The sequence below is a fragment of the Balaenoptera ricei genome, chromosome 4 (assembly GCF_028023285.1).
Source record: "Balaenoptera ricei isolate mBalRic1 chromosome 4, mBalRic1.hap2, whole genome shotgun sequence".
Lineage (NCBI taxonomy): Eukaryota > Metazoa > Chordata > Mammalia > Artiodactyla > Balaenopteridae > Balaenoptera > Balaenoptera ricei.
This window is the reverse complement of record NC_082642.1, coordinates 158162114-158292638: the sequence shown is the minus strand read 5'-3', so window position 1 is coordinate 158292638 and position 130525 is coordinate 158162114. Positions and strand designations below refer to the sequence as shown.

At 51.7% G+C, this 130525-nt stretch overlaps 1 protein-coding gene across 1 annotated transcript; it reads right to left on the bottom strand.

The window, feature by feature from the left end:
* Positions 1-17212: 17212 nt before the first annotated feature.
* UMODL1 (uromodulin like 1) lies at positions 17213-75280 on the bottom strand. The gene is made up of 22 exons (XM_059922299.1): positions 75205-75280; positions 71493-71735; positions 64218-64379; positions 63332-63453; positions 60735-60921; positions 58915-59055; positions 52691-52945; positions 49759-49871; positions 48027-48246; positions 42579-42716; positions 41232-41472; positions 40876-41090; positions 39551-39808; positions 37040-37152; positions 34165-34378; positions 31416-31553; positions 29405-29724; positions 25120-25265; positions 24386-24622; positions 23954-24113; positions 22073-22157; positions 17213-17394 (listed from the first exon to the last, which is right to left on the bottom strand). The coding sequence occupies exons 1-22, from the start codon at positions 75278-75280 to the stop codon at positions 17213-17215; spliced, it is 3966 nt and encodes a 1321-aa protein (XP_059778282.1).
* Between the last annotated feature and the right edge of the window lie 55245 nt (positions 75281-130525).

Sequence of the window (130525 nt, the reverse complement as noted above, 5' to 3'; positions counted from 1 at the left end):
AAAATTCTGCATGCTAACTATATTTTTCTCTCCCTCTTGGTTCCTTGGGGTTTTGTTGTTGTTGTTCCTTCTCTCATTCTCTCTTTTTTCTTTAATCACAAAATCCACAGAGAGAATACTGGAGTGAGCTGGTCAACTTTGCAATACTCGGGCTTCCCGGCAACAACTTTGTGAAACAGAAGCGCAAACAGATCATCGGTTCGGGCCACAGGGAAGGAAGCCTCGCTGTGCTGCGGGCAGGACTCTGGCCCCAGGTGGGCAAAGCTGGTGCCCGGAGAGCCGGGTGTGGCCTCGGGGGACCAGCCTGGGGCTTCAGAGGTTGTGAAACGGGACAGACACCCTGCAGGAAGATGAGAAATAAGGTGAACGTTTCAATCTGATCGATTCCACCCGGAATCAAACCCCAGGATAAACATATTAAATCCTGGGTCCGCCTGAGGTGGTTTTTACGCTGCGCTGAAACACGCAAGTCCCCATGGTTACCCGCATGTTTATTTTGCTGAGCTGACGGCGATTTCTGCTACGCTCAAAAGCGTATTTGTAAACACTTTGTGAGATGTGTAAACTACGATGCAGCCCCAAACGACGGAGAGAACGTCTTCCCCTGCACACTCTCGTTGCCTTCACTGGTCGGTGCTGGTTGTTACACATGGCCGGGGTCAGGCGCCTCTGACCCGAGGCCCTGCCCCCCTTAGCCCAGAGCTGCCTGGGTCCTGCGGTGATTTCCCTGCTCTGTAAGGAAATCAGAGGGGGAAGCAGGGAGGGGCCGGCCTCCCAGTAGCCTGGGCACCTCTTTAGGAGGACTCAGCCCTCAGAGGGGCCCTCGGGTGCCCTCAGACATCTACTCCCCTTGGCACCCCTGGTCCCTGTGCAGTAGAGGGTTAGCTCAGCGGGGGTGGGTGTTAAACCCTGCACCTTCCCAAAAAGGGCCCCTTTCTGCTGGGTCCTGGGAATGTCCAACCTGCTAAGAGGGTGTCTGTGCACCTGGGGCCTGGGACTCTGCCTGGTATTTGTGCTAACGGTGCGATTGATGGGGGGGGCGTGGGCTGAGCACATCAGTTTTTTCTTTTTTTAAATAAATTTATTTATTTATTTATTTTTCGCTGTGTTGGGTCTCCTTGCTCCTTGGCTTTCTCTAGTTGCGGCGAGCGGGGGCTACTCTTCATTGTGGTGCACGGGCTTGCTCATTGTGGTGGCTTCTCTTGTTGTGGAGCACGGGCTCTAGGTGCACGGACTCAGTAGTTGTGGCTCACGGGCTCTAGAGCGCAGGCTCAGTAGTTGTGGCGCACGGGCTTAGTTGCTCCGCGGCATGTGGGATCTTCCCAGACCAGGGCTCAAACCCGTGTCCCCTGAATTGGCAGGCGGATTCTTAACCACGGCGCCACCAGGGAAGCCCCTGAGCACATAAGTTTGACCTGGTGGGGGTAGGAGGCTGCGGTCTGAGTAGTTCAAGTCGCCCACGTGGGTGCCTCACACCTACGCAACTGACCTCCAGTAAAACCCTGGACAACAAGGCCCACGAGCCTCCCTGGTTGGCAGTGCCCCACACAGGTTGTGACACGCCGTTGCTAGAGAATTAGCAGCGTCTGCAAGACTCCACTGGGAGAGACAGGGCGAGCTCAGCCTGGTGTCTCCTGGTCTCCTCCCCGTGCTCCTCCCCCTTGTTGATTCTCATCTGCATCCTTTCACTAGAATAAACTGTAACCTCTGTGTCCTGTGAGTCTTTCTAGAGGGTCATCAAACTTACAGGTGGTCTTGGGGACCCCGGCACATCCTTATCCCCAGAAATGTCCGCCACTGGAACCTCCATCAGAGCAAGATTAAGATGATTCCTGCCCTTTATGGGAGAAAGGGACCTTCTAATATTCTCATAACAGGAGGATGGGTGGATAGCTGTGAAGGGGAGGAAAATGACATCGCCTCCTTTTGCTGCCACTAAGACTTGAGGTCCCAGCAGATCCGGCCCAGCCCTAGCCCCAGCGTGAATCCTAAGGGAGGGTGTTAGGCCTCTTGTCCCGGGTTCTAGGACGGTCAGAGCAGTGTGGTGCCCATCCTGTCAACAGCCTTGGCCTTGCTCTCAAGCCTGGTTCCTACACTGAAGCCGCCCGTGGTGGTCGGCCGCTCGGAAGCCTGATATGACCACCACCCATGGGCCTCGTGCGAGGTCCTTCCTCTCTCCGGGCTCAGTTTCTCCACCTGAAGAATGAGGAGCAGGGCTCCTCCCTCAGACGGTAGATGAAACTATACGATCTATGCGAAGCACACGGCTCAGTGCCCGGCACGTCAGTGTCAGCACTGGAAATGGTGTCGGGGTGCAGTCTCAGCCCTGAACCCCAATCAGCAAGGCTGGCAGCTGTCACAGCCTCCCAGGTTACTCAGCTTCCACCGGCTTCTGTGCCACCTGTGAGACGGGGACGGTAACAGTTTCTGCACAGCGCTGCTGTTGGGGGCCATGAACCCCGACACACACCTGAGACGAAGTGCATCTCCAATGAAAGCCAGCTGTCGTTATCCGAGTTCTAGGGGGCACTAGTCAAGTGACTTTGATCAGCCCCCTACTGTGTCTTAGCGTCAAGTTCCTCACCTAGGAAACCAGGAACACGCCCACTACTCACTTGGTCTGTGTGGGGCTGGGCGAAGCTTAACCCACGCCTGCCCGGCTCCAGGACCCTCCTCCCCAGGGTGGGCCTGGGGGAGGGGTCGCCACCTGGGATGAAGCTCCAGGGGTGGAGGCCCCCCGACAACAATCCCAGGTCTCTCTCTGAGTGGGCCACTGGAAGCCATCCCGCTGGGACTTCGTCCAGGACGGTGAAGGTCAAGGTTACAGCTTGGCCAGGCCTGGGTTGGAGGCCCAGTCTACCATGCGGTCAAGCAGCGGAGACGTCCCATCGTAAAACCATCCGTGTGGCCTTGCTGAGCCAGCCGTTCTCACATTTGTTTGAACACAAACCCTCTTCTCCGCGTGGTCCACACTTTGGGAAGTGGAGTAATGGCCAGGCCGAGGACAGCCCTGGGCTGACGTCCAGCTCCTGCACTTACTGCTTAATCAGGGGAACTTAGAATGTCTCAGGGCCTCTGCTTTCTTCCTATGGTCTGACGCTTGCCTCCCAAGACCTCAGGGCTCGTGGTGAGCGTTCTGGAAGCATCGTCACCGCCAGACACACTCAGAGGTTGAGTACCAGGGCCCTGACTCTAGAGGGTAAGTGGTTTCTCGGCATCTCCCTCAGCTGCCACAGGCAGACTCAAAAGAGAACTCACTCAGGCCCACCCAGGCTCTCCCAGGGCCCCTGGGCGCAGACCCCTCACCACTGTCAGGGCCCCCGCCTTCCTCCTGGGGAGGGAGTCTAAGTGGGAACTATCCAATCAGAAGCCATTACTCACCCACAAAGAACATTCTGGAAGAACGATTTGACAAGGCTGGGTTATTCTTCCTCGGCTCCCAGAAAACATCCTGCGAGATGGAGCCCATGGAACCCAAGGGAGAGAGGCAGACGTCCACACAAACTGATCTGAACCATCTCCAGTCCTCTCCTCTTCACTGGCGCCAGGCCTGGGCTGCGTGAATCAGGAATGTGTGTGTTGATTTCCTGTGGCCTCGGACTGGCTGAAACCGACCAGCATGGTGTCACCCCTCCACCTCCCATGGAAATGGCTCCAAGGCCCAGGCCTCAGCGGTCAGCACAGGACATCCTTCTGGCCGGAGCGATTGGCTCAGGGTTGGGACAGGACACAGGATGTTTCAATCAAGAGATAATCCCAGCCCCCTTGGTCAATAGTTGAGGAGACACTGTCTTTCTTTCGCTGGACACAAATGAGAATTTCGTGCTGGTTACTGCTTACAGGTATTTGGGAACTAAGAGGGAACTTCTGGTTGAAGCTGGAGCCGTGGAAGAAGAGCGAAAGGAGGAACAAAGCCTGGTCCTTGATTGCTGCAGGAGAGAACCACACTTGGAGTCCACCCTGCCCTGGACTTCGCACTTGCAAGAGGTCGTAAATTATCGTTATCATTAAAGCCCCTTAGAGGCGATGCTTCTATTACTTGTAGCCCCAAACTCCCTGATTAATGCTAGTACCATCCCCATTTCACAGGTGAGAAAACTGAGGCTCAGAGAGATCAGGTGACAGGCCCTGCAAGGCAGAGCAGGTGCCTTCAGCCTCAACAGCACCCTGACTCCCACAGTCCCCGCTACCTTGTGAGGTGCAAACTCTATTGCCTGGGCTGAGGAACCCCAAGCTAAGTCCTTACTGTCCATTTCTTTCCACCAGAATCACTTTCATGTCCGGGATCTCGACAAGCAAGAACCCACAGTCCCTGATGACGAAATGACCTTTCCCTGCCCACAAGGGTGCAATGTCCAGGCCAGAAGCACTTCCACTGGTGACACAAATGCTTTCCTCCTCACGCTGGCTGGATCCCCAGCTTTGCTGGCAGCCCCAGAACCTGCGTTCCCCACCACACCCCAGCCCTGGTCCAGGGAAGCTCACTCACTCACCCCCGGTTCCACATCACAGAGACACTGTTTCCTGCTGTGGCTGCCCTTTTCCTCCCAGAGACAAAGATGGGTGAGAGAGAAGGTGTTCCCTCCCTCGGGAAGTCCAGGCAGGAAAGCAGAGTCCACGCGGGCTCGGCCCCTACAGTTGCCCAGACTGGCACCTCTAGTGCCCCTGTTCTGAAGGCACCGGGTCTGTCCACCCTGAAAGACCAGTGATGAAATAAAAAATTCCCCTTTTAAGGCAAGACAAGAAAACTTTAAATATAAACCTTTTTCTCTGCTGTTTGGCCTGTTCCCTCCCTTCCCGCCAATGTGTATGGTGTGTTAACCAGACCTCCCCAGAGCAGAAATACCTGCTCAACCATAAAGACCAATTTTTCTTCTCCTGAAACCAGCCATGTAACTCCTTAGAAGACAGTGTTCCTTTCTTAATCCTTTAAGGGGTCACGATGACCCACCACTCACTTTGTACACGCAGACATCTTCGGTGACCTTTATGTAAAATGCCAATATATCATTTCCCTTAAAGATAGCAATTAGAATAGACTGCTCAGACGACCTGGGGAGATACTGGGCCGCACTTCTTGGAAGTTCCGAGCTTAAATACTTACTCATGACCTTATTAATGTTACTAGCCGTATTACTTGTATTCTGTCTATTTTACAAGATTATTGTTTCTTGTATCACCAAATGTGTGACTGAGCCTCAGATAAAATTAATGATGACAAGGTGACCTAAAATGATTGACCAAATATATAGTCCTATAAGATCAATGATTGTTAATAGTGTAGCTCTAGATGTGGGGAGAAGCAACAAAGGGGACCATTTCCTGGACCAAAACAGACCAGTAAGACAGGTGGTCCAGAGGCTTTCGGCCCCTGTTAACAGGGCGTAGTTCAGGGAGAGCACATTGGGGGGCCGATCAACGAAGTCCTCTCCTGACCTGGGAATGAGCGTTCCTAGCGCTGTAGGGTAAATTGGTCCTGAAATGCCTCCCAAACTTTGGCTGAAATTAAGACCGAAAGGGAGGGGATTGTAAAATAAAGAACGTTGCCCACCCTCCAGTTCTACAAGAATCAAGCCCTCAGCCACTGCAGTCGCGGACCTACAAGGAATTCGGAGTGAAGATCGGGATGAGGCCCTCTGTGCTCTGGGAAAACTGGCAGAACCCGCCTTCAGATAGATATTTCAGGAGAAATTTTGTATGATCCTGGATTCTTGCCTCTTTCCATACTTAGAAAAGCACCCAAACCATTAACTGAGTTGTCTGTTCCTGGTGGCCAGCAGCAGCCTTCTACCGACATGTGTGCTTGGTTGCACGTACCCTTCCCCCAAATCACACATATGCTGACCCCCCTGCCACCTCCTCGGAACAGATCTCAGAGCTCCTGAAAGGCTGTCTCCTGGGTTATAATCCTCAGGTTGGCTGGAATAAAAGTTTTCATTTATTTCTTAGAATGACTGTTGATTACTTTTTCTCGTTACCACCAGCGTGGTTATCTGAGACTTACCCCGGCATACACGTGCGCTGGGAAGCTCTGTGGAATGATTTCGGATTCCCTTCGTTTGCAGGCAAGAGGCTCAAATTGGGCGAAAAAGAACAAACCGGAGAAGCAGCGCTCTGGTTGCTGTGGAACCAACAGGACTCCCGCCCTGGTCTGGGGCGCCATCTCGTGGTACCCCCGCGGTAGTGCAGCCTGGGCCGGAGAGTGCGAGGCGGGCGCCGGTGGGTCTCCATCGACCTTCCGTTTCTATCAGACCCTCCGCCACAGAGCAGATCACAGGGCTTTACAAGCAGGCAGGCCTGGTTTCAATTCCAGCTCCTCCACTTATTAGCTCTTTGACTTTGGGAAAGTTGCGTCCCTATTTCCTCCATTTTAAAGTGAGAAGGCGCGTAATTAATATCTGCAAGGTAAGGGCACAGCGCGCACACAATCCCCGCCCCTCACTGGCGGGAGGGCCCACTCAGTCCGTGAAGGAGTCTTCTGGAGGGTCTCCAAGGCTCCCAAGTCTGGCCTCACAGGTTGTGCCTTGCACAGCCCTGGAGGTGACCTCTGCATTGGAGAGCAGTGAACAACCTCTACAGACGTCCAGGGCCACCCTGGATCCCTCCCTTCCTTCTTCTGTTTCAACATGCTTTCAATCTAACTCCAGAGCCATGCCAGCAGAAAGAGTCTGGGATCAGAGGCATTAAACTACAAGCAAGATGCAGACTGAGTCTAACCCTACACAGCAGCATCCCAGAGCCCTCCCGTAGAAGTGTGTCTCCCTCCCTCCCTTCTTGGCCTCCCTGACTTTACTGCGTGTAGTATTCACAGGGGCTTTTCTTTAGCTGGATTTTGAGTTCCCCAGGGCAAGCACCCTACCTCATTCTTTTTGTCTTCCTAATGTCAGCCTAAGAACTGGAACTCAACAACATTCCTTGGTTGGATGGATGGATGGAAGGAAGGACAGATGGATGGATGGGTGGATGGATGGATGGATGGATGGAAGGACAGATGAGTGGATGGATGGATGGATGGATGGGTGGGTGGATGGGTAGATGGATGGATGATGGATGGTTGGGTGGATGGATGGATGGATGGAAGGACAGATGAGTGGATGGATGGATGGATGGATGAGTGGATGGATGGATGGACAGATGAGTAGTTGGATGGATGGGCAGATGGGTGGATGGGTAGAGAGGAGAATGGTGGATGCTTAGATGAGTGGAGGGGTGGACCAGGTCAGGGTACCTCACAGCACACATGCACTTGTCCCTCTCAGCACATGACCCCCATCACCTGTTGATCTGAGTAGCTCTCTCTCCCCCACAAGACCACGTGCTCTGTGAGGGCAGAACCAAGCCTGCCTCTCTCACAGTCATCCATAGCACTGAGCCCAGGGCCTGGTGCATGGTGTGTGATCAGGAAATATTTGTTGAAAAAGTGACTGGGGCAGTGGAGGGAAAAGGGGGTGGGAGGGAGACCAAATTTTCATAATTACAGAAAACACAAATGAATGGACACAGTAGTTACTGAGATTACATGAACACTGTAGATGGAGTTTTTAAATGCACATCAACTACTTTACCTGAGATCCAAAGAGCCACACGGTGATGGGGCTCAAGCCTGGGTTTACTAAATACTTATTGTCTCTTCCTCAAGAAAGGTAAGTTAGAGGTACCAAGCTGATGTCAGAACAAGTGGACGCAGCTCAGGAAGAGCCAGAGATGGGCTCTTGGTCTCCCTGAAACGCACAGCACAGCGTCCGCCCTCTTGGATGCTGGGTGAGCATGTGATGTGGATGCAGCCAGACAGAGCAGTCAGCACGGTCACTTTTCAGTGTCACAGCAATTTATTCCACTTGTTCAGAATTGGTATCCACGGTATTACATATGGTAATTCTGTACTGACTATGAGACTATCCAATAAATCAAAATAGTCACATTTCCCAAATGTTCTGTGTTAATGGCAGTTAATTACATTTGACAAAATTAATCTCATCAATTAAAAACTAAGACCAGGTGGAGGCCGAGTCTAGAAGGCAGTGAGGAAACACGCGGAGTTGGCGTCTCCCCACAACTAGGGCGCCTGCCGGCTGCTGGTGCGGGACTCTGATGCCCAAGGAGACGGGAGGAACCCCCAAGTGAACTGGTAGGACGGGGGGGGACAGAGTGGGGAGAAGTGGAGGCCAGACAGGATCGGCGCCCCTGAGGCCAGGGAGATCAGGAGAGGCAGGCGGGAGGGACCATCCAGGAGGAGCAGGACAGGAGCGGAGGGAGATTGCCCCGCCCACTCGGGCACGGGGAGCCTCCTGAGCTCCCAGGCTGGTCCCCCATCCTCCAAGCCCCCCCACAGCCACATTGGTCCTGGAGACATAGGAGGGAGGCTGGGGAGATCAGGAGAGGCAGGTGGGAGGGGCCCTCCCAGACCAGAGGAGCAGGAGAGGAGAGGAGGGCATTTGCCCCACCCACTCGAGCCCAGGAAGCCTGCTGGGCTCCCAGGTGAGGTCCCCGCCCTCTGAGACCAGGGGTGGGGGGCACGCCTGGGCCCCGTCTGTTCCCTGAGCCTAAACCCCACCCCCCCAAGCCCCAGTGCCTTTCCCAGCCCTGTGGTTCCTGAGCATTGGCCCCGCCCACCACCCAAACCTTGCCCTCGCTTAGGCCCCGCCCTCCAGAGCCAAGACCTTTACCCCCCTTTTTTTTCTTTTCACTCCTTCTCTTTTTTACTATTGTGGTACTGATGTACCTTCTGGTTGTTGATTCATCTATATTTTTACTTTCATATTCTTACTAACATAGCTGTTCGTTTCCTAGTCTAATTTTATTTTTTACTTTGTTATTGTTTTTTTTTTTTTTTGGCCACCCACGTGGCTTGCGGGAACTTGGTTCACAAGCCAGGGGTTGGGTCAAATCTCCTGTGGTGGGAACTCCAAGTCTGAACCACTGGACTAACAGAGAACCTCAGACCCCAGGGAATATTCATCAGAGTGAGTTCTCATGGAGCTCCTCATCTCAGCACCAAGACCCAGCTCTACCCAATAGCCTACAAGCTCCAGTGTTGGAAGCCTCAGGCCAAACAACCAGTAAGACAGGAACACAATCCCACTCATAAAAAAAAAAAAAAAATGAGACTGCAAAAAAATATGTCACAGATGAAGGAGCAAGGTAAAAACCTACAAGACCAAATAAATGAAGAGGAAATAGGCAATCTATCTGAAAAAGAATTCAGAGGAATGATAGTAAAGATGATCCAGAATCTCAGAAATAGAATGGAGGCACAGATTGAGAAAATACAAGAAATGTTTAACAAAGATCTAGAAGAACTAAAGAACAAACAAACAGAGATGAACAACACAATAACTGAAATGAAAAATAAACTAGAAGAAATCAATAACAGAATAACTGAGGCAGACGAACAAATAAGTGAGCTGGAAGACAAAATGGTGGAAATAACTGCTGAGGAGCAGAATAAAGAAAAAAGAATGAAAAAAATTGAAGGCAATCTCAGAGACCTCTGCAACAACACTAAATTCACCAACCATCGAATTATAGGGGTCCCAGAAGAAGAAGGGAAAAAGAAAGGGTCTGAGAAAATATTTGAAGAGATTATAGTCGAAAACTTCCCTAACATGGAAAAGGAAATAGTCACCCAAGTCCAGGAAGCACAGAGAGTCCCATACAGGATAAACCCTAGGAAAAACACACCAAGACACATATTAATCAAACTAACAAAAATTAAATTCAAAGAAAAAATATTAAAAGCAGCAAGGGAAAAGCAAAAAATAACATACAAAGGAATCCCTATAAGGTTATCAGCTGACTTTTCCACAGAAACTCTGCAGGCCAGAAGGGAGTGGCAGGATATGCTTAAAGTGATGAAGGAGAAAAACCTACAACCAAGATTACTCTACCCAACAAGGATCTCATTCAGATTTGATGGAGAAGTCAAAAGCTTTTCAGACAAACAAAAGCTAAGAGAATTTAGCACCACCAAACCAGCTTTACAACAAATGCTAAAGAAACTTCTCTTGGCAGGAAACACAAGAGAAGAAAAAGACCCACAAAAAGAAAACCAAAAACAATTAAGAAAATGGTAATAGGAACATACCTATCAATAATAACCTTGAATGTAAATGGATTAAATGCCCCAACTGAAAGACACAGGCAGGCTGAATGGATACAAAAACAAGACCCATATATATGCTGTCTACAAGAGACCCACTTCAGACCTAGGGACACATACAGACTGAAAGTGAGGGGATGGAAAAATATATTCCATGCAGATGGAAATCAAAAGAAAGCTGGAGTAGCAATACTCATATCAGGTAAAATAGACTTTAAAATAAAGACTGTTACAAGAGATAAGGAGGGACACTACATAATGATCAAAGGATCAATCCAAGAAGAAGATATAACAATTATAAATGTTTATGCACCCAACATAGGAGCACCTCAATACATAAGGTAAATGCTAACAACCATGAAAGGAGAAATCGACAGTAACACAGTAATAGTAGGGGACTTTAACACCCCACTTACACCAATGGACAGATCATCCAAACAGAAAATAAAAAAGGAAACACAAGCTTTAAATGACACAGTAGACCAGAAAGATTTAATTGATATTTATAGAGCATTCCACTCAAAAGTGGCAGAATACACTTTCTTCTCAAGTGCACATGGAACATTCTCCAGGATAGATCACATCTTGGGTCACAAATCAAGCCTTGGAAAATTTAAGAAAATTGAAATCATATCAAGCATCTTTTCTGACCACAACGTTATGAGATTGGAAATCAGTTACAGGAACAAAACTGTAAAACACAAATACATGGAGGCTAAACAGTGTGCTACTAAATAACCAAGAGATCACTGAAGAAATCAAAGAAGAAATTAAAAAAATACATAGAAACAAATGACAATGAAAACATGATGACCCAAAATCTATGGGATGCAGCAAAAGCAGTTCTAAGAGGGAAGTTTATAGCAATCCAATCTCACATCAAGAAACAAGAAAAATCTCAAATAAACAATCTAACCCTACACTTAAAACAACTAGAGAAAGAAGAATAAAGAAAACCCAAAGTCAGTAGAAGGAAAGAAATCATAAAGATCAGAGCAGAAATAAATGAAATAGAAATGAAGAAAACAGTAGCAAGGATCAATAAAACTAAAAGCTGGTTCTTTGAGAAGATAAACAAAATTGACAAACCCTTAGCCAAACTCATCAAGAAAGAAAAGGAGAGGACACAAATCAATAAAATTAGAAATGAGAAAGGAGAAATCACAACCGATCCTGCAGAAATACAAAGGATTATAAGAGACTACTACAAACAACTATATGCCAATAAAATGGACAACCATGAAGAAATGGACAAATTCTTGGAAAGGTACAATTCTCCAAGACTGAACCAGGAAGAATTAGAAAATATAAACAGACCTGTCACAAGTAATGAAACTGAAAGTGTAATTAAAAATCTTCCAACAGACAAAAGTCCAGGACCAGATGGCTTCACAGGCGAATTCCATCAAACATTTAGAGAAGAGCTAACACTGATCCTTCTCAAAGTCTTCCAAAATATTGCAGAGGGAGATATACTCCCAAATTCATTCTATGAAGCCAAAATCACCCTGATACCAAAACCAGAAAAAGATATCACAAAAAAAGAAAATTATAGACCAATATCACTGATGAACATAGATGCAAAAATCCTGAACAAAATACTAGCAAACAGAATCCAACAGCACATTAAAAGGATCATACACCATGATCAAGTGGGATTTATCCCAGGGATTCAAGGGTTCTTCAATATATGCAAATCAATCAACGTGATACACCACATTAACAAATTAAGGAATAAAAGCCATATGATCATCTCAATAGATGCAGAAAAAGCTTTTGACAAAATTCAACACCCATTTATGATAAAAACTCTCCAGAAAGTGAGCATAGAGGGAACCTACCTCAACATAATAAAGGCCATATATGACAAACCCACAACAAGCATCATACTCAATAGTGAAAAACTGAAAGCATTTCCACTAAGATCAGGAACAGGACAAGGATATCTACTCTTGCCACTCTTATTGAACATAGTTTTGGAAGTTCTAGCCACAGCAATCAGAGAAGAAAAAGAAATAAAAGGAATACAAATTGGAAAAGAAGAATTAAAACTGTCACTGTTTGCCAGTGACATGATATTATACGTAGAAAATCCTAAAGATGCCACCAGAAAACTACTAGAACTAATTAATGAATTTGGTAAGGTTGCAGGATACAAAATTAATGCACAGAAATCTCTGGCATTTCTATACACCAACAACAAAAAATCAGAAAGAGAAATTAAGGAAACACTCCCATTTACCATTGCAATAAAAAGAATAATATACCTAGGAATAAACCTGCCTAAGGAGGTGAAAGACCTGTACTCAGAAAACTATAAAACACTGATGAAAGAAATCAAAGATGACATAAACAGATGGAGAAATATACCATGTTCTTGGATTGGAAGAATCAATATTGTGAAAATCACTATACTACCCAAAGCAATCTACTGATTCACTGCAATCCCTATCAAACTACCAATGGCATTTTTCACAGAACTAGAACAAAAAAATTCACAATTTGTATGGAAACACAAAAGACCCCGAATAGCCAAAGCAATCTTGAGAAAGGAAAACAGAGTTGGAAGAATCAGGCTCCCCAACTTCAAACTATACCACAAAGCTACAGTAATCAAGACAGTATGGTACTGGCACAAAAACAGAAATATACATCAATGGTACAGGATAGAAAGCCCAGAGATAAACCCATGCACATATGGGCACCTAATTTATGACAAAGGAGGCAAGAACATACAACGGAGAAAAGACAGCCTCTTCAATAAGTGGTGCTAGGAAAACTGGACAGCTACATGTAAAAGAATGAAATTAGAACACTACCTAACACCATACACAAAAATAAACTCCAAATGGATTAAAGACTTAAATGTAAGACCAGACACTATAAAACTCTTAGAGGAAAACATAGGAAAAACACTCTTTGACATAAACCACAGCAAGATCTTTTTTGACCCACCTCCTAGAGTAACAGAAATAAAAACAAAAATAAATAAATGGGACTTAATTAAACTTAAAAGCTTTTGCACAGCAAAGGAAACCATAAAGAAGACAAAAAGACAACCCTCAGAATGGGAGAAAATATTTGCAAATGAAACAACGGACAAAGAATTAATCTCCAAAATATGCAAACAGCTTATGCAGCTCAATATCAATAAAACAACCAATCCAGTTAAAAAATGGGCAGAAGACCTAAATAGACATTTCACCAAGGAAGACATACAGATGGCCAAGAGGCACATGAAAAGATGCTCAACATCACAAATTATTAGAGAAATGCAAATCAAAACTACAATGAGGTATCACCTCACACTGGTCAGAATGGCCATTATCAAAAAATCTAGAAACAGTAAATGCTGGAAAGAGTGTGGTGAAAAGGGAACCCTCCTGCACTGTTGGTGGGAATGTAAATTGATACAACCACTATGGAAAACAGTATGGAGGGTCCTTAAGAAAACTAGACATAGAACTACCATATGACCTAGCAATCGCACTACTGGGCATATACCCTGAGAAAACCATAATTCAGGAAGAGACATGTACCACAATGTTCATTGCAGCACTATTTACAATAGCCAGGACATGCAACCAACCTAAATGTCCATCAATAGATGAATGGATAAAGAAGATGTGGCACATGTATACAATGGAATATTACTCAGCCATAAAAAGAAACAAAACTGAGTTATTTGTAGTGAGGTGGATGAACCTAGAGTCTGTCATACAGAGTGAAGTAAGTCAGAAAGAGAAAAACAAATACCGTATGCTAACACATATATATGGAATTAAAAAAAAAAAGTTCTGATGAACCTAGTTGCAGGGCAGGAATAAAGAGATAGACATAGAGAATGGACTTGAGGACATTGGATTGGAGGGGGAAGCTGGGGCGAAGTGAGAGTAGCATCAACATATATACAGTACCGAATTTAAAATAGCTAGTGGGAAGCAGCCACATAGCACAGGGAGATCAGCTCGGTGCTTTGCGACCACCTAGAGGGGTGGGATAGGGAGGATGGGAGGGAGGCGCAAGAGGGAGGGGATATGGGGACATGTGTATGCATATGGCTGATTCTCTTTGTTGTGCAACAGAAACTAACACGGCATTGTGAAGCAATTATACTCCAACAAAGATCTATTAAAAAAATTCTTTTTAATAAAATAAAAGCTTAGAAATGAAAAAAAACTAAAACCCTGTTATATATAATTCTGTCTAAGTTCTTCACGGAAAAACACTATCCTCTCAGGTGTTAGGTATCAAATACAATTCCATTTGCTTTAAATAAAGTGAAAAGCATTATCAGTTAGCATGGTGTAATGAAGAAAATTCTAGACTAAAATGCCTAGATTCTAGACCTATTTCCTCATGAACTCATTTTGTAAACTTATGTAAATAACTCACCCATTCCTTCTCCGGTTTCCCATTGTGCAGTGGGTAAATAGTGCCTCACCCCTGGTAAAATTATTTATTTTAATATCTGTGAAAGTGCTTGGAACAATATAAAATAAGGATACATATAATGTTATTTCTACTTGCTATAAAAATTTTCGTATTAATAGATGCCTTTTGAGTCACTGCTGTGTAAATAAAAATAATATCCTAGTAATGCAGGACAAAAGTTAAAGAGTATATATGTCTACTAAAAATCACATTGGCAGTATTTTTATGACTCACCTATTTTTATTTTTTTATTTAATTGTATTTTTTTATACAACAGGTTCTTATTAGTTATCTATTTTATACATATTAGTGTATATGTGTCAATCCCAATCTCCCAACTCATCCCACCACCACCCGCCCACCCCCGCTTTCCCCCCTTGGTGTCCATATGTTTATTCTCTACATCTGTGTCTCTATTTCTGCCTTGCAAACTGGTTCATCTGTACCATTTTTCTAGATTCCACATATATGTGTTAATTTACAACATTTGTTTTTCTCTTTCTGACTTACTCTGTATGACAGTCTCTAGGTCCATCCACGTCTCTACAAATGACCCAATTTCAATGACTCACCTATTTTTAAAAGAACTTCAACTGCACTGTCAAATAGTTTTGAAAATGTGAAATGTTATGTATTTGACAGAGGATCAAATACAGGGATGGATGGGTGGGTGGGTGTGTGGTAGGTGATAGATGTCAATGGTGAGCAAAGCCAGGAAGGGCCGCCTGGACCACTTAGGGTGGTAAGGGGCCTGGGAGCTCTGTGTGGTGGAGGCGATTGCGTGACGGCAGAGCTGCGTTCGAGCTTGGTTCGAAGATCCCTGTGTCTGAGGCTCTGGGCATTCAGCTCCTGGCCTGCTTCTCCACCAGCTCCGCTCACCCACTTGGTGCTGCCTTTTCTGGGACCCAGGCAGAGGACGGGCCTCCTGGGGGCAGGCAGAGGCTGTGTTTTCACCACTTCTGGAGCTCACCCAGGCTCTGGATGCGGGACAGAGCAGACTGCCATCAACGCTTGAGTGAAGACTGGAGCTTGATTCACGGCTACCTGTGCGGGGAAGGAGATCACCTGCGTCAGTCTGCAGCAGGAAAGGTGGGGTTGATGCTGGAAAGCCCAGAGTGGGTCGCAGAGGTTACCACTAACCCCCAGGACACGACATCTGTGCTTGCCGAATAGTGAGAGATTGAGCCCAAATAAAAGGGCAGCGAATCCCAGGAGGCACAGGAACCCCGGTCTCCGGTGAGTGCAGCTCCCGCAGGTCAGCAGTCAGGTGAGACAGGTACACACACCTGAGCCGGACGGCCACACCCTCGGGGCTTTGTGCCTTTGTACTGTGGACCACCCACCTGGACTCGGGGCTCATCACCGAGTGGGGCTGTACCAACTGCCAACCTTGGGGATGTTTATTTGTTTGAGATTTTCAAAAAGCAGATTTTTTCAGGAACTTGAGAACCAGTTATAGATGTTTTTTACTCTGGAAGACAGAAGTCCCAGGAGAATAAGAAAAGAAAAGGGGACAATTTTCCCTCTAGTGTTTTAATTTCGAGGAGGGGGCCATCCAGCACGGCTGAGGCACCAACACACAAGATTTCCTTAGAAATTCCCCAGGACAAGTGTTGGCCTCCTTGTTGGAATTCATTTCCTAAATATTAAGTAAAAGTTGCTGAAATTCCCTTGCGATTCTATGCGGGGAGGTGATTGGCCCTGGTCCAACCCTTCCCATCCAGGCTGTAAGGGCTCCGAGGCCCTGGAATCACGTGAGCTCTTGGGTCCTCGGAGCAAAGGGGGCTGAGACAGGGTGAAGACATCACGTTTCCAGTGTCTGCAGGACCAGCCCCTGGAGGAGGTGACATTTTCTCTGACGACGCTGAAGTCACCCAGAAAGGGACGTTGCCTTGAGGGGAAGTGCGCTGTAACCCCGCCTCTGCTGTGTGATGAGGGTGATTCACTTGAGCTCTCTGAGCCCCCTTTCCTCATTTAAGGGATGAGGCCAGGAACTGCCACAGTTTGAGGAGTTGTATCAAAGGTCCATTATCTCGAGAGAATCAAGAGCTGAACGTGGGGAAGGTGGCCCAGCTGGGGACGCTGCTGACCCAGGCAGGAAACTGGGACCTGGGCCGGCCACTGCGGGGCATGTCCACGTGACAGGACCCCCGACGGGGGCAGGATGGAATAGGATGGGGAAGTGGAAGGGTCTTCGTGACCAAACCTTGCGGGCCCCCAACCAGACTGGAAGGCACCCCGCCAAGGCAGCTGTTATCTTTATTATTAGAGGAAGGTTGAACTGAAGTTACCGCTGTTCGTCCCCTATCTGGAGCCTCAGCAGAGCACATCTAGCCCTCTAATCACGCGGCAGTCTCTCTCCCAGCAACCGGCCCCCATCCTAAGGCACAGGCCAAAGGTCACCTCACTAACATAACAAAAACACCTTTACCGCCGTCAGCACTTAGGAAATTCCAAGGGTTTCAGGACCTCTGTGCCAGGAGCAGTGGATGAAGACCAAATATATATTTCTGATTATAAATCACAGTATCACAGGCACGAGATGCCGAAACCCACAAATCTACCCTTTGCCAAACCCCGCGGGACGCGCTGTGCAGGCACCCTCGGTGGCAAAGGCAGGACTGGTGCATCACACGAGACGGGCCTCGCTCCTCACCCACCTGCGGGCAGCCGGGCGCCTTATTCGTGGAACACCTGGTAGCTGAAGTTGTCGGACTGGGTTTTGAAGTTGTATTTTCCGGTCATTCTCTGGTAGCGCATGATGAGAAGGGCAGCTGAACCCGCCACCAAGGCAACGGCGGCCACCAGGATGAGGACCAGGTAACCGGCTCCCAGGCCTGCCTTTGCAGCTGGAGGTTCTCCTGCAGGGATGAAACAGGCACAGGTGGCAGGTCTGCCCAAAGCAGCTCGGCCTGGTCCCAGCGGGGCCCCCGCATGGCCCCTGGATGGAGGGCTCGGGACGGGACGAACCTGCGATGGAGCAAGTTCTCACGCGTCAGACGTCCAGCGTGCCCGTGTACCCGTCCCAAGCCCAGGAGAGCACAGCAGCCAGGACGGGTCTGCCTGCCCACGTTCTGGATAATCACTGGCCCAGAGGAGGAGGCCGCGTGGGAGCCACAGGCCCTCCAGGTCGGGGCAGAGCGCTCAGTGTGCCCCGCACAGAGACACACTGTGCCCACACACTGCACAGCGCCAGGAAGCCGGCCTTCCCCGGACTCGGGGGCAAGAAAGCACAGGAGAGCCTGGACCCCAAATTGCTGAAAACAGGGACTCAATAAATACTCATACACGCGGCCTCATAGCGGCATATCCAGAACAGCCGAAAGGGGGAAACAGCCCCCAAATCCATCAGAGGATGAATGAATAAACAACATGTGGTCCATCCACCCAGTGGAATAATATTCGACCATGAAAGGAATGAGATTCGGCCACAGGTTACGACATGGATGAGGCTTGAAAACAGCCATTGTGCTGAGTGACAGGCAACAGTCTCCAAGGACCACACGTCGTCGTGTGAGCCTGTTTCTAGGGAAACCAGAGACAGGAAGCCAACCTAGGTAGTTTCAGGGGCAGGGGAAGGGCTGGGGAGTCACTCCCTCCTGTGGGCACGGAGCTGCTTTGGGTGATGAAAATGTTTTGAAACTAGAGGAGGGTGGTGAATGTGCTAAATTCCGCCCAATTATTTATTTTAAAACAGTTAACTTTATATTAGGTGAATTTTATCTCAATTTTACCACAGGAGCTTATCAGAAAGCTCTGGGTAGGAAAGCATTCCTGGACGATAAGGGACACTCGAGATCCCATTTTCCATTTCTGGAGCTGTTTCCGGAAGTGGTCGCAGCTCTGGGTCTCCCAGTCATGGCTCAGACGAGTGCAGACACCAAAGTGATCCAACAATGGCCTAGAAGAGGCTCCCACCCAACTGCCTGGATGGTGGGCCAGCTGGAACCGGGCAAACCCCTCCTCCAGAGGGAGGACCACACTGGGATAGGGATACTGGGGACAGTTGCTGGAGCGGCTGCAACCTCCCAAGGAACCTGAGGCCTCCAGACTCTGGGGCACCAGCTTCCTGACAACTCCTTCATGGCTGGATCTTAAATCCATCCTCCAGTGGGTGCTACAGTGGACCCTTCCCCCTCCTCCTGTGCCTCATGTAGGGGACCAACTTGTGAGCACAAGGGGGGCTGTCTGCCCTGAGGATGCTGGAGCAGAAAGGCAGAAGAGTCCCCCTTGTTGGTCCCGTGGAGCCCAGCCCCAGACCCAGACTGGCAGCTACAGAGATGACCGAACCTGTTCGGTCGCTGCCTCTCCAGCTGGGTTTCTGTTCCCTGCAGCTGAGCACTCTTAACTGGCCACTGGCTCAGAGCTGCTCCGAGTGGGGTCCACAGGCCGGTGTCGTCCACTGGTTACCATCGTCCAGGAATGGTTACTGGTCCAGGAGAGATGTTTACAAATAGAGAGGGAGCCTGTGTCGCAACGTGACCTGCGCTATCAGTGGGGGTATTTCCTTAAACATAGTATCCACCTGTCAGTCCATGATGGACGAGATGCTTAAATAAAAGACACTGGTCCTCCCGCAGGATAGCAAGAGCAGCCGGCACCATGCACAGGGCTGTTGTGATATCACGGCGGTGATGCACATGATCAATCTTTTTGCAAAGACACTAAAACCTATCGCTGCTCTTGTGAAGGGGACACATCTCGGTGAGGGAAAGTGATGGAGGACCTCCCGGCACGCAAATAACCCAGGAGCAGGGTACATATAACCCAGGCCCCTTCCAGAGGGTCCAGGTCCTTCCAGAGGTCTGAGGTCCAGCTCAGTTGTCCTCTGGGGACACCCAGGCTCCTCACTTCTGAGCTGCCTCAATAATTGTTCCAGACCCTTCCCACTGGGACATTTCAGGATCCCACGGACATTAATCTCAAACATTCTCTACCTCTTCACACAAAAAACTCTAGTGAGAGAGAAATAATGTTCTCTAAAAAGCAAATGGCCATGGATGATTTCCAAAAATTAAGTGCAAAAATTACAGTGCCGATATATGATTTGTTGGTAGCACAGATTCAGCAACGATTACCAGTGGGATGCTGCCTTAGAATTGCCAACACACAGTGTTACGTGTTGAAGTGTATCCCTCCAAAACAGGTATGTTGAGTCCTAACCCCCAGTGCCTGAGAATGTGACCTTATTTGGAAATAGGGTCATTGCAGACATCTTTAGTTAAGTTATACTGAAGCAGAAGAGGCCCCCAATTCAATGACTGGTGTCCTTGTCAGAAGACGGAGACCTTCAGGAGAAGCCATGTGATACAGAGGCAGAGGCTGGAGGGATGCAACCACAAGCCAAGGATGCCAGAGCAGAACCACCAGAAGCTGGGAGAGAGGCCTAGAATGGATTCTCCCTCAGGGACTTTGGAAGGAACCAGCCCTGCCCACCCCATGATCTTGGACTTGGGTCTCCAGACTGTGAGAGAGTATTTTCTGTTATTTTAAGCCACCCAGTTTGTGGTTCTTAGTTTCCTGTGTCACTAGCCCCAGAAAACTAACACCCGTGGTGTGAAGGCTGGGGTGGACTGATCCCTGGAAAGGAAGCCAGGGCAGCCCCTGGAGACCAAGGGTGGGTGGGTTAGGAAAAGCCTGGAACTGCTGGGAGAGGCCCAGCTTGTCCAGGTGACAGCTGTGTGAGCTTGGACATGTTCCCTGAGATCTCCCAGTGTTCTCATTCTTCCCCAGAGTAGAAGTGATGTGATAGCAGGGGACAGGTCATGGGTGCCCAGTGGGAGGGGCCGGGCTGCAGGTGCCCAGTGGGAGGGGCAGGGATAAAATCCTGGAGGTACTTGTCTGCCAGCCTCTTTTCACTCTGTGTCTCCAGCAGTATTTCTGTTACTACACACTATTAAAATGTAATCACCTGCCTACCAGCTGGGAGATTCCATGTTTCTAAGTGATGTTTCTGTATATTTGTATGACACAGTGATGAAGCAAAAAAGCTAATAATACAATGAGAAAGAATGATGAACAAAATGAGTAATTATAATCCTTGTTATTGAGCTTGACCGTCTATACCCTTACTGTGTTTGGTGTTCTCTGCAATGGTTGTGTTAGTAAAGTGCACTACCAGTTAGGAAGGACAACAAATAACACTTACCAGTAACTTCTATGGACAAGACACAGTATGAACTAGGAATTACCGTCATCATCATTGTTGTCCCCATTTTACAGATGAGGGAAATGAGGCAAATGCAGCATGCCCAAAGTCAGACCCAAGTTTTGTCTCCAGGCAACCTAGCTCCAGCATCACAAATTTTAGCCTCACAGAGGATTTTTATTTACTGTAATCTTATTGGCCAGGTATGTAGGACTGTTGCAATAACTCCTATGATGGAGAGAAAAAGCACAGTGCCTGACATACAGTAGTTAGAGGAGATAATGAATAAGTGGGTAGATGAGTGGATGGATGGAGGAATGATGGATGGATGGATGGGACTCAGAAGACTCAGGAATGTTCCTAAGAGAAGTGTGAGAGCCTATATTTAAACAAAAGCCTCCTGACTCCAAACCCAGTGTTTTTTTCCACTCTGGTTTTGACATTATCTGTAATATCTACGAATAAATAGAAGTTCTGTTTCTATAAATAAGAATGCAATTCACATACATTCTCTTTCATATTAGATCAATCAGTTCTCAGCCATTTAAGACAATGAAGAGGGTAGGAAAAGCATATTGTCCCAGGACCCAGGCCAGCGATGGCCCGAGGACCAGTGCAAACACCAGGGCCTGGAATTCAGCTCCAGAGACGTTGAGTTGGTTGGCCTGGGGCATGGCCTGGGACCTGTGATGTTTTTTTAATTTCCAAAATCCTTTGGATGAGAACCAGCAGTTGAATATCACTGGCCAAGAAGACCTCCCTTCCCAAGCCCTGGTTAGCACACCCATGCCAGTTTACACCCTGCATCCAAAACCCAGAAGTTCTTGTATGGGAAAATAGAGAGGCAAGGAGGGCCATCCAAATCAGGAAGAAAAACAATAAAAAAGGAAAGTCAACTAGGATTAGGTTTAGCTGTAAGGAAGAGAAAAACCCGAAATAGCAAGGACAAAGAAAATGGAAGCTTATTTCTTTCTGGCATAAAAATTGGAGGTCAGAGCCCAGGCCTGGCCCTGCAGCTTTGCTCTGTGGTGCCCTGGGGCACCCGGCTCCTGCCCCCATGGTGCTCATGGCCCCAGATGGCGGCTGGCTGCAGCCGCCTCCCCTGAATGTCAGGCAGCCGGGTGGGTACCAGATGTTTATAAGGCAGGCACCCTTAAAAAGTTGTCACTCGACACTCTCTTTTGCATCTCATTAGCCAGAGCTCACTCATATGGCCACTCTTGCTGTGAGGTCGGTTGGGAATTATAGTTTTTATTCCTGGCAGCCCCCTGTCCCCTAAAAACTGGGGTTTCTATTACCATGGAAGGAGAAGAGAACAGATATTTGGGGACAGCTAGCAGTTTCTGAATCAATACCCGAGTTTAGTTGTCTAAACCAAGTCACCAACTCACCTTCGGACCGAATCAGGGGTCCCCAGGACATCTGGTGCGTTGCAGAGGGCTCACCATTTCTCAGCGACCGAAAGTCATCGCAGTTCTGTAATTTTAAAAGGAGAAGAAGTACAAATTAGTTGAACAATGTTTATGAGAAATGTACCCACTATCAGGGTTGATACTCTGATTCGTACATGTTCCTTCCTGCTGGAAACGTCAAGTCACAATGGATGAGTTCAGTCAGGGGAGAAGGAGGAGGGGGGAGGCTGGACCACCTGGGCCTCGGGGTTGTGCAGGTGGGGTGCCCAACTGGATGGGGGAGGGCTGGGCAGCAGGAGGGTTGGAGGAAGCAAGATGTAGCCCCCTGTGCTGTCTCCAGTTTCTAGCTCTGGCCCCTTGGCCCCTGGGGGCATCGTCTCAGAGTCACCCTTTGTTCTCCACAGCCTGCGGCAGACACCTGCTCCTTTTAACACCTTTGCCTGATGAAAAGTTTCAATGACATGATAGAATCTGTCTACCATATACCTGCCATGGGGTGCAATGTGTCCCCCAAAAGATGTTGCAGTCCTAACCTCAGTACTTGTGGACGTGACCTTATTTGGAAATAGGGTCTTTGCAGATGATCAAGTTAAGATGAGGTCATTAGGGTGGGTTCTAATCCAATATGACTGCGTTCTTGCAAAAAGAGGACATTTGAACACAGACACAGATATGCACAGAGGGAAGACATGTGAAGACACAGGGAGAAGGTGGCATCGATCAGTCAGGGAGCTGGACCTGGAACAGATTCTCCCCCAGCCTCACAAGGAATGGCCCAGCCGACGACACCTTGATCTCGGACTCCCAGCCTCCAGACTGTGCGAGGGTAGATTTATGTTATTTAAGCTGCCCAGCCTGCGGTACTTCGTTACAGCAGCCCCAGGAAACCAATAAAACACCCATCCTAGAGGAGCTTGGAAAGAAATACGTGAAGCTCATAGTGTAGAGAATTTGAGAACCGGAAACTCCTTGTCAAAGCTGTCGTGGTCATTAACACCCTAGGGTTTCTAAGGGGCTGATACAGGCTCGGAGCCCCTCAGCGGGCAGGCACCAGGAGTCTGTGTTCCTTTCCTGCTGTTGTTCCAGAAGACCTACTGTTTGAGAAAAAGTGACAGCAAAATCAGGGCTCACTGGATTTCTTCTGCTGTGCATTTTGAATGATGTTTGGCCCTGATCACCCAGGAAAACCGCCCAAGTTTCGTAAGGAGCACAGGAACAAACGCGTCCCCAAAGGAGAGAGAAATATGCAGTTGCTGAACCAAAGGCCAGCAGAGCCCTCCGTGCCTTCCCCAGCCACAGGTGACACATGACAGTCACTTCACATACTTGTCTGTGGATGAAGAATAACTCTCCAACCCAGAAGTGCAAAGCACATTTCAAATTCAAAGTTCTGAGGAAATGAGAATGTAAAGTTATTCATAATCCCAGCATAAATGCTGAACGGGAAAGAACAAAAACCTGATTAAATAACCTAGTGGCTAGGATTCAGCAGTGTGCCATCGACTTGCTAAAAATAATTTCAAATTAAAATAACATTTTTACACCGAAATATGCATTCAGTCACCTGGAGGAGAAGAATTACAGCACCATGACAAGCAAGGTCTGATGTGATGGCCAGTGGAATGGTATGGTCTAAGGAAGGACTCAAGTTAGCCGCCCAGCGACACTGGTTCTCCACCCAGGACTGTCCACCATTGAAACCTCATTTCATGTCTTTTAAGGGCCAAGTCTGCAGGGCCCAGCACCTCCTCCCTGAAGTCTGGCCCCAGAAATGCCCAGGCCCTGGGCTTCTGATCACAGAGCAACCCTCCTCATAACAAAGAGGATGAGTCCAGAGGTTTAGAACAGCAAAACACCTACTATTTTGCACGTCGTTCCAGAGGATTCCATGCAGATGCGGAGTTTGCAGTGCAGATAGACTATGGAGTTGTTGATGAAGGAAAAGATTTTCAGCTTAAACTGGGCCTTGTTGGAGTTCCCGTTCTCAATCACATTCGTGTGTGTATTGGGGATAGGGCAGCTGGGAAGAGAGAAAGTGACTCATTAGTTCTAAACTGGCCCTCCTGTCCTTGTTCCCAGGTGAGTTTCCTTACCGTGCACCTGAGTGCACACAGGGCATCCCCACTAGGCTCCAAGAAGGCAAGGATGGCTAGGTCTCCAGTTCCCAAGAGGAGGGTCTCCTGAGGGCACCACCTAAAACCCGGGTCTGCATCCATGCATGTCTGGAAATTCAGAGGGTCCAAAGAAGGCTACACAGAGGGAGTGGGTGCCCAGTGCCCCCTGAGCCCCTACCTGTTGTTAATGAAGCCAAACATGACCGGGTCCCTGGCATTGCTGGATGGCGTTGCCCAGCACTTGGTCAGGACCACCTTGAGGTTGCTTTTCTGTTTATAGAGCCCTACTTCGATCTTGACGTCATCACTGGCAGACACGGTATAATTTTGAGGAATAGGAGAGTCTCCAATAAATAACTGCATTTCAGTGACAAAACTTCCAGCACCATGGAGGTCCTCGATGATCGTGTAAACCCTGCAAGAGGGAGCGTTTGCAGGGGGGGCTCTGCTTCTGTGACCCTCCTGTTCCCATTTCTCCCCAAAATACAACTCCAAAGAAAGATGGAATTAAAACAAGACCACCCAAATGAGAACAAGCAAAGAAAGGCTATTTTTTTTTGAGCTGGCTAGAGCTGGGGTCAGCCCCAGTCACTAGAGTTTGGTGGAGACTCAAAGGCAGGCAGAGGAGGGGTGAGCTTCACAGGGGAAAGGGGGAGACAGGCGTGCCCTGATGGGGGCGTCCTATGTGACTGGCTAGGGGAACAGATCTGGCTTTCCCTGGTTGGTTCTAAACCGGAAATGGGGACAAATCTAGGGAAGCTGGCAGTTATTAATCAAGTCTTGGCCACTGCCTTTTGTATGTTCAGTCTCTCAGAAGGGTCCTCAAGTGATTAAAACCGAAAGAAACCCCCAAGTGATGGTGCTGGGAGGAACGTGAGCTGCAGGGAATTGGGGAGAGATCTCTGCACTCACCCCCACTCCGGGGTGTAGCCCGATGACGTCAGGAGGTCATTCTGGAAGGCACAGTGGATGGGGCTCAGGATCTTCAGGTGATGGATGATGCCCTCTGGGGACAGGTCGTTCCTCAGCGTGGTCCTCACCACCGTATTCGTCATGTTCTGAACACAGACGGGAAATGAGTGAGCTCCCGGGCCCCAGCAGGCCCCCGACATGGCTACGGACCACAGTTCTGGGTGCAGGGGTTGTTTAAAGCTTATCCCCCCAAATATGAAAACCTTGACAACTTTTTCCCAGTGTAAATTGCAAAAGAGAACATAACGTCGTGACATCTGGTTTAGCCTATTTCCTGTACCGGCTTTCTTCATTAAAAGAGAACCAGAGACAGACTAGATCAGATGATACCCCAAACAATAGATTAGATTCTTCCCCAAATAATCCCCAAGTACACTTCTGAAAATTAGAGAGCAAGCCCTCACCAAAGGAATCGAGTTAAAATAAACTGGTTAAAGTCTGCAACTAAGAAGTACTAGGGATGTCATGTACAACATGATAAATATCATTAGCACCTGCTGCACTTTATATATGAAAGTGGTGAAGAGGGTAAACCCTCGGAGTTCTTACTCCAAGGAAAAAAGTTTTTTCTATTTCTTTAATTTTGTATCTATATGAGACGACAGATGTTCATTTAAACTGTAATAATCATTTCATGATGTACGTAAGTCAAATCATCATGCTGTACATCTGAAACTTATACAGGCTGTATGTCAATTACATCTCAATAAAACTGGAATAAAGACTTTTTTAAAAAGAATCTTTAGCTGTTGGATATTATTAGTCTCTCTAAGTTTTTATACAGATGCTGAAATTAGAATGATTGAAAGTCATAATAATTTTTAGAATTCATTTTCCTTGGTAGAGATTCCTGATGCATTAGCTTCTGGGAACAAAGGTGGATAGGTTCTTAACTGAACGATCCAAAATGGAAACATTTAAACACAAACTCTTCTTTGTTTGCTTTTTAAAATAAAGTGCTTGTGTTCGTATCTCATATTTTTAATTATCTGCATGATGTTTACAGGTCCTGTGGTTTCTTCAGCTCAGAAGCAGACCCTCATTCAGCACATTTAGTTTTACAATAGCCATGAAGCCACATCTCGGATTGGGCTGTATTAGAGGCACCAAGTTTAGAACATGTGTCCTCACAGTGGTGGACATTATGTGCCTTGACTCACTTTGAAAAATGCCTCAGAAAACCTGGACAGTCCCCTGCTATCTTCACAAGAATTTTACACGTATTTATGAAGATGATTCTGTACTTCGTGAATCTCTGGGGCACGGGCTAATTTCTCTCTTCTTAGTCATACTCTGAACCATCTGAATATGGTATATCAAACTGAGAGGTGAGACCTTAAATTTAACGGAAACATAGATAGTATGAAACATAGTTTGATGTATATAGTACATTAAACTGAGAGATGAGACCTTAAATTTAACTTTTTTTAAAAACTAGGAGGTCAATAAAATTTAACCCCCTTCCCCGCAAAAAAGAGGAAGAACCTGCTAACCGTACCTAATCTGTTGTATTTGTATAACTAAGTCTCCAGGGGGACACTTAGTTTTTGACAAATTTCAAAACACAGAAGAGCTCTTGTGGTTTCCAGGGCCTGGATGACTCATAAGAGATGAATTTCCCTCTGCTCTGAAAGCACCCTGAATTTCACTGAATTTAATTGCTAAACCAGGTGTTTGTCTACCACGGAAAAACAAGCAAGTGGGAGAGCCGACGCCTGCAGCCTTGTGTCTGTGCCTCCGTGTAGGCGGTGCTAGCTCCCCCGAGGGCAGCCCGGCCAGCCCATCGCACCTGAGCACTGCGGGCAGGACTGTCTTATTTTCTAGCATCTGTCACTTGAGGTCTGCAGGTCCTGCACCAACGTGGACCTGAGAACCACAGCGGCAGCTCTGCCCACACCCGCGCCCGCCCCCCGCCAGCGTGTGTGCAGACTCTGGCTCAGAACTGAAGTCGCCCAGAAGCTGCGGCCCCCCGCACTCCGCACCTCCCACCATGGCTGCTCGCTCCCTCTCCGAGCCCCCACCTCCAGGTGAGAGTCTTAGGAATCTTTAAGAAAGAGAAGCCAAACCCTGGTTATTTTTCAGTTGTGCTGGCTGGAGGGGTTGGAGGGGGACTGATGAAGGCTGTGGTCACTGGAAACGTCCCAGCTGGTCCGTCAACCCAGCGGCCCTGTGTGTGGGTCTGAGGACCACCCCACCCCCGTCAAGGGGAAGGTGGAATCACGCCTGAGGGCGGCCAGCCGGACCCGCAGGTGCGCGTGGTCCTCCAGCTGCCTGGGCAGCCCTCGCCCAGGGTCTGGCCTCCAGGCAGGCTGGTACCTTGGAGCTGCCGTTGTCCCCGTGCCCTGTGTCCCCTGCCTGCCCTCCCCGGGTCTCTTCTGCGAGAAGTCTCCCACTGTGTCTCCCCTGCCTCCCCTCCCCAGGGCCCTTCCTACTGAAGCCCACGCCAACTCTGAGCCCTTCAGCCCGCGATGTCGCCTCCCTGTGCCCTTGACCTGGGGTCATCAGCAAGCCTAGCCCATCCAGAACCTGGGCTCACCTGCCCCACGAGGGAGCTCACCCAGGGCTCCAACCAGAGCCTCTGAGGGTGCGGGTCCCTTGCCCACCCCGTGCCATTGAGGCCCCTGGAGAGGCAGAGTCGCAGAGGCCGCAGGGCTGGTCCTCGGAGGCCAGGAGACCTTGACCTTGACCACCGTCCCCATAGACCTTGATGAGCCTCCAGGTCCCACTGGTTAAACGTGGATGACAACACCTGGCCTGGGGGTGATGAGGGGGCTAGACACCCAGCCAGCAGGTCCTTGGGGTCCTCAAGACCCGGTTCCCTCTCCACCCCTGTGCTAGGAAGCAAAGCCGGAGACCCTCAGCCCCACCCCCGCCCAGCCCAGCAGCTCAGCATCCCTGAGGACCACCTTCCCCCAGTGCCATGGCCGGGCCCCTGCTGAGACCGTCCCCCAGCCCACCTCCCACAGGAGGCCCTTCCCCTTCGGGCCGCCGTCCCACCCAGGGCCCAGCCATCCCACTGGCCAGAGCTACTCGAACACCCTCCACCTTGTAAATCCTGCCCCATTTCTGGCCTCCCTCATCCGGCTATCTGCACTTGCCCCCTGGGGTCGTGGTCCACCCCCCATACACCCCTTGGGACCACTTCAGCCTCCTTCCAGAAGGCCCCTCCCCACCCCGGGCCCAGGAAGCCCAGCCCCACCCTGCTCTACTGGGTGATGGCACCTCCCGTGCCAGGACCTCACATCTCTCCAGGGACAACACCACCCAATGCTGTTTCCGCTCCCCCCGTGCCCGGCGCTGGCTGGACCCATGGAAGGTGCTGCCCGTCGGCCTGGCGTGGCCTTGAAAGCAGTGGCCAAGCGTTTGGAGCGGGAAGGATGGGGGGTGAGGGGTGCAGGAGCGTCACTGTGGCCTAGAGGCAGCATTTGAAGACGCAGGACCTGGAGCCATCAGCCCACCACGTGATGGACGCTGCAAACCAGAGGTGCTGACATGGGCCCAGGACCCCCGGCCCAGAGTCACCCCAGCACTCGGGGAGGCATGGGAGCCCCTCTCTGCACGTGAGATGCGAATGCCTCCCGGCCAGGACAAGCCCACTCCCCACACTGCGCCATAGAGGAAAGGCCCTCAAGTAAGGAGATTTTGGATGGGCCACGGCTCTCCAGCCACCCCGCATCCCCACCAATGCACGGGCACACACAACCGTTCACACATTCTTCACAAACACACTCCCACATGCACACACATGCTCGCCAACACACATGCACACGGACACATTCTTATACACGTGCATGCACGCGCACACACACGCTCGCCTACGCACATGCACACACGCACACTCACCTACGCACGTGCACACGAACATGTTTTCATACACGTGCACACATGTACACAGGCACACACATTCACACACAGGCTCCCGGCTTTCCTGCCCTTTCTCCTCCCCCACTGGCTCTCCATCCCGCCTGTGCATCAAAATCACTGGGAGGCTGTTGTAAACCCTGACTTTCCACCAGAATCCCTGCACCAGGGTGCAGCCTGGTCCCCGGTGAGAGCTCGGTCCTATTCTAACCCTTGGTTGGGTCCTCCTGCACTTAGAGTTGGAGGCCTCGGGGTGCAGGGTCTTCCCGGCCCCCCAGGCCACACGCGGACCCTCCCCGGATCGAGATCCAGACTCCCAGAGCCCCCTCCCCGCGCCCCATGGTGGGTCTGAGCCCGGCCTCACACTCTGCACGACGGTTCCGCACTCGCCCCACGCGGTCACCAGGATCACGTGTGTGCTGTTGTGGTCGCTGACATTGCAGGACGGGTGTCCCAGGTACAGGGAGGATTCAGGGATGGACTCCTGCTGCAGGAAGCGCTTCTGGATGGCGATGGCCACCTTCTCGATCTCACAGAGCACCCTGACGGCCCCGGTCAGGTTCAGCCGCGGGGACAGGCCCTGGGGGGCTGGGCGGGCACCCTGCACAGAGGCAGCCCCAGGTCCTGCTGGGGTAGGGGGCTGCTCTGGGCCGGGGGTCTGGGATGTGTTGCCAGGAGAGTCGCCTGCAAGGCACGAGGAGACAAAGGCATAGCGTGGGTCTGTGCTTTGGGACAGCCATGTGAGCCTGGCCAGCGAGGTGGCACAGGGCGGGGGCAGGGCAGGGGGCAGACAGCAGGTGGACCACCCTGCACCCTGCAGCAGCGCACACCAGGGTCGCACGTGCCAGCAGAGCCACACACATGCGTGTTGCATGTTCCTGCCAGCCCAAGCAGCTGGGCCTGCCCTGGTTCACCGTGGCCCCCGTGGCTGGGGGACTGAGGGGTCCCCTGCCCTCCCAGACTCTCCCAGGCCGACACTGGGCGTGTGCTGAACCCTTGGGCTTGGGATCAGCCATCACCCCTGGGGGCCCCTGAGTCTTATCTCTAAACTGGGCTAATGAAGTTTACTTTCTGGATCCTTGCGTCCCTTGCTCCTACTCCAGCTTCCTGCTTCCCTAAAGCACGCTGGGTTTCGACCTCTAGAAGAACACGAGGCTCTGTAAGAGCATCCACCGTCCTCGGAGGGCAGACCTAGGACAGGCCTCAGCCCTCCCGGAGCCTCCTCTACGGCCCGGCTCTGCCGCCTGCCACCCCGGCATCTGCCCTCTCATCTCAAGATGCTGCTCACCTGGCTTCCCGGCCCCAAGATGCAGTCCAAACCCCTGCTCGTGGCGTTCACAGCCTTCTCAACTGGCCTCACCCGGCCTCGCTGGGCGGGGTGCTCCCCCTCTCTCCCACCCATCTCCTGTAGGCACCACACGGCAGCCAGACCACGCTGCGTGCCTGGACCATGCCCGCCTTCAACAGCTCTGTTCTTACTGTTGTACCCACTCACCACACCCTGCCCCACCACAGCCCCCTCTGCTGGTGCCGTCTGAGCCATCCTTTAAGACTAGCTCGAAGACACCTCTTCCAGGAAGCCTTCCCTGACCACACTCATGGGACTGAAACAACTTAGTCTCCTCAGGGCCTCCTGCTTCTGCCTCAAGTAGAGCATATTCCATATTCCTTGAGACACTGTGTTCACTCCTATAAGCATCTGTCTCCTCTACTTGACCGCAGATCCCTGGATGGCAGGGGCCATCTCAGGGTCAACAGTGAATCCACGAAGGCCCCATGTAATGGGAAAAGTGCTGTGTGGACAGTGGGGCTGAGTAGAAACGCTTCCATGTCATGTGTCATTTGTCACACAGGCTGTATGTTTTGCAAGATCATCTTTTAGCATCTGAGAGGACACACCTGAGTTGATGTGTGTATTTTCTCATCAAGGGCATCAGAAGAAACACTCGGAGATGAGGCACCGCCCAGAAGGCTGGAGGGATGTGGAAGGATGGGGCGGCACAGGCATGTGCACACACACACACACACACGTGGTGCACACATGTGCACACACATGCACGGTACACACGTGTGTACACACATGCATTGTGCACATATGCATTGCACATGTGTGCACACATGCACGTGTGCAATATGCATTTTGCACGTGTGTACACAATGCATTGTGCACATATGCATTGTGCACACTGCACACATGTGTACACACATGCACGTGTGCACGTATGCATGCTTGCACATGTGCACACACACGGAAACTTGCCCAAGACATAAAAACATGCCAATCTCGTTTAGAAAAGACGCACTTTGGGGATGAATGTCCTTCAAAGAACAGGCTATCTGAGCGTATTCCGGACAAGGGATCCTGAGACTATTACCTTCGCAGGGTCTTCCAGAATATTCCACGGGGAGGTCGGGGATGCCTCCCTCGCAGCTGCAGGTGAAGGACCCCAGGCTGTTGCGGCAGGAGGAGCCCGGGGCGCAGTCGTCCTCCCCGCTGTCACACTCATCGTAATCTGCGGCGTTTAGGAAACAAGACAGGAAACCCTCACAGGAGGCTTGAGCATCGCGGCTCTGCCCACTGTTACAGGCAGCCTGCATCTCGGGAACCAAGGTTAAAATTATCAAATGATAGCAAAGATGGCCAGTTCTGCAGGGTTCGGGAGACAGGGCGGTACCCCGATTTTCTGCCGGGGATGGGGGTGGGAGGCGGGTGGCAGGAAGTCTGCAGGGGCTGTTCTGGAAGGAGGATGATGGGGGCGGATGCGGGGGGGGAGGGTGCAGGCAGCTCAGCATCCCCTCAGCTCCCTGGAGACCAGGAGACCAAGGGGCCCCACCTGGACCCTGGTATCAGGCAGAGGGACCCCGGCACACACTTGCTTTCATCTCTAAGCTCAATTACTTACCTTATGAACCATAATGTGCCTTTATTGCAGAAAATGGATAAAAACCAGGACAGCTTAGCAAAGAACATAAAATCCCCCCGTGAGGCCACCTCCCAGGTGTAAGCGTTTGCATGTTGGTGTATTCCCTTCCAGCCTTTTGAAAGGCAGACTGCAATGCAGCTAAGATCACGTTTTATACACAAATGTGAGTCCTGCTTCCATCCCATTTCCTTGGGTCAGGAATATTTTCTATCTCAGCAAACCTCATTTTTAATAATTGCCTGACAGTCCATGGCATGGATTACCAAAATTGACTTACTACCTTCCCTATTACGGGACTGTGGGTTATTTCCAATCTTCTGCTTTTAAAGTAACACTGAGAAGAATGTCTTTGCATGTAAACTATAGTCCACATGAGTTCTGTTTCCTTAGGATGGAGTCCTATAAGTGCTATGATCGTGTGCTACATGCAATAAGCCGGATAAAACATTAAGGAAGAAAGACAAATATCATATGATATAGCTTATCCGTGGAATCTAAAAAATTGGTACAAGTGAACTTATTTACACAACAGAAATAGAATCACAGATGTAAAAAACAAACTTATGGTTCCCCAGGGGGTGAGGAAGGGATACATTGGGAGATTGGGATTGACATATACACACTACTAGATATAAAATAGGTAATTAATAAGGACCTACTGTATAGCACAGGGAATTCTATTCAATACTCTGTAATGACCTACATGGGAAAAGAATCTAAAAAAGAGTGGATAGGTATATATGTATAACTGATTCACTTTGCTGTACAGCAGAAACTAATGCAACATTGTACATCAACTGTACTCCACTAAAAATTAAAAAAACAAAAACAAAAAAGCAAAGTAAAAAAAACCAAAAAACCAAAAAAACAAAGTGGATGAAACATTTTTAAAGCTCTTGACAAATACCAGGAAGTGTGAGCAAATCCTATTCTCCCAGCGCTGTGTGCAGGGGCTGCTTCGCTATCAGGATTATCTTTAAAAAAAAAAAAATTCCTTGTAGATGGGCAAAAAGAGTAACTCATTTTAATGGGAATGCCTTTGATTCTTCCATCTTTGTTAGTCACGTGGGAGTCATCTTTCACATATGGTCTATTTGGGTCGTTTGTGCCTGTGTCTATTGGGTTCTTAGTATTTTATTACCAATGTGTGTGATCGCTCTTTATTTAGGATATAATACTTCATCAGATTGTTGAAATTACTTTTTGGTTCACTGCTTGCTTTACAATGGTGACTGTTTTGTTTGACATGAGAGTTTTAACTTTTTATAGAGTCAAAGAGTCCAGGCTTTTCCTCTGCAGGCTTAACCCTTCTCATTCCAAAGATCAGAAAAATATTCATCTATATTGCCTTTGATTTTATCCACACATATAACTATAAGCCTTTTATCATTTATTCTCAGGCATGCTATGTGCTAGGGTCTGAACTGTGTGTCCTCAAAATCTGTGTGTTGAGGCCTTGACCCCCAGTGTGACTGCATTTGCAGGTGGGTCCTTTAGGAGATAATTAAGGTTAACTGGGGTCTTTAGGGAGGGGCCCTGATCTGATAGGACTGATGTCCTTATAAAAAGAGACAGCAGAGCGCTCCCCCTCTGCACACACAGAGGAAAGGCCATGTGAGGACACAGCAGGAGGGCGGCCGCCTACACGTCAGGAGCGGGCCCTCACCAAAATCAGCCGGCACCTTGAACTTGGACTCCCAGCCTCTAGAACTGTGAGAAAATAAATGTCTGTTGTTTCCATCCGTGGTATTTTGTTACAACTCCAGCTGACTAATACAATATGAGAAGAGACTCTAAATTGCCTTTTCTCCCTGCTTTTCTTTTCAATTATTTTTCCTAGGATCTCCTTGGAAACTATGCTTGGGAGGAAGTCTGACAGCAGAGAGGGACCTGTCTGCCCTCAGCCCATGCAAGAGCAGCAAAGGAGGGAGGGGCAGGACGCAGCCTGCAGAAAGGTTGCAGCATCCCCGGGAATCTTTGCAGGTTCACCCGAAGATTTTTCAACACTTAAACCTTTTATTTAAAAAAAAAAACCATAGGAGCAATAAGAGAGATGAGGGTCCTATCTGTTTCACATTCTCATCTAATGCAGGGAAGCCCTCAAGAGGAGGCGCGTCTTTCAGAAACAAAGCCAGTGGCTAGGATTTCACTGCCTCTCCTTTGCAGCGTGAGCCGCCATCGGGGTCCAGCCTCTGCCTACCCGCTATGAAGGGGTCACCTCCGACCACCTCCAGCAGAGGGGCATTCTGAAAGGCGGCCAGGAACGTGGCAGACACCTCCCGGACATCCACGTCTGCGATGACCAGCAAGTTGAACTCCACCACGACGCTGCCCCTGGAGATGCGGGTCACTTCCACCTGCACCCCACCTGTGTCCAGGTGCTGAAGCATGGAGGCTGGCAAGGAATTCCGCACCTTTAGAGAAACAGGTCTGGTGAGAAGAACCGCGTGCCGAGAGAGGAAAACGGGGTCCTCGTCCTAAGGTGGCTCCTCTGGGGATTGCAGCCAGCAGCAGCGCTGGCCTTGGGAAAGATGTCAAGGCCACAGGTCAGTGCTGCCGAGTCCCCAGGCCCGGCACGAATGCCGGTGGGGTCTGAGACACGGAGCCCTGTCCCCCAACCAGAGCCAGCCGGTCAACGTGGGGCTAAGTGCCAAAGCCCCCCCGCTACGGGGCTTGTAACTTGGTAGGGGGCTCACAGCGGCATTTAGGATCTGCTGCTCTTAGCTCAGAGCCCCGGAGGGCAGGGCTGAGCAAGTGGTCCTAGGGAGGGACACCACCTCCCCGACTCCATTTTTTCCAGGACAGTCCTTGTGACCCGCATACTGCAGAACACTTCCCCTTCCTTTCTTCCTGCTGCCTTTCCGAAAACTGCTTCCCCGTGAGCACCCTACTGAGACAGATAGTTCCTGCCTCTAAAAGCCTTGTTCATTATTCCATCAATTTGGACAGAATCCTACATCACACACCATATTATTCCATTCTAGCCCATCATGGCCAAAATGCCCAGAAAGGTACCCAATCTTGTAATGAGCTTTAAGTTGTGCATATAATGCAAATGTGCTATGGAAGAGCCCACTTCCACGGTTTGCCGTCAGAGAGAAAACCTGGTCTGCATCTGAACTGCATGAGGTTCAAGGCACAGGCTCGTGGATTCCCAGCCTTGGGACAGCCAGTGTGAACAAGTCTGTTGTCACCCATCAGAGGGTGCAGATGCCCAGGAGACCCCAGAGCCTCCTGCAGTCACATGGCTGCCACCTTTATCATTGGAAGAGTTGGTCTTCTCTCTCTCTCTGTCTCTCTTTCTCTCTGGGATTTCCAGAGAGGGATCTGCCAGAGTGCTGGATTAATATCACTTTTATCTGCATTTCGAGCCAGTCTCAAAGCGAACTGAGCGAACTGTTCAGCGAACTGTTCCTGTCAGTTGCTAGGAACTGACAAAGAACAAAGTGACACATTAACCCACAACCTCCCAAAATGTGTCCTAATGTCCTATGTAGGTGTTAAGTTGCATAATTATTTGCTATCCTGAAACTCTAGACAGACAAAAACTGTCCCCCTAAATAGGCAAAAGATGAAAAGTTTTAAAAAGGAGAGATTAATCAAGGAACTTAGGGTAGCACTGAAGCTGCCTCATGTGACCACCAGAGCTATGTGAACTGATTTCAGTGATTGTTGTTTAATGTGACGTGTAACTATCATTTAACCTAAGGAAGATTTGATATTGTTGTTTAATGTGATGTGTAACTATCATTTAACCTAAGGAAGATTTGATATACATATGAATCAAACCATCAGCAGCTCTTGAATCCACACACTGGGCCAGAAGCTGGGGACCTCAGAATAAGTAAAGCAGGATCCCAGATCCTCAGAACAAATAAAGCAGGATTCCAGATCCAGAGGAGTCCCAGTGGGGCAGTTCCTGGAGGCAGCATGACTGTTTTATCAGGAACGCTGATGGGATTGAACGGAATCACCAAACAGCGCGGCCACCAGCGTTGCTAAGGCTAAGGCGCCACCGTGTTATGACTCCACCAACAGGTGGCGCTGCCGAGCTCTCTCTAGTCTGCGTCTTAAACCCCCAGAACAAGGAAAAGCTAAAATGTATGAGACGTCCTCTATGCAAACAAGATCATGGCAAGTGCATTCTCTATTCATCAAAGGGTAATCTAACCACCAGCAAAAAGAATATTGAGATTGCTCCTCTAACTAAATTGTAACAATATACCATCGCAAAGAATGCCAGTGGGTTGGCGGAGGGCACTGCAAGGAAGAGTAGGAAAAAGAATTTTTTTAAGGTCGGATCATAGTGGCATTATTCACAATAGCCAAAAAGTGGAAGTAACCCAAATGTTCATCAGTGGATCATGGATAAAGAGAATGTGGTCTGTCCATACAACGGAATACTATCCAGCCATAAAAAGGAATGAAGTTCTGATGTTGGTACAGCATGGATGAATCTTGAAGACATTATACTCAGTGAAATAATCCAGACACAAAAGTCACATATTGTATGATTCCATTTCTATGAAATACCCAGAACAGGCAAATCCATAGAGACAGAAAACACATATCTGGTTCCAGGGGCAGAGGGAAGGACAGATGATGAGCTAATGGGTTTCTTTCTGAGAGGATGAAAACTTTCTGGAATTAGCTGGTGGTGATGGTTGCGCAATTCTGCAAATACAGTCTAAACCACTGAATCACGCACTTTAAAAGCATGAGTTTTATGGTATGTGAAATAGATCTCAATTTTTAAATTTTTTTCTTTTTAAGGCCGGTGGAGGCTTTCTGCTCTACGGGATCCCACATCAATAAAGAAGTTTCACTGACCAGGAAATGATGTGAAGTAAGGATGCAGCAGAGGAAAAGGTGTGTCTCCCACCTGCTGATGTGTCTGTCTAATGGCAGATCCAGGACACAAAGGCACCACACCAGGGCTGGAAGTCCCAGCTTCCTTCGGAAACGAGAAGTCTATAGCACCTTCAGGTCTGGGTCCCATTTGGCTGCCACTAGGATGCTACCACCTCCCTCCTTCACATCCCAAGAGAAAATAAGGACCGATTCCACCAACTTACCATCCTAAAGAATAGCTCTAGGAAGGCCTGGTACTCCTTGCTGCTTGCGTTGCGGAAGGATTCTGAATAATTGACGTTTGCTATTCTGACTTTTCCACTGAGCTTCTGGGCCGCTGCAGGATGGAGAATAAACACGTTTGCAATGGTATCAGGTAGCAGATTACCATCTCTATCTTTTTTTTTTTTTTTTTTTTTTTTAATTATTTATTTATTTAATTATTTATTTTTTGGGCTGTGTTGGGTCTTCGTTTCTGTGCGAGGGCTTCCTCTAGCTGTGGCAAGTGGGGACCACTCTTCATCGCGGTGCGCGGACCTCTCACTGTCGCGGCCTCTCTTGTTGCGGAGCACAGGCTCCAGACGCGCAGGCTCAGTAGTTGTGGCTCACGGGCCTAGTTGCTCCGTGGCATGTGGGATCTTCCCAGACCAGGGCTCGAACCCGTGTCCCCTGCATTAGCAGGCAGATTCTCAACCACTGCGCCACCAGGGAAGCCCCCATCTCTATCTTAATAACAGTATTTTTACGTTGGCCAGGAAGAACATCAAACTGAGGCTGATTTGCACTCTGTAAAGAAGGAACAGCACCTGGTACGCACAGACACAGCCCCCAGCTCCGGAGGACGACGGGACAGAGGCTGGGCGCAGAGGGAGACCCTTCCGGAGGCCGCGGAACCAGCTCAACCCCTGCGTCTCTCTCCTGCCTGCCTGGAGAGAGTGTGGCAACAACTGGAGAGTGTGACCTGACCTAAAAGCCATCAGGAGCAGGAAGGTGCACCGGTGAGAGCAGAGGTGGACCCATCTCAGGCCGGGGTCACACACGCGCGGGCCGCTCCTCCCCGTTACCTGTGCACGAAGTGGCCACGTAATTCACCAGCAACCCGGGATAACTCTGAGAGTGAAAGGAGGCACGATCCGGTAATGATGCCGAGGCTCAGCTGTACGCCAGCTGTGCAGGCAAACCAGGATATAGATAGTGTCGCCTTGCCACGCGTCTGCTTGGATCCCACAGCTCAGGACAGAGCGCCCAGAGGTCCTACTCTTCCCTCCGCCATCCCCACAGCCCTGCCTCTCCCTGCTTCGCACTGGTCTGTTCCATCTGAATCTTCTCCCTCCGAGTAGGGCTTCTAGGAGTACGTGGTCCAGGAGCATCGCCCCGCTGCATGCTGGGTCCCGAGTAGCAGCCGTCTCAGTTCTTGTTCAGTGATTCATCAGGTATCTGTGAAGCCCCTGCTATGTGTGGGGTATTCTGGGCAGTGAAGGAGGAAGGCTACGTTGTCCTGTTGGGTCTGAGTGTCCCTCCCCCAGGAGCGTGTTGCCCAGACGTGTGACAGACCACAAAGCTGTCCCACTATGTGTTCCTGGATGAACCCCAAACCCCATATCCTCGGGATCATGGCTGTCACTGTGCCTGAGGGCCACCGGTCCAGACTCACAACAACTGGAGAGTGTGACCTGACCTAAAAGCCATCAGGAGCAGGAAGGTGCACAGGTGAGAGCAGATGTGGACCCATCTCAGGCTGGGGTCACACAGAAGCGCGGGCCACTCCTCCCTCCAAGCACGGGTGAGACCTTCAGATGGCAGATGTACCCGAAAGCCCAGCACCAGCTCTCCCCCGGGGCTGCCCTGCCTGACCCTCCGGCCAGCAGCGACCTCCACTTCTCCAGCTTGCCATGAACTTGCACTTGCCTTCATCACCCACATCTCCTCTCTAATTTCCCAGTTCACAGCTAATTCGTATTTTCAAGCATATAAAAAGAAGTTCTAAACGTTTATGACTTAAGCATCCCCCAATGGGTCATCTTAGGCATCTCCCAAGGGATGTGCACCCCATCTCGAAGACCAGTGTTATCAACTCTTAGACAGTTGCCCAAGATTTGAGGACTAATCTGCAATATCAGGTCTGCCCTTGGCTGTTCAGGTAAGCTGGACATTCAAGAAGGTACGTGGATGGCAAATGCTAATGAGGAGAAAAGAGGAATTTTATCTGAATATATAACTATCGACAAGGATCAGCTCCACCTTATCAGAGGCTACGTTTGACTTGCTCAGTTCTACTCCCCTCCTTTTTACTCTGCAGCCCCAGGCTCAGTGGGCGGGGAGGGGGGCACTCACAGATCTGTCCATCATCATCCTTCCTGAAAGCCAAGTCCAGGTCTGTTAGGAGTGAGGATGGTCACGGGAAATGGATAGACCAGCACTGCACCCATTTCCCTGCCACGTACCCATGAGGACACAGATGAGCGAGCGTCTGCAACCTCTGCAGAGTCGGGAGCGCTTTGCAAAGCAGCCTCTTCGTCCACCACCTGTCCCTGAAATAAGCCCCCTCCTGTGTGGCCTTTGGACACCAGCTGAGTATGAAGTGAGCCAGACATTCCTACACTGAGAGGAAAATGGAATCCCAACATCCACAAGTTCATGCAGCTATTTTAAACCTTAACCCACCAAAAATCTTTTTCATGCCTTTTCTCCTCCCTTTAAGAACCAATGGCAAAAGCATTTCTGAAGCCCGTTACCTGTCCTCACTTTCAGGTGGGCTCTGGCACTTTCTTTTCCACATGCTTTGACCACGATCTCCACCAGGTACAAAACGCCAGGCTCTAGGCCAGACAGTGTCAGGCTTGCGTTCCGGGTCTCCAGGTGCACAGTGGGGGTCCGCGCAGAAATCAGGGTGAGCTGGAAAGTGGGGCGCAGGGTGAGATCCGCCAGCCATGCCACGTGAAAGCCCGTGCTGGTCACATTGGAGACGATGACCCTTCTGATGGGCATGGGAGCTGAGAAGTGGAATATAAATGCCCTGATTAAAATCAGTCCAACGTTCCCAGGAGACAGGAAGGAGAACCAAACCCCCTCCTCGGGGACATGAGAGTCCTCAGGGGAGGCCAGCCCAGGAGAGTCAAGTCCCCCAGCTGCCAGCTGCACACGTGGATGCAGAGTCCCTGGACAGCCCCTGAGCCCTGGGCTCCCAGGGACGGCACCCCTGCCCCTTAGGTTTGCTCTGTGTCCACCCCTGAGGTCCCGGGACCTCTGGAAACAAAGTTTTCTTGAGCAGGTTCTGGGCGGCTCCTCCAGAGCGGCTGCCCCCCTCAACCCCTGGGCAGACTTCCCAAGGAATCAGCATGGTGGGCTTTGCTGGCTACAGACCATTGCTATGGGGGACTTGTGTGATTTACATGGGCTTAAGAGCTTAGTTTTGGATCTAGCACTGTGCAGCAGAGGAAATGCATCCACGGAGCTGCATTTAACAGTTGGATGCAATCCAGGGCCAGGCTAGCTCAGTGAGCTCACACAGGGATGCCAAGGCCACCTCCCTCCGTGGGAGTCGCAGGGCCAGACCCGTTCCCTGCACAGAGCGGCTGCCTGTCTCCTGGGGTATCACCCAGGGGTCTTGGTGATGGCTCAAGCCTCTACAAGTAATGGGTAATGTGGAACTGCCGGGGGTCAGTACGGCTGGGAGGGTACAGAGCTGCTGGGGGAGCTGCAGCAGGCTGAGGGGGGGGCAGAACTTCCGGGGAGGTACAGAAAGGTTGGGGGCCCAACCCTGCTGGGGGGATGTGCCCCGAGCTCAGTGCACTTAATGCAACACATGCCCAGCTTCCTGCTCCAGCTGTTGGCAACCGGGAGGCTTAGGAAGGGGGAGGGCCGGGCTGGAGAGAAAGTGGGGAGACCAAGTTCTCACCCTTACTGACCGCCAGGGGACAGAGCTGCACTGCGCTGGGTTTGCCCTACCCAGTGTTGCTGGACTGCCCTGGACTGGACGACTGCGTGAGCCTTTGCCCAAGGGAGCTCACACACCAGCAGCTCCACGTGGCCCCTGGGACGCACCCTTCTTGCCACTCACCGCAGGCTGGGGTCTTCAGAGATGCAGGCGTGTTGGCCGAGGGCAGGTCTGGGGAGCCGGAGGGTCCAGGGTCTGAGTTTTTTGGCCACGTGGGGTCCAGAGGTACTGGCGGTGTGTCCCTTGTGGGGAGGCTGGCGTGCCACTCAACGTGGTCCATGGGGCCCTGGGTAGGAGCGGGCCGGAAGGGCGGCTCCGTGGTGGAGTTCGGGGGCAACCATCCAGGGGAGTCTGGTAGGCTGTCCATGGCCCCAGGAGGGGAGCTGTGGGTTGGCCCAGGAGCCCGGGAGGAGAAGGTGGTGCCAGCCACCCTGCTGGCCGTCCACCGGCTGGTCCCCAGGCCCGGGGCCACGCTGGCCTCCTCCTCCACGGCTTGCCCAGTGCTGTTCCTGCCATGACCGAGCATGCCGCTGACCCCTCTCCTGGGTGGGAGCCCTGCGGTCCAGGCCTGGCCTGCTGCAGTGGTGCCCCACGGGTATCCAGGGCTGGGGGACAGGGCGGGGGTCTCCAGGCCGAGGGCTGTTGTTTCTGTGCTGGGACCTGGGGCTGTTTCGCCTGTCACCGGAGATGGCGCACCACCCGTGGGGCTCACCGCATCACCTGCCGAGACACATCCTCTCTCAGACGGGGCATCTGGTCTACTCTGGTCAAGAGCCCCCCCCAGGTGACCTTAAGAGGGGGCACAGGCTATCCCCACGGGTGGTTAAGAATGTTTGACACGGCCCATGCTCGTGGTCTCCCAAGAGCTCTCTTGGAAGGCCTGGAGCCTCTCCATTGATCAGTGAGGATGCCGTGACCCCGAGATTAGGGGGTCCACCTGGGAGGCTGCAGAACCAGGACATAAACACAAGACTTGGTTCTTGCAGGCCTCAGATGGAACATGGATCCACGGGCCTTTGGGAAATTGGGATAATTTCCCCCAAATGTGTGCCCAGTGTGGGGCTAGGCTCTGGTCACTCTTATCAGCTTGCTGGCCGACAGAGGTATAAGAAAAAGGGTGGGAGAAGAGAAGCTGTGTGGGTCTTAGGAAGCAGGACAATATACACAGTAGTTAAGGACTAGAGGCTTTCTGCCAGGGAACCATTCTCTGCTGCTTCTTCCAGCCAGAAAGCCTTTGCAGGGATGGCAAACAGGTAGCTGAGCACCTCTGCTGCCCACCCTGTGTCCAGAGCAGACATTGCTAGTCGATCACAGCGTTTTACGTCTGTATATGACCTCCTCCTGCTTCACGCCAGGTAGCCCCAACAAGCTGATCAGACCTGGCCCCCAGAACATTGGGGCAGAGACATGCCAAGAATGGGGCTCAGAGGCCCCACATGAAGGCCTTCTCCACGCTCACCGGGCTCCTACACCATCTTGGGCTCCTGTCCACCCAGGGAGGGACCCCTGCCCACCCAGGGAGGGACCCCTGCCCCCAGGGGTTTCATCATGACTTTCTCTGACCCTTTCATTCATAAAAATAATTTAAAATCATACTTTCAAACGGCATTGGTATAAAGACTAGATTCATAATTGATATTTACTGTTATTAGATTATTTTTTTCTTTTGATTTTAAAAGCAATTAAATCATTCTCATGGGCCCCTAACAGTATGGTGGGCCCTGGGCGCTGTGCCCACGCTGCTTGAGGGAAGCCGACGCTGGTCCACCCCAGGTCCTCAGGGAGGGGGCTCAGCCCAGAGCTGGGGGCTTGGGGGCGGGGCGCACCGTCACAGGCCCGGCCCGGTCTGGAGGGGTGGGCGTCCCTGGCCGTCCGGCACCGGCAGGTGTACGAGCCCTCGAGGTTGATGCACTGGGCTGCCGGCGAGCAGTCGTGCTCCAGGCTGTCTGCGCACTCGTCCCAGTCTGTGGGCAGGAAAGAGACAGGACGGGAGCGGGTGAGAGAACCACCGGAGGCTGCTCAAGCAGAGCTAGATGGTGGCAACTTCTTGCTGACCGTCTTTGCAGCGAACGACCAGAAGGATGGAGCAGGGCGTCAGTGAAGCCCTTGGCATCCAGCACCGGGGCTGGCGGTGGGGTTCCCTGTGCAGAGCCCTCCCTGAAGCTCCTACTTGGGCCAAGGCGACGAACCGAAAGCCCGCCCTTGCCCACCTCCACCGCTGGCTGATCTGGGGGCAGAGGTTAGGGAACGTTGGGATTCCTGTGGAGGTATCAGCACCCACGGGTGTGAATATATTCCCCTCTTGTTTATTCTTTGTTCATAAGGTGCTTTCTCTTCCCTCTGATGTGCCAACATCCTCTCATATTTAGTGTCTCAAGAAAGAAACAGAAAAGTAACTGAGCCAGGAGGTATCCAGTTAGTATAACATGAACTTTCCAAGACACAGATAGGACGACTGTAAATACAGCCTCCCCGAGTCTGGGAAATGACTGTGAGAGACCCCAAAGCCCCGTGCCCCTGGGAAGCCCTGACCCTTCTGACCTGGGCAAGGAAGGCTCAGAGAGCCCCCCAGCCCTATAAATCCCCCCAAACCCTCCCCTACTACCATCCTTTCTCGGCCTCTGAACTTGAACTTATTTACAAAACAGAAATAGAGTCACAGATGTAGAAAACAATCTTATGGTTACTGGGGGGAAAGAGGGGAGGGATAAATTGGGAGATTGGGATTGATATATACACACTACTATGTATAAAATAGATAACTAATGAGGACCTACTGTACAGCACAGGGAACTCTATTCAATTCTCTGCAATGACCTGTATGGGAAAAGAATCTAATAAAAGAGTGGATATACATATATGTACAACTGATTCACTTTGTTGTACACCTGAAACTAACATAACATTGTACATCAACTCTACTCCAATAAAAAATAAATAAATAAAAATAAACCCTTAAGGAATCAATACTCAACCTGTATTTCAGGCTGGGAGGAGCCGGGGGTCGGGGGGCAGTCTTCCCACGGCTCTAGAAATCCATCCTTCAGCCCAGGTCCGGCTCTACGGGTCACTGCCTGTCCCATCCCCGCCCAGGAGAGCAGGTGGCTGTTAACAGAGTTGCATCTGCCAGCTGGGGAGGCTGGGTGCCTCGACGGGGTGAGGTTACCCTTGGGGAGTGGCTACCAGGCTTCCCGAGAGCTGCAGGCGGGGTCCCCGAGCCAGGCTCAGGGCGCCAGCGAAGCCCGGACTTGGCTGGACTTCAAGTCAAGATAAGACATGAGTCCAGTTTCGTGCAGAGAAAACTCTGCCACTCGGTGCTCAGAGGCCCGTCTTGTGGTTTTCAGTTTTGCTTCATGTGATCTTCACAGAAGCAGCCCCCACCGAGCCCAGCAGACTCATCAGCTGATGCAGCAGTTACACCCCGACCCAGATCGCCCTGGAGCGCAGCCTGACCTCCAGGTGGCTCGAAAGTGCTGGGGCGTTAAGGCCGGGGCTGGAGCCAGACCGGCCGGGCAGCAGGGCCACGAGGAGAGCGGAAGTCCCCGTGGAGACCTGAGCTCAAACCGCAGAGCACTGGAAGTTATCTTGGGGAGGTGACTCCCCACCTGCTTCGCTCCGCCAGCACGTGGCTCAGGGGTAAGTCTGAGTAAGATGCAGACAGCTCTGCTTTGTCGTGTACAAAAGCCCGAGGCCTGGCAGTTCTTGGGTTCAGAGCGGGAGGCGGGTCTGCGAGCTGTGAGAGCGGCCAGGCGGCCTTTGCGCCTCCTGGGCTGCCAGACGAGGATGTGGACCAGCTCCTGGTGCAGGACCTGCCCTCTGCTCCTGCCGGGCCTGAAGCTGGGATGAGGATGCAGCTCACTTCCCGGAGGAGGGGGCAGCTGTGACAGAGCCAGGACTCCTGGCACAAGTAAGCCCCCAGGAATGAGGCAGGGAGGCCCAAGGATAAGCCGCCCCATCCCTGAAAAGGCAGGCTCTGCGGGAGGCCCCAAACTGTCTTTGGGGCCCAGGTGGCCTTCGGAAGTGAAGCCTGGCCGGAGCCCTCAGCCCTTCCTGGGGGCCAGAGTCAGATTCTCACTCAAGGAGGAAGGTGGTCACAGAGAACTGGGTTCTAACGGCGGCAGGAACAGAGGCTGGACCAAAGGCAGTGCCACCGAGTCTGGAGAAAGCAAGCCCAGCCCAGCAGGCCAGGCGGACGGTGACCGTCCTGGGGCCAGGCTCCCTGCTCATGCACCGTCTCCCACCGCCCACAGAGGCGACAGGAGGGTCCACTGCGTCTAGGATGCTGTCAGGGGTGCGTGGCCGACTGGAAGCTTCGGGGAGCATGGCCAGGCCAGTCCTGAGGTCACAAGAGAGGGCGCGGCCCCCCAGTACTGTGATGACCCCAGGGGAACCCCTCACACAGAACAGTGCCGCCATCAGGCCTCGTTTGGCTGGCGTCTGCACAGAGCATGAAGGCACGAAGGGGCCACGTAGATGCACGTGGAGGCCCAGTGGGTTGTCTGCGCTTGGAGCAAATGAGCAGGACGGCCCTTCCGGAGCAGATTTTAAGGAAGGGGAGGGGCGAGGGTGGGAGATCCAAGGGGAGTGAAGGGAAGGCAGGAGGGACGGAAGGTGAGGGCTCGGGGACACTGCAGGACCTTCCGGGCCTGAGAACTCCCCCGAGATACGAAAGGGCATCCTAGAGAAGAGTTAAAGCGAAGTGTCGGCGGTGCTGTCAGACGTGTGCCGGGCACCCCGCTAACCCCACACCTGCAGGATCCCTTTATTTACCCTCCAGGGGGAATGGGTCAATCTTCCTGTCTCTCAGCTGAGCACACTGAGGCCCAGGAGGCGACACGCCTTGTACAGGGACCCACAGCGAGGGGGTGTCAGAGCTGGGATGCCAGCCTGGCCCGTGAGGCCCCCGCCCGCCGGGCAGTGTGAGCAGGAACGGACACCAGGCTGCTGCTGAGCTCTGGGCCTCCCCGCACGGGGCACGGCCCCCCCGGAGGACGACCAGGACACGTGGCCACCCAGTGAGCCGGGCGGGGTGGTATGGGCCTCGGGGAGAAGATGAGGTCGTGACAACATGACCGCCACGCTGCTGGGACACGTCGATTCACAGACGCGAGAGCTCCCAGATAACCCGGGAAAGCTCAGCAGTGCCAACACCACCATTTCTGTGGGCGTCGCTGAGGACAGGAGCTTTCTGTGCTGCGGTTTGTTGAATTTTTGCAGAATAACAATGAATGTGCTTCTCCAGTTCCCCGGCTGTGACTGCGGGGCTGGGGGCTCTGGGCCGGTGGGGAAGGCGGGGGACTTGGGTTCGGGCCTCCCCGGGTGAGGGCTGCGGCCCGGGGGCTGCCCCTGGGGCTCTGGATCAGGGAACTCTGTGCAGGGCAGAGCCGCCTCGTCCGCCAGTAACAGCCGAGGCCCCTCATGGCCCTGGGCGACCCTCCCACCACGGCCCTCAGCTCCGAAATGTTAAGCAAACAGCCTACTGTTTTTCAGGGATGCTGCAAGGTGAGGGCCTGCTGGGGGCTCCCAACATCCAAGGATACTTCCAGAACTTCTTGGGGGGGGGGGGGGCTTCAGAATGATGAACCCTGGGATATTAGCAATGCAGGGCACCTCTTCTTCCTTTGCATGAGTTTGCTGAGGCTGCCATCACAAACTGTCACAAGCTTTCAAGCTGGCTTAAAACAGAATTCATTCTCTCACAGTTCTAGACGCCAAAGTCCAAAATCAAGGTGTTGGCAGGGCTGGGCACCCTCTGGGGCTTTCAGGGAGGGTCCTTCCTGCCTCTTCCGGCTTCTGGTGGCCCTTTGGGCTCCTCGGCCTGTGGCTGCATCACTCCCGCCTCTGCCTGCATCTTCACGTGGTCTCCTCCACGGTCCCTGGGTCATCTCCTTTTCTGTCTCTTCTAAGGGCACTGTCACTGGACTTTGGGCCCACCCTGATCCAGGATGATTTCAGATCCTTAATTTCATCTGCAAAGACCCTTCCTCCAAATACGGTCACGTCTGAAGTCAGGTGTGTGCTTATCTTTTGGGGCCACCATTCAACCCACAGCATCACTTGACAAAGCTCTGGAATAACCTAAGCCCTGGGGCCAGGGGATGAGGCTGGGAAGCACCTCGAGGTTAGGGCTGGATCTCCAGACGACGGCTCAGATCTGTCTCAGGTGGGCCCTGGGGGTGCAGGCCGAGGAGCCACCCACAGGCTGCCCGGCGTCTGCCCGGCACTTATCCCCTGAACCCAGGCAGGCAGGCCCACCAGGTGCAGAGGGCCGCCGTCATCTCCATCCCCGAGGGGGTGATTGACAGAGGGACCCCAGGCTCAGCAGGCAGGTGTTTCCCAGGTGTGACTTCAGGTGTGACACTCCCGCGGCCCCTTCCCTGCATTCGTGGGTTGGGGGAGCTTGGGACAGCAAGCTGGCAGGCGACGGAGCTCAAAGGAGTTGACAGCGCTCACTCTGGGACCTGCTCCACTGGGGGGTCGCGCACTGCATAGATTGAGCCCCAGACAGGCTCTTTGATGTAGAGACTGTGGTGCCCTCACCGCACGAGGGAACTTCATCCCTGCTTTGACAGCAAAACCTTGCTGACGTGCCAGCTTTCTGTCTCTGTCTCTCTCTGTCTGTCTCTCTCTGTCTCTCACTGCCCCCTCGGCATCCCCTGCGTCTCTCCCTCTCTCTGTCTCTTGATGTCTCTGTCTCTGTCTTATCTCTGACTCTGTCTCTGCCTCTCTCCCCATCTCTCTCTCTCTCTCTCTCACTGCCCCCCTGCCCCCAACCCCCTCTCCCCGCCTCTCTCTGTTTCTCCATCTCTCCCCCCTCTTCCCTAATCTGTGACTTCCTGTATCACCAAGTAAAATTGCAAGCCTTTGGGCTAATGAAATAGATCTCCATGTTAACAAGGCGCACCGCAGCTAGGCTGTGCTGGGCCCCGATGCAGACACAGTAAGCTCCCGTCCTCGTGCCCCTCGTGGACCCTCCAGCCCGGTTCCACCCTGGGTTCTGGTGGCAGCTGAGAAACACCATCCAAGGGAATAAGCGTCCCTGAGCTCTGAGGGGTGCTTCTCCCATCAGGAATAGGAGGTGTGGGACACAGGTGGGCTCACAGTTTCGGGGCGGCAGCCCTAGGCCCCAGTTCCCATGGAAGAACACAGAATAAGGACTCAGATTTCATTTGCTTTATCTTTTGGAACAAAGTGAATGTTGATCAGAACTAACGCAGCCTGGGCTTTGGAGGGCATCGGGGCGGGACACCCTGGGCACGGGGAGGAGGACCCACCTTGCACAAGCGTCTCCCACGGGTCCACCTGGAACACGGTGTTCGCCCACAGAGGCGGGAGCATGGGGGACAGCGTGGACACGCCCACCGGGAACTCGGGGTCCTGCACCGTCAGTCTGAGCCTCACCACCACGCTTCCGGCCCGGAGAGACACGACCTGCATCCTCAGCTTCCCTCTTCGGTACAAGTCAGAAAGCGCCGGCGGAAAGGAGGTTGCAACCTGGCCCGGAAGAGGCAACAGATGCTCAGATGTAGCAGACTTTTCCATCAAAGTCTTCAAAACCGGTCAGCGGGGCCCCGGGTGTGACACATGGATGGTGCACAGAATCCACGTGTCCTCTTCATGACCTAGAGGAGGCGCCCAGCCACCCCCCTCTGGGGACAGCAGAGTAACCCCCCCGCTCACTGCAGCCCTGGGACAGTGGGCCGGGCCTGGTCGGTCTTGGTAAGGACTCAGAGACCATGACAGGCGGCTCTCCGTCCTGCAGCCCTAGATGCACGGCCCACTCTGGGTGCCCTGGAAACCGGTGCGAAGATAATGTGTGTGTGAGAGAGACGGTTGGATTGACTGATGGATTGGCTGAGGGACCGAGAGGAGCAATCCCGTGGCTCTTCGGAGCTGCCCCCCCTCCCACTGGGCTGTATCCCCAGGAAGCATAGGCACAGCCAGGTGATCAGGGCCACCTGTGCCCGAGCAAGGAGACCCAAGCCTCGCCCACATTCCTCCTACACCATTCCTGCACCCACAGGCGAATTACTGCTAGAAACAAGGGAGAATTCTCCAGGAAAGTTCAAAAACCAACCCCTCTCTGCAAGTGAACATTGAGAAGCAGCCCTCCTTCGGTCCCTCCCATGTCCACACATCCTGCAAGTAGAAGCCTGAACTGCCCTCTTGTTCCAGAATATCTTTCCAAGACGTTTGTATGATGAACAGCCTTGGGAGAGAGAGAGGATGGCCCCGTCCAGAGCACAGAGCAGATCTGTTCACCGTCTGATGTGGTAAAGATAACGTCTCTTTCTGGAGCAAGGTTTAGGCAGGTTTGCATGGGGGTCCTCAGCTGTGATGCAGATGCACTACACGTGCGTCACCCACCGGGTTCCCTCTGCATCACCCCCGTGGGACTTGGGGGCCAGCAGGGGACCTGGCACCAACGGGCCGCTCGTGTCGCCTGCTGTGCTGTGAGTGAGGGCATCCTTTGTCTCTGACCCAGGCATCTCGTGTCCTCTGCCAGCATCCATGCAACAGGCTAACTTACTAGCTTGCAGGAAGGGCCAAATCCTAGACCTTTCCCAGTTACTGACAGTTTGGCAAGTCGCTTTTTTCTCCAACTCAGCACCCCGGGATAGATGATAGCTGCTACTGGCCTGGTTCTCCCAAGCCTCATGCTGGTGCCTGCCTTCAGCCCCAGGGAGGAACGGATGCTTTGATCACTGGTAAATGCTTACTCAATGAAGCTGCCCCAGAGAAGGAGGACAGAGGCCCCAGGTCCCCCAAACAGAAGGTTCTACAGAAAACCCAGCCGAGCCATCAAGTGGTCCAGCCCATTTGAATCAAAGTTGGTTTGGCCCCAAACCTATTTTAAGTCATGCATAAAAGGGGGCATTTTAAGCAATGACCATGGGATTTGAGTCTGGCCCCTCCCTAGCCCTGGTGAGGGGCACTTGTCTCACACCCGCGCAGGGCGGGTTTCTGGCTCCGACTCTCTCTGAAAACTCCTCTGCCGGGCTTTACCTCGTGCAGCAGCTGCTGGGAGAAGTTCTGGAACTCGGGGCTCCCACGGTCCAGCAGCCCCTCTGTCACGTTGTGGTTTAGGATCCTGACTTTGACTTCGAACACCCGGGCCTCTGAGACAGACGGCAACACAAATTAGCTGAAATCCGGTGAGCACGAATCACATGCTTTTCCGTCAGTGTTTTCCAGTTTCCCCTACTCTTTGGAGGGGAATTTTTTAGAAAACAGATTGAGGCATGAGTCTTAGGTTTTAGTAGCCAAATTGGGGGAAATCAGCATGAGGAATATATGCCTCTGCGCTGGAGTGAAGGAAACTCAGACATAAACACACGCTTTTAGAGCCAAAGCAGGGAAACAAGGTACACATGCCACATGGCTCACCCCAGCGGGAACTGGGGTTCAACCAGCCATGTAGGGTACGAAGGCCCCTCCAGCAATTCCTCACCCAGTGTGGCCGCTGCTTTCCTTGGCCTCAATCACAAGCACACGCCCCAGCCAGGCCCCTGACACTCAGGTGACAAGTTCATCCTGATTTCTCTGGGACTTTCCAATTTTCCCACCAAAAGTCCCACCTCTCAAGAGCCTACTCTGTCCCGGACAAAATGATAGGGTTGGTCAACCTGTAAGGGAAGTGTCCTTTTCTTTGGACCTAAGTGAAGCTGGAAAAGATTCAAGATGGGACATGGGAGCATGTCTCTTTCGTTACCAAGAATGATACCCACATCCACAGCAGATCCTGCAGCAATGATCTAAATTCTAATGATCTAAAGGCACTCGCAGTTTGTCCCACCCTGGTTCTCCACCAGCCAGCGAGCTTCGGGCCGGTGGGGCAGAGTTTATCACCGCTGCATGCACACAGCCCCAGAAATGACACCAACGTTGTATAGCGTACATTTCTAGATGGGAGCCCCTCTGAACCTTTTCCCACCTTAGCAAGAGGAACGGGTATCCCTTAGGGCCCGGGATTCCCAGGCTCTGGTCCTGCCTACATCATAGAGCCTCTCGGGAGGTCAGTATCCACCAGTGCTTTGGGAATCCGGACTTACCGTGAGGCCCTGGGTCTCCACTGCTACGATAATCTCTATGGCCTCCAACATAGCAAGCATTTAATAATGTCAAATTAATTAGCTAAGACCTTTAAAGTGAATCGAGCTTCTTAAAAAAAAAAAAAATAGGGCTCTGCAAACATAAGGCATTTTTACAATACAGAGAAGGAATGAGAATCCAGCTGGGGAAGGAATAAGCTGGTAATCAGGAGTCTTATGGAATCTTCCATATTATCTACTCTGCATTGGAATGTAGGTATTTTTTCCCAAGGGCACAGAGTCCATGGGGTTGGGGCGGAGCTGCATGTTCCTACTGCACGTCCCAGCTGAGATGAATTTGCGCTGGGACGTTGGTCCCATCAATTTTCACACCTGAGATGAGTTGGGAGGGGACAGAGGGTGGAAGTGACCTGTGGGGATGGGGCCCCTCACGGTCCCAGTTTCCTCAAAGGGAAAAGAGTGTTCCCCCCATTTTCTCCGTGGAGCAACTTGAAAATAAAACAAGAAGGTGAGACGGCACCAGTTTGGAAATTAGAGGCTTGTGCAAAGTCAGGGGCTCGAGTTTTTGCATGGCTGGGGTTCTGGGGGCGCTCTGGGGGCCCGTTCCGTGTGTTTGCAGTTTAGCATGGGTCAGCCCCCACTCAGTGCATAAAGGGTGTAGCCCTGCCCCTCCCATCCCTCACTCATTCACTGCCACCATCACTGTCACTGGCGTTATCCCTACCCGTGAGACAGGCCCCCCAGAGGGTCCTGTTTTTTTAATTTTTATTTTATATTGGAGTATAGTTGATTAACAATGTTGTGTTAGTTTCAGGTGTACAGCAAAGTGATTCAGTTATACATATACATATATCTATTCTTTTTCAGATTCTTTTCCCATTTAGGTTATTACAGAGTATTGAGCAGAGTTCCCTATGCTGTACAGCAGGTCCTTGTTGGTTATCTATCTGAAATATAATAGTGTGTTTATGTCAATCCCAGACTCCCAATCTATCCCTCCCCCCAACCCTTCCCCCCCCCCCACCATAGCATCTTTCATACAGCGATTTCTGCCCTCTGCCTGCTCTGAACCCCCAGGCTGGGTCTCCCCCGCTGCTCTGGTCCCCAGACCAGAATGTCTCAGAGCCACACCGTCCCTATGCACACTTCCACGTCCCGCTGCCAGAGGCCAGCCTAGGAGGGAACTCCCCGGGCCGAACCTGACAGAGTTCTACACCACCAGGGTAGCACCACGACCAGGCAGAGGGGAGGTGGCATCATGGGGCAGGGCCAGTGTCGGCCACCTGACAGAGCCATGTGGGTCACGCCAGCTGCCTCCTGGACACTGGAATCCCCAATTCATGCCTACGCTGTGTTTGTTTGGGGCAAAAATTTTTTCAGGGCTCTGATGCAGTGGGCATTGTGTTAGCTTTGCAAGTGCACGGCGTGGGAAATGAGGCAGACTTCGTGAAGATCTTACAGATGCTCAGCTCTTGGGCTTGGGGCAGTTATACAGACTCAGCCGCGTGGAATTAAGTGTGGCAAAAGGTCCTTCGATGCACGCGAATCGCTACCCTCTTCTGCTTTACTATACTTTGGGCTTCACTCTATCTGACTGCGTTATGCGTCCTTCAAACCACAGCAAGGTGGGATCTTCACAGAGCCCTCATCACCGCGGGTGTCAGAAGGGCCCCCAGTCAGGATGAGACGCAGGGGAGCGAGGGGAGCATCGCGGCACCACTCCGGGACACAGAGCGCGCTCACTGCCCCCCAGGAGAGCTGGGGCCAGGCCAGTGACGGCCCCTGCCCTGCTCGTAGGAAGCACATGATTGGAATCACCGGGGCCAGCAGACTAGGCTAGAGAGGCAGACTCACAGGTAATGTGGATTTCAGACACGTGGCCTTACCGGTCCTGACAGTGACCGTGGTGGTGACATTGGCCCAGCACGCCCGGTAGCTGGTCCTCACCCCATACAGCACTCCGGCCTCCAGCCCGGCCACCTCCAGGCTCGTCCCCCGGGTGCTGGCGTTCCTGAGCGTCTCCTCACCCTGGTAAACCTGCACCTGGAAAGTGCAGTTCTGGGTGGAATGTAAGCTCCAAGACACTTGAAAGCTGCTGCTGGTGACGTTGAGGATCACGAGGTCTCTGACGGGAGGGCAGTCTACAAAAGGACAGGATGAGGAAGACGCAGAAAACGTCAGAGAGAAGCAACAGAGGCAAAAGTCAACAAGTGGGCCGACCTCAAAGTGAAAAGCTTCTGTCCAGCTTGAAACCATCCACAAAGTGAAAAGGCAACCTACAAACCGGGAGAAAAATCTGCAAATCATATATCTGATAAGGGGTTAATATCCAAAATATATGAAAATCATACAACTCATTAGCAAAAATAATAACAATAATCATAATCCCATTTAAAAATGGGCAATGGATCTGAACAGACATTTTTCCAGAGAAGACGTACAGATGGCCAACAGGCACGTGAAAAGATGCTCAACATCATTAACCATCTGGGAAATGCAAATCAAAACCACAACGAGATATCATCTCACACCTGCTAGAATGGCTATTATCAGAAAGACAAGAGGTGAGAAATGCTGGAGAGGGTGTGGAGAAAAGGGAACCCTTGCACGGCTGGTGGGAAAGTAAATTGCTGCAGCCACTATGGAGAACAGTATGGAGGTTCCTCAAGAAATGAAAAATAAAACTACCATATGATCCAGCAATTCCTTTCCTAGTTATTTATATGAAGGAAACAAAATCACTAACTCAAAGAGATACCTGCACCCCATGTTCATTACAGCATTATTTACAGTAGCCAAGCCATGAAAACAACCAAGCTGTTTTTGTAGCTGTGGTCATTATGGTGTGTGATGGGCTGAACTGTGTTCCCCTAAAACTCGTGTGTGGGGTCCTAACCCCCAATGCCTCAAACTGTGGCTGTATTTGGAGACAAAGTCATTAGAGAATTTGCTAAGTTAAAGTGAGGTCATCAGGGTGGGGCCCTAATCAAAGTCATTCGAGAGCTTGTTAAGTTAAAGTGAGGTCATCAGTGTGGCCCTAATCCAACCTGACTCGTGTCCTTATAAGAAGAGGAGATGAGGACACAGCCAGGCAGAGGGATGACCACGTGAGGACATGGGGAGGAGACGGCCGTCTGCATGCCAAGAGGCCTCTGAAGGCACCAGCCTGCCAACACCTTGCTCTTGGACTTCCAGCCTCTGGACTGTGAGAGAGTAACTGCCTGTTGTTTAAGCCCCCAGTCTGTAGTGTGTGTTATGGCAGCCTGAGCAGATTAACGCATGGTGTGATGTTTCTGGGCTACTTCTATAAATACTATCTCAACACAGATTCAAAGGGCCTGCTCTCCTGAGCCACAAGTACTTGATCATTTGCCCGAGGTCTTCTGCTCGGCTAATTCATCACCAAAACAATGGCCATGGGGAAGCAGGACTCTGGAGTCAGGCTGAGGTGTCCTGTGTTTTCATATCGACATTCATGCTTTAGGGAGTAATACTCAAATATAACAACCAATATGTATTTTAATGCTCAGATGGAATTAAATCTCTTTTTTTGGGAGAAAAATTCTGGCTTCACAGCAGGCACCTGGCCAATATGAATTATACAAAGCGTAGGGTGGCCCTCAGTCTAGACACCATCATTTTTACAGCAGAATTTGATTTCTATAAGAAACAAGCAATGAGGAGATTTTAAAAAAATCTTTTGCAAAACCATAGTAAAGAAAAAAGAATTAAAATATATGTGAAGTTTCCAAAGCCCTTCCTGTAAGGATTCATAGGATATATGCTCTCTAATATTACGAAAAAATTGTCTTTCTGACAAGTGTGTACGCTTCCTTTCAGTAAAAATTAAAATTGGCACAATTCAACCCATTTCCCTTTTTGCCTTGGCTGCCAAGAGGCTCAGGATCAAGATTGGTGACCCACCCTCATCCTGCAACTCAGCCCTGCTGGGTCCTTCCCGAGCTGCCCTTTAGAAATGGCAGTGCTCTGTGGCTGTGCTCCCCTACCGTGAGCCCCTGCAGGTCCCCGCAAAGCACGGGTATAAACTGGTGGATGCTGGAGAGACAGGTGAGCCCAACCCTCCCTCCATCTAAACTCTTGCAGCTTCCTGAAAACTCTCCTTGCATGCAGAGGTAGCGTGTACTTTGAAGAAGACATGTCTGTCCTTTTCACTGAATTGTCCTGTATTTTTCTGTGCCTTTGTCTCACAAGTGGTTTTCATTCTTTACGACACTGTCCTTTGTTTCAGCTGAGGACTGGCCAGCAGCTCAGGCCCTGAGACTGTGGGTCTCATCCCCACCTCCCGGCCACTGGGACCATGAAATCAAGACGATCACCTTCTGGGGGTCTAATAACCACATCACTTTTCGGTCTGTCCCCAGGAACGTGTCACTGAGAAAGTAAGGAAAAGCTACAACTTTTCTAAAAATCTGCTAAAAGCACTGAATGTTCTGATTCACGCAAAACACACAACACCCAACATTCTTTCAATCCCGCAGGTGACCACACGATGCCTGGCAAGTAGGACAGTGGGGCTGAGAACGAGGCCTGAGGCCTGGGCAGCAGCCTCCAGCTCGCAACGGGGCTGCAACCCCACGTCCTGGTTGCCATTCAGGCATCGCTCGATGTGGAACGGCAGACGAATCCGTATCATGGGCCTGTGTGTGGCCCTTTACAAGCACGTGCTATAGCGAGTGCCTCCGGGCTGAGGGGAATTAAAATAGAAAGGGTCCCCTAGGTGTTGGAAAGAACCCCGGGACTGGCGTTTAGGAAGTCTGAGAGGGTATCAGGCTGGCTGCAGACATATCCACTGTTTAAATTAAGACGCCAGAGGGTCCCTAGATCACTGGGCTAAGGAGCCACCAACAGGGTCGTTTCAATGGCTATGACACCCTCAGAAGCATCTGCAGAAGCTGCCATCCGCCCATGGTTCCTGCAGCTAAGGCGCTGTGGGCATGTGGCCCTCTCATCCGTAGAAATAAATCCTCCCTGCAGAGAATGCTACAGCCAAACATTTGTGTAGCTCTTTCTCCAATCTATTACCTTGAGACGTTTACAATTGTCCGGATTCAACCGTGTTTGACCAGCCACAGTGGCAATTTCATATGGTTTGACATTTATTGAGCACCTACTGTGTATCCAGCACAGTGATGGAAACAAGGATGGATTAAGGTCCACAGTGATGCCAGACACACACACGGGACGTCCAAGCCAGCGTGGCCAGTGTCGTAGCAGCAGTGGGGACACGGGGCTGTGGGGACACCCACGACGCTATGGGCACCCCCTCCCACTACATGCATCACACTGCCAGCCAGGCTATCAGTGACACACTTAGAGCTGCCGTTGGCTGAGTGCTGTGGCAGCGGGCATGTCATTCCACACAGCCCTTCTAACAATACCAGGTAATAGGTTCTACTGTACTATGATCCCATTTTACAGAGGACGAAACTGAGGCCTAGAAAGGTCAAGTAGAGAGTAAATGGCAAAGCCGTCCAATATCTAATGACAAAGTTCCCATGCTGTACTCCTAAACTATCCCACCGCCGGCAATAGACTGGGTAATGACCTCCAAAGATAGCAGCTCCTAATCCCTGGAACCTGTAAATATGACCTTATTTGGAAAAAGGGTCTTTGCAGGTGTGAGGAAGTTAAGGATCTCAAGAAGAGATTGTCCTGGATTATCCAGGTGGGCCCTAAATGCGATCACAAGAGAGAGTCAGGAGAGTGGACACACACATACACAGAAGAGAAGGCCACGTGAAGAGGGAGAAGAGAGAGGATTGAAGATGCTGGCCTTGAAGATGGGAGGGATGTGGCCACAAGCCAAGGGGTTCGTGCAGCCCTCAGAAGAAGGGCGAGGCAAAGAAGGGGTCTCCCCTAGAGCCTCTGCAGGGAACCTGGCGCTGCCGACACCTGGACTTGAACCCAGTGATAACGATGGTGGGCTTCTGCCCTCCAGAACTGTGAGAGAATAAACTTCTGTTGTTTTAAACCCCCAAGTTTGTGCTGTTTTGTTACACAGGCCCAGGAAATGAATCCACCTACCCACGCTTCTTTAAGTAGTTTTCAAGGCAGCTGTTGGTGAGACAGTACAACTTGTTGGAAAGTTCTTTGTGTTGCTGCAAAATCAGCCAACTTCTGACATACTAAGTCTAAGCGCTCTTCTGGAGGACAGACCTTGAGATACTTTAAACTGGAAATAATCCTTCTTTCCTGACCCTTCCTTCTTCCCTCTGACTTGGATTTCAGTTCATTGGCCAGGACACTTTCTGTCACTGCCTTTTGGCTTTGCAACGTCCCTCCCTCTGAAAATGTGGCCCCAGAAGATAAACCCAATTCTTGACTGTGTGTGATCCCAGGGTACCACTGCCCTGTGGCCCTCCCCGGGCTACGGTTGTGAACCTGAATTCAGGAGTCGAGAGTGATCTGAGTGAAGCACATCAGATTCTCTGTGTCCACGGGTCTGGGTCTTTGTTCCTTCCAGGCTGCCCTGACCTGTGTCTGGTGGGGCAGGAAGGGCGCTGCTGGGGCAGTGGCCTTGCCCGTGATCTCCCATGTCAGTCTCTGCTCCTCTTTAACCCCTGGGCCTGTCAGCTGGACACCTGAACCTTGTAAAGGTAGAAACACTGGGCATTTGAGCCAAGATGCTGAGCATTCAGTTGTTGAAAACCTGATTATAGATCAGGTTTGGGAACTTGAGCAGCAATCCGTGGCAGCCTAGTGGACTCTCCGGCGGCAGCCCTGCCCTCACCAAGCAGCCACCTCAGAAGACGGTTCTTTATGGAGCTGAATAGCTATCAGGCTCCAGCTGGGTAGGGGACCATGTCGGAGGGAGTGAGGATGACCCTTGAATACAGTTCCACTCCATCCTAAAAGCAGAACGTGTTGCTGGAACATGAAGTGCAAACCGGGCAATATTTCTTATGGGTTTTTTTGTGCAAGAATCCAGCTGCCCTGTGTGTCATTAACTGGGTGACTAATTTCACAAGAAAAGCATCTGAAATTTGCGCTGTATTTTCCACGGGTCTGTACCTCTAACCCGTTCCAGCAGATAGCTCATTTATTATATTAGCTTCTAAATTTAAAACATGTGCTCTTTCCCTTAGCCATATGCGATTGGAATTCACTCTAAATTTCTGATCGGGAGACACTGGCTTTGTCTTTTCTGCCCTATTGGAAATGAGGTCGGGGTGGTGCGCTTTCCCTGTTTATGTTCAGCTGTCGGCGTGGCAGTTTGGCAACGTTCCTCCCTGTGAACAGAGTCTGATGTTTTCTCAGATAACTGAGCAGAGTATTGTCAATAACTGTATTCCAAACTTCTGTTCACATTGGGGGTCAGGATGCCCCCCCCTGAGGCCACAGCGCAGGAGATCTAGGATGGTCTGCTAGGATTCTGTGCAAAGCTTTGTGGGCACATCGTGCACAGAGGAGATGCACAGTTCTAATCGGACAAAGCCCGCAAGGCACAGGAGAGGGGAGTCTGGTTGCAGAGGTGGGGCTGGTAGGTGCATTTTTAAAAATCCAGAGACCTTAGGAATAGCTACCACTCGATCACCCCTCTCCCCTTAAAGGGAAAAGAACATGAGGATTAAATCACTAATTTACTCAAACTCAGTTATAACAATATCCTCCCCAACCACTTCACAATGCTAGTGAAAGTTGCAGTTTTCAGAGAGGAATGTTGGAGGTGACATAAAAGTCCCCCACGAGGGAAATAGCTAAGAGCATTGTATCACTGCTATAGCATACCACTGTTACGCAAGCATTGAAAATCGTAATTATGAAGACAAGGTTGCTTCCTGGAAACCTTTACATGACATAATGGGAAGTGAAGAAAGCAAAATACAAAATTGCATATGTGGCAGGATTTAAATAAGGTTAAAAAAAAAAAAAACTGGAAGGAAACAGGAGAAAATGAAAACAATTTGCCAGGGTGCTGAGGCTGGGGGCGACTTATCCTTGCACTCCTGTAACAATGTTGTTAAAGCCATAAATCAGGTTTCAGAAAGAAGAGAGAATTCTAGCAGCCAAAGGGGATAAGGTGTGTCTGCATCTCAACTGAGGCTTCCTTAAGGCTTTCCTTCCCCACCTGGAGATCCCGGTGGCTCACCTTCACAGGTGCCATCCAGCTTCTGGGGGGATGAGGTGGGCGACTCCGGGTGGCCGAGGCACTGGTACGAGCCCTCCATGTTTAGACACTGTCCCCTCCCAGGGCAGGCGTTGAGTTCGTCATAGGAACATTCATCTACGTCTGTGGGAAAGGAGGACGGGTGAGAATGCTCATCAGGGCCATCGGTCCTTCCCATTAACCTCCAAACGTGTATCACACGAGCTGAGGAAGTGGTTTGGGCCGCGGTCCCCTGGGGCCTCTTGATGCCCTGCCTTAGAGGCCCCATCGATCACAGCCCTCTTCACCGGCACAGCTGGACCACGGCTCAAGGCACAGCTCCAGGTGCTTGGGTGGGCGCTGTGGCCCGAGCAGGTCACTTTGGGGCTGTGTTGAGTCTGAAATCATGAGGTCCAGACATCCTCCCCAAGCATCTATCCTGTGGACGGCAGTGTATGGATGGAGAAATAGGGCAGAGCAGCCCCTGACCTGCAGAAGGGGCCTGGCCCTCTCCTGTCGGGCGGGAGCACCTGCCCAGAACAGGCAGCCAGACTTCTCCACCACGAGGACAGAGCGAGACAAGGCAAGGCCATATCACCATTTTACCTAAGCCAGACGGAAAAAAAAAGGCTGCCGTCACCCACTAAGTACCAACCCCTCTCTTGGCCGCAATGAGGGGCTATTCATTCTTTACTAATCCTAGCTCATCTTCATGCTGGCTACCCTCCCTGTAGATGAGGTTGATTGAAATGCCCAATCACAGAACTGCCTCTGCGTTCTGACAGCACCCAACCTAGAACAAGCCCCACTTCCTTACCCCTCCCTCTCCTAAGCCACCCAACCAGAGCTGCACCCCATAACGGATTCTCTCTGACACCCTCCTGCGGACATGCCCGCGGTCCCTGCCACGCCTTCTCTCTCGCTGCCTTGTGAGATAACCCCTCCTTGTTCACCTGCTGGGGAGTTCCTAGGGTCTCCAGACGGAAACCTGTCAGAACAGACGAGACAAGCACTTGGCTTATGGGCGCTGCTTGGTTTGGATTTCAGGAACATTTGTAGAGTTGAAGGGAATTAAATGCCATCCTTAGAGCTTTTCCTGGGCTCCAGACCCTGGCATCTTTACGTGTGACCTTCAGCGTCATAGAAGGAGCTGCCTCACAAGAGTGGCCATCCTCCTAAGGGTGCAGCAAACTTCAGCTGCCTTCTGTAGCGGGAAGGACAGTGCTATTGGAGCCCAGCTGTCTGCTCACAGACTGTCCACGGTTACTTTCATGCCACTTGGCAAAGCTGAGCTTTTGAAACAGGCCATGTGGCCCACAGCCCAAAATATTTACTATCTGGCCTTTTTCAGAAAGTTTGCCGAACCCTGACATGGACAGAAAAAAAAAAAAAAAAAAACAGGTAATTTCTTCCAGAAACACATCTATCTGCTGTACCAAACTCAGATTTGTGCAAACTCTGCTTTAAGAGCCTTCGAGATATAAGGATGCCCTTAGCGAGGGTGGGAAAGAGGCCAGAGGGAAATTTGGGAACCCAAGAACTGAGGAAATGGGTTATTTGTGTGCTGTTCTGGGACTTGTTCTCCAGCCCCACCTGGATGGAAGGAGCAGCTGGGCGTGAGAGGCTTAGGAGGAGGCCGGGAGGAGGGAAGGGAAAGGGGTTGCTAGCACAGAACGAGTTCTCAAAATCTCGGCTTCGGAACTTGGAGTTTAAACTCCGGGCTGGGATGAGCTAAAGGTGGGTCTGACCGCCCCTCACCCGCTGGATGATTCTCCCATTCCCGCGGCCCCCGCCCCCAAGGGGACCACAAAGGGAAGCCGCACCTTGCACCCGGATGCCAATCACTTCATAGACGCGTTTCACCACACCGTCCAGCGCCGCGGAGATGCGGGCCACAGGCTCCGGCTGCGGCAAACCCAGCAGCAGCTGGGACACCGTGATCGAGGTGTCCCCCCCGGCCGAGTGCAAGTGGTGGACAGTGGCGTCCAGTGGCTGCAGGGCACTGGTGACCTGTGAAACCAGAGTCAGAGCATCAGGCGGTGGAAGGACACGCCCATCGGACAGACAGAGAGACGGAGGCCTAGGGACGTTAAAATTAACTGCACACACACACACACACCACACACACACACACCATTCTCCTGTGCAGCAAAAAACTCTCTCCAGTATTTTTATTTCTGTTGCCATTCCAATAAACGTCCCGCAAACCAGATTATAAATACTTTGGGGTTGAATTGCGTCTCCCCCCACCAAAAAAAATCCCCATGTTGGAGTCCTAATCCCCCAGAACCTCAGAATGTGACCTTATTTGGAGATAGGGCCGTTGCAGATGTAGTTAGTTAAGATGAGCTCATTAGGGTGGGCCTTGGTCCAAGATGACTGGTGTCCTTCCACAAAGAAGACGTTTGGACACAGACAGACACTGGCAGAGGAAACAACGTGAGGGCATAGGGAGAAGCTGAGGAGAGGCCTGGAGCGGACCTCTGCCGTGTGGTCTGCTACCGCAGCCCCAGGAAGAGACACCGGTCAACCACGGTCCCCCCACCGGTCCCTGCCCTTGCAGCTGACAACAGAGAATCAGGTCTGGAATTAGGGAACTGGACGTCAAACCACATCTGATATTTTCTGAAGTTTGATGATCCCTTTTCTCATTTCATATGAATTCCTTTTGTTCCAGTCTAATATCCCGAAATCTCAAGATAGCATTGATATTTGCCTTGGGAAGCCAGGCAAACAGCGTGACTACCAGGCCGAAGGGCATCACCGAAGCAGGCTTTGCCAACAAACCCACAAGTCTCCCCTGGGAACCGGAAAGGTGTTTTGGGGGCTCTGGAGCCCGTGCCCTCCTCAGCAGACTTGAAACCCTTCACAGGGGGAGGCAGGTCAGGAAGTCAACACTGGCCTCGTGCAAACCCCTCAGTTAGGGCGCCCAGCACCTGCTGCAGTCGGGAGCCCATGTGGACAGGCCCTCCTGAGGGGAGGAACAAAACCTACACACATGAAGAGGCAAAGGGTGACAGGGAACAATAACATTCAAAAACCAACAATCACAGCAGCTCCGAACCTACATGGATCAGTATGGTTCTAAGCTTTTTAATGTACTGTCTAAACCTCACAGCCACTGTCTCAGGTAGGATTATGATTATTCCTGTTTAACGCAGTAGGTATCTAAGGCACAGAGAGGTTAAGTAACTTGTGCAAGGTCACACAGCTGATGAGTGACAGTGTTGGGATTTGAATCCATGCAGTCTGGCTCCAGAGCCATGTTCTTACTGGCCAACTGGGCATCCCCAACCCCCCAACAAGCTAAGAAAAGACAAAAATCTCTTCTAGCTGCGGCAGTTAACGAGGCTTCTGGGTCAAGGTGACATTTGGGAGTACCTCTCAAGCCGTTTTACTGGACAGCCCAGAGCAAGGTGAGGATGGGTGCCATCTGTTTTGGGCTCACCCCGGCCAACTCTGGATCTGATATCATGACCCAGGGGCCGCATCTACAGGACCTGACGGTCAGGAAGGACCAGCCACACAGTGTGAGGGGTCCAGTGCGGAGGGAAAATGTGCAGCCCCTTGTTCAAAAATTATTAAGCATTTCAAGAGGCAACAGCCGAGCATTATACAAATGCAGGGCCCTTCCCAGCGTGGGGTGACTGCAGGTCACTCACCTGGGAAACGGGTCCTGAGGTCAGACCACCACCCTGGGCAGGCACCGTCAGGTGGTGGTGAGCAGTACCTGCCCCCAGCTGGGCTCCCAGGACCTGGGCGGGGTGGGGCGACTCCCAGTGCGTGAAGACGTCCTGCTGGTTGGAAGGCGCTGCTGAGGCGTCAGCAAGCGTGAGCTGTGTCTAGGCTGGGGCTCCCCCCCGGGGGTGGGGTGCGGGCGTTGCCCCTCGGGGGGCCTGTGGCCACATCTAGAGACAGTTTTGGTTGTCACAGCTGGGCACGTTTCTGGCCTCTTTTGTGTAGAGCCAGGCCTGCTGCGAAATCCTGTGGGGACAGGCAGCCCCATGACAGAGCCATCCAGCCCCAAACATCGACAGTGCCGAGGCGGAGGAGCCCAGTCTAGAGGTCCCCATCTCAGCACCTTCCAGAACTCCTGGGACTTCCCTGAAGCAGGAGCCAGAACTCGGGGATCCGTGAGGGAGGTGCTCAAGGGCACAGCTCTGGGGCCTGGGAAGGCTGCACCCGGGCCTTAAGCAACAGACCCTGAAAAGAGGAGGAGTTGCCTGCTTCACGTCGTGATGGGGTAGGGCTTGCACGCCATGTACCTCAAAACACACCAAACTGCACCCTTCCAAGAGTGCATTTTATTGCACAAAAAGCATATCTCTTTCAAGCTGTTTTTAAGTAAGAATCCACATTTGGTTCAGAGCCAGTCAGTTGGGGTCTCTTGTGGAATCCCTCCTGACACCCCGTCACCTACCATGGAGTGCAGGAGCCTCATGTGATCCAGGAGCCTGGGGTCGACTTGCTGGAGCTCCGTGAAGTCCATCTTCACCAGGACGGTCACATTGTACCAGAAACTCGCCAGCTTCCTCTCTGGAGCTGCCCGAGGGCACAGGGATGAGCCACAGGCCCAAGACAGGCTGGGGCCACAGGAGGCCCCTGGGGAATGGGGTGGCACGCTCCCGACCCCCTGCCCCCGCTTCTCTTATATTATATATGATCCTATTTATACCGTATATTATTGTACACAAGGTATACTAGATAACACGATGTATATTACTTATAACATATATACTATAATGTATACAGTATAATAGTATCTTTATATATTATATGTAACATAATATTTACATTATGTATACTATTACTTTATACTATGCTAATAAGATATATATTATACTAATATATCATGTTTTATAATATATTGTATATGGCACATTATATATATATATACAATTTATGTATGTTTCCCTGGCTCTGAACCTTGACCACCCCTTCTCCTGGGGGCCTGCACTGACTTGCCAGACGGGGGCCTGGGAAGGATTTCGGGTCCCCGTGGGGCTGCACAACCAGACAGCCCTCAACCTCCCGGCTCTGACACAGCTCAGCTCCCAGCAAGCTCACCGGGAGCTCTGAGGGCCTCCCCAGGCAAACTTGGGAAACTGGGGCCCCTTCTCTTCCAGGAACGCCTAACCCCGTCAGGGCAACTGGGAGCACACTTCTCCCCCGAGGCCTCAGTGGCCAGATTTTGATGAGTGAAATGGGCCCGTGCACAGGCTGCAGGCTCCCCATAAAACCCGGGCTGCTGCTACCAGAAACCCACTCCTCCCCGCACCTTCTCCCAGATCAGGCTTCAGCCCTACCTCGGGGAGCGGGGGCCGAGCAGCGGGGGCCCCCCGATGAAGGGCAGCACTTCTGAAGACCAGGACAGTCTGCATCCAGGGTGCATGGCGAGGTAGACGCTTCTGGCCTCACCACCGGGCAGATCCCGGGTCTGGATGCGAACTCCTCAGACCGATTCAGGGCTGGGGGACAAGTGAGCAGCGATTAGTGGTGTTGGCTGTAGAATCCCTGATGGCCTGCGTGGCGCTGTGTCTGGATGCCGCCTGACACTGGACTCTGTCTGCGGTTCCGAGGCGCGCAGAGCAGCCCACTCAAGGGCCACCTCCAGGCCTGGGCAGGGCCTCGTCCTGTCCTGCAGAGCCGCCATCGAGGCCGTTTGCTCTGACTCTAACGTAGCCTGACCGTCTTTCCTGGGAGGAGGGCAGCTTCTCCCAGGAAGCTGGGGGCCCGGGTGACCTGTTCCTCTAGGCCTCAGGAGTCCATGTACAGGGCTCTCTTCCACCTCCGTAGAGGCCCCCTTGCTGCTCTGTGTCCTGACAGCTCACTCACTCACTCATTCAATATTTACTGAGCACCTACTATGTGCCAGACACAAAGCAAGGTGCCTGGGACCCAGCAGTGGGCCAGAGGCAAAGTCCCTGCCTCAGGACACTTAGATTCCGGTGAACAGAGACCAATATGCCAATAGGCCTGCAAAAGCTCCGATGCACTAGAGCTGCAGGGAAGAAGGCAGGGCCCAGGGGCAGGTAGGCAGGGAAGGCCACCCTGAACAGGGGTCTCTGCAGGGGCCGGGGCACTGGTGGGACAGCCTGTAGCCTGATGCCCGGGAAGTGGGAATGTGCCGGGCCCCCCAAAGGTGAGAAGGAGGCCCCCAGGGCTGGTGAGGGCGTAGTGGGTGAGCAGGTGGGCTGGGCCACGGAAAGACCCCGGCGATGTTGAGGTGGGTGCCCTGGGGGTTTGGGGCAGGTCCGTGGTGAAGGGGACACTGTGGTGCCCTGCCCAGACTCTCACACTGCTCTGCCAAGCTCTGTGTCCCCATCTCCTAGGATCCTCAGGTGGCCCTTGGGGGCTGGAGCTGCCGCACCCCGTATGCAAAGCCCCAGGTACCTGGGGTTTTACGAACCACCTTCCGACCCCATGGCCAAGGCCGTGAAATCGCCCCCTTCCTCTGCTCCTTGCCTTCCCTGTCCTGCGTCCACAGCTGCCCTGAGGGCGGCCTGACTTGCTCATCCCTGCTGCGCTCTGGCAGCTGGGGTAGACAGCCGCCTGTCGAGAGCCTATTGTGATGGTCCAGGCGAGAGCTGGTGGAGGCTGGACCAGGGTGATGGGTGGAAACAGCGGGAAGCCTCCGATCCTGAGTGTCTGTAGCTGGCAATGCCCGCAGGACGTGCTGACAGACAGGACAGGGTGCAAAAGAAAGAGAAGCTTCAAGACGGTTCCAAGGCTTCAGGCCTGGGCATCCACTTGGCACCATTTCCAGGAGAAGCTGCAGGAAGAACGGCCTCGGGTGGAGCCAGGGTTTGGCCGTGCAGATGTGAAGTTTGCCACGCTTTCTGGAGGTGCACACGGAGATGGGGGGCAGCGAGGCCCTGTCCCCTCCCCTGGTCAACTCCCGGGAGGTCCGCTGAGGTCAGTCAGTGGGGCTGTGGGCTTCACACCTCCAGGGCCAGCCCTCACAACGTGCTCGGTGGGACGCAGCTCCGGGCAGACGATGCAGACGTGCAGACAGGAGCCTGCAGGAGGCAAAGACGACGGGGGATGTGCAGCCAGATGTGGTGAGGGCTGGCGAAGGTGTGGGCTTCTAAAGCAAAGAGCTTTCAGAGATCTGAGAAAGGCAGGAACTATCTGAGAATCCGGGGGCTCCTAGGGGGACTAGCCGGGAGCCAGGGTGCTGATATTCAGGGGAGGGGAAAGCACAGAGGAGGGAGAGAAGACCGGGAACCCGGGGGAAGCGGGTGTGCTGCTCTCGGCAGGGAGGTGGCCAGGGTGCCAGCTGATGCTGCCGGACACTCACTCAGTGGCTGGGCATCGGGGGTGGCAGGGCTGACCCCCCCTGCCGGGTCTGTGCAGGCCCAGCGGTGGATGGAGCTCAGGGCAGCATGGGATACAGGAAGCTGGGCAGCCGTGAGCGTCCAGGGGCTGAGGGCAGCAGGGAGGGAGCACAAGGAAGGCAAGACCCCAACATCAGCATCTGAGGAAGGGCCTGTGTGAGCTCTGGCCACCCACCGGGGGATGAGGGCTCCAGGCCTGATTGGGGGTCACTCAAACCCATCTGCCTCCTGCCCAGATCCATGTAAAGCTCTGTGTCCCACGTGACATTTAGAAGTGCCACTCTGGGCTCCTCAGACTCCAGGAAAGTCAGAGAAGGCGTGACAGCCATGCTCTGGAAACACACCCTCAGAGCTGGGGAGGGCCAGCCCAAGATGCGTGGGGTCACCAGGTGGAAAGGAAGAGCCGAGGGGCCGGGGTCCTAAGGGTGGTCCTCTGGGGCTCCCCAGAGTCTCTGCAGGATGCTTCACAGCCAGAAAGAAGGTGGTGGCCCCTCCTGCTGGGAACACATCACCAAGGCAGCTGCATCGGCCAAGGAGGAGAAGAGAAAAGGCAAAGCTGCTGAAATGCACGCAGGGTCCCCGTCAGCTCTCTCCTCGCGGAAGCTGAGCCCGGGCTCGGCGGTCACTGTCAAGAGCGTTCTCCTCTCCATGCTGTCCTTGGCCCCCGCCTCACTTCCTAGCTGTCCCGGTGGCTATTCCGATGTCTGACGCCCTGGAGAGGCGGCCATGCAGGGACAGCTTTGGGGGCAGGAAGAGCAGGCACGTGGTGCAGCCCGAGAGAGGCTGTGCTGGGATGGAAATGCTGAGACCCCTGGAGGGCCACCAGCCAAGGATTGGAAGTACATTGCTTTCTCTCCCATTAAAAACCAACCACCTCAGTGCTTAAGAAACCTGAGACTAAATGTATCATGGGCTCCTGGGACTGAGACATGACATTAGGCGAAAAAAAGGGAAATCCAAATAAAGTGTGGAGTAGAATTGAACAGTAATGCACCCACGTTGGTCCTTATTGGGGAAAATGCTCCCTGGTAATGTAAGAGCTAACATTAGGGACCCTGGGAGAGGGGTGAAGGGGGACTCTCTCTACTGCCTTTGCAAATCTCTGTCTGGAAATCGAAAACTATTCTAAACCAAGAGGTTTATCTAAATGAAAGGAAAATACCCACCAGGAAAAACGGGCTTGCAAAAACAGTGACCTGATCACAACAGAAGTGCTTTCGAGTTAAAGTTCGTGTTAATAGGGAGGCTGCTGGGAGTTCCCCCTCCATCCCCCAGGGCTGGCCGGCTTACGGAGAGCCAGAGAGAACAGTAAACAGCTCCAACTTGGTAGAAAGTCAAAAATCCTCTTCTCCTTCCCTAACTCGACACAAACAATGACCCAGGACTGCCCAGCGCCTGGCAACCCCAGGTGAGTCACGGTTCAATGAGATAAGGCGGAGATTTCTGTCTGAGCCACAGCCCTGAGCACTCTCTAGGGCTGGGGAATCGGATCCGCTCTGGAATAATCAGATAATAATCCTTCCTCGGAATTCTCTTTCCTCAAAGGGGCCCTGGCCATCGGCCTGGGAGAAGGGAAGTTTGGGGTAGGCTCCGGGCGCAGCGGGGTCCTGGGCTTGCCGCGCAGGTGAGCGTGCGGAGGAGACGGGCCGTGCGGGAACCGGGGCGTCGCTGCAGGTGGTGGGCGTCCACTGAGATGCTCGGTTCTGCGCTGCGGAATCCGTCCGGACTAAGTATTCCAACTTTTGTGCCGCAGTGTTTGCACCATATGATACTCATCGCAGCGTTATTTATAAGAACCAAAAACTGGAAACCACTAGATGTTAAGTGGTAGGAGATCGCTCAGTGCTGATCCAGCCCTGTGAAGTAGTGCCTTGTGGGCATTAAATCACGCTGGAGAACGCGATTTATTGACTCGGAAGATGTTCCAGATAAATTGCCGAGGGGTACAAGTGTGCTACAAAACATCTCCCACAGGGTGACCACCCTTCTGTAAAAGGTCTGCCCTGAATGAAACTGGAAGAAAATGTTAACAGTGGTTATTGTTGCGGGAGGGGGGTTGTTGGGGGGGGGGCGGGGGGAGGGCAGACTTATGGGCAATTTCCCTTTTCTTTGTTTCCAAATTTTCTACGTTGCTTGTGTATTCTTTTCTGTATTTTAAAAATACACTTAAAGAAAATCATGTATGACTTATCATGGCCTTCCAAATGTGGGACTTAAAAAAATTGAAAAAGTCATCGAGGCTGAAAAAAAAAAAATCACGTGTTCTCGTAATGCTCTTCCCTTTTTTGGGTTCTTGACTGTTGAGTGGGAGGAGAGAGAAGAAAGGAAAGCTGAGGTTTCACTGCTGCCGGGGATGAGACCGCTGAGCTGAGGTCGCTGAGACGTAAGAAATCCCACCCCCAGGCGACCCGGAGGTGAGTGCCTTCTTCCCGCCTCGCCTCCCCAGGTGCCCAGGCTGCCACATCCAGGCTGTGGCCCCAGGCTTCTCTGTGCCAATCAACCAGTGGGTCTCAGCGCATCACTTACAGGGACCTCTCACTTCTGGGTCCAAAGAGCCAGGCCGTCATGAGGCACTTCTGAACCAGCTTTGATCCGAGGAGCCAGGAAGGTGTGGAGAAAGCTGAGCTTCCCGTGCCTGTGGTGTAAATACTTCCGACCAGGCACTTTCCAGCTGCCCACGTGGTGTCCCTGAGCTCGGAGGTGGGGGGAGACAGAGGCTCACTGGGGGCCTCCCAAGCCGCAGGAACAAGCGCTGCAGCCCCCATGCCCTCCCCGGCGGTCACAGGGCAGCCCTGCAGCAGCTGCAATGCCAAGCGGGGCCCAGGCAGCAAGCCGGGACCCACCGAGCAGGTGTCTGGTGGGCTCTGTGCCTCGATATTCCTCCTCCCTGTCACCTCCCACGCGCGCCGGAGCCCCTTCCTCAAACGTCACCAACTGAATCCGACGGGGGTCCAGGTCTGTGCCATCCTGGTCAAGTCACCCGCCTCCCCAGGTCTGTGTCCCCGTCTGCTCCCCTCTGGTAGCGACCAGTAATCTCCTGCTGGCCTTTACAGGCCCCTTTTCCTCTCTCCTCTCCTTCCTTCTGGGCTCCTGCCTGCGTCCCCTCCACGCTGCTTCCAGAGTGACCCTTCCAAGGCCTGGTGGGGGACTGTGGACCCCACCCCACCCCACCCCAATTCAGCCCCCTCTGCCGGGCCTGGGGGCCTTCAGGGTGAGTCCTCCTCCCCTCGCCCCCAGCGCCTCCCACCCCGTCCCCCCGCCCAGCACCGGCCGCCCCATGACCTGCGCTTCCACAGAGCAGATCTGCCCACGAGACTCTAGCTAGAATGTTCTGGGCCTCTCCTGCCTGGCGAGCTCCTATTTAAAGGCGCTAACACTTTAAAAGTGGGGCTGAGTGCCACGGGAGGCTGGTTCGCTGGGAGCAAGACGAGTTTGCTTTCCTGCTTCCCTGCTTCCCAGAAGGCAGGTGCCTCCCGCCTTCTCTCCTGGGGGGAGGGCAGCAGGCCGCACAGAAAGGTGACCGCTCGGGCTGGGCGGGGCTGGGGGGCTCAGCCTCTCCTGGGGGCCCCTCCGGCCCTCCGGACCTGTGACCTCACCAGCCCCATGACAGACCGACAGCAGGTGGGGAGAGTGTGGCCTCTGCGGGGGAAGGCGGGAGGGCTAGGGCGGCCCCCTCCTTCTACCAGGATATGATGCTCCAAACCAAGTGCCGTGCGCCCCGCCTGAGGCCTCCCCGACCCGGGACCCCCAGCCCCAGAAGAGCGTGCTCCCAGGGCAGGGGCAGCTCCCGCTGTGCATGGGGCCCTTGGAGACGGGGGCGGCAGACAGGGGGCCGTGGTCACCAGGGGAAGGGACTCCTCAGACCCAGCGCCGCCCCTGCAAGTGTCCCTTCAGGGCACCAGCGGGAATACACAACAGGCACCCAGCCGCGGACCTGAGGCCAGCTGGCCCTTCCTGGTTTTTATTGGTGGTGGCGGCATTGGTGGCCGTGGTGTCGTTTTAACACTCCCAGAAGAGGTGTATTCCTGTGACCTGCTCAACCCTGAGCTGTCCGGTCATCTCTGGGCCTGGCCCTCTGGGCTGGATGAGTGCACACGTCAGCCATCCCGTCCTCCGCGGGCTTTGGAGGCTGAGCGAGGATGCGCTCAGGATAACTGCAGGCCCAGCCCGTCTGCAGGGTCTGAGGGACCCAAGACTCTACATCTGACAGCCCCTGGGGCTGGGGGGCTGGCACCCCTCGTGTGCGGCGTCCACGCCCTAGCCTGCGGCTGTCCTGCTGCCCGGGACCTCGGGGATGGACGGGTCACGGGAGCCGTTCCCACACCCCGCGAGCTGGTGCTTTCTGCATTTCGGAGGCGGCAGCCTCATGTCTCAGGGCGCCCTATTGCCACCCCTCCCACTTCCCCTCCACCACAGGGTGGGTGTAGGCGGGCCTCCTGCCTGTTCAGAAACTCATCTCAGCTCTGAAACTGATTCAAACGATCACCACCCACCCCCCCACGCATTCACACATGCACATGCCTGCACTCTTGCCCCCGGAAGAGGCCTTCTGGAAAGTTCCCTCCGTGTCGAGAGGCTGAGCCCTGAACCCCACACAGCCCCATCCGCCCGGCCTCAGACGCAGCCTAGGACAGCCTCAGCAGTGCTGGTCGCCGCCCCAAGCGTCTTTTGAACCACACGGAGGGAGTAAGAGGCCTTGGGGACCTCTGGACAGTTAGGGGGGCCCCTAGGGGACCCTTTCCATCTCTTTCACAGGTTGGGGTTCAGACTAGGGTTTCACAGCCTTTAGAATGAAAAGGCTGGCTGCCAATACAGAAGAGATCGCTGTGCCGGTTCTCAAACTCAGCTGCCTGTTAGAATTGCTAGGGGAGCTTTAAGAAATATCCCCGGGCCCAAGCTATGCCCCGGACTGAATCCATCAGAGTGCCTGAAGGGGGACCCAGGCATCATCGTTTTTAAAGCTGCCCCGGGGACTTCGGTGTGCAGCCGGGTCTGAGAGCCACCGCCCAAAACAGAGGTTCCCAGAGCGGGGCTCGGGCCGGTAGCACCACCGTCACCTGGGAACTTGTGCTTTACCCCTGCCCCGCTGGACCTGAAATCTGAGGTGAGGCCAGTGACCGGTGCTTAGACTGGCCCTCTGGATGACCCTGCTGCACACTTGAGGCTGAGAACCAGTGTTCCAGAAGGATCTAGTCAGCTCAGGGGCCGTGAAGAGTGACTATCCCGAGACCGGGCAGGACTCACGCGGGACGCAGTAGAGGCCCAGCTGCTCGTAGCCCTCGCAGCAGTCGGTCACGTTCCTCCACTTAGGAACCTCCACCACCACGTACTGGGTCCGGGAGACGGTCTTGGGGCAGCGCCGCCAGGGGACCCACCAGCCGCAGGGAACGTAGGTCAGGCGGGACGTGTGCACTGCCTCCACGCTCTGGAAGTTCTGGCTCACGCTGTAGTTGCACAGCTGGTAGCTCAGCAGGGAGAGGCCTTTTTCTACGAGGGAGGGAGGAGGATGGAGAAACGAGAGGGGAAAATGCCAGAATCAAACCAATCTGAGGGGTTCTCTGCAAGTCCTCTGCTTCTGCAAGAGCAGGTGAAACAAGACGCCCACACACGGCGGACCCCTTGGGATCTGCCCACCGGCCCGTATCCGAGAAGGCGATACAGTAGCAGAGACTCAAGGGATGCAGCATGACACCTGCTTGCTGAGAAATCCTCCTCCACAGAGCAGGAGATGCCACCCCAGCCCGACCCCTGCTCCCCGCACCCAGGGGTCTGACGGTACGCTGAAGGGGACACAGAGAAACCAAGCTTCTGGGGCTCGTGTCCTGGGCTCTGCTGCGTGTTCTCTGACTCTGCGGGCTGGAGAGCCCTGCGCACACCTCGTACCTCCACAATAAGGGCTGTCACGTGTGACGTGAAAACACAGCGGTTCCCTCAGTGAATACATAGTGAAGGCCCACTAAGCGCTGGGCACGTTGGCAGTGACACCCTTTTTTGGAATGAGATGAAAGATAAACACACAAGTCAAATACATGTGAGAGGTTCATAGATGGTAAAGTTCAGTCCGACCGTTGCTGTGGTCGGCGGGAGATGAGGGCACAGTGCCCGAGGTGGGACATCCAGCTGGCCTTTTCAGGCCCTAGGTGTCTCTCACCTGGAGCCTGGTTCCTGGGCACAGGTGTCCATGGCCTTTATCAGCTTTATCACTTGGTTCTCGAGACCCCATATCACCTACTACCTTCATCATCCTCAGACCCCTATGTCGTGGACCACCTGCCACGGGGTCCTGGGGTGTCCCATCTGCCCGGGGAGCCTCTATTGCCTCATAGAGCAGGGACCGTTTGAGGGCTGAAATATGTCCCACCCCAAATTCATAAGTTGAAGTTCTAACCCCCAGTACCGCAGAATGTGACTGTACTTGGAAAAAGGGTTTTTGCAGACATAATTGGTTAAGATGAGGTGATATTGGTGTAGGGTGGCCCCTGATCCAGTATGACTGGCATCCCTTATAAGAGGGAAAATTTGGACACAGAGACAGGAATGCACACAGGGAGATGCAATAGGAGACAAAGGCAGAGATCAAGGTGATGCATCTACAAGCCAGGGGTCACTAAAATCATCAGCAACCCAAACCACCAGAAGCTGGGGAGAGATGTGTCTGGGACAGATTCTCCCTCCCAGCCTCAGGAGGAACCAACCCTGCCAACACCTTGACCTTGAACCTCTGGCCTCCAGACTGTGAAGAAATAAATCTCTACCACTAAGCCCCCCAGTCTGTGGGGCTTTGCCGAGGCAGCCCCAGGGAACTGACAGGAGGGCCGTGGGGTGCCTCCCACATCTGCGGCCAGCGTGGGACTTGCTGCGTTCCTGGGCTGTCAGTGAAGGATGAATGAATGCTTTGAATGTAATTCACGTTTTCCGATACTCAAGCTCTGAGCTCTAAGCCTTACGAGCCTGTACAGCCGCTGGGTAGGGCGTCCATGTTGTAGTGTAAACCCTTCAGTGAGAAGGTGGATTTCTGGGGCGAAACTCAGAGGGCGCAGGAGAAATCATCTTCATCGCCGCCCCCAGGACAGCACTCCTGAAGATTTCCACCTTTGGCCTCAGGGTCCCCCACAAGCATGCAGAAAGCGAGACTTGGGGGCTGGTGACCCCCAGGAAGAAATGGGGCCAAGCCAGCCCTCACGCCCAGGCTGCTGGGAGAGCCTGCAGCCTTACTCTGGGCAGAATTGGGTGCTGAAGCCCACCGCCCCAGAGCGAGCCCACTCCCAAGCCATGTAGTGGCCTCCCCTGGGGTGGCAGGGCCTGTGGGAGTAGACCCGGCCTGTATTCACCAAAGGGCGGGTCCCAGGAAGCTTTGGGAGGGAACAAGAGGCCCTTGGCTGGGCGGGGTAGGGCAGGAGAAGGCGGCTTCCGAGGCCAGAGCTTAGAGGTGACTGGGATGAGGGGCTGGAGAAGACGCCACAGTGAAACGTGGTCACTAGTTGAGCGATGGCGCCATGCATGTGTTCGAGAGAACATGCACACGTGTGCATACGCATGCGCACACGCTCCTTCTTCCAAGTGAAACTGCACTTGGATCTCCATGTTCTGTTTTTCACATTCTATGAGAGGCCACCAAGTCCTCCCCAGGCCTGGCTTCTTGGCAGATCTCGCAGTAGAAACCTCTTAGCAGACCCTGCTGTTCAACAAATCCTTTCAGGAGCACAGGAGGCAGGGGTCCTGGGTTCTAATCCCAGAGGTAGAAAATCTTAATGCTCTGGTGGGTTCTAGGGTCAGAACTGCATTCACACTAGCTTCACTAATACCAGCCGTGTGATTCTGAGCATGTTTCATGCCCTCTCGGTGCCCCAGCCTTGTCATTTGTAAAATCATAGCTGTGCCTGAGGTTGTAGGAGAATTAAATGAAATCACGCCTGTACCGGAGCATGTGGTACCTGGGAGCAAACAGATGTGCAGCCCTGACGGACCACCTAGCGCTCCTGCGGGGTCCTCCCGCACATGAAATGCCTCCTAAGACCTCCTCTGGCTTCCAGACATTCCCATTCGTCTGCCACTGAGCTGTAGGGTTTGCATAGTACTCATTCCAAAGGAAATATCAAGTTGTTTTTTTTTTAATCACAATTCATTAAAAAAAAAAAATCACAGAATCCTGCCCATGGGTGAAAAATGTTTAAATTAGTACAAAACTGAAGCCGATGGTAGAAACAGAGTGGCTCTGTTTGAATTCCCAACAGAATAAGATGGATTTCTAGAGGAAAATGATGTAAAAGGTTTGCAATCTCAATTCTCTGAAATCTGGGGCTTCAGAAATCCAACGTGTTTTTAGCAGCTGACATGTGTCTCTCAAAGGCCTTGGACATGTGCTTGGTCCCTCAGGTCCCCCATGGGCCACTCGCATCCTCACTTGCTGAGGAAACGGGGCTGGCAGAGCCCAAGGTGAGCGGGAAGCCCCACTTCATGATACCCCCCTCTCTGGTGGGCAAAGGAGGTCTGAGCCAGGGTCAAAGGCAGGGATAGCCCTGGTGGAAGTCTTGCCCTCTGCCGGCTGTGTGGCCCTGGCCACTCTGGGTCTCCCTCTCCTTATCTGTAAGTTGAAGACTAATGGGCCATGGTTCCAGAGGGTTCGATTCTGACTCTCCAAGAATGTGTTACTCTCAGCGTGGCCAGCGGGCCTGTAACATCTGTACCCCCGGCAGAAATGCAGAGTTCCGGGCCCCTCCCAGACCCACTGACTCAGAATCCACACTTGAACCCCACCAAGCCCCAGGTGATTCAGAAGCGTTCCCGCCACCTCTTTTGTGGTTATGAAAAAGTATGGCCAAGAAGGGACAGACCCTGCCTCTCAAAGCAGGTGCATCTTTGCCTGCCCAGCTCTCGGCAGGGCTGCCGTCTTCAAGGGACCCACTCCCAGCCCATCGCCCCTCCGGCATCCCCGCACAGAGCCCGGACCCCTCACCTGTGAAGCCACTGGCCTGGCTCGGGCCCACGGCGGTGACCAGAACCAGCAGCGCCCGCACAAGGGTCCTGAACATGGTCGGGCGGTGGCAGTGGCTCTGGCCTGTCCCGAGCGGCAGCACAAAGGGGCCTGGGCCACCTGGACCCAGAGAAAGGGCCCTTCCCTTCCCTGCGCCGCCGACAGTGGCAGTGGCTTCAGAGGGTGCACTCGCCAGGAGCGTTCCCTTATGCCTGCTCGTAAACACCCGCCACTGCCGCAGCCGTGTCCCTCGGGGCACCTGCGTGTCACAGCCCATTCTCCCTCCAGGCAGATGGCATCTTTCAGGAAAGGTGAGTACCCAACTGCCAGGCTGCATCTCTGGGTCCCATCTCGTTGTTACGCAGAAAACACATTTCAGACCCGAATCTGACTCCCTCCATCAAGTCCAAAGTATTCTCTTACCTTATCGTCCCAAACTGGCAGGAGAAAACAGCAGCAAATCAAAGTGGTACATCAGATTCAGAAAAGCATCCTTCACACAATTGGACAGAACAGATCAAAGCCATAAAAATGTTCCTATGACCCAGTGATCCCTTCCCGAGGCTTGGTCTGAGGGCCATGAAGCTGCAGTCTCAGAGAGATTCATTACTTGCCGGAATTTAAACCGGCAAAGCGTGGAAGTGAGCCTTCGGGGGAGGAGGGGAGAGTAAGTTGTTATAGAGCATCTGGATGTAGCATCACCCAGATGTGCTCCCCATGAAGACGTTTAGCGGCGTGGAAACGGCACCTCACCACGTGAAATCAAAACAGCACCTCTTACAGCTCTGTCCCCAAAAAGACAACAACTCTACGATTCTATAAAATTGGGCCCAACCCAGAAAGGACCAGAGGACTAAAACACGGTGAGGGATGACAGAATGATAGCTGATTTATGTTTTATTTCCATAACCATCGTGTGTTGTGTGAACTGGATTTTTACATTTCGTATCAAATACTTCCTAGTTGATGACACGTCCTTATTCCTCTGTTGGGCTGTCTTTCATTGTTTGGTACAATTTTTATCATTAGACTAGGCACAATTATTAACATTAGATGAAGGTCTCATTAGTTGTACTGAGAAAACTTTCAAGTAGGGTAACAAAGATCCATCTTGGCTACATGTTTCAGAGGGATAATTCCCTTGTGTTCAAAATACAAAACAGTTCTGCCAGAAGGGCCCTTCTAGCCTAACTCCCAAAGGACATCAGTACATCTTTTATTCTCGGGAGATTAATTTCTGAGATGATTAACTGCTGCATTTGCCTTGTTAATGACTAGATCACAGATGCCAGGACAAGAAGACAAAAAAAGGGAGCTGGAAATAATCACGCAGCTAAGGGGCTTAGTGCAAGTCTCCTGGGAGACAGTACCCTTTATAGAAAAACAGTACTACAGGATTGACTCATAAACTCTGCTGCTGTAAAGGAGGTTAAAAAAAAAAAGTGTCAATAAGAAAAGAAAACATGTTAAAGCTATAGTATAATATTCAAAAAAATAAAATTTAACTAGCTCTAACAGAATAAATTGGAAAAGTATTATAATTAAGGGAAATATGAACATTTAAAATGTGAGATGAATCTGTATTACAGTATGCTATCATCTCTTAGAGCTTTTGCTACTATAACATATGAGCACTTCTATAAAATATGAAGGTGGAATCAAAGATAATGTTATATTTTAAAACTCAAAATTGGCCCTGTGCACGCACCATTTTTTCTCATCTTCAGAAACACCCTACGAAGTAAGTCCCTTATCCCCATTGTGCAGATAAAGAAACGGAGGGTCTGAGGGGCCACACAGCCAATGAGTGGGATTCAGCCCCGAAGCCCACGTTCTTCACACTCCACTCCACTCCCTGTCTGGCCACAGCTCCAAGAGAGGGGAGCAAAGTCAAGACATTTTACCAGCTGGGCGCTTCCTGCTATTTGGAAAGTGTCCATAAAATGTTGTCACATCATGCTTTCTCTTTATATCGAAACTCATATGATTTAAAAAAATAAACCCTCGAAATTGGCAGCCTATTCCTAGCTCTGTCCTCTCTCACCCTCCCGTTCATATCCTACGGGTATAGAAAGGGTAAGTGTGCGGGTTGTTTCTAGTTCATCCACAGCGAGGTGTTTCCCTGCAGCGTATTTTTTCTGCATGACGGCCACAGGGATTTTCCACATTTGACTTTTCCATGCAAGTGCTTTGAGGAGAAATAACCGTCCACTCTAACCAGCGGGGAGAAGGTTGTCCCTTCAGGACGTCATTTCTGGGTGTGTCTGGTCACGGGTCCATCCAGCAAAGAGCCCCCGGGTCCCTCTTTTGGGACAGAAAATCCAGCATCTTGCTTACACCGTGTCCAAGAACTGGGGAACTGGGGGAAGCCAGCAGGGTGCCGGGCTAGACCTAAAGATACACACACACTCATTCACACTCACAAACTCACACTGATGTGTGCAGACACATTCACACTCACACTTATATGTATACACACATACAGGCACATTCACACACTCACACAAGGCTGCAGTCATATGTGCACACTCACACACTCACTCACCTATGCACAATCGCTCACACACATCCACACTCACACGCACATGTGCATGTGTCCGTGAACTCACACGTGTGTGTAGACAGACTCACAACACTTGCAGGCTTGCACAGTCAGATGCTCACATGTGCATGTGTACGTACAGACACACACCTCTGCACGCTCACACACACGCACAAACACGCAGGATGAGGTTGAGCTCCCCGACCCTGGAACTGGTGTCTCCGCGGACCCGACCTATGCTCTCTGCCGTTGGTGACAGAGTCTGGGCCAATCTCTGCCCACTTCCTCCTCTGGAAGAAGACGAGATTGAACTAGGTGGCCTCCCAAGGGCCTTTCTCATCGCTGGTTCTGAGTTCTGTGGCCCTATGAACAGTGGGTCCACAGACCCCTCTACAAAATCACATCTGTCGTTACCCTGCAGGCCAGGATGTATACGTGCCCAGCGCCATCCTGGGATGTGGCATTGTGTCCCAGGGGACAGACGTGCAGGGCCATTGCGGGGCTCCAGGTATTGTCTGGGCCAGGGATGGCACGAGCAGCCTTGCTCACAGCCTGCTGCCCGGAATCCTGCTCCATGGGCAGCCCTGGCGACTGCCATCCAAGAGGGGCGGGTGGGAGGGGCCGTGCGGGGCCTGCCTTACCTGGCCCGGCGGGGGGCGGGGGCAGGGGAGGATGGAAGAAGAGGCTTGGGTTGCAGAGGTGTGGGGATGGAGGTGAGAACTGCCGTGGGGCACAGGGGAACTGGGGGGCTCTGGACGGGGACAGCGTGGGGTCTGGAGACTGCTCTGCTCGTTGCCAGTTGGTGAGGCCATGCTGGAGGTGGGGAGGCACCCCCGTCTCTAAGGGGTTCTTTCCAGGGACACTAGCCATGATGGACGGCCATGATGAAGTTGTAAAAATGTTGTATTTGGAAGACACCCTAAGCAATCTGGCCCAGCTTCTGACCCAGTCCAGGCTGCCCTCTGTCACCCCGATTACCTAAAGCCACGTTTCCCGGGGGGCAGTGAGGACCACCCACATCCGAATCCTGCAGACGGGCTTAAGGGAAGTGCAGGCGCCTCCTAGCCTCGCCCCAAACTTCTCAGGCTGTTCGGGGTGGGTCCCCAGGGGCTCAGGTCCCTCAGGGGCACACAAAAGCTTGAGCACCCCCACCAAATCTCTCTAAACCTCTGAGGACGCAGTCCTGTGTGGATCAGCCCCTCCCTTGCAGCTAAATGCCTCCCAACGGGGCACACGCACACAGACATACACAGACACACAGACATGCACACAGAGAGGCGCACACACAGACACACACACAGTGACAGACACACAGAAGAGGCGCCCGAAACTCTAGGAGGTGAGGAGGTATAGGGAGAGAGGCCGCCCAGGGACCAGGTCACCCGTGCCCAGAGCACGTTCTGCTCCCGCCGGCTGCCTCTAAATGGACATCCAGCTTCAACTGCAGCGCCTGGAGGCAGGTGTGCTACACCCTCTGCTTTGGGCAAAGCCACCACCGAGGCAGAGGGAAGGAGCAAGCAAGTGGCAGGTGGGGTGACGTCCCCAGTGGCTGCCTCACTGCCCCTCCTCAGAGGGGTCAATTCCGGTGGCTTTCACCCCTGCCTGCCCTAGGGATGGAGTAACCCACCATCCTGGTTTGCCGGGGTTGAGGTACTTCTCAGGATGTGGGACTTTCACTGCGAACCCCAGGGAAGTCCCGTGAAAACCAGGATGAGTTTGTCGACTACTGGGAATCTCATTAAGAAATACCAGTCGCCACCCTAGCTGAGGAAAGAGCTTAGGACCTCTGCGGGAGGGGCAGGACCCTCTTTCTTTAAGGCACCTGGTGCGGGGGTGGCGTTCAAGGGGCAGCAAGGTGGACAACCTCTTGTCCAGTCCAGACCCAGTGTGGTTTGCCAATGAGGAAACGGAAGTGAGATGCCCTTGGACAAGGTGACCACGTGTAATGGGCTGAATCGTATGTCAAAAGATACGTCCAAGTCTTAAACCCCGGTCCCTGTGAATCTGACTTTATTTGGAAATAGAGTCTTTGCAGATGTAACCAAGACAGAGACTGGAGTGATGCGTCCACAAGCTGAGGGACGCCAAGCGTTGGCGGCCGCACCAGAAACTGGAAGAGACAGGGAAGGAGTCTCCGTCTGAGCCTCCAGAAGGAACCACGCAGCTGACACCTTGGTTTCAGACTGCTGGCCTCCAGGACTGTGAGAAAATAATGTTCAGTTGTTTTAGGGAGCCCCAGTCCCCCCAGGACACACATGCCAGAGACGGAGCCTCACCCACCTTTCCTTTGAACCCCCAGCTGGCACTCTTCCCTCCACCCCCTGCCCTCTGCCCACCTCCCCTCTTGTTCACCCCCACGAGCCCCACCCCTCTTCCAGCAGAGTTTATTTGGGGTGAATAATGAGAGACATTTGATACACGTGGGGTCTGTGAGCGACAGGTACGCTCATTCTTTCAGGAAGTGTAGGCATCAACCTAAAGTAACACAGTCAGGTTCTGTGCCTTCCAGGCATGGGGGCTTTCTGCAGCTTCGGGAAATGTCTCCAGAGGTGACTGATAAGTCTCATCCCTGGGCATTTCCCGCTGACAGCCCAGCCCACAGTCTTGCTCTGCCAGCCGTGATCAAATGGGTCTATAACGCCTTCATCCCACTAGGAAAGCACCTTTTCCATCCTCTGGTGCACGGGCTTGGGCTGTATTGTCTCAGCCACATCTGGGTGATTCCCCTGCAGGGACGACTCACCAGCGGCCCACACTTTGTTGTCCGCACTCGGCACTGGCCCTGCCTGGCTTCTTTGCAAACCTTCCCTCACTTTCACTTGGAAATTCTCTCGCATCGTCTGTTTCTTGTACTGCCTACAGTGAGTGGTTTCCAGAGAGTGCTGTTTTCGTCCTGAGGCCTTTATCCTGATGGACAGTCCTGGGGTTCAGCACTGGGGCCTTAGCAGAGCCGCGTCAGAACACCCAGCACCCAGCATCAGGGCATCCAGGGCCCCAGCCCAGACCTAGCCCCCTCTGCCTCTCTGCCTGTCACGGCCTCAGCCAGCAGTACACAACAGCATTTCCCTTTGTGCTTCACAAGGAAAAGGGAGATTCGTCCTGAAAAAACTGGTGTGCATGTTGTGGACTGAATGTTTTTCTCCTCAAAATTCACAGGTTGAAGCCCACTGTGGCTCTATCTGAAGGAAGGAAGTATATAATTAAGGTTAAATGAGGTCGAAAGGATGGGGCCCTGATCTGATAGGGTTAGTGCCGTTATCAGAGGAGACCCCAGAGCCCTCTCCCTCTCTCTCTTTCTGCCACGCGAGGACACAGCGAGAAGGGAGCAGTCTCCAAGCTAAGAAGAGCCCTCACCAGACACCTACCCTGCTGGACCCTGATGGTGGACTTCTGGCCTCCAGAACTGTGAGAAAGTAAATGTCTGTTGTTTAAGTCATGCAGTCTGTGGTCCTAGCTGACTAAGTGCATCAAGAAGCTAGCAACAATGTTGATGACGGTAGCCACCCAGCACTGTGGGTCTTGCTGGTTTTCTGAGATGAGGTCAGAGATGAGCTCAGAGCCTCTTGGGGGAAGAGAAAGCCCCCAAGACCACAGCCTGAGGGGCCTCGCGAGGAGCCCTGGGTGGGATTTTGCCTGCAGACAAGGGGAAACAAGAGGACACGAGAAGGGGTTGCCTGGCCTCCAAGGGAGCAAGGCGGGTCCACATCACAACCAAGAGCCAGCCGTTTCCAAGGTGACACAGGAAGCTGCTGGGGACAAGTGCGGAGCCAGAGCCCAGGAGAAAGCGCCATTGCTGCTCTTGCTTCCGTGGGCATGTCCAGCCCTGACGGTCTGATTCTGAAACAGCTCCAAGGAGGGACAGGAAACAGGAAGTGAGAAAGGAGGAGGGGAGGCTTTGACACTGAGAATTCACATTTGAGAAGAATCAAACATACAAGAAAGGAGAGGAAGAGAGAGAGAGCTTGCCTGCACAAATCAGACTCCTCTGGGATGTCTGTCCTTTTCATCCGCAAGCTGTTTGCAATCAGCTCTCTGTCTGTCCGTCCATTCATTCCACACACATCCCCGTGGTGCCTTCCAGGGCCACCTGGGGACTCAGCAGTGGACAGGGCTGACCCGGACCCAGAAAGCCTTCAAGTCTGCTGTGGGTTAAATCGTGTCCCCAAAAAAGATATGTTCAAGCCCTACCCCCAGTACGTGGGAAAAGAGGTCTTTGCAGTTGTAATTTAGTTATGATGAGGTTATCCTGGCTTAGGGTGGACCCTAAATCCAATATGCTCGGTGTCTTCTGAGGAGGGAAATTTGGATACAGACTCACAGAGGCCATGTGATGATGGAGACCGAGGTTGGGGACAGCTGCAGGTCAAGGGACACTGGGAACCGCCGGCCACCGCAGAAGGGGACACAGCCCTGCCGACTCCTAGATCTGGACTTCTGGCTCCTGGGCCGTGAGAGAACAAATTTCTGTTGCTTTAAGCCCCCCAGTTTGTGGTGCTTTGTTGCGGTGGCCCTAGAAATCACACAAAATACAATGGAGAAGTCTGACATTAAATATAATTTCACAACTAATTATATCCTGACAACGGGGCCCCTGGAGAAAGCTGAGACCTGGAGGTTGAGGCACTACCTGCAGAGGCTCTGGGGTCGGGAGCTCGGTTCCTCCAAGGAACTGGTGGAGGGGAGGGCCCCGGGGCTCAGAAAGGCCAGATGCGGCCCCAGCCCGTCACATCATGCCATCTTTCAGGCCACAGCCCAGGACAGCGTGGCATCCAAGGACCGTGCCTCTCTTGAAGTGGGTATTGAGGCAGAGTGCCAGGGAAAGCATCCCGGTGTCACCTCCACCTGGGAGCAAGGTGCCGACCTCCACGGGGTATGCGATGACAGGGCCTCGGTGTCACTCAGGGCCAGGTCACAGGAGGTCGACGTCAGTTTCAGCAGGAGGTATGTGGGTCAGATAATGAGGGCTGTTAAGCCCTGGAATGCCGAATCTAGAGCACTGTGACAAGGAGACGCTGGCGCTGGTGAACCTGCAGAGGCAGCTGGGGCTCCAGCACCTCACCCCATCCACCCCACCAGGGTCACACCCAGGAGCACCACCTCCACGCTTACAGCCGCAGGGCAAGGCTCCCTTCCCGAGGGGGTGGCTTCAACTGGGGGTGAACAGGCACTCAGCTCTGGGGAGCATGATACGGAGCGAGAGGGACCCACTGGCCGCCAGGGAGGAAGAGGAGGAAGAGCTTGCCCTGGGCTTTCAGGCCCCACGGATCCGGCTCCATCCCTCCGTCACCACTTTCTGAGCAGCCTTGGAAGGCACAGGGACAATGCACCTCCTCACGGGTGGCCCTATGAGCTAGAGACCCTAGCATGTGACCAATGTTTCATCAAGGCTCTTGTGCCTGCTAGCCCCTCGTGAAGGTGGAGACCAAGAGTGACCTTGAGATGACCTTGGGCAGGAAAGGGCAGTGCAATGCCAGCGGCAGTCACGTCCATGCGTGAGACCCACTGGACACATGGACTCCTTGCCACTGGTGGTCTGGGGACAGACAGGCAGACAGTGAAGGCCTGGCCTGGAGGTGGACCCGCTGGGAGCTGGCTGTGCTGGGGAAGCTGTCCCCACTAGTGGTGCAGGTGTGGGTGCTCAGCCCGGCCGCGTCAGTAGTCGGTCAGGGTTAGGGCAAGCAGGTGGCACTGTGGCAGCCAGGACAGCATGGATCATGGGCACACGGATGCCACAGACAGGGAGCCAGGGCAGGGGTCAGCTGGCCGGCCTCAGGGAGGTCCACCAGTGGTGGCAGGGCTGGCCCTGGGCCACAAACTCCTGATCCCCAAAGGACAATGCCCAGGGCCATCTTGGGATGGGGAGGGACCCTGAACAGACCACAGGACCAAGGCACAAACAGAGGCTGAGCTGAGCAGCAGGAACTGGGTCCAGGGTCCAAGCCAGCCTGGGGCTGGAGGTCAAGGTCAGGCATCACAACTGGGGCCCGGCCTGAGGGGCTGATGCTCGGGAAGGACACCAGGGCCATCAGGTCAGGGTTGGACCAACAAGGGAACAAATATTGGTCCAATCAGCACCAGCTCAAATACTAATTCCTCCTTGTAACCTCCTGGCCTCCCCTTCTCCCATCTCTCTTCCTTCTGAAGTTTTTGGCCCCTTTGTCCCTTATATCCATGTGAATAAAGGTCTCCTCTCCTGATGGACGGTGGGCAGACCAACGGGAGGGATCATGGCTAAGACCACCTCCTCCTGGTACCCAGCCCAGTGCCTGGCATACAGTAGGTGCTCAATAAGTTCTAATTAAGTGAATGGCCTTGGGTTAGCCCACATGCACATTAGCGGGTCACCAAGACAAGCACAAGGAACAGAGGTCCCCATGGCCAGCTTCCCCCACCCTCTGCCTTGAGGGCACCTTATTTTCGGGTCAACAGACTCTAACAGAGCCACAGCCTTGCCCCCCAGAGTAATCCAGACCACTCCGGTGTTCAGACCTTCAAGAAAATGCTGCATTCTGGCAATCGGGCTCGGGCTGGTAGGGTCCCCTTTCCCACGGAGATTACAAATTGGGGAAAGATCATTTCTGGCAGCTTTCTTCACTTATTTCCTGGAGAAGGAGTCCAAGAGTGAGAGGAGGACCTTCCCAGATGAGAAACTGATGCCCAATCGTGCGTGTGGTCTTAGAAATATATCTAAATTTAATATTATTACGTGTTTAAAATTCTCATAGGGGGGAGGCTCCCTTTAAATCAGACCACTTCACAAATCACTGACCAAGAAAAGACTCTGAGTATTGCACCACAGGACAAAGAAGACCCTCTGGAAGATCTTGGCCGGTATTTGAACCTGGAAGAGACGCACAGCATAACGCAGAAACCTCTGCTGGGCACTCAGCCCTGAGGCTGGATGATGCCTTCCTAAGGGCTGGACAGCCAGGCCAGCACAATCACCCTGAGGGTTTGGTAATGGGTTCTTAAACTGGAACCCATTACCAAACTGGAACTGGAATGGAAGTTCTGGAACTTCCTTCCAGATGAGTAACTTCTTTTCTATTTTCCGAAAGTTGGGAGGTTTTCTTGTTGTTGTTGTTAAGAGATACACTGGAAGTGATGTTAAGAAAAACATACCCTTTCTGAAAACCTCAAAGTACGTGAAGAAAGTCCACCAGTGTGCCAGCGCTTTGCTGAGGCTTTTCTGGGGGAGGGAGGGCCTGGAATTCCGCGCCCAGCATTTGCAGAGTAAATGAATGAGTGTTTGCCCCACAGCGTTCGGTGGTTTGGGGCTTGTATAAATAAGAGACAGACAGATGAGAAAGCCCAAACGGAAAGACTGGCCTGGAATGTCTCGCTGACTGGTGGGGCCATGGAGAGCAGTTTTCCATCCCAGAAGGAAACAGACAACGCAGCGTTTCCAGCACGACACCCAGGGAGTCTGCTGAACAAATTAGGGAGAAATGATACGTGCAATGTTTGGGGGGCAACCGTCTCTTGGATCTCAACAGTGTTGGAAGGGAAAAGAGCAAGTGGGGGGCACCTGAGAAGGGAAAGATGACAAGCAAGGGTGGTAGATGTAGTGGGTAGACCAGTGTCCCCCCCAAAAAAATTCCTGTCCACTCAGAACCTCAGAATGTGACTCTTCTGGAAATAGGGTCTTTGCAGATGGAATTAAGGTAAAGACAGAGAACGAGGTCATGCTGGATCAAGGTGGGCCCTGAATCCAATGAGCCTGTCCTTCTAAGAGACAGAAGAGGACACCCAAAGGAGACAGAGATTGGAGTGATACATCTCCAGGCCCAGGAACACCAAGGACGGTAGCAACGCAGGAACTGGAAGAGGCAGGTGAATTCTCTCCGCGAGCCTGCAGAGGGAGCGCAGCCCTGCTGACACCTTGATTTCCGGCTTTTGGCCTCCACGCTGCAAGACAATGCATTTCTGTTGTTTTAAGCCACAAACTTTGTGCTAAGTTGTTGCAGCAGCCCAGGACGCTATTACAAATGAAAGGGATTAAAGGCTCCCACAGGACTCAGGCAGGTCCCACCCAGCGTCTTTGCTTGCTGGTGTGTTAGTTTCTGCTGTATAACAAAGTGAATCAGCTATACGTATACATATAACCCCATATCTCCTTCCTCTTGCATCTCCCTCCCACCCTCCCTATCCCACCCCTCTAGGTGGTCACAAAGCATCGAGCTGATCTCCCTGTGCTGTGCGGCTGCTTCCCACTAGCTATTGGTTTTACATTTGGTAGTGTATATATGTCCATGTAGATGCCTGTTTTCATGCTTGCTCAGAGGCAAACCACGAGGAAGGGAATGATTTTCCTGCTGAGATACCTTTGCTCACAATAGATGATGCCTCTGGACACAGAACTGGTGCAGAATTTTTAAGTGGTTTGCCCTCAAGGTTTCACAAACGATTCTGAGAAAATTAGACAAAGAAACCGTTGGTCAGGCAGTGATGGGAGCAGAGGATGGAGGGAAGGATTCCGAAATCAAGCTCTGACTCTGCTTCCAGGCTGAGGTATCTCCTCTCCCCTGGCCTACGAGCCAGGAGAAGAACGGCATTGTGTCACTAAGCGCCCGAGAGAGGCAGAGTGGCCAGGTAGGGGGTGCAGGACCCACCGGGATAGGCCTGGCCGTGCACAGGCAAAGGGGTTTAAACCAGACCGACATCCATGAAGGACCCTCACATCCATCTGTCTACTGAGGGGCCCTGCCATACCCCCCGGGCCCTGCAGAGCTGAAACCCACCAATGCACAATAATTTCGAATTCTCCTTTTCCCAATTTTTATAAAATAGAAATAAAATGGCCTTTTGATCATCCGATTTATCCTCTTGGAAATACTCTTTTTTAGAAGAATGGAAGGACAGAAGGAAGAGTGGAAGGGAGGGAAGGAGGGAGGGAGGAGGGAGAAAAGTCCCAGCGAGACAGCTGCGGCGTCGGGGTGAGGGCCACCTTCCTTCACGCTCGCTCTGTTCCCCGCGTTGCCGCCCCTACTGCCCTGGGTTAGTGAGTCCAGCCCTGGCCTTGGACTTGCACTCATGCGCTTGGAGCTCCAGCAGGGACACCTGTGACTTTGCCCTTGGGCCTTATCTCTGTCGGTGGGGAGGAACCCGAGTGAGACCCACCCACAGTCCAGTGACCCGAAACCCCAGAGGCTAAGGAGAGGCGGTGGTGTGGTTAGAGGCCCCTTCCACGGGGTGTCAGCCCCCTCGGCCCTGCTCCCTGCGTTCCCCAGACAGAAGGTCCCAAGCAGGGAGACGTCTTGCCCCAGCTGCATTCTGAGTTGTTCCATCCTGTTCCAGGATGGCTCTGGGATGCCCAGGGCAGGGCTGTGAGGCAGGCACTAAAGTCTCACTCTACCCTTTCTTGGGCGTCCTCCCCCCATTCTGAGCTCTCAGGCATCCTCCTGCCGGCCCAGGCTCACAACGCCTGCCCCCCAGCAATCATTCCACCCACGTGGTGCGGGGCAAGGGCACGGCCAGGCCGGGCCCACTTCACCCTGGATCCCCAGTCCCGGCCTGTCTCCCCTCTAGCCAACACCAGCTGGAATCCAGATCTTCCTGTATGCATAGGGCCCACCACTAATTAACTGACATCTCTGCAGGAGAAGAAAAGACGGATGGAATATGGACTCGCTAGGGAGGGGGTCAGGTGTGGGCAGAACAGGTGTGGTGCCCACATGTGGAAATAGTTCCCCCAGTAAAGACCGAAGGCAGGCATGATGGCTAATGTCAAACGTTTGGACATCTGTCATGGAGAAGCAGCACGTATTTGTTTGGTAGAAAGCCAAATATTAAGACAAGGGACAATGGCTGGAGGTTATCCCCAGGTGGGTTTCGGCTCAGTTCAGGCAGAGATTTCTCCTGGTTAGAGCTGGGCAGATGGCTTCCTGGAAGGGAATGAGCTCCCCGACACTGGGAGCATTCAAGCGGACTGCAGGCCATGTAAGGTCCCCCGAGCTGGAGCATTGCAGGCAGGCCCCATGCTGCTGGGATGTGCTGAGCCCTTGCCCGGGGCAGCAGTGTTAGACACTGATCCACAGGAAAGTCCCTGAAAGGAGAAGTGGGTTTGTCACCGAGTAGGAGGGAGCTTTGGGGAGAGAGAAGAGCAACAGAATGACAATCTGAACTCGGGTCACCTAAGAGCATCCAGAGACCAAAGACATGCTGTGGGGCCACTCTGGCTTTCGGGAAGGAGAGCTCCACCCTGGGCCTGGGAAAGGGACCATACCTGTCGGGCATCACGCCTGCACTGCTGCCTGGGTGGGCCCTGTGGGCTGAGATGTTCCCAGACTCTGTCCCCATAGCGCCATCGCATTCACGCCAGAGCCACAGAGAATGCAACAAGGGCCCCAGGGCCAGCTGGGGCCAAAGTCAACACAGAAAGTGTTCTTCCCCTGAACCCAAGTCACCAACCCACACACCAGCCATGGGGGTCTTCTGCCTGGACTTCGCTCACCAAGGTCAAGAGTAGCCCTGGGCACCTCTCCCACATCTTCTGCAGGTTGTTACCACCCTGCCTGGAGGAGTGTTGAGGGCTGAGTGATAGTGGGAGGTGGAGTTCTCTGTAAAGACCCCAACCCAGGGGACCTCAAGGCCAGAGGACGTACAAGAAGAGCTGGTGGAGGCCACACGGTCCTGCGGGAGAAGCCGGGATCTGAGATCAGCTAAGCTGGAGCCTTTGTGGGGCTGGCCAGCAGCTCTGCCACCTGGGCCTCAGTTTCCTTCTGTGTCAAACGGAGAATTAACAAAGATCTGCCCAAAGCACTGGCCGCTCTCCTCCTGAGAGAGGTAAGCCCATGACAAACTCATTCATGTGGCGATGTGACCCCCTGGGCCCTGCCCCCTTCCTGGGCACTGTGGGAGAGGTGACAAGCCCAATTCCCTGTGCCCAGCAGCAGAGCAGGGCCAGCCGGGGGTCTCGGAGGCAGAAAAGACAAATTTTAGGCTCTACACAGTTTTGGAGAGCCGGCTCCGGATCTAATGATCTGGATAAAATTGAACAGGCCTTCAAAGATGGATGGAAACAAAATAGAATATGATGTTGGGGGCTTTGAAAGGTCACTGAAGTTGCCCTCCAGAGTGGCTAAACGTTTAAAAACACAACACAAAACGCTGACAAGGCTGTGGAGTGACCGGGCCTCACAAGCCTGGTTGGTAGAAGCCCCAAATGGTGAGACCACTTAAGAAAAGGTCTGGAAGTTTCCTATAAAACTAAACACCCTTACCCTAGACCCAGCAATTTCACACTAAACATTTACCCAAGATACATGAAAAACCAAGATATCCACACAGAGATGTGTTCTCGCATGTTCCTAGCAGCTGAATTCATAATAGCCAAAATAGCCAACCCAAGCGTCCATTAACAAGAAGGTGGATAGTGTATTTGTATAACGGGACACTACTCAGTAATAAAAAGAAATGAAATTTAAAAAAAAATTTTTTTGATGTGGACCATTTTTAAAGTCTTTATTGAATTTGTTATAATATTGCTTCTGTATTATGTTTTGTTTTTTTGGCCGTGAGGCACGTGGGATCTTAGCTCCTTGACTAGGGATTGAACCTGCAACCCCTGTGTTGGAAGGCGAAGTCTTAACCACTGGACTGCCAGGGAAGTCCCCAGAAGTGAACTTTTGAAGTATCGCAAACAACATGGAAGCATCACAAACAAACCTGATGCTGAATGGAAGGGGCCAGAAACAACTGAGCACACACCGTGTGATTCCATTTATGTGAAGCTCTAGACCAGGCTAAACAAAGCTCTGGTGGAAAATGTCAGAACAGTGGTTGCTTCTGAAGGGTGAGCATGGGGACCACTTGGGAAGGAGTGTTAGGGAACTTTCTGGAGTTCTGGTAATGTTCTGTACCTTGATGACGTTCTATACCTTGATGGAGGTTTATACCTTCATCAAAATTCAGTGGATGTACATGTAACATTTGTACATATCAATTTATCTAAATTTTATTTCAAAAAAAATACACACTACTATATATAAAATAGATAACTAATAAGAACCCACTGTATAGCACAGGGAACTCTACTCAGTACTCTGTAATGACCTCTATGGGAAAAGAATCTCAAAAAAAAAAAGAGTGGCTATATGTATATGTATAACTGATTCACTTTGCTGTACACCTGAAACTAACACAACATTGTAAATCAACTCTACTCCAAAAAATAAAAAAAGAACAAATATAGATACTTAAAAAATAAGTAAAATACTTTAACAAAACAAAACAGAAAAGCAGTAAACAAATGTTGGACTCTAACGTTACCCATAGTGAAGTATTTAGGGTGAAAGGTCTGGATGTCTGCAAATCACTTTGTGTCAAAAACAAGACAGCACAGGCTTGGGGGTGAATAGATGGTAGAGATGTGAGAAGGTGAGTGTAGCCAATGTTAACTGTAGAATCGAGGGTGTTCACCGTCAGTTTGTTCCAACTTTTCTGTATGCCTGAAAATTTTCATAATAAAATGTTTAGGATAAAAAAGCCGGCTCCCAGGAAGCCCTTGCCCCCCCGATCCCTGACAAGGTGCATAGACAGCGCTTGCAAAAGCCTGGCCAGGTCTCTTCTGTGTATTTGATCGTGTTCTTAGGATCCTGGCAACGATATTGCTGCTTTTGTGTGCAGGACCTCGTGGCGCGAGCGGAGAGGAAACGTGTTCATGTACTCGTTTCCAGACAGAAAATGAGGATTCAAACTCAGATCATCTGATTCCACCCCGCTTTCCTGCTTCAACAGGGAATCGGGTGCTTTTGACAGAAAAGTAGGCGGAAGGGAGTGTTGTTCTGGAATCTGTCCGCTGTTCATCATCAAAGGGACCCGAGTAGGACACGCCTGGAAGATCCGGGTGGAGGCGGTGCTGACCCGGTGCAGAAGGCTGTGCCCCGCTCCCCGCTGCCCGAGAGCACCTGCCGGGAGACTGGCTCCTGGCTCAGGCAGCGTGCCCGCAGACTCCGGAACCAGGTCGTACAGTGGTCACCTCCGAGCTGGTGACCTCTGGGATGTTGATCTCTGAGCTGGTGACCTCTGAGCTGGGAACCTCAAAAGTGGTGACCTCAAAGGTAATAACCTCTGAGGCATCGACCTCTGAACTGGTGACCTCCGAAAATTTCAGCCTCTGAAACAGCCTGGCTCTGCTCCTCACAGGCTGGGTCAGCTCGGACGAACTTCCTGCACACTGTGAGCTCCATCCTCCTCACCTGCAAAGGAGGACAGGTGTCGTAGAAATGTTTGTTTTATTACCACCATCAAAGCACATTTGGGAAGATGGGACCACCTCAACACGCCACATGAAAATCCAACGTGTGACCCAAGCCAGTTTTAGTTTCCTTCTGAGTATCTTCTCTTCACCCATAAAGCATCCTGGACATTTTGCTGTTAGGGAAAGCATTTAATAAACGTTAAAAAGATTTTTTTTTAGATAAAAGGCAGGCTAAAAACATATCTTCATGTTGTGGATGGTCCTTCACAGTCTCACCTGCTGGAGGCTGGGATGCAGGAGGTCCCAGCACGAGGTTGGTCAGAGGCTCTGGTCTAGATCCCGCCCTGGCTCGGGGCCTGAAGAGTGCGGCCACCATCGCCACCTTTGTCCTTTATGTGCACCACACAGGCCCTCGGAGATAATGCCACCCCACAAAAGGGCTTTGAGGTTGGAGTGACCGACATCACTCTGGACAAAGAATTATTATTCAGTTATGGGAAGACGGGCTGATCCAGTCGAAACCTGGTGACTCGCGGCTTTAATTTAGCTAGGAGACTTTCATTCCTTCAGTGCTAGGGGAAAATTTGTAATCAAATTCATGATCAAACAGCGTGGTCAGAAATCTGCCTTTTAACACAAGAGCAGTGGCTAAAACCAGATCCAAGAGCAGAGAAACAGACACTGCCGTCTAAATAAGAGACTCAGGACAGGCCGGGGTCAGGATGGTGGTGCTTCATAAACTGAAACCTGAAACCAGGCTCTGGTACCCCCTGCTCCCCGATGTCTGTCACGTGAGGTTTGCCCATGTCGATGTCTTTTGGATTTTGTTTGCCAATTGATGGAAAGGGTTTGTGGATTCCAAGTCTTTAAATAAAAGCAATGTTTATGCCACTGGCTCTAGTTCTATACTTCACTAAAGAAAGAGAAAGTAATACTTTCCTTCAATATCATTATGATCATGACAACTAAATATAGTGTGCAATTCTGGAAAGGGTTCTTGACCCCAAAAAAAAAGTAGTCACACAGGGCAAATGTATTTTATTTTTTAAATTAATTTTTATTGGAGTACAGTTGATTTACAATGTTGTGTTAGTTTCTGCTGTACAGCAAAGTGAATCACTTATACATATACATATATCCACTCTTTTTTAGATTCTTTTCCCATACAGGTCATTACAGAGTATTGAGTAGAGTTTCCTGTGCTCTACAGTAAGTCCTTATTAGTTATCTACTTTATATATAGTAGTGTGTATATGTCAATCCCAATCTCCCAATTTATCCCTCCCCCCTTACCCCTTGGTAACCATAAGTTTGTTTTCTATGTCTGTGACTCTATGTCTGTGACTCTATGTCTGTTTTGTAATTTTGTATTTCATAAACTAGAAAAAGGTTTAGCTCATTTGCCGGACTTCTTTATTTTTACTCATCATCAGTGGCAACATCTCCCCCCCAAAAAGTATCCCTCTGTTCCCCAAAGGAGGTAATCTCTGGACAAGTAGTTATTTGAAAGTTTTTCAAGCCCTCTAGACCTTTTCAGTGGAATAGAAACGGGCAAAGAGAGCCTCCCTTATTCGTCCTGGGGAAGGAAATTGTGAGGACGATGATAATGGGCCAACCAACCAGCAGCTTTGACCCCCCGGGAAGAGGTCACAACAAAGCTGTTCCACTTCACATCGTCCTGCTCACGGGAACAATCCACCATCATTTTAATTTGCCCTAATGTACTGCTGGTAGCAGTGGTAACTGAACAGTATCAGATATTCATGCTATTCACCAGATCTACATTTTTTTTTAACATAAAAAGGGCATTATATTTGAATATGGATGATGGATTAGAGACCTGGGTGTAGCGTTGTTAAGTCTCTTGATTTTAATAAATGTACTGTGATGATGTAAGAGGGTGTATTACACACACACACATATGAAAACATAGATAAGAGACAGAGATATTATATGTATATATGAAAAGACATATACATAGAGATTATAACATATATGAAAAGTATGAAAAGATATATGTATAGACAGAGTGTCTTAGTCCATTCAGGTTGCTACGAAAGAATATCATAGACCGGGTGCGTGGCTTATAAACCATAGAGATTTGTTTCTCACAGTTCTGGAAGCTGGGAAGTCCAGATCAAGACTCTGGCAGATTCAGTGTCTGATGAGGAACTACTTTCTGGTATGTAAAGGGCCATCCTCTCACTGTGTCCTCACATGGTGGAGGGTGAGGAAGCTCTGTGGGGCCTCTTTTATGAGGGCACTGATCCCATCCATGAGGGCTCCATCCTCATGACCTCATCACCTCCCAAAGGCCCCACCTCCTAATACCATCACATTAGTGATTAAATTTCAACAGATGAATTTTGGGAGGACAAAAAACATTCAGACTATAGCACAGAGGTTATAATATATATATCAATACACATATATGCATATATATATAAAAAGATAGACAGGCTATAATATATATATATGAAAAGTATATACATAAACAGACTATTCTGTATGTATCAATATATATAAAAGGAACTATATAGAGACAGATTATACTATAAATATCTAAGAAAAGATATCTAGGCATAGACGGACATTATACAATACATATGAAAAGGTATAGAGAGATTATACTATATATATACAAGAAAAGATATATACATAGAGATTAAACTAGAGAGAATGGAGCAGAATTCTACCAACTGGTGAATCAGTTGAAAGTACAGGAATGTCTTGTCCTATTCTTGCAACTTTTTTCTAAGGCTGAAATTATATATCACAATGAGAAGTTTATAAATCATTATGATGGCAACGCACTGCCTTGATCCCTTAGGGTTGACCTGGGAAAGCAGAAAGGCGGTCCTCGCCAGGCAGGGCCTGTCTGAGCCATCTGTCCTCAGGACTCTTCCAAGCCAAGGCAGCTGCCCGGCCTCCGCGGGCGTGAGGGGGTTCAAAGGGCACTTACAGTCAAAAGTCTAGAATGAGGCTTCATGGACTGCTGTCAGCTGGGCTTTGCAGGGACCTTGGTGACCATGATGAGCGGGGATGTGCAGGCCACGCACCTAGAGAGTGGAGGGAGGGTCGAAGGGACGGGGGCCCAACACGAGTTCCTCCTCCAGGGGGAGGAACTGGCCTTGCTCCCAGCCCCATGCACTTCCACCAGAGCAGACCACCCCGCTCTGTGATGGGGACACCCAGCCCCCAAGTCAACAAAGGCTCCGGAAGGGGCAGTGTCCTGGACCATCCAAGTGGCAGCTCTGACCCAAGTATGCGGAGAGGGAAGCCCAGCTGGGCCGCTGCCTTGTTCAGAGCCCAGTACAGTCCGAGCCCCCAGAGCCGTGGCAGGTCCCCGGGATCCCGCAGCTGAGAACCCCCAAGGGCTGCATCAAGCCCCTGATTTCTCCTCCGGAGATGCAGACCCTGAGTGCGCATCTTCTCCCGGCCAGTCCTACAGTGACCCTGCTTGGGGACAGAGCGCCAGCAGGAGGAAAACGAGTCATGAGCCACCCGCTCGCCCCCCAGATGGTCTGAGCTAGCTTCCTGAGCTGATGCAACCCGCTCTTTTCACAGTCCTGCCCCGTTTCCACTCCATTCGTTCAAGATGCGTTGACTGAGAACCTGCCGCGTGCCACCAGCCTGTCCCAGGCCCTGGGTCCCGTGGTGACAGTTCCAACTGAGGCTCCTCGGGGCTCTGAGGAAGCAGGGTCGTCTCTGCCTGGTTCCCGAGGGCCCAGCCTTGAGTTCAGCCTGAATCCATCACCAGGCTGCACTTGGTGTGCCAACAGGTGAGTCCCTGGCCGCCGACTCACAGGGCCCCCCAGGTCTCTTTGCAGGCGTCCAGGCCCCACTCGGCTCCCCTACGCAGTCCTTTTCGAGATGGACCCTGCTGTCTTCCACCCTCCGTGCAAGAGCTCCTCTGCCTTCTGAGTCTCAGGCCCCCCAAGGCTTTCTCTTCTCCCGACCTCAGGGTCTCCCATCCATGCCCTCCTAGCTGATGGATAAGTCCATCTTTCCCTTGCTTCTCGCCAATAGGAAGTCTCTGTCCACCCATGTTCACGTCTTGAGCCGGGCCAGGGGGGTTATGTCTATATGCTGACCTGTCAGACCTGTCAGGATCGTGGAGAAGTACCCGTGGGCTCCCAGCACCCGAAATGCTATAGAGGCAACCATATCAGGAGCAGGTCTAGAAATCTCCTGAGGTCCAAGGAGATTTCGGGCTGGGCTACTCAAAGCTTGGTCCCCCAACCAGTGGCAGTGGCATCACAGGGGGCTTGTTAGTCACGCTGACCCAGGCTGACCCAGAACAGCTACATCAGAATCTGCAGTTTTAGAAGCCCTCCAGGTGACTCGTGTGTGCGTGAATATTTGAGAAGCAACTGGTTTAGAGGATGCTTGCTATGGGGAAAAAAGGAAAGAAAAAAAGGTGACGGAGTTTTAATCAAGGGCGTCTGCCCAGGAGCAATGAACTCAGCTGCAGGTGTGAAGGCCGAGGTTCCGGCACGAACTCCCACGGCTTCCCACTGACCTGTCCCTGGCATCGGACAAGCAGCTAACGGGCAGTTACAGACGAGGTCAGTGGGATGCCCTCAAGCGGGTTGCCAGTGCAACCTGACCCCAGCCCCCTTGTTACCGTGGAGGGAAGAAAACGATCGGGTGGTTTTCCTGAGCTCCCACAGGCCGGGAGCAGCCACTACTGCCCTGTGTGCTTGTACAGCTCCGTCCCCTGGGCCTCACCTCCTCACAGCCCAGGGTCTCATGTGCCAGAGAGTATCGGCTGGAATCAATAAGAGCAGTAAAGCATCGGGGATGGAGGGTCCTCCACTCAGTGGCCCGCAGCTGGTCTATAAATCCGCAGCAGCAAGCCAGTGAGCTCACACCTGGCTTCCCTCTGGGCACGGTGGTGATGACCTAACGCTGAAGCAAGGCGACTTCGTCTCCAAGACAGGGCACGTTACTCAGAAAATAAAGTGCCGAGGTGATGACCTCAGAATCTTAAATTCCTTTCGGCTGCAATAAAATTCTGAAGGTCTAGAATTTACAGCTTGCTATTGCTTTACTTACACCTCCTGACTTCTGACATGCACAGTGGGTACCTTCCCTTATAGATAAGAAAGGGCGAGCATTTCTCTCCCAGTGCACAGCCCATCCTGCTGCAAGGTCACGCTGGATTCAGCACAATGAGGTCATCAGGTTCCCCAACAGACGTGGAAACCAACGGCTACCCAGATGTTTGGACTAGAGACGCTGAAACCCAATTTTGGTTTCCCGAAATTCCTCCCCCCACTTCCCCCCAGCACAGCCTAAACCAGACTTTTTTTTTCCCACTGAGACAGGTTTTGAATAAATACTGCCATCAAAGATTCCATCCCACTTCAAGGAAACATGGAATAGTCAGTTACCGATTTCTAAATCCTGCCTTATTGTTTTAAACACAAATTTCAAAAGCCATGATCCCCCGCCCTGTCCTGCACCAGAGTCTGCTGAAATGGCCTGACTTTTTCTGTTGCACTTTGGGGCACAGAGAGAGGACGAGTCACAGATGATGATCTTTGTCCTAAAATGAGGCTGAATCGAGGAAGCAGAGGTTTCTCCCTGAGTCACACGTCCCATCTCCGGAGGGCAGATGGGGCAGATGCTGAGCAGAGGCCAGCCTTGGTTCAGGGAGGTCAGCAGGAAACTCCTAAGGCTCCCAGCCCTGCTGGGTGGCCGGCCTCTGCACCGTTTAGGCAAAGGTGGACGTGGAGACCGTCGTGGTCGTGTAGGAATAAAACAGTCTGTTCACCTACTAAAGTCACCTGACAGGTCTGGCAACCGCGATAACAGAACCACCTCTGAACCCTCTGGGAAGCTAGGGCAGGGATGGGCAACATTACCTAAATACAATCAAGTTCTACATAGAAAGCAAACACTTCCAATTCTACTTGATGTTTTCCGGCTTCTTTATCCATTATCTTCCCTCCCCCACTTGTGGAAAGCTTCTGATCCTCATGGAAACCAGTGGTTCCTGTATCCATTCACTCACAGCTGCTGGAGGTGACTCTCGCCCACCTGCTTACTCCGCCCTGCGTGTCCATGGCCACATGTTGAGCAGACAACCTCCCCCATGCGTGCCTCCCTTTGGGGGTGTTCCAGGAGAGATAGGAGCTATGTTAGCCCAGGTCACATGCAGAAATGCAGAACCACAGGGGGAAAGTCTGCATTCAAACAAATCGTTGTTTTTTTTACTTGTGCTACCATCTCTGCCAGGGATTCCAGTAATAAAAGGAATTGTCTGTATTTGAATCCCATTTTCAGCACCAACAAAGCAGATTTGAATTCTCCGTCCTTCCACCTGTTCGGGTCTGTGCTCCTAAGAGGCACCCAAGGTTCATCCTGCACCCTGACAGACACCGGCACTCGTCAGTGGACTCCAGGGACCACGGGGGCTTGGTTGTCCTGAAACAAACGGGCAGGGAAAGGGAATTTACCAAGGTAGGAGTGGGGGGCGGGCGAGGTTTGGGGAGGGGAAGGGTGGTGAAAACAAGGACACTTGGGATCCATGGGTCTTGAAAGTCTTAAGGTGGGAAAATTCATAGCAATGCCACACACTCACACACACACCCAGACACACATCATTTAGGTGTTACTCTCCCTCATGAGATTTAGCTACAGGGTCTAAGTGCATTGGCATGTGACTGATTGGCCAGTCCCAGGGCCTAGAGGACTGAGGGGTCAAGGCTGAATTTCTGCCTCCGGGGCATTTCCTTCCCTCCGTCCACAGCCCCCTCCCACTGCCCCTGCCCACCCAGCCCCCAGGGGGGCCTGTGCACCCACCCCACAAGCCATGAAACAGGCACGGCCAAGACCTCAGAGGGCCCAGGGAAGCTTGGAGACTGCCCTATGTGGAAAGGAGAGGGGTCTGCGCCCTCCTACCCCGTGGTCACTGGCTGATGAGACAGAGACCAGGACTGAACAGAACCAGAGGTGCCAGGTGGGGCTGGGGCCGGGGACGATGGCTCACGAGGGCAATGAATGCCAGCGGCTGAGCCAGAGAAAGGCTGGGCTCAGATGTGTTTACACAAATTCCAGGCCTCGTAACCAAGAGGAGCCCCGTAGAGTCAGAAAGAGGGAAATAAGAAAATATCACCATTTTATGCAATAGATTGTCAACTTGTGAAATCAGCTTCTTTCCTCTTCTTCCCACTAAGAAGGGGCCCAGGTTGCAAATATAAATAGGTACCGTCTTAGTCAGCTCAGGCTACTAAAACAAAACACCGGAGACCGGGCAGCTAATAAAAAACGGACATTCACTTCTCACAGTTCTGGAGGCTGGAAGTCCAAGATCAAGGCACCAGCAGACTCGGTGTCTGGTGAGGGCTCTCTTCCTGGTTCGTAGATGCTGGCTTCTTACTGGGGCCTCACATGGTAGAAGGAGCAGGGAGCTCTCCGGGGTCCCTTTTATAAGGGCACCAATCCCATTCATGAGGGCTCCACCCTCATGACCTAATCAACTCGCAAAGGCCCCACCTCCTAACACCATCACATCAGGCATTAAGATGTTGACACATGAATTTGGGGGGCGGGGACACAAACAGTCAGACCACAGCAGGTACCCAGAATCCGTGTGATGATGGAATTTGGGAGGTCCACCTTCTTCATGGACACCTCCAATGCAGGGGACTGTCAGATCTTGGAAAAGCCTCTTCTGGGGATCAAAGCCACAGCACAGGGGTTATCTGAGGTGAGCCGAGGCTGGAATCAGACGCCCAGAAGAACCGCCCCCCAAGCTGAGGCAGGCTGGGTGGGGAGGGCAGGGGAACAGGATATGAAAGATGGGCCGGAGTACCTGCCTAGAGGAATGAGTTAAATGGGTCTTATATGTCTGAGCTTTTAACCAAATGGCAGTGGAGTCCCAAAGCTACACGTGGCCTTTGTCAGCCATCTGACAAATGATGCCCATCGTTCTTAGGAACAGGACAAGAGCTCATGGGTGGAACTACGGGGCCAGCCAGGGCACCTACCCTCCCGTGCACGCACAACTGTCCCAAGAAGAGCCATTGTCACAAAAAGAGCCTGAGCCAGGCCTTAAGGCTCAAAGGTCTGACGGGGCCCAGCTTCATTGTTTACCACCCGGTTGGCTACAGCTAACTATTCTGAGTCTCTGCATCCTCGTGGGTAAAATGAGGATGAGACTAATGCCTGGCCCCCAAGTCCTTGTCAGGATCAAGAGAGTACGTCCCTAACAAAAGGGTAAACAGATGTTCTGAAATATTACATCGCTTTTTAGAACCTGTCGTCCCCTGGCCCTACTGCCACCCCACGCAGCCCACCTGGGACTCCTCGTTGGGGGAGCTCCTGCCTCATCCTCAGGCAACACAGATGGCTGTGAGGGGCTGGCAGGGACCCACCTGCCACTGCCAGGGCCGGCCGGGCGAGGCTGCACCAGTGAACAACTACAGCAGCAGAAATATATTGAACTAGGGCACATCCAGCTGCTACACTTCATTCTGCTTTTGGCTGCAATTGCCTTACAGCCGGGAGTGTTAGAAGGAAGACTGACTGGCACTAGAGTCTCTGCCCATCCTTGGCTCTGGTTTGGGTCACAGCAAAGCATCTACCTTCTTGCTTCACCGCTGCTGTCAATTAAAAAATCTCTGAGGCCCGTCACGTATGGATTCCCAGCCGCGGGCTCAAGAGTACAGGATGCTTTCCGACACCTGCCACCTGACATTCGAAGCTCCCGCCGTGTTTTTATCTGCTTCAGATCTCACCGTGCAGGAGAGACCAGCTGGGTGTAATTGAGGGAAGAGCTGTGTTCGCGGCGGGAAGATCAGAGCTGACTTCCGGTTCAGGCCCAGCGGACCCGATGGTTCCTCCATGGTGTGATTCCAGACTGGTTAGGAAGGTCACCTCGCCCCAAATACACCCTGCTGGGCTGAACCCCTCCTTCCCCTCATGCTGAATCAGAGTAGGATGGCAGTTGGCAGCTATGCATCGATTTTGTAGGACAAATTAATTTAGAAGCAAGTTTCTAAATGTCAGAAAAACCTAGCTCCAGATGTTTTGTTATTATCCAAAGATCACGATGAATAAATTGGACTCGTTACAACGGAATGAAATGTGTCACAGAGCACTACTCCTAGAATAATATTTTCTCTTTCTAAAACATAATTGTGCCCTTATTTGTTTTTCAATTAAACGGACATAACACACCCTTATCAATTTTCCAAGTAAATGAACATAATTGACCATAGTACGTAAGAACTTTCATTAGTGCCTGAATTTCGCTTCCCTCGTCACAAACCCCAGGATGAGGATCTGCGTGCAAATAGTTGGTTTGGGTGGTGGTAGGAAGCACAGCGGGTGAGGGAGGTCGGGGACCTGAAGGAGAGAGCTGGTCCGTCCGGGGCTGCGCGGGGAGACCAGGCAGAACACACGGCAGAGCTGTCCCAGTGAGGGAAGCGAGAGCCGAGGCTTTTCTCCAGTTTCCATCCCTGTTGCCTGGGACTCCCGGACCTCGCCTCCCCGTCCTTCACCCCGTCCCACGAGCAGGACAGACTCACGCCTGAGGCCAGAGAACGTCACGGATGCTGTTCCCACGGGGCAGCTGGGTCTTTCTGGGGGAGGGGACCCTGCAAAGTGGCTGGGCTGCCGACAGCTTCCAGCTGGAGGGACAGTACTTGGCTGTGTCCTCTGCAAACTGTAGCACTCTCGTTTGTGTGGGAGCTTGAAGAATCTGGGCGCTTCCTCCTGCCGTCCGTCCACCGCATCCCCCTCTTCCCACCCTCATCCCGGCTCTGCTGGCTGCACCTGGGTCCACGGCGGAGCCCCGGTCCCAGCCCCACAGCTCGTCTCTGCTCTGCACCTGTTTCCTCCTTAAAGGATCCCACACCCCACCGGTTGTTCAGGCCGGAGATGGGGTCACCGTGACCCTCCCCCAGCCCTCATCCCCCACTCCCCATCAGCCTCTGGTCCAGGGAAAATGGACCTCCTGAATCCTCTTCTCCTCCGGCTCTGCTCCCCCTGTCGCCACTCTGACCCAAACTACTACCTTCCCTCCACTCCGGATGTGAGTGGCCACTTCCAACGCCCACTGCCCTGTGGTCCACTCCGCACACGGCCGCTCCGGGCACCAAACCCTCTGTCCTCCAGCCTGGGGTCCAGGTGCTCCAGAGTAAGTCCCCAAGTGAAGAAGCGAGTGAGTAAAGGACTGCTGTTCCTTTCAAACATGTTTGGAATCCACCACCTGCCCCCCTCACACACCCACACACACACTGCCCTTCGCTGCCTCACAAGTTTCAATCCTTGGCCTAAATGTCACTTACAGATGCTTTGTCTGGCTCTGAGGCCAGAGGAGCTCCAGTTATAACAAGCTGGACTTTCTCATCATACCCCTTATCACAACGGAATTCAAGATTTGTAGAATTTCAGGGAATTCCCGGCAGTCCAGTGGTTAGGACTCCAGCTTTCACTGCCGAGGGCCGGTGTTCCATCCCTGGTCGGGGAACTAAGATCCCGCAAGCTGAGCGGCATGACCAAAAAAAAAAAAAAAAAAAAAAAATGTAGCATTTCACATTTGGTAATCATCTGTCTTCTCCCCAAGACTGTAAACTCCCTGGAGGCCAGAATAACGGCAGACTCCCCAGCCCTAGTGCCAAGGAGATAGTCAACGCGATATCTGGCGAATGGTACAAGAGTGTCCAACTGGATTTGAGGAGGTAGATGTGGCTAGTCCTCTGAGCCAGGGAGAGCGGAGGCTGCGTCCAGCGCTCATGAGACTGGGGTGTTCAAATCAGCTGAGAACTCAGAGCCTCCATCAGGTGGAAACAAGAACTAAGATTGTCATCTCTGAAGCAAGCAGGGACAGAAGTTCGCTGGGGGGTGCGGGGGCTAGAGGGAGCTCTGAGGCAGCTGGACCCGAAAGCTTGGCTTCCACTCTGTCACCCACGGGCCAGGGAGGGAGGCTTTGCCAAGACATCAGCTTGGGACAGAGATGGCAAAGCTGAGCCTTAGCTGAGGAAATGGCCTCCTTAACCAGCCAATGAGCACACCTCCAGCCAGAAACACAGGTAACAAATTCCAGAGGGCCAGGCGAGTCCCCAGAGACTAGAGCCGTGATGTCCCAGGAAGGCGTGGGGGAACCCAGAGTCTCAGGATGGGGCCCGGAGCGTCATGCTCAGGACAGGTGAGGGCAAGTCTGAGAATCCCCTCCGAAGAGATGGTGTGGCCACCCCAATCCAAGCTGGACAGGGGTCAAGTTTAGGTCCCCTGGCCCAAGCTCCAATCTGGCCAGGGTTGGGCAAGAGTGACCCCCCTGCAAGAATTGGGAAACTCCTGGATGAGCTTTAACAGGAGAGTCAGAGAAGAAGCCATGGAGAAACGGACCTGGGCCCATTCCTACTGGGGAAGGCCTGCGTCCACCACAACCAGTAACTTTTAGGGTCTCTGACAACTCCCTTTTTCGTTCAGCTTGCCTGTTTCCCTGCCTCGGCCAGTAGTAAACCTTGTGTATCAGCTTCCTGTGGCTGCTATAACAACTACCACAAACGGTGTTTAGAATGGCACAAATGTATGACCTTCAAGATCTGGAGGTCAGAAGTTTAAAACCAAGGTATTGGTGGGGTTGCATTCCTTCCAGAACTGGAGGAGAAACTTCATGTCCTTGCCTTTTCCAGCTCCTGGGGTCCACGTGCATCTTTGGCTTGACCCCTCCTTCCATCTGTGCCAGCGGCACAGCATGTTCTCTCCTCCCTGATCTCTGCTCGGTCACGTCTTCTCTGACCCCCCTGCCTCCCTCTGTCCCTTGTTAAGGCCCTTGTGATCACACGTAGGACCCACCTGGATGATCCAGAATACTCTTCCCCTCTGAAGATTCTTAACTGAATCACACATGCCAAGTCCCCTTTGCCGTGTAAGGAAATATATTCAGGGGTTCTGAGGATTGGGATGCGGGCCCCTGCGTCCTTGTCCTCAAGAGAGCAGGAGAGAGAAAGCAGCGGGAAGCTTGCATCCAGCTCCCATATTGGAGAATGAGAGGAGGCGTGGCGGGCGAACCCAAGGGGAAACGAGTCATCACAGCCAGCGCAGAGCCTCCAGGATGGGGAAGCCCAGACCCAAGCGAAGGAAGGGGAGGGTAGGAGGGAACCGTGCAGAACAGAAACGGCTCTATGGGTTAGCCAGCAGGCAGCCTGGGTTTTCCACCTTGGATAGAGGCAGGACTCTGGAGACACACTGTTCAAGGTCATCTCATCCCACTGGCCATCATCTCTCCAAATGTCGCTGTGAAAGGAGTAGTATCTCATTTGAGGAGGACTTAGAATAGAATAGAATAGAATAGAATCCCATCAGCTTGTCGAGCTATCACGCCCGTTTCCATCCTCTGAGATCCAGACCCCGTGGCTCCAGATGGAAAGAATGAGACCCATGCCAAGAATTGCAGCGATTGACAAAGCTTCACGTCAGCTCAAGACGAAACTTGTTGGCATGTAGATTCGTGCTCCTGACCAACCTTGATGCCGAAATGTTGCATCTGCTTATACGCCTGTCACTCATTTATTCATTCGGTTGTGCAATACCCAAGTCCCTGACAGCAGCTCTGCTCACAGACCTTTGATCTGCTCCCGGTGAGTCGGGCCTCTTTTCCCACCACTTCCACTAGGAAGAGCTGCTGTAATCGGGCGTCGTGGCTGACTCTCTGGAGACCAGATGACAGCACGAGAATTTAACAGGTAAGGTCAACGTACTGTTTTCTAAAATAGAACAGGGCCGTGGTGGCAAATCCAAGAAGCAGGAGGGCTCCAGGTCAGCCTTGGTGACACCTGGATAGTCCACAGTTGCTGACCCACTTTTGTGTCTTTTTTTCCTTTCTCTTGTAACAGCTTGATTGCGATACAATTCATATGTCCTACAATTCACCCATTTAGAGTGTAAAATTCAATCATTTTTAGTATACGCACAGGGTTGTGCAATCATCACCACAATCCTTTTTAGAATACTGTTCATCACCCTAAGAAGAAACCCATTAGCTGTCACCTCCCCAATCCTCCCAGCCCCCCAACTCCCCCTCCAGCCCTAGGCAACCACTCATCTAATTTCTGTGCCTGTGGATTTGCCTATTCTGGACATTTCATATAAACAGGATAATACAAAATGTGGCCTCTTGTGCCTGGCTTTTTTTACTTAACAGAATGTTTTCAAGTTTCAGCCATGCTGTTGCAGGTATTGGTTCTTTGTCCTTTTTTATGGCTGAATAATACTCCACTGTATGGATAGAGCACCCTTGTTTCCCGAGTCGTCTGTTGATGGGCATGTGGGTTGTTTCCACCTCTGGCTGTTGTGAAGGACGCTGCAGCCCCCGCTTGTTGAGTTCTACTTGCTTATGGAAGAATTGTGTTTGTTTGCAGCAGCAAGGGCATCTTTGTCCCACCAGCTCTAGGCTGGTGCCTTTGGGGCCCCTTCTCTGTCTCCCTAGGCAGGAGCCATGAGGACCCCCCCCAGTTCCCTGTGAAGCACCCCAAGGCTTCCAATCGTCTCTTGGAATTTATGGCCAGCACTGCCTTGCTTGCTGTATGGCCTGAGGATGTGCAGACCCCACTTCCTGCTGCTGATGGTCTGTACATCGGGTCAAACCCTGTGTAAGGATTTTCAGCAGGTCCCCTCTTCCTGGGGGACCTAACCGTGAACCCTGGGGCCCCTGGGGTGAGACCATTCGGCCCACTCGCTGCCACCTCCAGCCCAGCGGCCCACAGGAAGCTCGGGAGAGGACGGTGACCTCCACAGGGCCATGGCCGTCTCGCCTAAACCACAATCGTTAGGCTCCGGTCGCCTCGTGCCCCGGACTTTGGCTATTCATGAGCGCTAGCAACTATAAATCAAGAATCGGTTTTCATAACCTTGATCAAAACATCATGACGTATGTTGCTGTCCACACCCAAACACTATCATTATAATATTCTTGGAGCAAAACCTCTCCCTGCAGAGTAATGTAAACCGCTCACTGTGCTTTCTTCACCTGGATCGGATCCCACCGAAATCGACGTATTACTTCCTCCGTTCTTGCTGGGAAATTGGTGGGAATCTTACCGAAAGCTGTGCCATACTTGGCCCACTGGGAATAAAACACTGGCAGACGAAAGGGGAGAAGCGGCTCACTGTGTGCAAATTACCGACACACCCCCATGCATTCATGCATGCACGTGCACACACGCGCACACACACGTGTGGTGTTGGCTTGTCTGTCTGGGCCCTCAAAGGTTCCCTCAGGTTATGAAGAAAGGAAGGGACAGTGGGCAGTGGGTCCTGAGGACCATTCACTGAACTGACCCGACCAGGGCACGGCTACGCAGAAGGTGTTTCAGCCCCACAGACAGAGCCGTGCGGGGAGAACACCAAAGTCAGAGTAGCCAGAGGTTTGGAACTGGGGGAAGAGAGGTTCTGGTGACCATAGAACACCCTGGAAGGAAAGAGTGGAAAAAACAGGGGTAATTGAAAAGAACCAACGACTTCACCTAAACAGGAGGATAGACTAGGGGGAAGGCCCTGAAAGTTCAGGAAATGTGAAATGCCCGTGGGGAAAAAAGGCCGAGGAAGGAGAAAGCTGAAGACACCTGCTACAGCATCCCCAGTGGGTGAGTGGCCGGTGGGGAAATTAACGTGAAATGAACAGTGACCCGGAGAGAGAAAATACGGAGAATCCTTAGAAGAAAAAATTAAGTGCTGCGAGGAGCCTGGAGAATCTATGAAAACACTGAGACCAGCGGAGGAGTAGGAGGCGGGCTGGGACCTTCACTCTCCAGGGCCGTCTGCTTTCCACCCAGAAGCGGCATCTATGCTGCACTCCACATGGCCACCCAGCTGATCTCACACTTGGTCTTCACAGTAAACCTGCAGAGGGGGACTCCTGACATCCCCAGGTGCAGGTGAGGACCAGGACTTGCCCAAGCTTGCACGCAGGACCCAGATCAGCCCAGGTCTCCTGGCTGCAGACCCCGGTCCACAGACGGGGCCCTGGAGGGGAGGGCTTGGTGAGCTGACAGCAGGGAAGCTGCCCCAGTGCCCACCTGCCCGGGGCTGTGCCCTGTAGCACCACCCAGCCGGGTCCGCAGCCCGCAGTGAGGATGGGTCTGGGGTGCAGCCTAGCATCAGGCTTTCGGAAAGCTCCCCGGGCGAGTCTGATCACTGCCGACATGAGGCTGGGCACCGCTGCTGGGGCGAGGGAGGTTCCATCCGCCTTCTAAAGGCGGCCCGGCAGGCCCGTCACCAGCTGTGCACAACTGTAAAAATGTTTAAAGTCTGCAAACCGTGCCATCTGGTCATTCGTGGGACTCTACGTTTTAAAATGAGCTTCAAGCCAAAGGCCAAGCAGGGAGGGTCAGCAGCCAGGAGCAAGGATGGGGCTGGGTGAGGGTGGTTCCCCTCAAGCCACCCTCCTGGAGGGGCAGGTTCAAGGTGAGCCACTCCCATGAAGGCACAGCACCTGCCTATCAGGTTAGGCCAGTCCTGGGAACCCCAGGCAGCCAGAGACCAACTCGCCTGGATCAGCTTGCACATGCTGTGGGAGCTAACTTGTCATGGGGTGGATGGGACAGCCGGAGACCGAGCCAGACCCCCAGGGCTGAGCCTCAACTGGGCAGGGACCCCGGAAAGAAAGCCTGAGGCCAAGGACTACCTCCTAGGCCCTCGCCTTTTAAATCCTTGCCCCTGGGGCGTGGCTAGATGAGAGCAGCCTCTGGATTAAGTCAGCCTCGAGGCCCTCACAGCATCTGGAAGAAATCTAACCCCTTAGACACGGGGAAGGAGAGCATCTTCGACTATGAAAAGCCCAGCTGCGCCTGGTCTGGTTGCTATTTTGAAATTAGTCATCCAATTCAACCACAGATACCTTCCATCAATCAGCAGCAGTTACTGAGTGCCCACTGGGCTCCGGCCCTGCCCTTATTTGTGGCCTAGTAGCCACTCTACTCACAGCTGGGCCAGAGTCCCGCTGTTGCCCGGGGTGAGCCCCTGCACCTTGGCCACAGGGAACTTGGCCCCCTGTGCTGACCTTCTGGGATGCCTCTGGGGTCTCTTCCACACCCCCAACTACCACCCCAGCTTTCACCTGCCTGGGGGACAGGCAGTGGGCACTGAGGGCCCTGGAGCTGGGCCACTCCCAGGACTAGTCTGACCCAGGTCTCACCCTTCCTTCCCCCAACTTATTTTGCCAAATTGCAAAGCTCCAACCGACTTCCAAAGTCACTCATTTTACAGAGAAAACACATGGAAATGCTAACATGGATTCAGATCGAGTGAAAGCCATGAAAAGAAAACAAAGGAAAGGAAAAAGCTCTTCACGGCTTCACCAGCAGCAGCTCTGCGTACTCCCTGCTTCATGGCGCATCTGCCCAGGTTCCAAAGGGCTTCCTCTGGGAGGCGAGCGGGGCTTCAGAGTTGCTGATGCACCAGTTTCCTGGGGCTTCCATTTCCATTGTGGACCGGAAAAAAAGTGGTAAATGTGGGAACCAGGAGGACACCCCATTTTCCTGAGTTTACCAGCCCCGTTTAACTCAACGATTCTCAGGCCCCACGGGGCAGCAGAAAGGAAGGTGGAATTTCTAGTCACCAAATGTATGCTCATGTACTTTTTTAATGTCTTTGTACCCAGGAGTCTTCATTTGATCTTGGTCCATGGAAAATGTTAGGATTCAGTTCAGTTGAATATAGCAAAGACCTGACAACAGTGTCTTAAATGCGCAAAGGTTTAATACTCTTCCGTAAAAGATGTCTGAAAGCAAACATTCCAGGGCAGATACGGCAGCTTCATGAAGTCAACAGACCCCTGTGCTGCTTCTATTTTTCTGTCCTGCCACACATGGCTTCCCTTGCCAGAGTCACCTCATGGAACAAGATGGCTGCTGGACCTCCAGCCGTGGCATCCACATTCCAGGGAGTGGAAAGAAAGAAGCAGGGGGTTGTGAGAGAAGTGTCTATTCTCTTTGGAGGAGACTTACCAGAATTCCCACATTTCTATGGACATCTCTTTGGCAGAATATCACATGAGGGCCAAGAGGCTGGAAAAGGCAGTCCTTTAGCTAAGCACATTGCCACCTCAAATAAAATTACTTAGAAGGAAGGGGAGGGAGGGTAGACGTGGGGGTGGGTACCAGCAATCTCTCACAGATGCTTATTACCCTGTTGAAAAGATGTAAAGGTGATGGTCACTGCCGGTCTCTCCTTTACATCCATAGTAAACATGTGAAGAGGATCAAAGTTGCAGCTGATGCTGGCATAGTTTTCCTAGGTGTATAAGGAGGTTGATAAAAGCTAGAGCAGATGGAGAGAGGCGTGGCAAGATTTAACCTATCTTTTTTTTTTTTTTTTTACATTGATGGAGTTTCTGCATCCATGGTCCCATCTGTTGACTAATCAGTAGTGACCAGGTGTTTATCAGCAATTAGTTTGTGCAGGTGACCCTGGGCTTGGAGCTTGCAGCATTGGTGGGAGTGTTAACTGAAGTCAGACACTGTTTCTGACTGTCCTCCCCACCCCATCCGTCAGCTGTGGCCGCAGCAAAATACTGCAGACTGGACGACTTCAACAGGAGGGTTTATTCTCTCGTGCTTCTGGAGGTTGGAAATCCCAGATCAAGGTACCAGCAGGGCTGGTTCCTCTGAGGCCTCTCTCCTCGGCTTGTAGATGCTCATCATCTCCCCGTGTCCTCACACAGTCGTCCCTCTCTGTACGTGTCTGTGTCCTTATCTCCTCTTCTTATAAGGACACCAGTCAGATTGGATTAGGGCCCACCCTGATGACCTCATTTCAACTTGATCACCTCTTTAAATACCTTACTTCCAATAAGGTCACATTCTGAGATACTGGGGGTAAAGTAAAGACTTTCAACATATGAATTTTCAGGGGACGCAATTCAGCCCATAACACCCCTCAAACCAGGACTCCGGTCACCATTCTCTATTTAAGACACTGCTAATAATTTAGTGGAACTACACTTCAGTATTTCCTCAGACTATTTCTCCTACTCATCTGTGTTTCACCAGAGCAGAGAGACATTAGTATCTCTTACAGATGCTTGGTTCCTGGAAGCTCTAATGAGCAGAGCTTCAACGCCTCAAAAGGTGATTGTGTTGCACAACCAGGCTTTTGGCGTTTCTGGAAAAACAAATGGACTAATTTTAGGGACTCTGTCGTTTTCCTAGGTAAGTGCAGGAGCTCTCATTTTGGACCATTTATCCTGAAATAAGTACTAATCTTCAGTTTCTTGAGGCCTCTTAAGCCTCTCAGATCAGCCAGAGCCCTGGGTCTGCTGCACTTTGACCGCATCTTGACTGTTTGTTTGTTTGTTTGTTTGCTTGTTTGCTTTTAATGCAAAGCCAGTCCCCTAGGTGGACTCCAAGTTTACAGGGATAGGAACACAGCTCACCTGTGCAGGCCCAGGAGACCTGAAATCGAAGGTGGGCAACAGAATCACGCTACTGTTCTATGCATTGCGAATGCTGGGAAGGAAATGGTTGGCAGCCGGATTGCAGGGTAAGGGAGAACGTCCCACACTCCACGACTTTGGGGCCAGGTGGCACCACCACCAGTGTCTGCAAAGACAACCAGAGCTGGGAAAGGGAAAGCCAAGTGCAGGACCAGGTCGGCCCAGTCCTGGACCCCCAGCACTGTGGCCTCCTCCATCAAGTTCACCTTCCCATGAGAGGCCCAGCTTTAACCTGACACTGATGTTGCATCGCGGGATGGAAGAGGACTTTTCCCAGCAGGATGGAGACAGGCAGTGGCTCTCTGCAACCTTTCCTACCCTTGGAGAAAGAGCCCTAGAGTCAAAGGTCTGAGTTCTGGTTCTGACGCTGCCCCCCGGCTGGACTGCTTGACTCCCACCTAAAAGGTGAGCAGGTGGACCTAGAGACCCCCAGGCCCCTGTCCATCTCCGGAGTCCTACGACTTTTTCTTGGGAACCAAGAGGAACTGATTTGCGAACCATCCTCGCGGGTGCAACTGTGCCTTTCTAATCCAGGAGTCCAAAGTTGCCATGTTCCCCAGGGCCCTGTCCCTGCCCTGCCCAGAGGGAAGGCCGAGACACGCTCTCTACATAGGTTCAGCCAGACTCAGCTTACCTTCCGTCTTCCTCAGCCACCTGCAAACCGCTCTTTATTAAGTGTGAGCTATGATGGAAGCACAGCTGGCCCTCTGCCTCTGCAGATGCGGAACCCACGGATTCCGAGGGCCGACTGTAAGGGACTTGAGCATCCTCGGATTTGGGTATCAAAGGAAAGTCCTGGAACGAATCCCCTGAGGATACCCAGGGATGCCTGTATTAGAAGCAAACTCATTTCTTTCCTCTTCTTAAAATAGATATACATTGATATATGCTTTTTAAAAAAAATCTTCCTTTGTCTCAGTTAGAAAGAGACAAAGTCATACGTGTGTCCTGCACTTTCTGGTTGATTAAAGAACAGCTTGACCCGATAAATGGACATTTTAAGGCGCTTACAGGGCCTGGAAAGAAACGCAGAAGCCAATTTGAGCACAGAATAAAAATACCATCTGGGTTCTGGTGACAATGAGTAACACTCTTGGCTCTTCTGAGCTCAGACAATTATTATATGAAAAAGAAATTTTTTAAGCCTGCACAGTTAAAATGGTAAAAGATGTTTCACGGTGAAAAAAAGAGACAAAATTAATGCCCGTAGTCGTGCATCGCGCACCCTGGTACCCAGGGCGTTCATCACGTCTGGAAGCATGTGGAGGATGGAGAATGTCATTAGGGACATCTTCAGCCTCGATGAGTATGAGATGATGTCACCGTGTGTTTGGAGTTTATGGTCGCCCCGTACACCCAGGAACTGATGAGACGAGGGTGGGGTGGAGACGGGGAGGAAGTTGATGAGCTAGGATTATGGGGGCACTTTCTCAAAATACTTGGACTCTTGACCGAAACCCACATGAGTCAATGGGGGATGGCCTCTTCTCCTAGTCTTGCCAGGAGACTCTGTTCTGTCCCTGAATCAGGACTAGACATCACTCCCCCATTCGGCATCTCAGCCTGCCTGTCAGACACTCACCTGCCTCTGGTTCTGGGACTTTGGCCTTCCCTAGTCCTAGCCCAGCCATGGGGAGGACAAAGATTTCTCTCTTCAAGGCTAAAAGCCATATCCATGGCTGTGGGCGAGGGGGAGATGTCCATCCCGCTGTTAGGGAGCAGAGATGGGTGTTGAAGGAGGAAAGCTCAGGGCTCCGAGTTCCCCGATACAACGAGGAAGCCGCAAACGTTTCTGCCAGTGCGGTTACAGCAATCCCAGCTCACACTGATTGAACCTTTCTACGTGCCAAGCACAGTCCTAAGTGCTTTCTCGTGTATTGTTTCATTTAAAAATAATCACCCAGCAATTAGACTCTTTCCCATATGTAAAACCACAGAACCCTTGACCTTCACATGCTGTCTGGACACCATGCTGCTTTCTCTGTTCCCCAGCCCCGCTCAACACACACACACACACACACACACACACACTCTTGCTGTCCTAATTCCTTGCCTTGCATTCTTGAACCACCTTTAATCAGGCTGTCACCTCTACCACTCCCCCCCAAGCAAATCTCAAGGTCACCAGTGACGGCACTGTCGCTCAATGCAGAGCTCAATCCTCGATCGGCCTCTTTCATTTTTCTTTAATTAAAAAAATTTTATATACAATTTTTAAAGGTTACTTTCCACTTAGAGTTACTACAAAACATTGGCTCTATTCCACATGTTGTACACTACATCCTTGAGCCTGTCTTACACTCCAGATTTGTCCCTCCCACCCCCCACCCCCTATATTGCTCCTCCCCCTCCTCCCCACTGGTAACCACGTGTTTGTTCTCTACATCTGTTAAGTCTGCTTCTTTTTTGTTATATTCACCAGTTTGTTGAATTTTTAGATTCCACATGTAAGTGATAAAATACAGTATTTGTCTTTCTCTGTCTGACTTATTTCACTTACCATAACGCCCTCCAAGTCTATCCATGTTGCTGCAAATGGCAAATTTTCATCCTTTTTTATGGCTGAGTAGTATTCCATCTTCTTTATCCACTCATCTGTCAGTGGACATTTAGGTTGCTTCCATATCTTGGCAATTATAAATAATGCTATGAACGTCAAGGTGCATGTATTTTTCAAATCAGTGTTTTGGGTTTGTTTGTTTGTTTGTTTTTGGATATATACCCAGGAGTGGAATTGCTGGGTCATATGATAGTTCTATTTTCAGTGTTTTTCAGAAACCTCCATACTGTTTTCCAGTTGTCCTCTTTCTTGACTCTGCAAGCAGCATTGGACACTGTGGATCACTCCCACCTTCTAGAACACTTTTGTTTACCTACCTCTCCCGGCCTATATGATGCCTTTGTGTGGATTTTAAAAAGCCACTGCTCAGGGCAGATGCAACTCTATGGGCATCCAGCCCATGAGCAGAGTGAAGGTGGCCCCCTTCACCTGGAGCCTTTATGCAGTACACAGACTGCACAACTGTACAGGGCAGTTCTGCAGGGCTACGGGCTGAGGATGGGCCATCTGATAGTAAGACGTCAGAGGCACAGAACAGGGAACTCGAGCAGACCCCAGGAAAGGTAGATGGAGGTAGGACAAGGTTTCTGGAAGAAAGACAGAATGGAGAAGGAGAGGGCGTATCTTCCAGTGGGATAAGAGCTTCCCAGTGACCTCTCACCGAGCATCTGACCCGGTGCTTACGTGAGGGCATATTCTGATTATTCTGGAGTAAGGCTCGTGATGCATGTAACTTACTCTCACATGATTCGGCTCCATATCTATGTATGTATGTAAAGGGGGAGAGCAAAGGCTCAAGCAAACGGGGTCAAAGGTAGATGGACATTCTTTGTATTCTTCCCATACTTGCAATTTTCTGTAAATTTCAAGTGATTTCCATCTGAGGTGCTCTTTTAAAAAGGAAGAAAAAGGCAAAACTCTGGAGCCAGGAAGAAGATCAGAAGTTGCCAGGGGCTGGGGAGGAGAGAGGGACGAACAGGTGGAGGACAGAGATTTGCAGGGTGGTGAAGGTACTCAGTACGGTACTGTTAGGGCGGATACATGTCATCACACATGTGTCCTCACCCAGGGAACGCGCAACACTGAGGGGCCCCTAACGTAAACCATGGACTTCGGGTGATAATGATGTGGCAATACAGGCTCAGCAGTGGTGACAAATGTACCATCTGGTAGAGGGTGGCAGTAATGGAGGAGGCTGGGCCTGTGTGGGGAAAGGGGGTATATGGGGAATCTCTCAATATCGCTGTGAGCTTAAAACCGTTCCAGAAAAATCTCTTAGTTATTTATTTATTTTTAATTAATTTATTTATTTTTGGCCATGCCACGTGGCTCGTGGGACCTTAGTTCCCTGACCAGGGATTGAACCCGAGCCCCCATCAATGAAAGCGCGGAGTCCTAACCACTGGATGGCCAGGGAATTCCCCAAATGTCTTTAACATTTTTTTAAAAAGTAGCAGCGGCTGAACGCGTAGGACACCCGGTTGACAACCTGGAAAGCCCACCTTCATGCAACCCCGGGTGGAGCGTAGCCCAGGACCGTGTGCTCTCAAGGGCCTGCAGCAGCAGATCAGCTTCTCAGAGGCCCAGGTCTCCCCTGCAAACCCTCCATCTCAGGCCTCCCCCAGCGTGGGGCCCTCGGGGCGAGGCCGTGGGCTGTGGAGGGGCCGTGTGGACAGGAACCGAGGAACGCCCACGTGGGCGGGAGCTGTGCGCAAGGAACGATGGCCAGATGCCGCGTATCACTGCACCCGCATCCAGGAAAGGAGCCACTGGCTCGGGTCCCCACGTGCAGGCATCTGGAGAAAGCTGGTCCAGAGGCCACAGCTGAGGTCTGGAGGCCGGGCTGAGACCTGCCACTTCTGCCCGGACTCGACTTGCTCAAGCCCTCAGAGAGAGGGGGACGACCAGCCCCAGGACAGCATCTCCTGACCTGACCCAGGAGGACAGCCCGGCTGAACCTCCCAAGGAAAAATCCCAAAGGTGGCAGGAGCGGGGTCTGGGCCAGTACAGGGGGGCAGGCCCACAACCTGAGGACAGGTCCGAGGCTCCCAGGCTGACCTTCAGGGCCCGCTGCTTGGCCCGCTCGTAAGCCGTGCCGGGAACCAAGGGATGGGCAGCTCTTCCCGTGTGCGGCCAGCCTGGGGCAGACAGAAGCGAGGGGACAAAGGCTGGGCAGAGGAAGGCAGAGCCCCGCCCAGCACAATCACCACCATCTCGCTTTCCCCATTCTCAGGTTCAGGGTTGAACGTGGGCTCCCAACAGATGCAGTTTTCCAGCTAATGTTTTCCTTCAAGGTATATAAACATCATAGCAATGGTTTTGACTCTTCAGTTCAAAAATATTCGCCAAAACGAGTGATCTCACCACTCACATTTCTGTGTATAGAAATATCCAAAGAGGACAAGTCTCCTGAAGCAATGCTTGCCAAAAATATCCTTTCCTAACATCCTTGTTTATGGAAAAATTAAGTGTCTGTACTGAAGGTTCAGCAAAGAGTCGGAGGAAGAATCCTTGCGTGACGGACGCCAGCACAGTCCCAGAAAACCTTCCTATGTCTTATGTTTATAACAGATCAGGGGGCTCATGCCCCAAACCTAAAACCCAGAAACGAAAAGATTTAGGAGGGATTGTTCTGAAACTCTGTCTTCCTCTAGGCTTCTCAGGGGAGTATAGTACAGGGCAAGAAAGTTTTCCCTTCTGCCCTTCTAGGTTCTTTGGCTGATCTGATCATTAAATCCATATAAGAGAGATTCACAGGAGAAACAAAGAAAGAAAATGACTTACGTATGGGAGCCCCAGAAAGATATGAAGACTCAAAAGGCAGCCAGGTAACTGAAGCTTGTATAACATCTTGAGCTAAGGAAAGTGGTGGGGTCTGGGGACACCAAGGGGAGGAGGGCCCTTCACAGGAAGGCAGAGGAGATGTTTGGAAAACAAAGGTTGCCCTATTATGCAGGTAAGTTTCTCAGGTAAAAAGGCATCACTGGTGAGAACTCTCTTCCTGGTATATTCCCCCTCTGCAATGTAAGTAGGCAGAGGGGAAGGTACAGAAATTTTCCTGAATCTGCTGGGGGTTTGATTGCATTTAGCCCAAAATAATCACGAGAAAGTGGCATATTTTGGGGTGGCAAAACCTGCCCCCACCTCAACGGCACGATTTCAAAAGACTTCAGGACCGTGTGAACTTGAGTCTTCACACTTTTCGAAGGAGAGCCTGTTTTGCATTCTTTATGTTTTTCTCTTTAAGATGGATTTATCGAGGTAAAATGTACATATGATAAAATTTACTCATTTAGTGATATATACCTATATCAAATCATTAGGTTGTACACCTGAAACTAATACGATGTTATATATCAATTATATCTCAATAAAAGCATTCATCATTTTCAGGTGTACAGCTCTTATCCGTCGAGATATAGAGCTTTCCCATCACCCCAGAAAGTTCCCTCTTGTCCCTTCCCTGTCAATCACCTCCCCCCCTCAGCACTCCTGATTTACGTTCCTATATTTTTGCCTTTTCCAGAATGTCACATAAATAGAAGCATACAGTACGTAGCTTTTAGTGTCTGGCTTCTTTCATGTAGCATGATGCTTCTGAGGTCGTCACGTTCCTGTCTTGGTAACTGTTTACTGCTGAGGAGTGTTCCATTGTATGGATGTGCCACTACTTCTTTATCCAAGTGCCAGCTGATGGCCATGTGGGTTGTTTCCAGTTTGGGTAATAAAGCTGCTAGATGTTTTCTCCTCTCGTGGGTAAACCCCTGGGCGTGACACTGAGGGCTCACTGAGGAAAGCATATGTTTAACTGCAGAAGAAACTGCCGAACTGTCTTCCAAAGGGGCTGTAACATTTCACGTTCCCACCCGCTGTGTGTGAGCCCCAGTCTCTCCACATCCTTGCTGACACCTGATATTGTCGGCATTTAAAATGTTAGCCATTCCGATAGGTGTGTAAGGTATCTCATTATGATGTTAATGTTCGTTTCCCTAATGACTAATGATGTTGAGCATCTTTTCACGTGTTCATTTGGGGTCTGTATCTCTTGTCTGGAGTCTGCTCAGTCCATTTTTAGAAATGGAAGCTGCATTTTCTTATTCCGGCTGCTAATGAGTGGCGGGGTGGGAGGCATCTCAACCTGTCAGTTCTAATCATTTTCCTTCATGTCACCTTTAGGACGCCCTGAGCATCCCTGAGGTTCTGTAGGACACATGCAGCCAATCTGGGAAGGCTCCTCGGGGTAAAGATCCCAGCAGTACCTGGGCACGTGGATCATTTGTGAGTACATGAAGTCCTCTCGTGGACGCTGTAGGTGCCTCTCCAATCCTGTGTTCACATGCTCTCCTGAGTGGGGAAGAAAGTGTGGACCGTGCAGCTGTTGCATTTAGAACCCCCTGAACCTGAAGCTTGCCTGGTGCTGGACCCTCAGGGGTGGCCCATTTCAGCTGGTCTGAACCAAGTTCTTCCGGCAGTGAAGGCCACAGGAGCCCTGTAGCAAGGCCACCTTAAGGCTCTAGAGGGGAAGGGTGTGGCTGGACCCAGAATGGACTTCCCCAGACCTCTGGAACCGCATACAGGATCCCAGCATGAAAGCGTCAAGCCCTGCAGCTCCTGGGCTCCTGTCCCCCACCAAGGTCATTGTCCTCTCTGTGCACAGTCTGTGCGGCCTCTTAGCTTCAGCCTGCAGTGACCCACCCCCCCACGCTCCTCCCACCCCGTACACAGCCTGGCTCCTGCTGCCCACGCCTGATGCTCTGGGGCCCCCTCCAGCCGGAGGACATTGGGCAACTTCTGGAGATGCTTTCGGTTGTCAAAACTAAGAGGGTTGCTACTGACATCTCATGGGTGCGGGGCCAGGGATACTGCTCAACCTTCTACAAGTCCCAGGATGGCTCCCGCGCCCAGGAATGATTCAACAGCCCCCAGCACTTCCTGATTCACATCCGTCAGGCATCCAGCCAGCCTGTGACACATGTGTCCAGTGCACCTGCCCGCCATTGACACTTGCGGTACTCTAGGCCATTGCGATGCTTATGAATTGCCATGTTATCACTAACTATCATTCATTCCATTGTATTTTCATCCTCATCAGGGAAAAAAGCAATAACGGAAAACGCAAAGGTAAGTGAAGAGGGCGTGTGTGGCGTATATGCCTGATCATTTGTACATAGGTGGGAATGAAGCCGGAGTGTCTGTTGATGACGCACGGTTACGGCCGCGCATCCGTCCTGCACAGACGTTGCGTCCAAGGTCTGAGAAACCCACGTGTCATTCTCTTCAATGGTGAGGCTTCTCTATTCTCATTCTCGCATTGTTCATTTTAACTGGGAGGTTTACAAAAACTTAACTCATTTTCAAAAATAAAACTAAATTAAAAACTAGATTAGTTATATGTGATGGTTAATTTTATGTGTCAACTTGGCTAGACTGTAGTACCCAGATTTTGGTCAAACATGATTTTAGATGTTTCTGTGAAGGTAATTTTTTGGGTGAGATTAATATTGAATCGGTAGACTTTGACTAAAACAGGTTGCCCTCTGTATTGGAGGGGGTGGTCTCATCCAATCAGCTGAAGACAAAACAGACCAATGTCCCCCAAAGAAGAAGGAATTCTGCCAAAAACGGACTTTGGGCTCAAACTGCAACTCTTCCCTGAGTCCCCAGTCTGCCCGCCCACACTACAGATTTTGGATTTACCTGCCCCATAATTGTGTAAAATAATTCCTTAAAATAAATATTTCCCTCTAGGGCTTCCCTCGTGGTGCAGTGGTTGAGAATCTGCCTGCCAATGCAGGGGACACGGGTTCGAGCCCTGGTCTGGGAAGATCCCACATGCCGCGGAGCAACCAGGCCCGTGAGCCACAACTACTGAGCCTGCGCGTCTGGAGCCTGTGCTCCGCAACAAGAGAGGCCGCGACAGTGAGAGGACCGCGCACCGTGATGGAAGAGTGGCCCCCACTTGCCTCACCTAGAGAAAGCCCTCGCACAGAAACGAAGACCCAACACAGCCATAAATAAATAAATAAATAAATAAATAAAATTTTTTTTAAAAAGTCAATATTTAAAAAAAAAAATTTCCCTCTCTCTCAATATACAATAGATATATAGATACACAGACACACACACAGACACACACACACACACTGTTACCCTACTGATTATTGGTTATGCTTCTGTGGAGAACCCTAACACACTACATTTATTATTTTTCTTGTAAAACGGCACTTGTTTGAGATTTTTAAATGGCTGACACTTCATTATTCACATGACGTTGGCTATTCTTCCCTTCACAAAGATTTTTTTTTCTTTTTTTCAGGATATTGAATGTATTTCCCTGTGCTATATAGTAGGTCCTTGTTGTTTATCTGTTTTTTATATAGTAGTTTATGTCTGCTAATCCCAAACTCCTAATTTATCCTTCCTCCTACCCTTCCCCTTTGGCAACCATAACTTTGTTTTCTATGTCTGTCTGCTTCTGTTTCATAGGTAAGTTCATTTGTGTCATATTTTAGATTCCATGTATAAGTGGTATCATATGATACCTGTCTCTCTCTGACTTACTTGTATGACAATCTCTATGTCCATCCATGTTGCTGCAAATGGCATTATTTCATTCTTTTTTATGGCATTATTTCATTCTTTTTTATGAAATCATTGTGTGTGTGTGTGTGTATATATATATATATATATATATATATATATATATACACACACACATATATATATACCACATCTTCTTTATCCATTCATCTGTCAATGGACATTTAGGTTGCTTCCATGTCTTGGCTACTGTAAATAGAGCTGCTATGAACACTGGGGTGCATGTATCTTTTCAAATTAGAGTTTTCTGTGGATATATGCCCAGGAGTGGGATTGCTGGATCATATGGTAACTCTATTTTTAGTTTTTTAAGGAACCTCCGTACTGTTTTCCACAGTGACTACACCAATTTACATTCCCACCAATGGTACACAAGGGTTCCCTTTTCTCCACGCCCTCTCTGGCATTTATTACTTGTAGACTTTTTGATGATGGCCTTTCTGACCGGTGTGAGGTGATACCTCATTGTGGTTTTGATTTGCATTTCTCTAACAATTAGTGATGCTGAGCAGCTTTTCATGTGCCTCTTGGCCATCTGTATGACTCCTTTGGAGAAATGTCTATTTAGGTCTTCTGCCCATTTTTCGATTGGGGTTTTTTTTTTTTTTTTTAATTATTGAGTTGTATGAGCTGTTTGTATATTTTGGAAATTAAGCCCTTGATGGTCGCATCGTTTGCAAATATTTTCTCCCAGTCTGTAGGTTGTCGTTTCATTTTGTTTATCATTTCCTTTGCTGTGCAAAACTTATAAGTTTCCCTTCACGAAGATTCTGAATTCCACCAATACCTGGGTCACCGTGTGCATGTGTAGCTTGTATAATCACAGTGGTGAGTACGTCTGAAGAACAATGCTGAAAGTGGCTGTCCTGTCCACCCACGGCAGGGATCCATGGGCACAGAGGCTCCGCCAGATCCAGCTGCAAGCAAGACACTAACAGAAGCTCAGATCACGTGTGTCTCCCTCCTGGGTACAGGGAGAGGGTTGTGGGAAACCAGCTCAATTCGGAATGGAAAATGGGACGTTTAGAGGAGAAAGAAGCTCAGGACAAGTTGAAGCCGGAAAAAGCTGGCCCAGAGTTAGAGGAACTGTGCAGTGAGACACAGGGGAAAGGGCTCCCCACTGCTTGAAGCTGACCAGCAATTCCCAGGAGATGATGGTGGTGAGGACCAGGGCCTCATATCCCATTTTACCTTTCATAGACACTAGAATGCAAAGGAATGCAATAAATATTCATTGAATGAACAAATGAATGAGTAAATCCCATAAAGTCAAACTATAAGAAGTTTCTGTGCACACACACGTGGGTTAATTCCTGCACTCTCCCCAACTATTGATGAAACCTCACATAGGAGCAGCCACCACCTGCTCTAACACATACTTCAGTGGTTGCCCAGTGCTCGTTTGTGAAATCCATTTTTAAAAATCTGCTATTTCAAGTGTCTGGAGTGAAAATAGTGTCCCCACCATTTTTAGAAGTTTTCACAAGAGGCAGTGTGGTGGGGTGAATCGTGTCCCCCAAAAGACATGCTGAAGTCCAATATCAGCGTTATTGGTGACTGTGACCCCAATATCCGTGACTGTGACCTTCTTTGGAAACAGGGTCTTTGCAGATGTCATCAAGTTAAAATGTGGTCATTGTGGATGAGCTGGTCTCTATCTAATGACTGGGGTCGTAAGGAGAGAGACATGAAGACACAGAGGACACACAGGGAGGCCGTGTGACCACGGGGCAGAGATTGGAGTGCTGTGTCTACAAGCCAAGGAGGGCCGTGGAGTGCAGCACCCACGGAAGCTGGGAGAGGCGGGAAGGACCCTCCCGTAGAATCCGCAGAGGAAGCATGGCCCTGCCAGCTCCTTGATTTGGGACTTATGGCCCCCAGAACTGTGAAAGCACAAAGTTCTCTTGTTTAAGCCACCCGGTCTGTGGTGTATAGAATGAGTACACGTAAAATGGCACAGAACAAGGCTATGCCCTGAGAGCCAGTACTAGCAGTGAGCTGAACAGGAAACAAATTCTGAAACAAGTAACTCATACTCTTAGAGGTTTACATCATGCTGGGCACCTGTCCACTGTCTAACACTAGAGACTCGCTAACTCAACCCTTCAACAACCTAGGGGGAGACCAAGGCACAGAGAGGTTAAGTAACTCACTCAAGGTCACACAGCTCATCCCTGGCAGGGTGGGGATGTGACTCAGTTTGGACCCAGAGCCTCCTTCTTCAGCACTAAGTGGTCCAGCATGTATTCTTGTCCTGGGGCTGCTGCCACAAAGTATCACAAGCTTGGTGGCTTAAAACAACAGGAATTTATTTTCTCACAGTTCAAGAGGCCAGAAGTCCAAGATCCAGGTGTCGTCAGGTCTGTGCTCTCTCTCTGAAGACTCTAGGGAAGAATCCCTCCGTCCCTCTGCCAGCTTCTGGGGGCTGCCAGCAATCCTCTGCTTTCTTTGGCTTGTGGCTACCTCACTCTAATCTCTGCCTGTGTCTTCACACGGGCTTCTCCCTGGGCACCTGAGTGTCTCCACATCGCTCTCTCCTGGTAAAGACACCGGTCATCGGATCCAGGGCCCACCCACTCCAGGATGACCTCGTCTTAACTAGATTACATCTGCAAAGACCCCATTTCCCAATAAGGTCACGGTCACAAGTTCGGGGCTGAGGAAGTGGACGTATTTGGGGACACGGCTACACCCAATACCTGCTCAAACCTGCCCCGGGGATGCAGCGTCCTCAGGGGTGCTAAGACGGAGTGGAGGAGGAGGGAAGCAGGCCAGGGCCCCAGGGCTCCCCCAGGGCCAAGACTCCTGCTCTCCGGGGACCTGAGAAAACCGCCTGAATGCACATGCGACCGTAGGTCTCAGGGAGCAGGGCACTCGCCTCTGCACTGCCCTGGACGGGCCTCTTCTGTCGCCACAGCTGAGCCTCTGGATCTGGAAGCACCCTCTCTGCAGCACCGTGGTCTCCGTACGAAGCTCCAGGGTTATTCCCAATGAGACACCTTGCGGGCAGCACAACACCTAGACTTGAAAGTGAGTCAGCCGTGTCTGGAGAGACGTGAGTGCCTTCACTGGACAACTATTCAGTGAGCAGCTACTATGTGCCGTCACCACCAGAACCATCAAGAACTCTGGGTCAGACCTGACCACACACGTTCAGCCCTTCCCCTCCGCCTCGCGCCCCAGCACCGCCCTCCCACCTTCAACTCTGCCTCCACCCAACAGCTTCCTACTCCATTCCATCCCTGCTCCAGGCCTCCGGCTCTCAGCTACCTTGTACATGTGACCAGGCCCCACCCCTACATCTCTGACCGTGCGACCCAGCCCGACCTGGCCCTGCCCACCGCCATCAGAGCTTATGACTATCTCCCAACTTCCATCTGCTCCCCACACGTCAATCCAATTGTGTCACCCCCAACCCCCGGCCCCATCGTCCTTTCCACCCTCATCTCCCACTACTCCTCCTTGATCTTCATCCCTCATCTGGTCTCCAAGAGCATGAAGCTCCTCTACGTGCCAGGCAGGATGCTAAACCCTGGGGCTGCAAGCAGGAAGAAAAGGTGCGGGGACAGGTGAGAAGGTACCTGCGATTGCCTCCAAGTGATAAGTGCCGGGCCCCGAATGCAACTGAGTCCCAGTGGAACAGCGAGGAAAAACTACTTAGCTCTGTGCAGAGGTCAAGGAGGGCTCCCCAGAGGAGGTGACACCAGGTAGAGGCTGGGAGGATGACAAGGAGCTGGCTAGGCGTTAGGTGGGAGGACATTCCAGGGAGGAGGAGGGAGGAGAGAGAAGCTGTGTGAGCTCCCTGAGCGGAAGTTAGCTCTACCTGGTGGCATCTTGGCCCGCCTGCAGGCTTCAGAGGGCTGGAGAGACAGGCTGAGCTGCATCAGCCCAGCCTCGCGTGCCTTGCTAAGGTCCAGAGATGGTAGGATATCCCTAACTGCCACTGTTGAGTTCCACCCCACTCTAGGTTCTATTCATACATAGGCTGCTTGTTCCTGTTTCTCTTTCCAGATGCTTCCTCACCTCCTCTGGACCCAGAGAGCCAAAGAGCTTGGGGCCGCTCTGCTGGGGGCAGTCTCTCAAAGTTCTTGTGTGGTCACTGCAAGTGGGACAGTGATCTTAGGCCCGCTGTGGCAGTCCCACGCAGTGCTGGGCATGTGTCAATGCGTGGGACCCAGCTTGGGGATGGGGAGGCGGAGGACACAGGGACCCGTTGCCTGGCAACAACACCCCGCCCTTCCCCAACCCAGCCAGACCTGGTGGTACCTATTGTGACATAACGTTCCTCCGACCACCTGCAGGGCGACTGCGCTTTGTCATTGGAATCCGTCCTATGTATGATGCTGGTGTGGAGGCTTCACCCTGCCCTGTCCCTGGAGCCCCTTCCCCGCAATGGCTGATGACCCTGGAGGGACTTCTCCATCCCTGGATGAACCAGCTCCCAATCCCAGGGTGCTAGAGCCTGCCTCCTGCCTGCTTATCCCCAAGGCCCTAAATCCATCTGCCTGGCTGCCAGCCCGCTCCGCTGCACCCCTTTTGCAGGCCCTGGCTTGGTTCTCTGGTCCTCCGAGCGCATCTTTCCTCAAACCCAAGGCCTTCCCAGCCTGGGTGCGTCCACTGACACTGTCAGGTGAAGGCCTGTATCTGCCACGCATCCTTGATTTCCCGGCATGCACACGACTTCATGCAGTCGCTCTCTATTTTAAAAAGTCACATTTCCCATGAGTTGCTGATTCGTGCGTTCAAAGTGCATCTCCTGGACTTCTGCGTGCTCTGGGAAGCTGCCCACCCAGACCATGGCAGGGCTCGTGCCTCCAGAATGGGTTTCAAAACACCGTCAACAGATGACTAACCCCTTCTTAGCATATGTGTAATACAGTTGAATCCCTTCCCATCCGAGACAAAAGCTACTTACTGGATAGACTCTGCCATGTTTGCGAGTGTTAGTTAATTAATCCGGGATTAATTAATGCAGCCAGAGCAAAGATTCAACAGGCAGGGGTGGCAGGCTCTGGGGCAGTGGCCAGAGTAGAGCTAATGGCATGCACGAGGGCACGAGAAGGAAGTGGAAGAGGGGGAGCAGAGGTCGTGACTGGGCCCTAGGGAACACCTCCCTCCCTCTCCACCCGGCAAACCCAGGGAGTGCCTTGGAATCTCCCCGCTGGATGTTTGCATCAGTGACCGTGCCTGCTGTCTTATTTCAGGCCCTTTCCATTTCCCATCGCAAACATGGCAGAAGACCCACAGCTTCCAGGCTCTTCCCTCTCCTCCCCTCCAGTCCTCGGCAGAGCACTCAGGCTCACCAGCTGGACATGTCTCTCCCGATGGTAAAGTCTCTCACTGTGTCCTTGTCGCCCAAGGGAAGGCATGGGCTCACAGAGCCCGCACCTGTCCATGCTCAGCCCTCAGCCCTGTGGGCACCAGCTGGGCCCACATAAGTGCAGTGTGGACTCTGTGAGGGCAGGAACTTTGCTTTAACTGTTGATCTGTCCTAAGGGCTAGAACAGTGCCCAGCATGAAGTAGGTGCAGAAGAAAGAAAGAAAAAGAAAGAAAGGAAGGAAGGAAGGAAGAAAGAAAGAAAGAAAGAAAGAAAGAAGGAAGGAAGGAAGGAAGGAAAGAAAGAAAGGGAGAGAGAGAAAGAAAGAAAGGAAGGAAAGAAGGAAAGAAGGAAGGAAGGAAGGAAAGAAGGAAAGGGAGGGAGGGAAAGAGGGAAGGAAGGAAGGAAAGAAAAAGAAAAAGAAAGGAAGAAAGAAAGGGAGAGAGAGAGAGGGAGGGAGGGAGGGAGGAAGAAAGAAGACAAATAAGTGATTGTTGGGTTTGGTCACATGGAGGTTACCAGTGACCTTGGCAAGTGATGGAGACTCAGGAAGACTGGAGTGAACTGAGGAGCACCCAGGGGGAGGGGTGTGAACAGAAATGGGGACACAGACACCTTCCAAGTGTCCTGATCATGCTGTATTTCATGTTGATGACCTCATGTACACCATTGGCCAGTTGAGTTCCTTCAACACAGGGCCTGAGCCTTGTGCATCTCTGTACCCCACCAGCAGCACAAGCACCCCCCACCCCTTGGCCCATGCTCAGTAAACTTACTCACTGAACACCTGGATAAAGCTGTTGGTGAGGGTTTCCCTGGTGGTGCAGTGGTTCAGAATCCGCCTGCCAATGCAGGGGACACGGATTCGAGCCCTGGCCTGGGGAGATCCCACATGCCGCGGAGCAACTAAGCCCACGAGCCACAACTACTGAGCCCGTGCGCCGCAACTACTGAAGCCCGTGCACCTAGAACCCATGCTCCACAACAAGAGAAGCCACCGCAGTGAGAAGCCTGCGCACCGCAACGAAGAGTAGCCCCCGCTCGCTGCAACTAAAAAGAAAGCCCGCGCGCAGCAATGAAGACCCAACGCAACCAAAAATAAATAAATAAAAAATAAATAAAAGCTGTTGGTGAGAAACATCACTTTTGCTCATAACCCATCAGCCATAACTGATGCCCCCTAATGGCATGTAATTATCATGAGTGCCCTGGGGTGGTCGGAAGAAGACTCAGAGAGAAGCCCAGAAAGTCTCTGCTGCTCTGTAAAAGGGAACCCCATTCCATCCACTGTCAGTGGAGCCCCCCTGGGGCCGGTGCCCACCTGCCTAGCGTCTTCACGCTGAGAAACGAGCGCGCTGGGGAAGACGTGGGCTCTGCCCTTACAGAGCTCAGAACCTCAGCCTGGTGATAGGCATGCAAACCCACATTTCTTCACGAGAGGAGTGTCCCAGGCCCCCAGGTGTTGCTTGTTGGGAGAGTCAGAGCAGCAACACCCAAAGGTGGCCTTTGAAAGATGGACAGGAGTTTTCCCGCTCACTTGCTCTGGAATGAGGCAACGCAGCACTCGCACACCGTGTGCCCCAGACCAAGGACGACGGAAGGTCTGTCGCAGGCACTGTCGGATCCTTCCCAGAGTTCCAGTTACTCTGCGTGAAACCATTTGGGTCATCAGTGCACTGCAGAGCCCTGAAAGTTAATTTAGAATTTCCTGATTATCAATGAATGTCTGTTTCCCCTGTCATTACAACTCCGTGGTCAACTTTATAATTACTGTAATTCAGTAACGAATTTCACTACCAAAAATAATTTTGAGCTGGCTCGGTGAGCGCGCATCAGGGTTACCTTGGTAAAGCATCGGAGGAGCGAAGCATCCCAGGGCCGCGGATCAGACCCGCCCCACCTGCCACGGGTCGCTGCACACTCCAGCCCGGCATCCCTAACAGGGCTTCGCCCCGAGCACAGCCGGGAACTTCCCACCTCGCCCAAACTTAGTACTTCTTTACTTAGCAACATCTCCTAAGGTCCTACTTTTAAAATATTATAGATTTGTATGGAATTTCCTCGCATTTTTCTGTACGTACCAATTTATAGGTTTCCCTGGCTTTTGTATTGCCATTATTATTTTCAAATGGGAACACATGCGATTTTGAGCACATTACTTCTATCAATTTATTATGATATCGGTCGTATCTGTCTTTATTTCGTGACCTCTTTTGTTAATCTGCATCACTGTTTTCTTTTTTAATTTATTTTTTATGGAAGTATAGTTGACTTATAATGTTGTGTTAGTTTCTGGTGTACAGCAAAGTGATTCAGTTATACATACCTATATATATTCTTTTTCATATTCTTTTCCATTATGGTTTATCACAGGATATTGAATATAGTTCCCTGTGCTCTACAGTGGGACCTTGTTGTTTATCCATTCTGTGTATAATAGTTTGCATCTGCTAACCCCAAACTCCCAATTCACCCCTCCCCCACCCCTCCTCCACCCCTCCTCCACCCCTCCTCCTCCTTGTCTGTTCTCTATGTCTGTGAGTCTGTTTCTGTTTCGTAGATAAGTTCATTTGTGCCGTATTTTAGATTCCACATACAAGTGATATCACTGCATCATTTTTTTAAAAATAAATTTATTTATTTATTTATATTTTTATTTTTCGCTGCGTTGGGTCTTCGTTGCTGCACGCGGGCTTCCTCTAGTTGAGGCGAGCGGGGGCTACTCTTCGTTGCGGTGTGCGGGCTTCTCATTGCAGTGGCTTCTCTTGTTGCGGAGCACGGGCTCTAGAGCGCAGGCTCAGTAGATGTGGTGCACGGGCTTAGTTGCTCCGTGACATGTGGGATCTTCCCGGGCCAGGGATCGAACCCATGTCCCCTGCATTGGCAGGGGGATTCTTAACCACTGCGCCACCAGGGACATCCCCATGCATCACTGTTTTTAATCTCATATTCAGGATCATCCCAGGCTGATTCCGTTTCACCCTATGCATCTTGTTAGTCATTCTCACCATCTCCTCCGGGAACACTTTTATCTGCACTTATTCTAGATCTAGTTATTTTCCCCTGGAATAGCTTTAAGTAGTTCTCTAAGGAAGGAGTAGAAATAACAACAATAATGCCTAATTCTCATTGAACGCTTACTGTATGCTAGGCAGTGCTAAGGAGGACCTTTGTTATCTCATTTAATCCTCATACATGACCTGCGGAGGTGTTGATTATCGACGCTCCCGTTTGAAGGATGAGGAGACTGCAGGTTGCAGAGGTTATGTATAAAAAACTTGCCCAGGGCCACCCGGTTATTCAGTTGAAGAGCTGGCACTTGAACCCAGGACTGATCAATCCCACCACCACACTCTCAGCACCGCCTATTCTGCCTCTTGGTGCACTCCTTAATAAAAAGAAAAAAATCAGCACCCCCTGCATTTCTTGTGGCCGCGTCTGAGCCAGACCAGCCATGTCTATTGAAATCACCGCAGCTCAAGTTTTCTTTCACTGTGATCAGTGACACTTGGTTCATCATTCCTAATTGCAGAATTAAGCCCTAGTTTCTCCGCTGAGGGAAGCTTCTTCATTTATTGTGCAATTGATACCAAGTTGCAGAATTGCAGGCGTGTCAGTTTCAGTAGCATCTGCACAACAGCTCAGCTATGCTTGGTGACACTTTGTTTTTATAATATGTCTGGTGAGGCATCACTGGTATAATTTTTGCTTATTATCTCTTTACCTTTTTATACGGATCTGACCCCGCTAAAAACATTATCTGAGCAATGCTCTCCTGAAAGTTAGCTCAGACCTGCTAAAACAACTGATGGCTTATAGTATACTATAGTATAATTATCTTGGTGGCCACTTAGATTTTTTGGTACCTGAGCCCAAGATAGGCCACTGACTCTAGCAGGCACTGAAAGACAATGAAAAGAGTGAGGTCCCCTTTCTTGCAGCACTGGGAGGGGATTTTAGTTTTAATTCAGAATTCTGATGAGCTAACGTCAAGCCCAGGAGAAAGATCACAGCACTTAATTTTAGAATAATTATTACACTGCTGACGATACAGTGGTGAGAGTATCTCGATAAGCATGCCATCATGACGAAATCAATCACTCCAGTCCGTTGATTGCAAGGAGAGGACTAAATCTGAAAAGGAAATCAGATTTCAGAGGGATGCCCAAACGTTTTTTCACGCTTACCTCCCTATGACATACTCTGAATACCTTATTTTTTTAATTTAGTCGATTTTTATAAGTCAAAACTTCTTGGGAATCTTTCCAAGCATCCTTTGAGAATCCTAGACTTACCATAGCCGGTGATACATCAAGTGAATTAAATACGCAGGCTTGGTTAAAACCTCAGATGACATCATTGTGGTTCTTGGTCATGGGTCAGCCTCACCTATCAACTTTCAAAGTGTTAAAACATTGGCAGTGATTTGCCTGCCTTATTAAGAAAGCAAGCAAGCATAAAAGGGACAGGGCATCTATTTTCAGGAGTAGTCATTTCACAGATATCAGAGAACCAGACAGGGTACCAAATCAATAGAGTCACATACTGAGGGGGGGATTATCTCTAATGGAGAAAGCAGATCAAATCATTTGACCCAGTTTTTATGAGTGCTTCGTAAGCAAACTCCAAGTTCTATAATGTTTTATCAAGTCTAGTTCTATAGTTGCTATTTTAATATTAATTGGGGGGGAACTATTAAAGACGCGTAAATGTGTCAAATGTATAGCATAAAACATGACAAATATCAAAAGGCATCTTGGAGGTGATTAAGTACAGTAAGTACTTTTAAAATCAAATTTAAATGCACGTTCGTATTTCTTTTTTCAATAGGGTGACTCATGTTCTGGACCAGGGTCAACGACGCTGACTCTTACTAAAAGAAAAGGGGCAAAGCTTTAAAGTCTCCAAGATTTTTTTTAAAAAGGAAAAAAGAAACAAAACACAGTGGCATCTCTGATCTTTTAAAAATGGCTTCAGGGTCAGATCAATTTAGTCAGCGTTTTTAGCCCTCTCTTCACTCTGTGCGCGGAAACACACAAAGCCTGAGGTCCAAATGGGACAAAGTCAGCCATTTGGGATGTCCTGGTGAGAGACACCCCCATTCCGCTCGTAGATACCCAGAACAAACTGCTGTTTGGGAAGGGCCGCCCCACCAATACCCTTTGCTGAGTTCGTTTTTCTCCCACAATCTGGCGTCTTGGTCTAGAAATCCAGAACGGCCGTCTGCTCCCTCGTGCCTGCGCTGGACCCAGCACAGCCTGTGTCAGGGATGAAGCTGGAATGCCTTGTCTCGTGGCCATTTACGGGAAGCGGGTGGCTGATTGATTCCAGAGCTCTCATTGTGGCACAGAGAGGACAGAGGCTGGCAGGGCCACCTCCTGCCTCAGGCCCGCCCTGCATCTGGGTCCCCGGGAGAGGCGGAACCGCCTGCCTCGGGCTCCACAGCTCTGAGCACACACGGGTCCCACAGCGTTTACCACCTGGACTGACAGGGCACGTCTATTTCCCCAGAAAGGATGCCAGCTCCTTGAGGGCAGGGACCGCCTGGTATTCATCTTTGCAGTCCAAGAGCCTGGGGCACGGCAGGCACGTAGATCATAATGCTGAAGGCAGGGAGGGCGAAAAGGAGGGATGGCCGAGCGGTGGACCCGATCCACATCCCCACACACCTCACTCTTCACAGAAAATGTAGCTCATCCGCCAACTCACTCATCAAGCACAGGCCGTGGACGGCAGGTCCCTCAGCTTCCTGCTTCCTTCTAGGTCTCCCGACTGCACACACCTTTCTCCCTGCCCCGACCATCTAACCTCAGCTCTGGGCCCTGGGTTACCCCTCCCCGTTAGAAGAAAAGGAATATAAGGGCTGACCAGTTAACAATGCCTCCACAGATCTGAAATATTTTCAGAGCAGCTTATCTGCAGGTCTTAGCCTTTGCTGTCTGCCCTGGTTCTGAGTCCTATCGCTCCACGGCCTGGCCTTTATGAGCCTCACTTTCCTGGGGTGTAGACGGCAATGGTCATTCTAAAGGGCAGGGTAGCCCTGTGGGTCTGATCACGATTGAGGGAAGACACTTGTTCAGCAGGGGCTGCCACTTTTCACCCCGCTCCGCGGCCTGGGGACGTGGATTCGTCTTCCTCTACCAAAGGAATCCCACGGTGCAGCTCTTGAAAGAATTGCATTCCTCCCCATCTTTCATGAGAGCAGCTTATGCAAGGGCACACAAGAAATCCCATGTAAATCCATGTTCTTACTGCACGGTTCATAATCAAATACCCAGAATTACAACTGCTATTAAACACACACACACACACACACACACACACACAGACACACGAGTCCTCTCCCAATCTTGTTGAAGGCAAAAGGGCTGCTAGGAACTGGCGTTGAGGTGCTGATGTGATTCAGTTACTATCAGTGGCAACTGTCAGCCGAACTGGAGGACCTGGAGGTGTCTAGGTCTTTAAGGACCAGGGTGGTGGGAAGAGAGAGGAGGGGTGATCAGGTCCTGCCTCGAAAGAAAAGGGCACGGCGGGCGGAAGCTTCTACTCGGGGGGTTCTTCAGTTTGGTACCCTCCCTTTTCTTACCATGATGTGCAAAGACCACACTTCTCAACAGTGAGGACACAGTGG

What these genes read in the sequence shown, in the direction of transcription:
- UMODL1 (XM_059922299.1), bottom strand. Translation starts at nt 75,280, where the DNA reads ATGTTCAGGACCCTTGTGCGGGCGCTGCTGGTTCTGGTCACCGCCGTG. An exon ending in ACCGGGCCGGGCCTGTGACG is followed by an intron (nt 41,473 to 42,578) that starts GTGCGCCCCGCC and finishes GTGTCTCGGCAG; the next exon opens with GTGATGCGGTGAGCCCCACG. An exon ending in CTGGAACGACGTGCAAAATA is followed by an intron (nt 22,158 to 23,953) that starts GTAGGTGTTTTG and finishes TTAAAATTACAG; the next exon opens with AACTGCGATGACTTTCGGTC.